This window comes from Schistocerca cancellata, chromosome 1, assembly GCF_023864275.1.
Source record: "Schistocerca cancellata isolate TAMUIC-IGC-003103 chromosome 1, iqSchCanc2.1, whole genome shotgun sequence".
NCBI lineage: Eukaryota > Metazoa > Arthropoda > Insecta > Orthoptera > Acrididae > Schistocerca > Schistocerca cancellata.
In genome coordinates, this window is record NC_064626.1 from 380,601,847 (window position 1) to 380,746,025 (window position 144,179).

At 43.0% G+C, this 144,179-nt stretch overlaps 1 protein-coding gene across 3 annotated transcripts; it reads right to left on the reverse strand.

Annotated features, from left to right (window-relative positions):
- Positions 1-5,256: 5,256 nt before the first annotated feature.
- Positions 5,257-117,337, reverse strand: LOC126175091 (transcription factor kayak). 3 transcript variants are annotated; one of them, XM_049921645.1, is made up of 5 exons: positions 117,188-117,337; positions 8,205-8,376; positions 7,169-7,377; positions 6,921-7,028; positions 5,257-6,747 (listed from the first exon to the last, which is right to left on the reverse strand). In XM_049921645.1, exons 1-5 carry the CDS (start codon positions 117,305-117,307, stop codon positions 6,169-6,171), a joined length of 1,188 nt encoding a protein of 395 aa, XP_049777602.1. In that variant the 5' UTR covers positions 117,308-117,337; the 3' UTR covers positions 5,257-6,168. The 3 variants fall into 3 exon arrangements, with proteins under 3 accessions (XP_049777602.1, XP_049777594.1, XP_049777612.1); XM_049921637.1 differs by lacking the exon at positions 117,188-117,337 and adding an exon at positions 11,196-11,380; XM_049921655.1 differs by lacking the exon at positions 117,188-117,337 and adding an exon at positions 8,820-9,039.
- Between the last annotated feature and the right edge of the window lie 26,842 nt (positions 117,338-144,179).

Sequence of the window (144,179 nt, forward strand, 5' to 3'; positions counted from 1 at the left end):
ACATAATGAGGTATCTTGAACAGAATGACCTCCTCAATGCCAACCATCACGGATTTCGAAAACACTGATCATATGAAACTCAACTTCACTTTTCTCACTTGATATACTGAAAGCTTTGAATCATGGCAGTCAGATAGATACAGTATTTTTTTTAATTCTAAAAAGTATTTGACTCAGTACCACACATATGCTTATAGTCAAAGTAGCGTCATATGCGGCAACAAGTGAAATTTGTGACTAGATTGAGGATTTTCTGATAGGGAGGGCACAGCATGTTATCGTGGCTGGAGTGTCATCGTCAGATGTAGAAGTAACTTCGGGTGTGCCACAGGGAAGTGTATTGTGACTCTTGCTGTTCATGTTCTATATTAATGACCTTGGAGACAATTTTAATAGTAAAATCAGGTTTTTTGCAGATGATAAAGTTATCTATAATGAAGTACTATCTGAAAGAAGCCACATAAATACTCAGTCAGATCTTGATAAGATTTCAAAATGGTGCAGAGATTGGCAACTTGCTTTACATGTTCACATATGTAAAATTTGCACTTAACAAAATGAAAAAAATTTCTATGCTATGAATATAATACCAATGAGTCACTGTTGGAATCAGTAACTACAAATACCTGGGTGTAACACTTCTTAGGAATACGAAATAGGTTCTGTCTGAGGTAAAGCAGGTATTAGACTTTGGTTTATTGGTAGAATACCGGGGAAGTGGAATCAATCTACAAAAAAGAATACTTACAAATCACTGGCGCAACCAGTTCTAGAATATTGCTCCAGTGTGTGGGAGCCATACCAGATAGGACTAACAGAGGATACTGAATGCATACAGAGAAGGGCAGCACAAATAGTCACAGATTTGTTTAATCCAAGGGAGAGTGTCACAGAGATACTGAACTGGCTCTTGAAGACAGATGTAAACTATACTGAGAAAGTCTATTGACAAAAGTCCAAGAACCAGCTTTAAATAATTACTCTAGGAATATACCGCAACTCCCCACATAGGGATCGTGAGGATAAGATTAGAATAATTACTGCACACACAGAGGCATTCAAACAGTCAGTCTTCCCACACTCCATATGTGAACGGAACAGGAAGAAACCCTAATAACTGGTAAAATTAAACACCCGTCTCCACCTCACGGTGGTTTGCTGAGTATAGATGTAGAATGAACGGATGCTAATGATACCTCTGTGCTGCTGTTGTGTGTTCCCACGTGCCATACATTAATCATACTACAGGCAAGTGGCTGACATTTCCCCCTTTTGTGCAATACCTCACAGTTTTCAGGAGAATAACATTGGATCAAGTCAACAATGATCAACTAAAACCATCATTTGAAGACTACAGGTGAATTTTGTGAAACCTGTCTCAGTACATAATTCTTAGCAACTGTTCAATCCTAAATTACCCACTACTAACATGAAATAGTTACGGTCATCATGTTTAAAAGAATTTCTTTCCTTGGCTTGTGCTGTCAGTCTTATTGTTGTTAAGCATACAACAAATCTTGTCTTACTCTAGTGGACCTTATTCTGTTTTCAATGTAAGTATATAAATTCCAGATTGTAATAGAATGTCATATTCTTGTGCCATTCACAACATATGATTTAGAAGTTTTTAAACTACTTGTATTGTTTCATTTGTAAGACAATTTTCAAAATGGAACATGATTAGGTTGCACAATACATGATATTATCCACTTACTCTACATATATTGTGCAACCATTGCAATGAACCAGGCATTTAGTTAGCCTGCCATCCACCAAGTAACTCACATTAGACCCTGTACAACTGTTTTCCATTTAATAGCCACAAAATAGTACTGTCGCCAGTTTACAACCTGGCAATAAATCCTAAGAAATGCGCTATAACTTCATCCAGCATCAAAATGGCTTTAGCTTCTATACATTCTAATTCTCACTGTTTCTACTTAATCTCGCTCATATGAGATTTCTACTCTGACAACAAATGCTACATTGGTGCGAGGAGCTCATATTACAATATGATGAGTTGTTCCAATTACTAGAAGATAAGTGTGCTCTGTATGAAATGAAAAATCTGCCATTTGGTACATATACATTCAATATTTTTTACCATTTACTACAGTTTTGTCGGTTTCCAATTTCATAACTGAAGCTCCACTATATTAAATATCAGCAGTTAAGCATGATAAAATATAAGATATATGCTATGATGCCTAGTGTGGAGGCATACATAAACTTATTATCAACAACAGTGTTGTTGACCCCCATCACTGTGGCTGCTGTTTATAGATGGAAGTCATGCATGGCTGTAGAATAATGATGTTCTCGGACATTTAAATACCTTCTCACTATTAATTTATTACCAGGTATGTTTAGTAACATTTTTTTGTCAAATGCTGCATCCTAGTATTATATGAATTAGATCATTATTATCTATACAACTGAGAGGAAGATGATAACAGTTCTTTTTCATGTTACTTCTTCTATTACCAATATTTGGCAAAATGAGAATGGGAATGATCTTTTCCTAATATGGTAAGTAACTGTCTATTACGTGCAATCTAGTTTTCATTAAGTTTCTTATTTACAATAACAATTATATGGACAGATTCAGTTTGTGGGAGTCTGCACTACACACATAGTCAAATAACTATGCCTTTTTAAATTGTTCACTACTTGCCACATTTCATGCGACAAAATATGTGAAAGAAACAAACTCAGAGCCGAACATATATTAAAAACTGTATTATTAAAAACATGAATACTCCAAGAATTACACAATTATACTTCACACTGTTTCTCAGCCATACAAATTGTATGGACTGATGACGTTTAGTTATTTATAATTATAGGTATTTGCACTGAGAGTTAATATGGTAGTTAATGTTGTTGTTGTTGTGGTCTTCAGTCCTGAGACTGGTTTGATGCAGCTCTCCATGCTACTCTATCCTGTGCAAGCTTCTTCATCTCCCAGTACCTACTGCAACCTACATCCTTCTGAATCTGCTTAGTGTATTCATCTCTTGGTCTCCCCCTATGATTTTTACCCTCCACGCTGCCCTCCAATACTAAATTGGTGATCCCTTGATGCCTCAGAACATGTCCTACCAACATATATTCATATATTACACATATTCATATATTCATATTCATGTGGATATAAGCTACTCTTTTCTTGTGTATTTTCAAACTACAAATATTAAACTGTCATGATCCTTAACTGAAATATTTTATTTATGATAAAATATTCACTGAACAAAAAATTTATCACAGGTTAAAACTGTTTGCTGTACTGGGGTATAAGCCAGGTCTACTGAACATACTCTTCCATGTCATAAAACTGGGCACATGGACAGTTTCAATTTGTCACAAATGTTCAACAAAGTGACTCCTCTCATGCAGAGGAAGCACTGAGAATTAGACCAGAACATATGATGAACACTGCAGTTCAGTCATCAATTGCATCCTTGGTGTAATATTTATGTATGATTTGAATAAACACTGCTACAAAGAAACAACACAAGTCTGAAATATGAATTTTAATTTGTATCATTTTTTTCATATGACTGTCAAATGCTTAAATCTTTGGTTCTATAGTACACCCTCTGAAGTAATAATGAAATGGAATAGCAGGGTGGAGCTGCAAGCTGGTTCACAGAGTTTCCATGGGCCACTGAGCAGGAAGAGCACTTGCACCAGGTTCAAATCTCAGTCATCCACAGCAGCCTCTGATTTTATCAGGAACAGCTTTCTTGCTGACATTTACTATTGATGACTGAATCCACTGCATTCATTCTTTATTTGATACATAAACATGATCAAACAACTACCTGGAAGAGTAAGCTTGTGTGGGCTATATGAGCTCTTTAATGCAGATCTTTAACCATATTAGCCAAACTACTTTATCTCATCATTTAAATAAAAATTTCAGTCTTCTGTTAGATTTCATCTTCTGAACAGTTGCAGTAGCAGAGAGAGATGCACATATTCTTTTAAGTTAACAAAGTACTGTTAGCCATGTCTAACACAAAGTAAGGCAGTGAGATATGTCACCTTGCACATTTTTAACCAAAATCCTGACACACTTTAGACGGTTTGTGTATTTGTTGTCATTATTGCTTTACCCTCAGGGCATGATTTCATCTTATTGTAGGTCACTGGAAATAGTACTTACAGTGTCACTGAGAACTCAAATCAAGAGAGAGCGATTACTCTTTCAGTACTTCATTTGATACAGAACACACTAAAGCATAATGAATAGTATGTGCCCCATCCCCTTTTTCTTTTGCCTGTGTGGATGTAATATATTACTGATTCATTCCAAGTGAGTCATAAATGTCCTTAATATGGTGAACCATTAAAACTGTCTCATTACGAATGAGTTCTGGACAGGTAGTTAAATCATTTGCTGCTTGCCCTAAGAACAAATGGTATTACAGATAACAGAAGCAGACACCCTAAGTAATTTTACTACGAACGATTAGTCACGATTGCTTCGCCATCAAAGTAAAGTGTATTTGTGTAACAGGACTTGTGGAAACTGCCACTGACAAACAATGACAAAATAACATCTTAAGAAGCAGAAGCACTTTTAATGCTTCACACATTTTAATAACTAAACTGTAGCAGTGTGGATGTTTTTTCCTTCATATTTCACATAGTAAATCAGCCAAGGCCCAACAGCATCTATGAATAAAAGAAATACTAACTTTAATAACAGCTTTGTCCAACTTGCATTTGTTAGCCAGAGGTGGGGTAACATTGTATACTGCAAACAGATCAAAGTCTTTACAGCTCAGTAAGCTCCTATCTACATCTGTGATGAAAACAGGCAGCAACCCATCAAATTACCAAGCAATGCTTGAAAATTGTCTTTTTCATTCACTGTTTTTCTTTTTGGTTTTTAAATACTGAACATTGAAGTAGAAGATCTGTTTACATGTTGTCCTACCACGGGAAGCTTTTACTCATACATAAATAATTCACATGTGCGTGTATAGCTGTAGTGCTATTCACAACTGGCGGCAGTTATTAGGTGCCCATGAAACAAACTCGTAGTTATCAGCATTGTGATACCAGCTAATATAAAAAGCACCAGGGCTACTTTCTGTGTGTGGAACAAGCAGTTTTCTCTTCCATATGCTCTGGCTATTTATTTACAAAAGCCACAACTCATTTTTACTTTTGTTCCCACAGAAGTATTTGAAATTTCACTACTAAAACTACAGATTTCTTCTCTATTATAGGACCAATAATACACTATTCTGTATCAAAGCTTTCTTTTTATTCACATTATGACCATAATGCACATCACAAAATTAAATACAACATGCAATTGCGATATAAAAATCTCATTCTCCAATTGTTGGAAGACGAATTGTAAGTTACGCCTGTATATTAAATTATTACTTAATTATTGAGCTGTTTTCAATTTTTCATGTACGCATATATATTAAGTACAACATCTATAGTACAGACTAGGATTTCACATACATTTCATTTCATAATGATATTCGCTTCATTATGTACAATTAATTCACAATTCTACTAGGAAAATAGTGAATGTTCATAAAATTGAAAGATAAAAGCACTTGGGTGATGTGTCTGCTTACGAAGTGTGATAAAATTTTACTTTTTTGGACTGTGTCAATGAGCTAAATTGACAAAACTTCCTAACAATTTGGATATGGCCAGTAAATCAAATGGCAATTTTAGTCTTACAATCAGAGTGTCCTTCTCATACAAAACCTACACAATGTCCATAATTCATTGTGCACAGCAAACAGCTATCAAGAACTTGCTTCTGTGCTCTAGTGACTGATCACAATTCTAGTACTAATTACTGAATTTCAAATGCACTCGCAGAGCACTAGATGCCATCTTTCTGCTGTTACTTGAACGCACATAATAAGTTCTGCATATCAAAATAGACAACTTTGTAGAAAATATGTATTGTAAAAAACCATGGAGGGAATAATTTATGTAATACAATTACACTTAAATCAGAAGACGAGAATACAAAACACATTATAAAGCAGCAGTCTTCCTGACTACAAATTAGGCGACACCTAAGAACAGGATGCAGCCATCGACCGTGCAGGAAGGTTCAAGCAGACCTCACGGAGAGAGGAGTAGCAGACGGAGGCCCGTGCCGACAAGCGGCGAGGCGCGCCATCACAAAGACACGAGCTTTGCAGGAACAGCATCTGGAGAAGCTAAGTCGGCACTGTTGCGTTGCTGGCTTGAGCAAGAGGGAATGAGAGGTGCTGACACAGGCGTGAGGCCGGTTCCCCCTTCCATAAGAGAATCAAAGTTGAATGGCATTCCAGCTGAAGGTGTAGTGACAGGAACACCTGCGACCTCAGACACAGATGCTGCCACTTTCAGTGTCCCAGCAGCGGGGGTGAAAGCGGCCGCTACAGGCAACGAGTTTGGCCTCGGCGGCTTGGCTACACCACCGGTACCTGCAACAGGCCCCGGCAGTGACGGTTCTGGTGCTAATCGTTTGGCTGGAGGTGGTCCGTGAGGATCCTCATCCGTTTCACTTTTCACGCACATCTCCTCACTGACTGATGTCGGCGGACGATAATCGAACGGCTTGACATCGAGAGGTGAGCACGATCCAGCTGTTCCATTCAGTCGGCAGTGTCTCTGGTGAGCTTCCAATAAGAACTCTAAGTCTTCTTTCTGTTGCGTAAGTTGCTGAATTTCCAATTGTAAACCTTGTTTCTTCTGCTCCAGCCCCTCTGTTTCCTGTAAGAAGAGAAAGACATTTCACATCTTTGTTCCACATTTTATGTGAAGAAAAGATAATACACTTGAACTAAAAACTTATGATAAACTTCATTTAGTTTAAGGAGTTTTGCTTAAGAGCGGTTACATGAAGTAAGAAAACGGGGTTTCTTAAATTGAGGGGAAGAAAGTACCTGCAATAAAGCATTTGTATGATCCAGTCTCCTCTTTCGGCATCTGGCAGCAGCCATTTTGTTTCGTTCACGCCTCACACGTCTTCTCTCCTCCTCCTCAGGCGAAATCTAGAAAAGGAAGGATTAACATTAGCATTCTTTTAACAAATTGATGGCTGTCATTATGTCTTTTGGAGTTAATACACCATATTTTTGTGCAACTTTATTTGAATATTTTTTTTGTTAGCTCAAGAGATGAAAACACTAACCCCAGTATTTTTCGTCGGCCGCCGCCCGCCTACGTTGCGACGTGGAGCTGCAGTAACACTAGCAGCAGTGACTGGAATTGTAGCAGTGGTGGCCACTGTTGTTGGTAATACTGAAGCAGTTGTAACAACAGTGGGACGAGCAGCTTGTTGACCCACATCTGCTTGCCATGCGGGTTTGCTTTCCAAGAGACTCATGTATGTGCCGCCAACTAAAGTTAAAAAAATTAAAATACAATTAAGTCTTTTAAAAAGTAATTTCACAGTTTCAGTAAAAGGGAATACAAAATTTCTGAGTCATCAAATATTAGTGATATTCAGTGGAAAATTACAACTGTCTACAGATAGGAGGAGGACACAGCAGTGAGCACTCAGAGATCTTACTTTTGAAAGAAATTAAAAAGAGACTGATGGCAATATTGAAGGAGACTGATGGCAATACAGACAAATTAAGGATGCACAGAAACCAATGCACTGAATTGCATAGTTTGAAATATCTGGTTAATCAACTACAGTATAATGATAGTGAAGGAGAGCCCTATTCATGGCGACTGCAGTATAATGATAGTGAAGAAGAGCCCTGTTCGTGGAATGCAGTACATTGCATTACATGAAAAAGAAACAAAACTGTGTAGTAAAGAAACATTTAGCAATGCTTGACACTATTAGTCTATTAAAATGTGAAACTTCCTGGTAAATTAAAACTGTGTGCCAGATCGAGATTCGATCTCGGGACCTTTGCCTTTTGCGGGCAAGTGCTCTACCAACTGAGCTACCCAAGAACGATTCACGCCCCATCCTCACAGCTTTAATCCCGCCAGTATCTTGTCTCCTCTGCAGAGAGACAATTTCATTCTAGAATTAAAATTTGAATGTTCGTGATGACAAGCAATGAGAGTAGAATCTAGTACCATTGAAGGTTAAAGAAATTAACAGGAAAATGCGCAGAACTGTCAAATTTGCCTAAAATATCATTCACTTTCACTTATCAGTCCAAAACTATAACATTAAAATAGTACAATATTTCTAATTTACACACCTTGTGATACTGGCTGCACAACGGGAGGGACGAAGCCAGCCTCGTTTTGATGAGAGCTGACCTCACACTCCAGGTCAATCAATGTCTGTTCAATATTACGTAGTGTGGTGGGAGTCAGTGTAGCTGTAGTTCTTGTAGGTACACCAGAGTTCAGGCCATCCAGAGTGACAAACTGGAAAGAGGAAAAGTTACTGTCAGTAACACGTTTTGAAACCGTTTAATAAAGATTTATGTTGCAGTGAAAGTAAATTGGGAAACAGTATGTTACATTCTCTGCTTTGGTGCCAAGCGAAAGGGTTTTCAATTGTCATTTGACGAAATGGGGTTTCAGTACAACATTCAACCCAAACTGTCTGGAAAGAACATCAACAATAATCATAGCAACCTGCTTTACCCAAAAAGAATGCAGTTCGCGTACGGGAAAATTTAACTAGTGTTATTTTTGGCTCAATGAATCAGTTCAGATACCTTTTCCAGTACCAAGTCTCAGTTTATTGTCATTGTGTGAGCACGCTGCCAATGACGCAATAAATGGGTGAGAAAAGCAGCTTTTCTCATGCACAACGGGCGATTACGCATCTTTTTTCGCGATGGGTACTATGACGTAGGCTTTACCTGCTGAAACCACAACTCCGGCGGGATGAGGCTGCTCAAATCTATCGGCTCCATTTCGGCGTGTTTTTTTCGAGTGTATCCCGTCAGATCGATCGTATAGCTCCTTCCCTCGTATCGTAGGCCGAAGAAAGGAGATCGTTCGTTCGAGTACGGAGGGCGGCGCGGACCCGTGCTCTCGTTGCGCCGAGTGGCCGCCTAACTGCGGCTGTTTTTAACTCCTGCCCGCCCGCTGCTGAATTTTCTTCTCTCCCTACTGCCGGACGCCACCAGCACCACAGTTTTGGCACTTCGCCGAGGCCAGGGCTACCCAAAAGCATCTCACAGTACGAATAACTACTGGAAGACGCTCTTGCCCGACAACTAGCTGAAGAAACTGCAGGTTTTTCTCGATACCACCGAGAGCCAGTATGATCCGAAATACTATTACCCTCTAACTATCTTTCAAGTACGTACAAGCTGTTGTGGAACTTTCTTAGCCCTACGTGGGGCATTCTGGAAGGTGAGTCAAGGAGTCGCGTTGTGGATTTCCTCGGAGGGCAGGCTGCGGCATGTCCGGTCCGGAAATTCCTTCTGCCGCCCACTACGTCGCTACCTTCTCTGGGCGTCACTCTCGAGCACCACACATCAAGGCTAATACGGAACCGCGTTTTCACACTATCTTCAGATATGTTACTTAATCAACTATCAGGAACATTTTCCAAAGACCGGTCTCCATTTCTCGAATGTCTGCGACGGAAAGACCATATAAAGATAAAATTTAATGAACGACTTTTAATATTAGGTCAACAATCATCTCGAGTATTTATACATATTCGTATCTGCGTGACAAGAATTCTTAACGATTTTTGGGACTTATCCTATTCTCGATTTCAGTCTGAACAACATCATAATACGCGAAAATATCAGGGTCCGGCAGCACGAAGCTGAAGCATGGCAGGGCCACCACTGCTCTCTCCATGGAACGTGAAGCTAACTATTTAAGAAACTGCAGTTTCACGAACGCTTTAGTTTTGACACTCGTTGTACTGACAAAGAGACGCTGCCTGTCATTAAAATGTCAGACCAGAACAATAGGCCTGTTTCTTGCATCAAACACTCATGACGAAAAATATCTGGAGCACACTGCGCTGATAATCTGAGGATGCGCTGGGATACTCCTTGTAAATCTGCCATTCTTAGAAACTACAGTTAACGAACACCCTGACCAAAAGAACAAACACCACCCGTAATACGGTAGGAAACTTTCATTGTACTTGGATGATGCTACATGATAGTCAAGTTTCCATATTTGTGCGATTTTATAAGAAGCGTAAACTTTTGAAAAACGTAACTTGCATTTTACGTTTAAAAAAGTATAGTGTCAGAACAACCAAAAGCGCGATGTCGGGAACTCACCACTTTTATTCTATGGGTATGGAATGCTAGCACAGCACACAAAGAACTGTCCAGATGGACAATGGCTGGAACACATATCTCTTTCACGTGACAACTCGGTCATGTGACTGCCGTCTGGACCCCTGGCACCGCCCTTACTGCCAGACCAACTTGCGCAAGAGAAACTCCACGCCTTATTTGCCGTTGCTGTATTGCTCATATATGGCGATAACTATCGCAGTTTGGAATACTACCGAAATCTCAAATATCACTGTTCGCCTTACGTACTCTACGACACGATAATGCAAAATCGGTTACATTAATCATGAAGGCAAGTGAACTAAAGAAGTTGGAGTGAATTAGTATAACTTTACTATCTGGTTACAAGAAAGGACAGATTTCTATAGCGCCCAAAATCTTCATTTCATTTCGTTCTCTATTGCTACAGTGCGAGGTAATGACTTGGCAACGCCGTGCTCTCTCCAAGAAACGCATGACGTCATTCTGACGTCACAACAATTCAGGCCCTGAAATGCCACCTGACTGACGCAATGCAACGAATAACGACGCGTGTGTAGGATTTCGCATCAAATTTGTGAAATTATGTCGTCTGACTTAGGACATCCGTAGGTACATCATAACTGTTTGACTAAACGGGCTGCTAAAATCAGAGGGCACATGTCGAATAACACAGAAAAAAAATTAACTTGTCTTCCATGAATTGCAAATTTTTATTGAACGCAGATAAACAGCAACCACTAACTGGCACAGTACGAATTGGAGAAATAGCAAGGGTTGTAGTAGCGCACATGGGCAAGAATGTTGCGACGAGATTACTTCAATATCATTGTACACCAATATCGCTGCACATTGTTGTTGACTTTTAGAATAACTATATGCGATGTGTGTGTGACAGATTAAGACTGACGCAATTATCAAAAATGTTTCAGAAAAATGCAATATAGTCTTCGGTATAACTTAGCACCTAATCGTTCTACGTACCATTCGTTGTTTATCGCTGTTGCGACTCCAATCAGAGTACATAGTCAGCAATTGATCGTCCTCTCTGTCCAGCACTTGAGAACTCAAAGGTACCAGCTGAGGCATCAAATCCAAATTCATAAGGTCGGACGGGAGACGAAAAAGCTGAACGCTGCGAGCACTTCGCGACACAACCGCACTCGGCCTCTCTCCACGAGCGACTAACAGCCGTTCGGCGCGCGCCGTCACTTTTACAAGGTCGGCGCGCAGCGGCTGACGTCATGCGGCGTTGCTAGTTCGCGGAACTCTACTATCTCGCCTTCCGCAGGACAAAGTGCCCGCTGCCGCTTCTCGGTAGCGAACTCGCCACCTGTGCTAGGTCCTTCGCTTTACTGCCGTTTTGACATACTTTCTTCCGGGCGATGGCCGAACGCATTAACTGGCATAATACCAAATTCAAACACCGTTCACAAATCCAAATTCTAGAACGTTCTCTCATGAATCAATTTTGCTAACTACGTTAGATTATTTTTTGACACTGAAACTGCTAAAAAAATGGAACTTTATCAAAGAACATTAGTAAGTCCGGTTTTAAGAGGCCTGCACACATCCAACGTTTTTTGACAATTGCATTATTAGTTTGTCGAATCTTCGATATGATTTCAAAGGTTAAGACGTCGAACAACAGAAAAAAAAGCGTGTGCCGCACTATGTTACCTACAGCTGCTAAGAAACCACGAACCGAGGAAATAGGACCGAGGATGCCTTAAAAGAAGAAGCGACTTGTCGCTTGTTAATTTACTAACTGCAATCAGTACCACGCATCCGAAAAAATTTCATAAACTATTCCTAGATGAGTCTTACATCGTACTACGAATTATTAATGTTGATACGACATAAAATATATGACATAAAATACCGAAGCAAAATACATTGCTGAGAGAGACAACTGCGCTCAAAGAGAAATTGAGAATACCGTAACAGATTTCTAGCGACAGGCAGGTCATTTGAGTGCTTGAAGCTAAGTATTGTATTATCAGCAAACGCAATCAACAAAATTGTGGAAACTTGTGAAGCAATTACACCTGCTCCGGAAAGATAAATTCTTACGAATTGTGGTAATTTAGTGAAACACATACACTTTGCACACTTCTTACCAGTCACTGCATGTATACGGCGTACCATTCAAGCTAGAGGAGTTTTTCCACACACCTGTGTAACTGAACAAGCTAGTACTTAGTTTTCAAATTAATAAAAAGAACAATGTCATAGTGAACCCTCCTGTGGCTATATGAAAGTCGTGAATATAATGACAGCTACTTCTTAACCTCGTAAAACTGTTTTGTGTGCTTTCTTAAGAGGTTTATTTTTCATAGACGGCATATTTTTAATATTTGTCTATATATTCCTACGAAGACTGACCCCACAGTGATGGCATTATTGCTGTAGTGCTCGATAAATTCAACCGTCATTTCTTTGTTCATTTTAGAAAGAACAATGAATTGTAATGGCGTGAATATCTATTAAAGGAAAAAAAAGGACGAACTGAAAAACATCAACGCTACACGCAGACACCACACGGCTAGCCAATGAAGCTCTGTCAACATCCGAACGGCAACCGTCAATGACCTCACATGCTCGCTACGTACTGACAATTCTAGTTCATACATGTTATAAAATGTATATCTATGTATGTACGTTCCCTATCTCCTCCTACAACACCGGCCCAATATCAACCAAACTTGGAACACACATCACTGCCTGGAAAGAATCGCTGTGGAGGGGGCGGTAAGAACCACCTAAACTGTCAAAAAGGTTCAAAAAATGGTTCAAATGGCTCTGAGCACTATGGGACTCAACTGCTGTGGTCATAAGTCCCCTAGAACTTAGAACTACTTAAACCTAACTAACCTAAGGACAGCACACAACACCCAGCCATCACGAGGCAGAGAAAATCCCTGACCCCGCCGGGAATCGAACCCGGGAACCCGGGCGTGGGAAGCGAGAACGCTACCGCACGACCACGAGATGCGGGCTGTCAAAAAGGTGTGTGGGGTGAAAAATAGTGCGCGAATATCCAGTCTTTTGCGAATGAGAGCACTTAGTGACTTGCAACCAACTTTACACATTATGTCAAGCATTTACGGGTCTTTTTTCTCGCTGACAAGCCTCCACAAAATTATAAAAGTAAAAAAAGGTTATCGCTTTCTGCGTTTTCACTTTCATGCAGTAAAACTGCTGCATCAAGTTTGACGTTTTAATTTATTACTACTTTAAGAGTAACTGTCTTCCTGACTCATTTTGCAGACAGTGTTCGCAGATACCAATGAATGTACTTAAATTTATATCATTGTACGAATAATTGTTCAGGAGATACGATTTTATAAAAATTGAGCTACATGAAAACTAAATTGTAGGATGACATTCTCTATAGATACAGCTGAAAATGTGTACTGATGTGTGTGAAATGTGTTAAATATACACTCCTGGAAATTGAAATAAGAACACCGTGAATTCATTGTCCCTGGAAGGGGAAACTTTATTGACACATTCCTGGGGTCAGATACATCACATGATCACACTGACAGAACCACAGGCACATAGACACAGGCAACAGAGCATGCACAATGTCGGCACTAGTACAGTGTATATCCACCTTTCGCAGCAATGCAGGCTGCTATTCTCCCATGGAGACGATCGTAGAGATGCTGGATGTAGTCCTGTGGAACGGCTTGCCACGCCATTTCCACCTGGCGCCTCAGTTGGACCAGCGTTCGTGCTGGACGTGCAGACCGCGTGAGACGACGCTTCATCCAGTCCCAAACATGCTCAATGGGGGACAGATCCGGAGATCTTGCTGGCCAGGGTAGTTGACTTACACCTTCTAGAGCACGTTGGGTGGCACGGGATACATGCGGACGTGCATTGTCCTGTTGGAACAGCAAGTTCCCTTGCCGGTCTAGTAATGGTAGAACGATGGGTTCGATGACGGTTTGGATGTACCGTGCACCATTCAGTGTCCCCTCGACGATCACCAGTGGTGTACGGCCAGTGTAGGAGATCGCTCCCCACACCATGATGCCGGGTGTTGGCCCTGTGTGCCTCGGTCGTATGCAGTCCTGATTGTGGCGCTCACCTGCACGGCGCCAAACACGCATACGACCATCATTGGCACCAAGGCAGAAGCGACTCTCATCGCTGAAGACGACACGTCTCCATTCGTCTCTCCATTCACGCCTGTCGCGACACCACTGGAGGCGGGCTGCACGATGTTGGGGCGTGAGCGGAAGACGGCCTAACGGTGTGCGGGACCGTAGCCCAGCTTCATGGAGACGGTTGCGAATGGTCCTCGCCGATACCCCAGGAGCAACAGTGTCCCTAATTTGCTGGGAAGTGGCGGTGCGGTCCCCTACGGCACTGCGTAGGATCCTACGGTCTTGGCGTGCATCCGTGCGTCGCTGCGGTCCGGTCCCAGGTCGACGGGCACGTGCACCTTCCGCCGACCACTGGCGACAACATCGATGTACTGTGGAGACCTCACGCCCCCCGTGTTGAGCAATTCGGCGGTACGTCCACCCGGCCTCCCGCATGCCCACTATACGCCCTCGCTCAAAGTCCGTCAACTGCACATACGGTTCACGTCCACGCTGTCGCGGCATGCTACCAGTGTTAAAGACTGCGATGGAGCTCCGTATGCCACGACAAACTGGCTGACACTGACGGCGGCGGTGCACAAATGCTGCGCAGCTAGCGCCATTCGACGGTCAACACCGCGGTTCCTGGTGTGTCCGCTGTGCCGTGCGTGTGATCATTGCTTGTACAGCCCTCTCGCAGTGTCCGGAGCAAGTATGGTGGGTCTGACACACCGGTGTCAATGTGTTCTTTTTTCCATTTCCAGGAGTGTATGTGACATGTGGATATTCTGGCAAAGCTGCAGGTAAAAAGCTCCTCCTGAACCCCTGGATCGATTTCGACCACACTTGGTACACGTATTACTCACTATCTGTAAAGAAATACTGTGGAGGTAAGAACTACCAGCCTGCTATTGGAGTTGGGGGATAACTTGGTGACAGTGAGAGAAGGTGGTGAGAAGGAGACAGTCAGAGGCAGGGAGGAAGAGGAGGAAATTGACAGAGAAAGGGAAGAGGAAGAGTAAGAGAGGAGGGAGGAGTAGATCGACCTAGAGGGTCTGAAGACGAGATGACTAACGCTGGGTATTTGGCTAGTTGTGAGAATAATCTGGGTGTCATAAATACTGTTCATCAGTATTTCTGATATTGATAATGTGTCAATAAGCGCTGTCATACAGTCAGTGTATCGATGGTTCTACAATACTACTACATGTGTGAGGACCTCTTAAGTTCGTCAACCGACTGTATTAACTTGAGTATTTCAAAGAGAGAACGATATCCTAAGGGATCACAATTTCCGTTAAGGCTCGCCATGATAACTTGGTGAAGCAGTCACGCCTGACGGTGGATATCTCGAGATAACTGGAAACACATACATAAACGTTAAAGTACAAGAAACTGCAGCACAACCAAATGAAATTCTGTTCCGTGAGACTACCATCGTCTGAAATACGTGCAGATTCATAGAAAATTAAATATGCTGTCTGTAAAATGAAACCGATTTGCGGAGTACTTTAAAAATGACTTTTCTTACAGTGTTTCTATCTCAACAGTACTCGTTTGTAAGTATGAACAGTTTCACATCTATTATGTATTTTGCACATTCGTGTGTACGACATTGGATGTATCAGGAAATATTCAGCGTAAGAATCTGCACGTTATCTGACATCTTTTATGGATGGGTTCTGCCCTTTGACATTCGCTGGTTATGCAACACTTGCCTTTGCCTGTGTATCTCGATATACTGACAGACCTAAAACGTACATTTGTACAACACATTCATGCGTGCCCAGTGTTTTGCTCAGTTCGCAAGCGGAAACTATTATATGCCGTTCCACAATAGCTGTCAATATGCTACCGTAGGTGATTTATATTATAATGAAAAGATTATTTGTTACAATTGAACAGGCAAATAGTTGATATTCACCATCAGTTTGATCTTTCCAATATTTTATCTTTTTGTTTTCGTGTATAGTCTACAACAGTATACGTATGACCACTTAAATGTACCGAGCGGGGTGGCGCAGTGGTTAGACACTGGACTCGCATTCGGGAGGACGACGGTTCAATCCCGCGTCCGGCCATCCTGATTTAGGTTTTCCGTGATTTCCCTAAATCACTCCAGGCAAATGCCGGGATGGTTCCTCTGAAAGGGCACGGCCGACTTCCTTCCCAATCCTTCCCTAATCTGATGAGACCGATGACCACGCTGTCTGGTCTCCTTCCCCAAACCAACCAACCAACTTAAATGTAAGTAACAAGTTTTTAATGTTTTTATCAACGTATTACCTGGTTCTTTATAACTAGGTTTACAAGCACTCAATTTTCCGCCAGTACTTGTAATGATTTTTCGGTACTTAAGACAGCCCCTTTTCAGCGTTCTACTCGTAATTTAATCTCAATGTACATGATAAATATGTCCTCACTAGCTCCACCCCGCAATGTTACCCGCGGTGGAACAGCTGGTCATACAAAAAAGGGTCTGCTTATGTATTTATCCCAATCTTCTATTAGTCCATCCGCTCCTTCCCCCTCTCCCTGTCCATCTCCGCTCCCCTCTCTGTCCACCTCCTCCAACCCCTCCTCTCCCCCCCCCCCCGCATTCACTGTCGACTCCTGTTCGCCCTCTCCACCTCCTTCTGCCTCCTCCTCCCTCTTTCTGTCCATCTCCTCCTTCCTATATCTGTGTCCACTGTCTCTCCACGTTATCACTCCCACCCCAATAGGAGGCTCGTGGCTCTTATCCTCATAGTATTTCTATCCAGATCGTAACTACTGTGTGTATCGAATTTGGTGGAAATCCTTTCGGGTGTATCACTAGCGAATTTCGCTCCACGGTTTCATTTCCATGCAGCTCACTGTTTATGACATCGGTATCTCCTGAACTATGTATCGCATGATGTTATAATTTTGCTGTTACATGTGAACACTGTCTTCAAAATGTGTCGCGATTTGCAGTTAGCAGTAAAGAATTAATAAATTAAAGCGTCATGCTTCACACAGCAGTTTTACTGCATGAAATGCAGTGAGCGATAAACTTCTCTCCCTTAGTCGCTTTGTGCGGGTTGTCTGCGAGAAAAACTGGCGTAAAGGTTTGAAATTATGTGTAAAGCTTGTTGCGAGTCAAGTCACTAAGTGCTCTCATTCTCAAATAATGGACGAATAAAGTATGGGTATTTGCGCGTCGTGGACTACACTCCTCTTTCACCCACATCCCTTTGATAGAGAGGTATATAGAGTAGTCAGAAACAGTCCGAAAAGTTTGTAAGGATGTTACAATGTAGTGTGTGCTGAGAAATAATCGTTAAAAACATTTGATACGTTGCGCAGTTGCCGAGTTAGCATTTATCCAATCGGGCCGTTTCGTTTCGCGCACAAATTCAAGCGACCTGTCACATACAATTAGTGTTCTCATAGCGTAGGGGATAGCGCACGACACTGCTTAGCCTTTGGCTCGGGTTTGATCCTTACTACCATCCCATGTCCAATATTTTTACTGCTCTCTTGTTCGGTTTTAGGAAATCAAACGAAAAACACGTTTGGCGAACACCGTCTCTGGCGGGCCGCTTGAATTTGCGCGCGCAACAGCCTGATTGGCTAACTTAACCGTTGATTAACTCGGCGCATCGTCTTATTTCTCAGCACAACCTATTCTGCAACTCCCTTAAAGTTTTGCAGCACGCTACTGGCAACTTTGTAAATATTTTAGTAGCCTACGTGTTAATTCAAGGTATAAGCAACCGCTATTCACAATTTCATCCAAATCCGACCAGCCGTTTCGGCGTGAAGGAGTAATAAACATTAAATCACTCACTCAAGCTCTCTCTGTCTCTCTCTCTCTCTCTCTCTCTCTCTCTCTCTCTCTCTCTCTTGCCGGCCGAAGTGGCCGTGCGGTTAAAGGCGCTGCAGTCTGGACCCGCAAGACCGCTACGGTCGCAGGTTCGAATCCTGCCTGGGGCATGGATGTTTGTGACATCCTTAGGTTAGTTAGGTTTAACTAGTTCTAAGTTCTAGGGGACTAATGACCTCAGCAGTTGAGTCCCATAGTGCTCAGAGCCATTTGAACCATTTTTTCTCTCTCTCTCTCTCTCTCTCTCTCTCTCTCTCTCTCTCTCTCTCTCTCACACACACACACACACACACACACACACACACACTTTAGTAAACACATTAAAAAAAGGTTTGCATCACCCCGGTTTCCAGAACTCCTGAAGATAGACGTTGATTATGGATATTATAACACAGACACAGTCCCTTTGACTGTTCAGAGATGTCACTAAACGCGCCCAAAGACGTAAATAACGATGCATGAGCAGCGCCTGTTAGACGGAGGTGGTCCGACAGCCGATCGGTTCCAGTCATTCCACCAGGAAGGAGGTACACGGCTCATGTTGTCTGTAGTTCAACCATGCCTAGACGGTCAATATCGTGGTTCGATCGCGTCCGCACTGTTACTTTGATCAGAAGGGCTCTCAACAAGGGAAGTGTCCAGGCGTTTCAGAGTGAACCAAAGCATGTTGTTCGGACATGGAGGAGAGACAGAGAGACAGGAACTGTTGATAACTATGCCTCGCCCAGGCCGCCTAAGGGCTACTACTGCAGTGGATGACCGCTACATCCGGATTATGACTCTGAGGAACCCTGACAGCAGCGCCACCATGTAGAATAATGCTTTTCGTGCAGACACAGGACGTCGTGTTACGACTCAAACTGTGCGCAACAGGCTGCATGATGTGCAACTTCACTCCCAATCTCCACGGCGAGGTACATCTTTGTTTCACGTTCTCTTAACCGATGAGTGTCGCATACGCCTTCAACCAGACATTCGTCGGAGACGTGTTTGGAGGCAACCCGGTCAGGCTGAACGCCTTAGACACACTGTCCTACGAGTGCAGAAAGGTGGAGGTTCCGTGCTGTTTTGGGGTGGCATTATGTGGGGCCGGCGTACGCTGCTGGTGGTCATGGAAGGTGCCGTAACGGCTGTACTATATGTGAATGCCATCCTACGACCGATAGTGCAACCTTATCGGCAGCATATTGGCGAGGCATTCGTCTTCATGGACAACAATTCGCGCCCCCGTCGTGCACATCTTGTGAATGACTTCCTTCAGGGTAACGACATAGCTCGACTAGAGTGGCCAGCATGTTCTCCAGACATGAACCCTAACGAACATGCCTAGGGTAGACTGAAAAAAGGCTGTTTATGGGCGACGTGACCCACCAACCACTCTGAGGGATGTACGCCGAATCGTCGTTGAGGAGTGGGCAATCTGGACCAACAGTGCCTTGATGAACTTGCCACGACGAATACAGGCATACATCAATGCAAGAGGCCCTGCTACTGGGTATTAGAGGTACCAGTGTGTACAGCAATGTGGACCACCACCTCTGAAGGTCCCGTTGGATGGTGTTACACATGCAACGTGTGGTTTTCATGAGGAATAAAAAGGGTGGAAATGATGTTTATGTTGATCTCTGTTCCAATTCTCTATACAGGTTACGGAACTCTCGGAGCAGAGGTGATGCAAAACTTTTTTTCAATGTGAGTACAAGATTATTCGCTGACGATTGAGTAGTAATAGCTGATAGTGAGAAATCCTTTCAAAGATCCATTCAAGTTGTTACACCTTATAATTAAATTAATAATTTTAACATCACTACTATCGCGACCAAAGCCGTGGCGTTTAAAGGACTAGAATCTACTAGGTGTAAAATACTACCTCGCGCTGGAACTGAACTGCAGTACTAATGGCAGCCTCTCGAGCGTTACGTAATATTGGAACGAGAGTGTGTCATGTTGCTTCAGAGATAATCCTCTAGTATGCACACTGGAGGAGGCGCACTGTTTACTTATCTACTTTTTTTTTTTTTTTTGCAAGCCACACGACAGAACTTGTACTTGTGCTACAACACTGACCGGAACCTGAGATACTGGAAGGCAACCCACTTTTTTTTCCGCGAATACTTCTACCAACAAACAAGCAATAACAATGTTCAGTCCAACACAAATAATTTGTTCCGTATTTGACAAGCAGAATTCTTCGAAGAAAACCGTTTTAGTAAGAAAACATAAGATAGTGCTTCAACTCTTATCCAATCTGTAGCAGAAGTTAAGAGAAATCATTGGACATAAATGCTAGAAGGTGTAGACATGACGACAAGGAGTCGAACGAGATGGAGTCTCCTATGTCGCCAGAGTGAAACAATTCAGGCAATCATTTCCCCAAACCAAATAGCACAACAGATCCTTAAAAATGGTGAAACAGAAAAATGGGGCAAAGGATCTAAGACTATATCTAGAAGCGAATGAGCTGTCACCTCAGTTTTCTGAAAAAGTGCTACAAAAAGCATAAAACAACGTTAAAGTGACAAGGCAGTAGAGGTCGCTTGGACGACATGCGAATAGAGCAACAACACTGAATTTGGCTTGCTGTATTGTCATCTTTATTAAGATATCAGAAAAGATTCTTTTGAACTGTCCATCACGAAAAGACTGATAGATTAGTTATACCTGAACAGACCGGTTCCAAGCCGCAAAGAAATGGTACAGCAAAATAACCCCACCTTACGCAGAACATAAGAGGATGAATTTGAAAGCACTGGAGCGGCATTTATCGACGTTTCATCAGCTTACGGTACAGTCCAACACACGAAGGTTTTCTGTGCATGGATGTGAAAGATATAGCCTTGTAGAATCGGACATTTCTACCGAAAATAAAAACTAAGCAGTCCTGTGCTTAAGTTAAAAATTAGTAAACCCTAAATTGTTTATTGAATCTAATTCCCAAGCAGAAAACATCTTCAGACTTCTGACTACTTTACAAATGAATTAATGCATTAAATATTTGAAATTAAGCATTCAAGCGAAAAATTGTTTACAAGACGTGTGAAATTATGTTTAAAGATATTTAGAAGTCGCTAAGTGTTCACATTATCACACACTGGGTGACTACAGACTGGGTAATTTGCGCTTCGTTATAAGAAAAAGCTAGTTTTTTCACGCATCTGGATATTTATGACACTGTATCTCCGAAATGTGTATCCAATGACATATATTTGCAGTTATATTTCAGTGGTATACGTGAAGAATGCCTGCATATTTTATTGCAAATAGAGTTAGTAATAAAGATGTAATAAACTAAGCTTCATGCCTGCTGCGGCGGTTTTACTGCATCAGCAGCGAAAATTTAGTACGCAATAAACTCTTTTCCTTTCATCATTCTGTGTGGGATGTTAGCGAGACAAACTTTCGCAAAGGTTTGAAATTATGTCTAGAGTTGGCTGCAAGTCGCCATCTGTCCTCCTCAAATACAAGATCAACACTGTATAGTCTGGGCATTTCAGCGCTATGAGTTAACACTGCATCTAGACATACAGGGTGTAACGGGTGTACCATAAGTGCAGCTATTTTCATATATGGTACCTTCAAATCTACACACATAAGTACACACAGAATAGCACAATAATAACAAAATATATACGCAAAACATTTTGCCTCACAAAAATCATTTTTTTAAAAAATCGAGGGATCACTTAATTCGCTGAAAAAATTCAAATTTACGTCGTTTGGTTTGCAAATGAAAAGCTATCAGCGCAGGACACCATAGAGATGGTCCTGCAAAACCATATAATGTACATTCAATGTAAGAACAAGAAACCAACAAAAACTATCTTTAGTCCTCATTTTATTAGATCAATTACAACCTAAAATGTTCACTTTTTACAGTTATTCAATAAATAAAGCCCACTGATGATGGCGCAGAGAAGCCAAAACATGTTTGGGTAACAAGAAGAAACAGTTTTCTGCGTAAAAGGCGGAACCTTTATCCAATAATTTTAACTGCAAACACAAAAAAATAGAACAAGAGCTGCAAATACAAAAAGATAAATGTGTACATACATCAGGGTTTTTTTTTCCTGTGTCGAACAGTCTTCCCACAAACACGTCGCAACCTTTACCACCTGATGTGTTCTACGTCGTTGCACCGCTTTCGTAGAGGAAGTCTATCAGTATAGACTAACCATTTTGCGTCTACAGTTCAACACCTGACCTGGCTGCCTAGGTGAATATAAACATTAATGGCTTGCTCTTGCCACATGTACTTGGAGGTACTATCCAACCTAAAAACCTACTACTCCTAATAGCTACAATTATTCGTCTGCAAATCGCGCAAATACTAAAGTAATGATATTCAGTACACTGTCCTCAGTCACCAATAGAAATATCTGCACTTATACCCGATACACCTTGTACATACCGTTTATAACTGTAATAATTGTGCCGGCCGGTGTTGATTTTTTTTTGTAATAATTGTCTTGTGTGTTAAACCTCTGAGATAAGATTATACCTAACAATGAGCAGATTGTCACTGCATTTTAAATTCGGTAAATAATTAACGGAATACTGGAAATCAAATTTTTGTTGCATATGTAAACAGACAGTGATGTGCTAGGGGGCCGTGTACCACGAACAATCAACCGAATTAGCCGATTAGTAATGTAGATTTACCGAATCGTTTTTGAAACACACCATCAAAGTCAGAAGATGGATGCATGTACAACACATTTCAAACCACTACAGTACAGGTAACCTGCGATTCACTACCATGGACATGTTATATGGACTGGGCGCTGACTGACCATCTTTTGATATTCATTTAAGACTGACAAGTTTTACATCATTGCCCGCACTGGACATTCTCGACACTATCCAAGCATATTCACTGGTTTGTATTACTATGGTACAGCATCTCAGTGCTCAGAGCCATTTGAACCAGCCAGCTTTCCGGCGTGTCCAGGTTACACGTACAAAGTGCAAAAATTTCGCGCTGTGGAAACGTTAAGCAGGTAGTGTCGTAGCAGTACTCAGAGCTTCAGTATTCGCCCAATCATCAGCGCTCAGCGCCTGCACTCTTCAAGGCGCGAGGAACAATCGCTTTTTCAGCAGTCGCAGATCCTTAGGACGATTTGAAGTGGAATGATCATATAAAATTAATTGTTGGTAAGGTGGGTGCCAGGTTGAGATTCATTGGGAGAGTCCATCAACAAAGGAAGTGGCTTACAAAACACTCGTTCGACCTATACTTGAGTATTGCTCATCAGTGTTGGATCCGTATCAGATCGGGTTGACAGAGGCGGTAGAGAAGATCCAGTGGCAGACTCTGCATGAAAGGCGCTCTGCATCGCGGTGTAGTTTGCTGTCCAGGTTTCGAGAGGGTGCGTTTCTGAATGAGGTATCGAATATATTGCTTCCCCCTACTTATACCTCCCGAGGAGATCACAAATGTAAAATTAGGGAGATTCGAGCGCGCACAGAGGCTTTCCGGCAGTCGTTCTTCCCGCGAACCATACGCGACTGGAACAGGAAAGGGAGATAATTACAGTGGCACGTAAAGTGCCCTCTGTCACACACCGTTGGGTGGCTTGCGGAGTATAAATTTAGATGTAGATGGCAAAGGTCCCGAATTCCGGCGCACAGTTTTAATCTGCCAGGAAGTTTCATGTAAATGTTCGTTTGTTCACAAATTGTCATTGTCGGGAAGTTCTTGACTGATTGCTTTGGAAGTTTGCCACAGTGTTGAATTCTAATATGGGCGTGTTTTTAGCCATCTAATTCCATAATACATGTATATTTTTAATACGTACATACATATACATGCAATAGTGAAACGTTGTTAACATACAGGAAAGTTGTATTTGTGAATTACTGGTTTATGATTAGAATACTATGATTAGAATACTACTACAGAATCTGGATTTGGAATAAAAATAGACAAGGCTCATGGTCAGAGAGAGGAGGGAAGAGCAGATGGTCAGAGGAGTGGCAGGAAATGGACGTGTGTGTGTGTGTGTGTTTGGGAGAGAGAGAGAGAGAGAGAGAGAGAGAGAGAGAGAGAGAGAGAGAGAGAGAGAGGAGGAGGAGGAGGATGCATTGACAGAGGGAGGGGTGAGAGGGAGCTGGAGGAGACGGAGTAAGAGCGGGGAGGAGAAGATGGTCGGAGGGTGGGAGGAGGTGATGGACAAAGAGAAGGGGAAGGAGACGGACAAAGAAAAGAGGAGCGGCAAATGGACAGAAACAAGGAAGCGGAGGATATTAGGACGTATATCCAATTCCCATATGTATTAGAAACGTGTTCTTTCGCTTTTCTTTCTTTCCCATTTAAGCAGACTGAGTCACAGTAAAGTGTGGCCGGGTACAGCAGATTAAAATTAAATATTTATGGCAAGATAATTGCCAATTTATAAGTTTGTAAGTGACTAATTCTGTTTACAAATTCCTCTAGGGTATAGAACAAATTGTTAGGAGAAACAACTACAACAGGTGGACAAGTGGTCACCACTACCAGCACAGGCGCCCGTTTGTGCTGCGAAGTGTTCGGTTGTGATCCGTCAATCACCTCATATGAGGCGGCCGCTAGGACCGAGCGATTCTGGGCACTTCAGTCTGGAACCGGGTGACCGCTACGGTCGCAGGTTCGAATCCTGCCTCAGGCATGGATGTGTGTGATGTCCTTAGGTTAGTTAGGTTTAAGTAGTTCTAAGTTCCAAGGGACTGGTGACGTCTGATGTTAAGTCCCAGAGTGCTTAGAGTCATTTGAACCATTTTTGAACCTCGTACGAGCGTGTCCGCAGATTCTAACACTGCCGAGTCACAGTTGTGCTGCCAGCCAGCACTCGGGAGATCAAACAGGTTTGCGCGACCTTGTTCCGATGATGACAGACGCCACGCCAGCGAATCGCCGTGCTGTTGTTCATTGCGTGATCTCCGTAGACATTCTGCAAGCGCTTACGAATATTTGGGATGATCTGGTTCTCAGCCAAGAGAAACTCAATGACAGCTCTTTGCTTGTAACGTTTGGACGCCATTTTGAGGGCTACGTATAGCACTGCCACAAATCTGAACTTAATGAAACTATAGGGGATGAAGCGAGAATATTCCACGATGTCCCACAGTAACTTCCACATTTTTTCAACTGAAATTCGACTGGGAAGAAAATGTGTTGCGTTACTTACTGAACGTCTCTCATAAGTTAGGACGTACCTCTGTTGTGTGTCAGTCATTTTATTTTAAGGGTAATACAGCAATCAGAGTTTTACAGCTGTGCATTTCACACATTTCTACGCAAAAGTTAATCACTTGAGCGTAGATCAGATTTTTTCCTTCTCGTATTATATTGTTCAACATACTTCCTGTTTTTCTAATTTTCTATTTTCTAATTGTAGTGGGTTGTTGACAACAAATTTCGTCAATGAGTAGATGTACTACGAGGCTGTGGCTAGTGATTCGATTGAAAATGGTTCAAATGGCTCTAAGCTATGGACTTAACATCTGAGGTCACCAGTCCCCTAGAACTTAGAACTACTTAAACCTAATTAATCTAAGGACATCAGACACATCCATACCCGAGGCAGGATTCGAAACTGCGACCGTAGCAGCAACGCAGTTCCGGACTGAAGCGCCTAGAACCGCTTATCCACATCGGCCGGCTTGTTCCGATACGATTAAACAGATAACGAGAACACGAAATGATGCCATTTGTACCTCCTGAGGGGAGTGGTGACCTTTGTATCGGGCTAAATAAATTATTAAAGTTAATATCTTTGTCACAAAATTTGTTTATTAAAATTGGTTCAAATGGCTCTGAGCACTATGGGACTTAACTTCTAAGATCATTAGTCCCCTAGAACTTAGAACTACTTAAACCTAACTAACCTAAGGACATCACACTCATCCATGCCCGAGACAGGATTCGAACCTGCGACCGTAGCGGTCGCGTGGCTCCAGACTGTAGCGCCTAGAACCACTCGGCCACCCCGGTCGGCTTTATTAAAATTGATTACTGCTTTTCAGCCAACATCAACTCATAAATGTTTACGATCTTAATAGGCCGTTCGAAGTTGATCCATGTTCGTTAAACAACCGCATGGAACCATTAGAAAGACATCCGAGAAATGCTCTAAGCTGACCATGGTTTAAAAAAGTAACAGTTCTTCCAACATATGTGGCTGGCTGACTTCACTGCAATATAACCTGCAGTTGCGGTATTCCTTTGTCTAGAACACCCAAAATATTGACGCCTCCACTTGTTTTAAAGGAAGTGGTAATCTGCTATTTCGAAATCTGACATCTTTTCACTGAGTAAATAGCAACGATTCCGCCATACAACCTGTAGTGGTGAGGGGGGAATAGTGCGCTGCATTTAAGGAAGGAAGGCTAGAGCGCAACATTAAGTCGTCATCGCGGTCATTAGTGACCAACTTCGTATATTGGCCACGGTGGTACCTCTCTCACGTAGTTTTCCTTGTTCGAGGTACACGCCTCAAATGGCTTCGAGGAACTGCACAGAACCTAATTAAACATTACGAGAAGGGGTTTGAACACCGCAGCTCCCGGTGTATTTCACTGCGGAAGTCCCGGAATTCCACACACATGCATTAGCCAATAGTAAGGTTTGGCGCGACAGAACAGAAAATGTTGCGTCAGCACAAGTTCGCGAAGACATCGTGACGCAGCAGTCGTGCGCCGCGGCTGTGAATCCAAAGACCAGCAGCTTAACAGGTATTTCACAAAACTGACTCAAATTTTATGCTTGTCCCGATGGTTGGTCTGACGCTCTATTTATTTATTGGGTTGGTGCGTTAAGTTTGTAACATTTTTCCACAGGTTTAAGGAACACATAACAGTTACACCTAACAGGGACTTCAGTCATCAATAATACAGTCTCCTTCACTATTTTACAATAGTTTCCCAACGCTGGGCTAACTTCACGATTCCGCGGCTGTAGACATCACACTGTTTTGAGGCGAAGAACTCGTCGAGCTTGCCACGTTTGGAGCACACTTTCATCCGGAAAGGAAGTGTCTTGAAGGTTGTTCGATAGACAGAGGAGAAGGTAAAAATTTGAGGGAGCACGTTCAGGTGAATAAGGTGAGTGCAGAACGACTTGCCAACCCAACTCCTGTACAGCGTTTTTTGTCAGTCAAGCAGAATGCGAGGGGGCCTTATCGTGGACTAGCATCACTTTACGCAGTCTTCCTGGTCGTCGTTCTTGGATTGCGTCTGCAAGACGTAGTCGAAGTCATTGGTGTTTCAAGAGGTACCATATCAAAAGATTTATAACGCATACACGGCAACAGGAAAATCATCATCCACCATGTCCAGCGCGGACGAAAGTGTGTACCGAGTGATCGTGACAGGCCGTCATGTAGAAGATGAAAAATAAAAGACAACAGCAGCAAAAATCACTGCAGAACTGAACGTCGCACTCGCGAAGGCGGCAATGAGCACCAAGCCAATACGGAAGGAGCTCCATAAGCAGGAAACCGCAAGGCAAACAATTCCGAAATCACTCATCAGTGATGTAAACGCCCGTAGTAGTGAAACGTGGTGCCGGAGCTATACACCTGGACTGTAGAGCAAAGCAAGAAAGTCATTTGGTCCGATGAGCCTTGTTGCACGCTGTTTCCAACTCCTCGCCGAGTTTACGCCCCAAGAGTGAAACTTGACGGGGGATCGGTGATGATTTGGGCAGGCATATCTTGGGATTCCATGGGCCCCATGGCTACACCGCAAGGCCGTATTACTGCCGAGGATAATGTGCCCATTTTGGCTGATCAGGTCCGTCCTGTGGTAGAATGTTTGTTCCCCACTGGTGAGTCATGTTCCAAGACGACATGAGTCCCTCCTCACAAAATCGCTTTTGCCCAGGACTTGTTTTGTGAGGACGAAGGTGAACTGTCACATGTTCCCTGGCCACCAGATCTCACTATTATTGACCGTTTGTGGCCTTCTTTGGATAGAAGGATGGGTGATCCATATCCACCTCCGTCATCGTTGTCTGAACTTGCCACCATTTTGCTGAAAGAATGGTATTAGATTCCCTTGAAAACCATACAGGACCCGTATTTATGCCGGCCGGAGTGGCCGAGCGGTTAAAGGCGCTACAGTCTGGAACCGCACGACCGCTACGGTCGCAGGTTCGAATCCTGCCTCGGGCATGGGTGTGTGTGATGTCCTTAGGTTAGTTAGGTTTAAGTAGTTCTAAGTTCTAGGGGACTTATGACCACAGCAGTTGAGTCCCATAGTGCTCAGAGCCATTTGAACCATTTGAACCTGTATTTATCTCTTTCGAGACGACTGGAAGTTGTTTCGAATGCTAATGGATTCCCGGCGCGGTATCAATCCTCCTGAATGTCTGCCGGATTCCTACCTTTCCGGATACGCCAATTACCTCCTCTGCGGCATGTTGGATGTCTTAAGAGTTTCTTCGGCAGAATCGTAGATGGTTCTATTTCCCTTCCCTTTCCCAACTGAGCTAAAGCTGTGCGTCTGATCACGATACCGACTTTGGTGACGCAGCGGAAAAAAAAGAAAAAAAAAACAGCCACAGGGAAGGACAAACGTTCAAATCCTCGTCCGGCTCCACTGATTTTAGTTACTATAAACGATCCAGTCCAGTGACCGGACTAACGCTTTCCTGCTCCACACCCAGCTGAGCTGGTGTCACTTCTCTAATGACCGCAGTATGAACCGATGGTTAAACGCAAACCTTTCTTCGTTTTCTAATCCCCCTATTACTTCGTATTCTAGTGTCCCTACTGTCATAGAAGTTTGGCAGTTTAATACTATTTAGCACAGCAGAATTCAGTCTTACTATCTTCGTACATGGGACGTGCCCATCTTGCAGAAGTTGTTTTTTCTGATCAGAAACTTCTTTCTCAATGCTATTTCGACCACAGAAAACCACTACGTATAGCCACTTGCGTAATGGAGGTAAGAGCAAAAGAGCGTTCTCAGTTCAACTCAGCAGAGCGAGCTGTCTCGTCAGCGCGGGCAGTTGTCCAGTGAACTGGCGCACACAGCAGGGGTTCCATGCAACAGATCTGGATCGTGGTGGTCGGCTGCGGTACACAACACTGCCGACCACGAGACTGAACGCGCCCTAGTGACGCCGCGGGCACTGAAGGAAAGTACATAAGCGGAGCAGGAGGAACCAATGGGGAATCATTCCAACGACGATGGGGAAATCCAACGACAAAAGCGACTTCGACAAATAGCAGACTTAAGGTCTGTGGACGAACATTTCAAAAACCGCGAAGCTGTTCCGCTGCTCGTGTGCTTATATCGTCAGCATGTATGGAAAGTGCCGGCCGCGGTGGTCTAGCGGTTCTGCTGCTGCAGCCCGGAACCGCTGGACTGCTACGGTCGCAGGTTCGAATCCTGCCTCGGGCATGGGTGTGTGTGATGTCCTTAGGTTAGTTAGGTTTAAATTAGTTCTAAGTTCTAGGGGACTTATGACCTAAGATGTTGAGTCCCATAGTGCTCAGAGCCATGTATGGAAAGTGGTTGAAGGACCGTGAAATGGAAAGTAAGTGACACGGTGTTAAATGTCCGCGTCTCATCGCAGAACATGGAGGTCGGAAGCTTTTCCGCTCTGTAAAGCAGGATAGGAGGCGATCTGTGGCAGATATGACGACAGAGTACAATGCTGGTGTTTGTCAGCACATCATTTAGCGCACATTATTAAACATGGGGCTTTGCAGCAGAAACCGCTGCTCCCATGCTGACCCAACGACGTCATCAGTTACGATTGCAGTCGGAGGGGATCAGCTGAAACATGTCAACTGGTCAAGTCAATCACGTTTCCTGTTATGCCAAATCGACGGTCATGGCCGGGTATGCAGACATCCAAGCGAGTGACTTCTCGAAACGTGCACCGCGCCATGGACGGAGGGCATCACTGGGACACAAACATAGCAATAGCATGCGACTAATTCCAATTGGTTCCCTGATCTCACCTATTGTAGGACACATCCGTCCCGTTAGTAGTCAAAAGCTTGAGGCATAAGCGACAGAAGCCACGCTAGGGGCGCCAAGCTGAGAGGGGCGCCACCACTGTTAAGATCTCTACACAGGACACGCCACATTTAGTAGCGGCCGCTTGTGGCGCCAAGGTGAGAGGGACGTCCAAGTGCGACATTAGTATACAATGCGTTTCACAGTTAGTAGCGAAAACTGACTTGACTAAAAGGATGGAGGAGCAGAGCGCCTAATGGTAAGTCATTTGTGTGGAAAAATGTTCTTGAAACGGCCCTGGGTATAGCTTTGGCTCATTTACATAGAACGCTTCTTTAGAGGCACATTAGACAACTCGATGTTTGGTCATTCGCATTCCGTCCCGTGCCAACGGCCTTACCGCAATGGTAATACCAGTTCCCGTCAGATCACTGAAGTTAAGCCGTTGTCGGGCTTGGCCAGCACTTGGATGGGTACCGTCCAGGTCTGCCGAGCGCTGTTGGCAAGTGCGGTGCACTCAGCTCTTGTGTGGCCAGTTAAGGGGCTACGGAAAGGCTCAAAATCATGAATAGTTCAATTTTTACTTTTTTGCGTTTTCTGAATCTGCAGACTATTACCTTTCAATAGATATATAATTTATTCAATTCCGAAGACTACAACTATTTTTAAAATTTTTTTGAAATGTGTTCTACATGGGCGTGACCCACTGTGGCGCTGTTAAACTGCTGTCAAATGGTGTTATTATTAACGTCCGTGTTCATCAGGTACATTTTAGTGATGTGAGATAAAGTATGTGTTGTGGCTAACCTGTGATGGTTCAATATATATCGCTGGTGTGATTGTCGATTGTTTCATGTTTATTTACTCTGTCGTTATCTCGAAAATATTCGTAATTAATTCTGTTTCTTTAGTCTCTGTTTTGTTGAAGTATAATAATGAGTAAAAGTAAAGTTATTAGAAATCCTCTGAAGGCTTTTAACAAAAGGAGAAATGTTGGAAAGCCAAAGGTATGTGTTATTACTGTAAACAATGAAGATAGGTTTTAACATGGTACGAGCGATGCTTGCTTTAGACAAGGAACGCCTTCGGGCTGCAGACAGGGCTGTAAAGAGTCTAGAAATACAAGCAAGAGTAAACAGGAGGAGGAACAAGAGGAAGCTGGAGGAGTAGTTTGCAGAGGATGAAGATAATCCATCCTATTGACCTGGAATGCACTAAAAAATTAATCCCAATCTTTGTCGCTCGATTCCCAAAACTTTTATTTTCTCATACTAATTAAATGTTTTCTAAGGATCTTCCAAACATATTTGTTTCAAACTTTCAGTAAATGTTACACAGTACCTTCTGCATAATTTAACACAGCCTTTTTTCCAAAAAACTGTATATTTTTGAATATATAAATAAAAAATTGCAAAAAAATGTTGTGAATTTTCATTACAATTGAAAAAAAATCATCTTTAATAACTGAACTAAAATTTTGTAAAATCCCTGTGTTAAGTTGTAGCCCATATTCCAATAAATAATCTGTAAAAAGTTCAACTTCCTACCTCAAATACTTTGTGAGGAAAGATGTAATTTATAAGCGTTATTTTAACATTGCAAGTATAGGGCGTTCCGGAGCCCCTTAAGGAACGGCTTGATTGAGAAGTAATGCCACCGGTCACGAGAACTGACAACGGCGGGGCGAGCGGTGTGCTCACCACATGCCCCTCCGTATCCACATCCAGTCACACCTAGGGGCTGAGGGTGACACGGCCGCCGGTCGGTACCGTTGGGCCATCAAGGCCCTTGTTTGTTTGTACATGAATCCTATGCAGATGAGAAGCCGCTGAGTAAACAGGGGTTGGGAAAAAATATGGAAACACCGCGACTAATGCATACTTGAACACAAATGCAGACGCTACTCAAGCGTGCAGTTGTGGTGTTGCATAAAAAAAATAATAAAAGAAGAAGAAAAGTGTGTGATGTGTGTGAAATCTTATGGGACTCAACTGCTAAGGTCATCAGTCCCTAAGCTTACGCACTACTTAACCTAAATTATCCTAAGGACAAAACACACACACACACACCCATGCCCGAGGAAGGACTCGAACCTCCGCCGGGACCAGCCGCACAGTCCATGAGTGCAGCGCCTCAGACCGCTCGGCTAATCTCGCGCGGCTGCAATGCTCCCAACACGTTTCAAGCGTCAGTAGTGGTCAGAACAGTTTTCAGTATAGCTGTGAGTGTATCGTATCGGAAGTTAATTCCAGCGTGGGTAAACTGTTCGTAGCCGGCCACGGTGGCCGTGCGGTTCAAGTGCTGCAGTCCGGAACCGCGGTCGCAGGTTCGAATCCTGCCTCGGGCATGGATGTGTGTGATGTCCTTAGGTTAGTTAGGTTTAAGTAGTTCTAAGTTCTAGGGGACTGATGACCTAAGATGTTAAGTCCCATAGTGCTCAGAGCCAAACTGTTCGTGCGGGGGCGGTTAAGTAACCAAGGTAGCTGAAGTGTTTGGTGTTTCAAGTGCCACCGTATCGAAGATGTATACAGCATACAGGGAAACCGGAAACGAAGGTTAACACAGCATACTGGGAAACCGGAGAAACAACATCCGCTGTGTCGCTACGCGGACGGAATACAGTGTGTTGTGCGATAGGACGGGCGGTCATTAACCCTCTAAATACCGCGTGCAACAAAGTCTCATGAGAAACCGCACGCGGACCTGGGTGCCGCATTTCCAAAATAGTACCATCCGCACATTTTTATAAGTATTATTACTTGCATAGTGTCAGTACAATATACGCGCATTAAGCGTCACAGAAAAATAATATTTATTTTAACTTCGGGACTCACTTAAGAGATAAATGAGTAAGTAAGTATGCTTTATATTATAATAGCAATACCTTTGCTTTCAATAATGTATAATATTGAATATTTACGGCACAAATCATATACATGTAACTCTCATATTAACAGAAACTAATTACAAATTACAACACATATAAATATGAAAACACTAAATATCAATCGCTCTGTACTCCCATTTCCCTCTTCTCTTCGGCGACACCAATCGCAGACTACTTGGCGTGTTGTTTGATTCTCACGTACAAAATGTTTGCATGTCGAACAACGTACTGTATTCTTGTGTGGGCCACGTTCCTGACACGGACCTACTTGGCAAATTCTGAAGTTTTGCGCAGTCTTTGTAATGTTCTTCCAGAAGCCCGAGAGCAATATTTTCGAGGAATTCCTGTCCACTACCAGTCTGGTGTATATTATTCTACATCCACAATACGTATGCATTTATTCCTGCAATGTCCAAAAACCTGAAAAATGTTGCCAGCGGCCACCTTTCCGTTTTTCTTGAAGTCGAATAAAGCGCAGACGTTTGGTCAACTGTATCCACGCCCCCCCCCCCCCCCCCTCCCTTCGGTGTGGTTATATAAGGGATAAGGGGCGTTCAAGAAGAAACAAGCCTGAGGCATAATTACAGAAACCAGTACCTGTATGTTAGAAATATTGATCTTGGCTGTTGAGACACTTGTCCCACTGTGACACAAGGCGGTGAATGGCTGTCTCATAAAATTCCCTGGGCTGCGATGTTAACCAGTTCTGCACGTACATCTGTACAGCTGGACGTCGTCGTCCACATGAGTGCAGAAAAGGTTATGCTGACGTTCTTCTTTGACCAAGGTGGCCCCTTCTGATTCACTTCCTGCAGCACGGAACAACAGTGAATGCCCAGCGTTACTCACAAACTTTGACCACCCTTCGCCAAGCGATCAAATCAAAACGACCAGGCAATCTCATCCGTGGGGTCACATTCTCTCCACGACAATTCAAAGCCTCATACGGCCAACTCAGTCGCAGCACTCCTGCAGAAATTCAAATGGGAGGTTCTCGGCTGTACGTGCGGAACTGGTTAACATCGCAGGCACGGGAATCTTATGAGACAGCTATTCACCGCCTTCTGTCACATTGGGACAAGTGTCTCAACAGCCAGGGTCAATACTCCTAACATACAAGTTCTAGTTTCTGTAATTATGCTTCCGGCTCGTTTCTTTTTGAACGCCCCTTATAGTCCGTTATTGGGATAGGTTTTACCGTTCCTGCGGCTATTTCCTCGCAATCATACATTTTTGATGACAGGACGAAATATTTTTTTTCTACTTTGGCATATAAGATACTAGGGTGAAATCGTCCTGGAATGGAAATAGCGAAGAGTTCCTTTCTCGGGATTTCAGATCCAGAAAGACAGATAATTTCTTTTTTATTCGTTTTCATTACGCCAAGAAATGTTACATTGTTCTGCAGAAGAAAGGGCGCCAATGAATAAAGAGGACAACGGCTGCAAAAGTCATTACAGAGATGAATGTCGCACCCGCGAACCCTGTCAGCACCAAAACAATACGACGGGTGCTTCATGAGCAGGGAATTAAAGGGCGAGCAAGAGCTATAAAACCGCTCATCAGTGGTGCAAATGTCCGTAACAGGAAAACGTGGTGCCCGAAGCCATAAAACCTGGCCCATGGAGCAATGGACGAAAGTCATTGGTTAGATGAGTCTTGTTACATACTGTTTCCAAATTCTGGCCGAGTTTACGTCCCAAGATCGAAACATGGCAGGGTTCGGTGATGATTTGACCAGTCATATCTTGGTAGTCCACGGACCACATGGGTACTCTGTAAGGTCGCATTGCTGGCGACGATTATGTGACCGTTTTGGCTGATCAGGTCCATCCCATAGTACAACGTTTATCCCCATTGGTGATTCCGTGTTCCAAGACGACGCATTTTCTACATTGTATGAATCATCACAATGTGTTCTCTTACCGTGTTTCCGTAGTTTTTGCCCCCCCCCCCCCTCCATGCATACTAGCATAATCAACAATAGAACACAGAAATTTGCTTAATTTTTGTCCGGTAATTGCTCGACAGACTTAAAGTGCACGGATTACTGCAAATACTTTTTTAATTCTTGTGGTAACTTGTTGAAAATGGATGAAGCAGAATACTATACGCCTTTCTACTCAGGAGTCGAGGTGGTGTGATCCAAATGCAGACTGGATTTCTGCCTAATATTAACTGAGTGAATTCTGCCATTTCTTTGGAATAAGATCATGTTGTTAACAACAAAATGTCATTAACGAAAATATATGTATATTGACAGGCGAGGGTCAGAATTCTCTGACTTCGAAACAGCGGTCGGAAACTAACACCACATACTGCTCACAGTGCTCGCTTCTGAATTAAAAATTCCCTCTGTGAATGCGAGGAGTTAAACCAGAATACAATGCCGTAGGTTACAAGCGGTTGAAAATAAACAATATACAATGGTCTCCATGTTGGTCTATCCCTCACTGCAGATGCTGTTCTAGCGGTTAACACGGCAGCATTCAGTTTCTGAACGAGATCCTGAACTCGGGCGTTACATGACAGCTTACTATCTATCTGAGTACCGAAGACTTGGGTTCTTCAGACTCAGTAATCAGTGACCGCTATGTGTAATCAAAATGTTAGTTTTTGTCGAATTGCGTTTTAGAAACTAAATACTGAGTCTTAACTGCGATTTATCATCAGTTTATTTTTTTCAATCCGTAAACGTATGTCTTCGCATCTCGTTCCGCAACTTCATTACTGTAGCGCCGCCCCTAGTACGTCTTCCGTATCGGAAACATGGCGCTCGAGTCACCGCAGCCTTTAGGACCTTGAACCTATGCGGTTTTTACGTTAATCCATATCTATATTTATACTCCGCAAGCCACCCAACGGTGTGTGGCGGAGGGCACTTTACGTGCCACTGTCATTACCTCCCTTTCCTGTTCCACTCGCGTATGGTTCGCGGGAAGAACGACTGCCGGAAAGTCTCCGTGCGCGCTCGAATCTCTCTAACTTTACATTCGTGATCTCCTCGGGAGGTATAAGTAGGGGTAAGCAATATATTCGATACCTCATCCAGAAACGCACCCTCTCGAAACCTGGACAACAAGCTACACCGCGGTGCAGAGCGCCTCTATTGCAGTCTGCCACTTGAGTTTGCTAAACATCTCTGTAACGCTATCACGCTTACCAAATAACCCTGTGACGAAACGCGCCGCTCTTCTTTGGATCTTCTCTATCTCCTGTCAACCCGACCTGGTACCGATCCCACACTGATGAGCAATACTCAAGTATAGGTCGAACGAGTGTTTTGTAAGCCACTTCCTTTGTTGATGGACTCTCCCAATGAATCTCAACCTGGCACCCACCTTACCAACAATTAATTTTATATGATCATTCCACTTCAAATCCTTCCGTATGCATCCTCCCAGATATTTTACAGAAGTAACTGCTACCAGTGTTTGTTCCGCTATCGTATAACCATACAATAAAGGATCCTTCTTTCCATGTATTCGCAATGCATTACATTTGTCTATGTTTTCACAGCCTAACGAACTGTGTACCCGCCTCGACAGCGCCGCGTGTTTAAGCGCCGCTTCCGGGTCGGGGAGGTGCGCCAGGCCCCAGATCGAATCCGCGCGGCAGACTAACGACGGCGGCGGTCGAATTGCCAGCTATCCTGGATGCTGATTTTAGGCGGTTTCCCACTCCAGTTGGTGACTACGGGGCTGGTACCCACGTCCCGGGTCAGTGACGCGATTCGCAAGCATTTAGGAGAGTTTCGCCCACTTTCATGTGACTGACTGTACTGATAGTCTTGCGAGAGCCAGCCATGACAAAACTGTTCCATTTGGTGTGCACGATGTGTGAGACAGGCATAATACCGTCAGACTTTAAGAAGGAAGTAATAATTCCAAAGCAAGCAAGTGCTGACAGATGTTAATATTACCGAACCATAGGTTTAATATGTATTGTTTGCTAAATACTAATACCAATTCTTTACAGAAGAATGGAAAAACTGGTAGAAGCTGACCTCGGGGAAAGTCAGTTTAGATTCCGGAGAAATGTGGCAACACTGACCCTACGACTGATTTCAGAAGATAGGTTAAGGAAACGCGAACCTACGTTTACAGCTTTAGATTTAGAGATAGCTTGTGACAGTGCTGACTGGAATACTCTCTTTGAAATTCTGAAGATAGCCGATAAAATACAGGGGGCGAATAGCTATTTACAACTTCTATAGAAACGAGACGGCAGTTCTAAAAGTCGAGTTGGATGAACGGGAAGCAGAGTTGAGAAGGCAGTGAGACAAGGTTGTAGCCTATTCCCAATGTTATTCAGTCCGTACAGTGAGCAAAAGTAAAGGAAAACAAAGACGAATTTGGAGTAGGAATTAAAGTTCAGAGAGGAGAAATAAAAACTTTTGAGGTTTGATGATGACATTGTAATTTTGTTCAAATGGCTCTAAGCGCTATGGGACTTAGCATCTCAGGTCATCTTTCTGAATCTGCTTACTGTAGTCATCTTTTGGTCTCCCTCTACAATTTTAACCCCCCCCCCCCCCCCACCCCACCCCGACTTCCCTCCAATATTAAATTGTTGACTCCATATTTCAGGTGTGTTCCTTTATCTAGTCAGGTTCTGCCGCAAATTTCTTCCCAATTCTCTTCAGTACCTCTTCATTAGTTGCGTGATTTACTCGTCAAATCTTCAGTATTCTTCTGTAGCATCACATTTCAAACGCCTCTATTCTATTTTTGTCTAAACTGTTCGTTGCCCATGTTTCTCTTCCATACATGGCTTCACTTCAGCCAAATATTTCCAGAAAAGATTTGCTAACACCGAGATCTATATTTGATGCTAACAAGTCTCTTCTCAAGAAACGCTTGTCTTGCCATTGCCAGCCATTTTATATCCTCTCTGCTTCGACCACCATTTATTTTGCTGCCCGAACAGCAGAACTCCTCTGGTACTTCAAGTGTCTCGCTTCATGATCTAATTCCCTCAGCATCGCCTAATTTAATTCGATTAGATTCCATTATATTTGTTTTGCTTTTGTTAATGTTTATCTTGTACTTTTCCTTTCAAGACCCTGTCCATTTCAAATCCTTTGCTGTCTCTGACCAAATTACAGCCGTCCGCTTTGGCCGAGAGGTTCTAGGCGCTTCAGTCTGGAACCGCGCTGCTGCTACGGTAGCAGGTTCGAATCCTGCCTCGGGCATGGATGTCGTTAGGTTAGTTAGGTTAAAGTAGTTCTAAGTCTAGGGGCAGAACCTGACTAGGAAAAGGAAGACACTCTAAAACATGGAGTAAAACAATTTAATATTGGAGGGACGTCGGGGGGTAAAAATTGTAGAGGGAGACGAAGAGATGACCACAGTAAGCAGATTCAGAAGGATATAAGTTGTAGTAGTTATGCGGAGATGAGAAGAGGATTGCACAGATTAGAGTAGCATGGAGAGCTGCATCAAAACAGTCCTCGGACTGAAGTCCTAGGCAGACAATCGGTTCACACATCTTCCGTCCTAGGGGTAACAACAGGTTGGCGATCGGTAGGGCGTCCCATGAACTAACCATGTCAAATCTGTTCATAACCATAGCAACACTGCGCCGCTGCAGAACAATGGCATAAGGAAAAGATGTCCCTATGGACTGTTCCTTCTTTGTATGTCCATGTTTCATTACGGACCAGTAATGATGTGTTATATTAATAAGTTGTCTGGTGCAATTTGTAAACTATTAAAAATGGTTGTAAAATGGGGAGCAGTAAAATGCCATGATGTCTCATTCAGCAAGGCTTGATAAAAAAACATGCTAGTATATTCTCTCTCTCTCTCTCTCTCTCTCTCTCTCTATCTCTATTCGTTTAGTCGGTTCCGACTCTTCGTGACCCCATGAACCAAATCACGCCACTTTTTCCTGTCTTGCACTTTCTCCCGTAGACCTTCCAGGTTGGAACACATTGCTTCTGTGATGCCATCGATCCATCTCATCCTCTGACGTCCTCTTCTTCTAGTTTCTTCAATCTTCCCCAGCATTAATGCTTTTTCCAGCGAGGCATGCCTTCGCATTGTTGTCCAAAGTAGGTCAGCTTTTGTTTTAACATTAGGCCTTCCAGGGAGAAGTCTGGTTTTATTTGCTCCAATATTGATCTGTTGGTTCTCTTTGCAGTCCATGGAACTCTAAGAAGTTTCCTCCAACACCACAATTCGAAGGAGTCAATTCTTCGCCGTTCAGCCTTTCTAATGGTCCAGGTCTCACATCCATACATCACAACTGGAAAGACCATAGCCCTCACAATACGGATCTTTGTTGCTAGTGTTATATCTCTGGACCTTATAACCTTGTCAAGGTTTGACATCGCCTATCTACCGAGCAACAGGCGTCTCCGGATTTCATGGCTGCAGTCGCCATCAGCAGAGAGCAGTTATCTCGGTTCCCAGAACCGAGATAACAATGTGGTCACTACCTCCATGGTTTCTCTTGCTATATCCCACGAATTGGTAGGTGTAGTTGCCATAATTTTCGTTTTCTTCACATTCAGCATAAGACCGGGCTTTTCACTTTCGTCTTTCACCATCATTCAGTAAGAGTGTTCTCAATTCTTCTCCACTTTCTGCCAACAGGATCGTATCATCCGCGTACCTGAGGTGGTTTACATTTATACCAGCTATTTTAATTCCTGTTTCTTCTTCATCTAGCGTCGCATTCCTCATAACATGTTCTGCATACAGAATGAATAAGTACGGTGACAGTATGCAGCATTGCCGGACCCCTTTCTGAATATTTATCCATTTCGTTGTTCCGTACATAGTTCTCACCGTGGCTTCTTGTTCAAGGTATAAACTCCGTATCAGATGAATGAGGTGATCTGGTACACCCATGTTTTTCAGTACGTTCCATAATTTGTTGTGATCGACGCAGTCAAAGGTTTTGGCGTAGCCAATAAAGCAAAGCTACACATCTTTCTGGAATTCTCTTACTTTTTCCATAATCCGCCGAATGTTAGCAATTTGCTCTCTAGTTCCTCTTCCTTTCCTAAATCCAGCTTGTTCTTCCGGTAGCTCTCGATCTAGATATTGGCGAAGTCTATTTTGTAAGATTTTCAACATTTCTGTTTTCACTGTACTATGATGACAAAACTTGTATAAGTGTGAGCTGATCAATGGTATTAATAAATAAATAAAGCAACAAATAAACAAAACGAGACGCATTTTGTGACAAAAGACACTCTTCCTTGTAGTTGCACAGCCGGAATTAAGAGTTGCCACACCCGAGTATTTGTGTAAGTTGGCTGATTCCAATTGCGACTGACCTATTAGGATTTTAGTGTGCTGCGAAACTTAGCATGTAGCCAGTCTTTGCACTACTTTTCTGCGTACAGCACCTCCACCGTGTGGTTATGGTGCATTGAAGACCCAACTCTTAGCGGGACGTGCTAGTGTATCACGGTTTGTGTTTGGAATGGCTGGCGGAACCAGATGCAACTGAACGCTGTGATGGGCCTGCGCGGCGCCAGCATGGGCGGGCGGTCACGCGAGGCACATTAGCAGAGCCGGCCGCGCTCTTGACTCCTGTCCGGCCCGGCGGCCGCGTGGTGCGTGCGGCTGCCGCTGCGCTGACGTGCGCGCCCACTGGCTGCCCGCGCGGCGTTGCCAAGCGTGGCCCCGGCTGCCCGCGTGCCGTTAGTCACACAGCTGGGCAGACACTCGCCGGCACCTGTTGACGAGTCCGCCCCATCTCACAAAGGCAATTCCAGCAAGGCGCGTGCCCCCGTTCTCATGCCATCTGCAGTCGCTGTCCACATTGTCTCACTCTTTGTCCTGGTCCGCTTCTGCCATTGTTAAACTTCTTCCTTTGTCGTGAATAATTCTGGCTTTCAGCAAATTCTAAATGAGTAATTAAACAACATGATATGAAGTGAACCTGTTATGATGCGGATGGTTTTATTGTCGTCGTCTTCAGTCCTAAGGCCGGTATTAGACTATCAAATTTCTTTGTCAAAGATGTGATCAAATATTCAAATATATTTGACAAAGATCTTTGACGTAGCGCTAGAAGGGGTATTACACTGTCATCATATTTTTCGTCAAAGTTCAAGATGGCTGACATCAACAACTTATTAACCGCAGCAGTTGCATGTACCACAATTGCACTATGTGCACATGCGGAAGAGAAGCGGGGGATATCTGGGTGAAGCCGTGAGTTTTACGACGACACGATAAAAAGCATTCAACAAAACTTATTACGTGAGCTTATAGTAGAGGACGTCAAGTCGTACGTCAATTACTTAAGAAAGGATGAGCATACATTTCTGTATGTGCTCAGTGAAGTGTATCTTCATATCACAAAGCACAATATCCATTTAAGAACTGCTACATCTGCAGAAGACAGGCTCACTGTGACACTCCGATTCCTTGCTACAGGAGAGGGTTAGGTTAGATTAGGCCAGGCCAGGTCTACAATCGTCTTAATCTATTTTTGTATTCAGGGTGCCTCACGTTGTAAAGCGCCTCATCAGCTTCATACATCTCTATTAATTTTGCAGTTGTCGGCACACACCAATTGTATTTACCGGCAATGTTTATAAAAACACTACAGACGACAGAACCCTGCAGCGATACTAGCGCTCCATGTGGTAACATGTCACATTGCAGTGAACAGAAGACAAGCGACTTCTTTGATCAAATCTACAGCGAGGCCCTGCATTTGATCAAATATTGGACGACATTTGACAAAGTTCCCTATTACACAATCAAATATCTTTGACAAAGAAATTTGATAGTGTCTGGTCTGATGCAGCTCTCCACTCTGTCCGGTGTCTCTTCACCTCTGCGTTACAGCAATCTACATCAATTTTGATCTGCTTAATGCATTCATCCCTTGGTCTCCCTTTGCAGTTATTACCCCCAACACTTTCTTCCATCGTGAATCTGACGAGTTCTTTGTGTTTTACGATGTGTTCTATCAACCACTCCACCCTTAACGAACGCTTAACGTCCCAGATGCGGCCTCACAGATCTCCAGCGTTTACTGTTAAGTCTGTTGTTAATGCATAGTGGTGAGGTAAGAGATAACGGCGATAACAGCGTTGCCTTTGTTATTCTTCCCGGAACCCGTTGTGGTTTCCTTTGTCAGTAACCACTTGTGTTCGTGTTTCAGATCCTTGACATCGAAGATACTGATTTAAAATGGTTTCAGTAAAGGTTAGGAAGTGACGTTGGATCAGATAGTGACAATGGAATTGAAAGTGAAGACAAAGTTTGTTTTGCCATCTATGAGTTTCTTGAGCGAAACAAGTGATCAAGACAAAAGTGTAGAGACTGAAAATTTAGCTAAGGATTCTGTTAGAAATATTTCTCGTCGACATGTCCGTCGAACGCTCTTCCAACGATGGCCAGTGGCATTGTTTTTGCTCGTGTTGGCCATTATTGGGATGAATGCGTTTGTCTTTCACAGTCCCTACAAAGACAGTACACAAGAGTGTCGCTTAAGTTTTTTAAAGAAGCTTCCAAACTAGTTGTGACACTACAGACAAAAAGCGAGTCATCGACTATCACATATCCTGTGAACTTCGTGCATCCATTCACTGTGTTTCGGGTGTAGCAGAACCAAGAGCAGCAGTCTTTGTAGAACTATTGGAACAACCCAACACATGCTCCACTGCTCCACCTGTGACCCAACACAAATTGAAAGACACCGTGAACTTGTCAATGGTGTAATCAGACAATGCAACTTGAATTCTCTACAACATTTTCCAGTGAGTGCAAAGAAAACCTATGAGAAGAAAAGGCTAAAAAGTAGTAGTATAATTTTCATTTTATGAATATTGTATGACTTTGTGTTTTTGATATTATGTGTATAATGAACAACAAAGATACAGCAAAAGTACAATTTCGGGTCCAAGGTATTTGAGTTTGCATAGTATTCCATCTAATATTATAGTCATAATGTGCAGTTTTCTGATTAAATGCGGGTTTTTCGTAAAAATAAACTTTAAAATTTACTTAAATATATTTTCATCTGATGTTAATGTAACCTTTTACATAATAAACTGAACTGTTTTACTGAAATTGCTAAATTTTTTTGGATATTTAAACACAGCAGTCTGTCAGGCGGCACATGGGACAGAATTGACAAAAAATGACCTGGGAATCTAAGATTTTAGTAGTGCATAAATTTCTTTTTGTGCTAATTCTACTTAGTACTTGCTCATTAGATACTCGGTCTATCCATCTAATCTTCAGCATTCTTCTGTAACACCGCATTTCAAAAGCTTCGTTCTCTCCTTATCTGAACTGCTAATTGTCCGCGTCTCTCTTTCTTACAAGACTACACCCAACACAAAAAAAACTTGAGAAAAGACATCCTAACACTTATATTTATATTAGTTACCTTGCTGCCGATACAGCACTACTGCTTCTAATTTCTCATTTCCTAATGCCTTCTGCATCACCTGATATCATTCGACTACATTCCATTATCCTTGGGCAACTTTTGTTGATGTTCATCGTATAACCTCTTTTGAAGACACTATCCATTCCATTCAACTGCTCTTGCAAGTCCTTTGCTGTCTCTAACGGAATAACTATGCCACCGGCAAATCTTAGATTTTTACTTCCTCCTGAACGTTAACTCCCTCTCCAAACTTCTCCTTGCTTCCTTTATTACTTTCTCAATATACAAACTGAATAATGTCGAGAATAAGATACAACCCGTCGCATTCGCTTCTGAACCTCTGCTTTCCTTTAATGACCTGCAGCTGTTAGATGTTGTAGAGCCTATTCCGGCAGCCACAGGGAGAAGAGGTTGCAACTAGCTGCAGACTGTGGCGCACGTAGGAACAAATGATGCCTGTGCTCAGGGCTCCGAGCTCTTACTTCGGTCGTTCAAGCGACTGGCGGAGAATGTTGAGAAGACCAGCCTTGCATTAGGACTTCCAGCAAAACCCACAGTTTGCAGCATTGTCCCCAGGAGTGATCGTGGCCCTTGGTTCCGAGTCCAGTGGAAGGACTCAACCAGAGACTTTGGAGGTTGTGTGACAAGCTAGATTTCCTGGATTTGCGCAATAGGGCTGAGAGCTGTAGACACGCACTAAATGGGTCAGGTGTGCACCACATAGAACATATCAGAGGCTACTAGCCAGGTAGCTGCGTCTGTGGGGGCGCACACAAGGGCTTTTAGATTACGCGAGTCTCCATTCAATCCAGATAACGATAGTTGTAGGAAACCTAGACGTATCAGTCTAAGATAATGGCTCCCATTAATTAATATGCTAGTGGTTAACTGCCGAAGTAAACGCAAAAAAGTGCCCGAGTTCGAAGTGCTCTTGAAAACCAGTGAAGCTCACATAAAGTAGGTACAGAAAGCTGGTTGGAACCTGAAATTGATAGTAGTCAGATTTCTGGGGAAAATTTAATTGTATATCGAAGAAATAGGCCAATGGGTAGTGGAGGTGGTGTATTTGTCGCAGTAGACAAAAAACTCAAATTCACCGAGATTGTTTGGGGCCGGCCGAAGTGGCCGTGCGGCTAAAGGCGCTGCAGTCTGGAACTGCAAGACCGCTACGGTCGCAGGTTCGAATCCTGCCTCGGGCATGGATGTTTGTGATGTCCTTAGGTTAGTTAGGTTTAACTAGTTCTAAGTTCTAGGGGACTAATGACCTCAGAAGTTGAGTCCCATAGTGCTCAGAGCCATTTGAACCATTTTTTTGATTGTTTGGGCAAGACTCAGTATCAGGAGTGTGCATAAGACGGTGGTTGGATCCTTCTACCGCCCACCAGTCATCTCCTGACGTAACCGAAAAAAAATCACAGAAAACCTCAGATCGCTTGTACGTAAGTTCCCCAATCATACTGTAACTATCGGTGGACACTTCAACAATCACAATTAACAGGAAAATTTACAGTTTTGTTAGTGGTGGGCGTGATAACACACCCAGCAAAATATTACTGATTGCCTTCCCTGAAAACTGCCTACATCGGTAGTGTCATATCTCAATGAGGAACCTGAAACTTTCAGCACAGAGCAGAAGCATGTAGAGGAACCATGGTTCTAGTTCAAAAGAGCAGTTGACAATGATATACACCCAGTATTACAGTTCGTAATAGGAGGGACTCTCCATGATATACGGTCACTCAACTTTTAAAGGAATAGAAATATACTGCATACAGTGAAACAAAGCGTTCGACTGTAGATAGAGACATGCGAAACGAAACGCGTTTGTTTGTCAAGAGAGCAATGCGTGAAGCCTCCAATGACTGCTGTAGCAGAATATTGACAAATTATGTTTCACAAAACCCAAAGAAACTCTGGACGTAGGTAAAGGCTGTTAGTGGCACCAAAGTTAGTGCCCAGTCCATAGCGAATGAGACAGGATCTGAAATTGAGACTAGCGAAGCAAAAGCTGAAATACTTAACTCCGTTTTCAAATGTTCCTTTAAAAAGGAAAACCAGGGAGAACTGCCCCAATTTAACTCTCGACCTACTGAAAATTCGAGCGAAATACACTCCTGGAAATGGAAAAAAGAACACATTGACACCGGTGTGTCAGACCCACCATACTTGCTCCGGACACTGCGAGAGGGCTGTACAAGCAATGATCACACGCACGGCACAGCGGACACACCAGGAACCGCGGTGTTGGCCGTCGAATGGCGCTAGCTGCGCAGCATTTGTGCACCGCCGTCGTCAGTGTCAGCCAGTTTGCCGTGGCATACGGAGCTCCATCGCAGTCTTTAACACTGGTAGCATGCCGCGACAGCGTGGACGTGAACCGTATGTGCAGTTGACGGACTTTGAGCGAGGGCGTATAGTGGGCATGCGGGAGGCCGGGTGGACGTACCGCCGAATTGCTCAACACGTGGGGCGTGAGGTCTCCACAGTACATCAATGTTGTCGCCAGTGGTCGGCGGAAGGTGCACGTGCCCGTCGACCTGGGACCTGACCGCAGCGACGCACGGATGCACGCCAAGACCGTAGGATCCTACGCAGTGCCGTAGGGGACCGCACCGCCACTTCCCAGCAAATTAGGGACACTGTTGCTCCTGGGGTATCGGCGAGGACCATTCGCAACCGTCTCCATGAAGCTGGGCTACGGTCCCGCACACCGTTAGGCCGTCTTCCGCTCACGCCCCAACATCGTGCAGCCCGCCTCCAGTGGTGTCGCGACAGGCGTGAATGGAGGGACGAATGGAGACATGTCGTCTTCAGCGATGAGAGTCGCTTCTGCCTTGGTGCCAATGATGGTCGTATGCGTGTTTGGCGCCGTGCAGGTGAGCGCCACAATCAGGACTGCATACGACCGAGGCACACAGGGCCAACACCCGGCATCATGGTGTGGGGAGCGATCTCCTACACTGGCCGTACACCACTGGTGATCGTCGAGGGGACACTGAATAGTGCACGGTACATCCAAACCGTCATCGAACCCATCGTTCTACCATTCCTAGGCCGGCTAGGGAACTTGCTGTTCCAACAGGACAATGCACGTCCGCATGTATCCCGTGCCACCCAACGTGCTCTAGAAGGTGTAAGTCAACTACCCTGGCCAGCAAGATCTCCGGATCTGTCCCCCATTGAGCATGTTTGGGACTGGATGAAGCGTCGTCTCACGCGGTCTGCACGTCCAGCACGAACGCTGGTCCAACTGAGGCGCCAGGTGGAAATGGCATTGCAAGCCGTTCCACAGGACTACATCCAGCATCTCTACGATCGTCTCCATGGGAGAATAGCAGCCTGCATTGCTGCGAAAGGTGGATATACACTGTACTAGTGCCGACATTGTGCATGCTCTGTTGTCTGTGTCTATGTGCCTGTGGTTCTGTCAGTGTAATCATGTGATGTATCTGACCCCAGGACTGTGTCAATAAAGTTTCCCCTTCCTGGGACAATGAATTCACGGTGTTCTTATTTCAATTTCCAGGAGTGTAAGTAATACTGTCAGTGATGGAGAAATAGCTGAAATTCATAAAACTGAATAAAGTTCCAGGGCCAAATGGAATCCCTGTCACATTCTATACTGAATTTGCGCCTGAGGTAGCCTAACTATAATCTATCATAGGTTCCTCGAACAGAAAACTGTGCCCAGTAGTTGGAAGAAAGCACAGGTCACACCCGTCTACAAGATGGATGGTCGAAGCGATCCACAGAATTACCGTTCAATATCGTTGACATCTAATAGTTGTAGAATCTTATAACATAATCTGAGCTCAAACATAATGAGGCATCTTGAACAGAATGACTTTCTCAATACCAATCAGCACGGATTTCGAAAACGTCGATCATGTGAAACCCAACTCATAATTTTCTCACTTGACGTACTGAAAGATTCGAATCAAGGCAGTCAGACAGATGCACTATTTCTTAATTTCCGAAAAATGTTTGACTCAGTACCACACTTATGCTTCTTGTCAAAAATTCGATCATAGGGGGGTATCAAGTGAAATTTGTGACTGGATTGAGAACTTTTTGGTAGGGATGACACAGCATTTTATTTTACATGGAGATTCATCATCAGATGTAGTAATTTCGGATGTGCCGCATGGAAGTGGTTCAAAAATGGTTCAAATGGTTCTGAGCACTATGGGACTTAACATCTTAGGTCATCAGTCCCCTAGAACTTAGAACTACTTAAATCTAACTAACCTAAGGACATCACACACATCCATGCCCGAGGCAGGATTTGAACCTGCGACCGTAGCAGTCGCACGGTTCCGGACTGAGCGCCTAGAACCGCGAGACCACCGCGGCCGGCCGCATGGAAGTGTGCTGGGATCCTTGCCATTGATATTTTATATTAATGCCTTGCGGACAATATTAATAGTAACCTCAGACTGTTTGGAGATGTGCAGTTATCTGTAATAAAGCGCTGTCTGAAAGAGGCTGTATGAGTATTCAGTCAGATCTTGATAAGATTGGCCCCGCCCCATATCCCTGGGATACGCTGTAGCATTTCTCAACACACTTCCAGGTCGAATACAACGAATCATCGTGCACCGAACGCTCTTCGCTATTAGTCAGAGCATATTTCAGAATTTGCAGCTAACTAGTGGTACAAAATAAATGCAAACAACTTTCTGGGGAGGGCAATTATAGTCCAGAGACATTGTGAATGACAATAAAAAAAACATTCAACACATAATAACTACTTAAATTATCAAAAAGATTATAACAATTTACAAGTCAAGGGTGTTTCCAAATGTCGAGTAAAAGTAATTTATTCGCAACTACAGGTTCCGTGTTTCTATAGACGCATCTTCAGGTCTATTTGCCAAGAATACAAAACAGGGGTGAAATTGTTCATAATGGTAGAAATAGTGAACCATAGATACGGTAGGCATTCAACAGAAAAGTATGACACGTACTCACAATGGTTATATTGTTATAACGTAAAGCGTTAAGAATTAAATCACATTGGCGGGTTGTCATAATAAAATTGTGTACACCCAAAAGACGCTCGTCAAAAGTACAACGCATGACTGCTGAACGAGCCTGGCCTATAAAAAGGGGGGAAAAACAAATAATGGAACGGGCACTACTGTGAAAGAGGATAAAATGCCTTAAAGGTAACTAACATCCAGGGGAAGTACTGTGAGAACACGGAAAAATATGATTAAAAAAATAATACTCTAGTATGAAACCGAAACGTCGAGAATGGAAGAAATACGAAAAATAGCTTACCGGATAACACCCTGTAGGATACGCAGTATTACAAGATCCGGTAGATACCACCTGTGTAAAACCGAGTAAGTAAAATTTAAAACCCTGTATTATGTGCGTTCTTCCGCCGTATGGCTACACACATAACACAGGATTTTAAGTTTTACTTATGTCGGTTTCATGCAGCTGGTGTCTACCGCTTCTTGTAATATATCCCTCAGGGTATTATCTGGTAAGCTATTTTTCATATTTCTTACATTTTCCACGTTTTGGTTCCATGTTTCATTATTTTTTTGATGATATTTCCCCCTTTACTTGCAGTACCTCGTTTGGAAGTTAGTAAATTTGTAGGTTTTTATCCCCTTCTACATTATGTCCGATTCATTATTTATTCCTCGCTTTTTTATAGGCCTTTCTCACCCAGCAGTCATGTTTGTACATTGTGACAAGCAGTTTTGGGTGTAATCAATTTTATTACGACAACCCAATAATGTAGTTTGACTCTCACAGTGGATAACTTCCCTAATGGGGCCGTGTCTACGATTAGGCAAGAGTAGGTGGCCGCCTAGGACGGCAAAATTTTAGGTGCGGCGAAGGGCAAAAAAATTAAATGCGGAAATGAGGCGTAAAAATGAAAAAGAAGAAAAATTAAAACGACGAATTGTTTCCAAAAGCATACAGACCAGTGCTTAATAAGTCTTTGACGAAATTACACGCATTGCCTCGACGTACCTCAAAATTAAAGTAGTCGCTACTGAGCACAAATATGACCTTAATTCACCTCTGTCGAGCGCTGGCTTGCGATCCTGGACCCACCTCGAACGAATGATCACAAGCCAATCGTTTAGACCTGGGGTTCCTAACTTATCATCTGACGAAACACTATGAGAATCATGAAACTCTGATGGAGCAACTTGTTTATTTTGAAGGTTAATAAAATTAATGAAATTAAAAAATAACAAAAACGTATTTTATTCAGTGATTACTTCAGTTTTAAATCATAACTAATAGCACAGAAATCATAATGAAATTTTTTTAAAATAAAAAATGTCGAAAAACCGTCATGTTATTAATTTTTGGCGAAACACTTGTTCACTTCGCGCGGAACACCAGCGTTCTGCGGAACACACATTGACAAACTAGCTTAGACCACTGCGCCACCAAGTCGGCTAATAAAAGTTGTAGAACTCTCAACTGAAAACTCAAACAGGGCGTTATTCATTGAAATCGCAAGGAAGTGGATGCTGAAAAAGATGAGATTTATTCCTCATTCTAACAACATTTCAATTAAAACTTAAACAAAATAATACCTCGATTATCCATATTACTCCCATCACTACAATATACTTTCTAAATTAAAAAGAATCATTCGCATCAGAAAATAGTTCCATATCTTTGTTAGTCCATATCCTCGCCATTAAACGAAATAAGTAATTGATGCCAAATTTTGTTGCTCTAGTGTATTCAGCAGAGTACTAATTTAAAATGTTCAGGACACATTCCATATTTCAATTATTTTGGGAAATTTCAAAAATTGAGATAAAAATACGAAATTAAGGACATTCGTTGTCCTCAATCAGTTTTAAAGGAATTCAGGACGAAGCACGAAAATTGAGGACTGTCCCGAGAAATTGAGAACATCTGATCACCTTAGTTTAATGATTAGAAGTATAATAGGACATCTGAATTATTGCACCGTTGGATGTTCGTGGTGATGGAGGTGGGAGACCGATGGTATTATAGGGCGGCAAAACAGCCCCCCTGATGCCGTGAGTCCGAACTGTCGACATCATAAAAATATTACCATAGTGCCGCGCGGGATTAGCCGAGCGGTCGAAGGCGCTGCAGTCATGGACTGTTCGGCTAGTCCCGGCGGAAGTGCGAGTCCTCCCTCGGGCATGGGTGTGTGTGTTTGTCCCTAGGATAATTTAGGTTAAGTAGTGTGTTAGCTTAGGGACTGATGACCTTAGCAGTTAAGTCATAGTGAGTACCTGTCATCATTTTTTTTTCCGAATGCGAACACTAGCTGTGGTTCTGTATTTCTACCATTTCAAAAAATTTCACACACTGATTTGTATTCTTGGGAGGTAAACACAAAAATTTTCTATACTGACATGATCCGATAGTTGCGAATAAAGCACTTTCATACAGCTATGCGGCTTTTGGAAACACCTATCATTCTTGACTTTTCTAATTGTTATTATTTTTAAGATAATTTGAGTAGTTGATGAGTGCCGAGTGTTTCTTATCGTTATAAAGTCCACCCCTGGTAGCTGAGTGGTCTGCGCGACGGAATGTCATACCTAACGGCCCGGCCTGAGCTAAGCCAGATAGTTCTATTTTAAGGCGTAGCAGGAAATGTTAGCTAAGATGTTACTGCTTTCACGTGATACATTTATTTGTGCCAAAATAATGTCGCAATAAAATTACGTAATGTCGAGTCTGGGTCTGATAAGCTTACTGCCCGGCCCGGCTGGGTCTGAGATTTTCTCTCCGCTCAGGGACTGGGTGTTGTGTTGTCCTTATCATCATCATATCATCATCATTTCATCACCATCGACACGCAAGTCGCCGAAGTGGCGTCAACTCGAAAGACTTGCACCAGGCGAACGGTCTACCCGAGAGGCCCTCGCCACACGGCATTTATCGCTATAAATTAAACTGCAACAATTACTCACATGCTAAGGTCTCTAGCGGATTCAACATTGTACTGTTGTCCTCCCTTTCCCCTCCCACTCTGTCGTTGAATTTTTTTATACAGTGTATTGTCTAGACAGTTTCAGGACTGCGCCCGGGCTGGGAACGCAGCGCTACTTTCCCTACCCACGGAGTAGATAACGAACACAAACCTGACGAGTATACCTCAGCTAAGCCAGATAGTTCTATTTTAAGGCGGAGCAGGAAATGTTAGCTAAGATGTTACTGCTTTCGCATGATAAGTTTCTTCGTGCCAAAATAATGTCGCAATAAAATTACGTAATGTCGAGTCCGGGTCTGATAAGCTTACGGACGCCGTAAGCACTGCACTGCACTGCACAGTTTTAGAAACCGCTGACTGAACGAAGTTGTGCTCTACAAAAAGAAAGAAAAGAACGTACCTATTTTACACATCAATTACGCCACAAAGAGAAACTGTATCACATACTAATGGTGACAAAAAAGATGTTTCCACTATTTCAGCTGCCAACTGACGAGCTGCGTGCGTTTTGTACGAAAATCTCCCAAAATATTTGTCTGCATTGAGGCGCGTCCTCCTTTTGTGACTAAATCACACTTCACCACTGAGTGAGTTCGTTTCCACTACAGCGTGTTATACACTCTGAATTTTTAAAACTGTATTGTATAGGGTGGCGCACGCAAAACCGGCCCCCGAATACAAACTGCTCGCCAACTACACACAAATAGTTACCCGCCACGGACAGATACAACAACAAATAGATGAGCATGTGATAATAAAGAAATAACAAATAAGCTAATGCATTGGTCTAAATTTACTGAACTGATCTTGTCTTTTACAGTCTGTTGAAAATGACGTCCTTGTGCTTCCATGAAGTTTTGCGCGCTCCATAACATGTTATTATACACCTTCCGCAACCTGTCCCGCATCAGTTCTCAAAATTTCGTTACGAATATGTCATTCAAGACTTCTAGCGTTATTGGGTTATTTGTGTACACTTTTCCTTTAGACTGTCCCACAGATAAAACGTCACAAGTGTTAGGTCCGGCGAACGCGGCGGCCACAGTCCTTTCTTCTGTGAATCTTTCGTGAGATCGACTCGCGTGAAGTGTTACAGGTCGCCCAACCCTGTTAAAAGACAGCATACATACGTTCATGGGGGTGGAGGGGGGGCAGGGGGGCGTGATATTCCTCAACGATTCGCATATACACAGCAGTGTTTAATGTTGTTTCAAAAACCATGAGACCCACAATCCGACTTGCTGACATGTCACACCACACTCGATTTTTTCACCGTGACGAGGTTCCTCATTAATCTCATAGGGATTATTTCCTGACCAGCATCCTGCGTCAGATGGAACCAGGCTTCATCACTCATGAAATACAGCAGCGGACCCAACATTCTACTCTCGATTGTTTGACGTAGCCACATACAGTAATCACACGTTTGACCTGATCTTCCTCCTTTAGTTCTTGTACACAAGTCACTTTGTAGGGCTTCATCCCTATATGGTGTATAACACGTTGACACGATGTACGCGAAAAGTTCACGTGTTGTGACAATTAACGTGTCAACTTCTTTGGACTCTGGATCGTAGGTGCTCGAATATCCGCGATCACAGCGTGCCTAAAATGGATAGGATTCTATTTTTTTGCGTTTGCAACTAACCCTGTAGTACGCCAATTTGTCACCAAATCCTGTATACTGGCATGCAAATTCCTTTACAAATACGTCCCGCGTATTCTTAACTGAACCGATAAACACGTACGTCTTCACTATTGCGATTCTTTCTTGAAGAGAGTGCATCTCTGTGAGATATTTACTTCACTCGTCTTAACCAAGTCGTAATGGCTTTCGTACTGACACTACAAAACGTCGTGGACCACAACGAGCGGTCTAGTACTCGGGGCCGGCTTTTCGTGAGCTATTATTGACAGAATATTTCAGTTGGTAGGAGTAGCAAGAAATCTTCGTTGCCTCCTTCGGGCAACGGTAACTGCATTGATATATTTGATTTCCCTGAATCACAAACAACTAAATCAGAATCAGCACGAATTCTTAAGCTCGTTCCTCTTGAGTACAAGTCCAGTAACTTTACATTCTGTAAATTACGAAAATCTACCCAAACAGATGGGCGAGTGTGTGTGTGTGTGTGTGTGTGTGTGTGTGTGTGTGTGTGTGTGTGTGCGTGCGTGCGTGCGTTGGGGGGGGGGGGGGGAGGATGAAGGACGGGGGAATTGGGGGGGGGGGGGTTGTAGCAGCGTGAAACTAACATCCAGAGACAGAAATTGAGCAAGTTGAAAGCGACGGACTTTCTGTTAAGCTCTGTTCTGAGCTGTCGCTACTTACTACTATTTACCGCCAAATTGTTCGCGCAGCAGAGTGTCCTGTTTCGTGGAAGGGAGGGGAGAGGACATGGAATCCCAGGCCACTCCAGTTTTCGAGAACGATCGTTAAGACTGTCTCGTGGAGCTGCTGACCGATACCGTTGGTGTCACTCACTAGACTCACTAGCTATTCTGTGGAAATGGGCATGGGATAGGGCAGTGAAGACCCTGTAGGTACAGTCTGTTCTATGATTATATTATGATTTCTGTGCTACTACTTATAATGTAAAACTTAAGTAATCTCCTGAAGGGTTTAGATAACTTATTAGTTCGAAGCGTTTCTTAGCTTTGTGTTCAGTTCTGTCGCAGTAAGACACATGCTTATGAAACACATGTCAACGTAACCGCATGCATAACAAGATCTCAGTCCCAGACGGAGAAGCATCACAAGAAATGCACTTAGCATGGTGTGTGCCTCTGAGATGGTCGCTCTCTATGCAGACCGTCCTCTCCGGAGACTTACTTTACCATGATGCATAATACAAAAAGAATGACTGTAGATTCGGATGTTACGTGAAGGTATTTAGGGACCTAAGCACGTACAGCACAAGGAAGGGAAAGTATATTTCAAAGAGAACTTTGCCTTACTTTCCTTAATCAATTTAAGGGAACGATGAAGAACCTAAGGACAGCACCGAGGTTTAAACCTTGCACTTCCGAAATGCAAGTCCAGTGCCTTAATCGCTGCAACAACTCTTCAGTGGAGATATGTTGTGACGCCCGGTATGTTGGTATCTGATGCGTTGACGTCTAAAGATCAATGAAGGGAATGAAACACGTGAAAGATTAAAAACCACAGTAGTGTTTCAGTACAGCACTAACGGCGAGTCGATTGTGAATGATCTCGTTTAATCGTGACTGCACTGTACCATGGCAATAAGAAGAGCTACATTACATGGAGACCAGGTTAGTTGATGTTTTTCAGGGAGGTGGTGGGGGTGGAGAAGGGGAGTTGTTTTAGGGCCCAAAATAACTGAGGTCATACGCGCCCTTGCCATAACCTTAAAACACTAGTAGGTAAAAGAAGCTAAAAATGACTACAAGCTAAGAGAGCTCAAAGGACTTCGCCGGCCGCTGTGGCCGAGCGGTTCTAGGGGCTTCAGTCTGGAACCGCGCTGCTGCTACAGTCACAGGTTCGAATCCTGCCTCGGGCATGGATCTGTGTGATGTCCTTAGGTTAAGTTAGGTTTAAGTAGTTCTAAGTCTAGGGGGACTGATGACCTCAGACGTTAAGTCCCATAGTGCTTAGAGCCATTTGAACCATTTTTTAAGGACTTCCCCTTGGAGAAAGGTTCACAAATTACGTCATACAGACAGCGGAGGTCCCGAACCGAAGATTAAACGTCCGTCGCCATATTGCTATGATGAATAAAAAGTAAAACGAGGTCACGCGGTCGAGCAGCAGCCGTCATGGAGTCATTGATCGGTGCAGTGTTGTTTACGGTTTCATGAATACACATTCGCACTACAGTTCAGAGGGCGTTGAAGGCTAAATACCACAAGCCACCACCTAAAAGACAAGCTTTTATTACCTGGTACAATCGTTTCACCGAACTGGCAGTGTATTACACAGGATGCCAGGTCAAGGTAGGCCAGCTGTGTCTGACGCAGCAAGTGAAAAAGTTCGGTAATCTTACATTCGTAGTCCGGGTAAATCGGCGGGATGTGGCAGCTTGGAATTGAAGATACCTAGTGTTACAGTGTGGAAGGTATTACGGGAACGCTTGTCACTCAAAACCTACAAATTGGAACTGTTGCAAGCTTTAAGAGAAAGTGACAAAGATAAGGACGAAGATGTGGAGAACAAATCAAAGGCATCGTTCAATATGCCCTAGACAAGTATGTTGCCAGTAAGGTTTTAAGTTCCGGTCCCCGGCACGAATCCGCCCGGCAGATTAGTGTCGAGGTCCGGTGTGCCGGCCAGCTTGTGGATGGTATTTAAGGCGGTTTTCCATCTGCCTCGGCGAATGCAGCCTGATTCCCCTTATTCCGCCTCAGTTACACTACGTCGACGATTGCTGCGCAAACACTCTCTCCACGTGCGCGTACACCGTAATTACCCTTCCACGCAAACGTTGGGGTTCCATTCGTCTGGTTCGGTGTGGGGCGGCGGTGGTGTGAGTGGAATGCTGTAGCTTTTGTGGTGTTGTGTACCATTGAGGGCTACGGCGGGGACAAAGCCTCTTCGTCGTTTCTAGGTCCCCAGTTCAATACATACATACATACATACATACATACATACATACATACATACAAGGTTTTAATGGATGGGAAAGATCCACTATGGTTTAATAGCCGTGTTAGAGAAGCGATACGTAAACAAAGAGCACTTCATCTCAGATTCAAGAGAAGTAAAAACCTAGCTGACAAACAAAAGCTGAGCGAAGCGTAAATGAGCGTAAGGAGAGCAACGAGAGAAGCGTTCAATGATTTTGAAAGTAAGACGTTGTCAACCGACCTGAGTAAAAACTGTAAGAGATTTTGGTCGTACGTAAAATAAGTAAGTGGGTGAAAATCATGTATTCATTCTCTCAGAGAGGACACCAGCACCGAAACGGGAGACAACAGAGAGAAGGCCGAAATAGTGAATTCGGTCTTCCTAATTTGTTCCACCGCGGAAGATCGTAACACTGTCCCTATGCAGCTAAAATCGCTTAGTAGTGGAAAGGCTTCAGGACCAAATGAGATACCTATAAGATTCTATAAAGATTACGCGAAAGACAATGCTCCCCTTATAGCAGTAATTTATCGTAGATCGCTTGAGCAACGAAAGGAACCTAACGACTGGAAAAAAGCGCAGGTCATTCCCGTTTTTAAGAAAGGTCTTAAGACAAGCGACTGGCTGATCACTAAACAATTAAGGATGTGCCAGCCATTCTTCAACACACCTAAACTACCAACCCAAAAATTTAGGCTGGTGGGAACAAAACAGAGTTGATTTGGGGGAGGGGACCAAACAGCGAGGTCCCATCTGATTAGGGAAGGATGGGGAAGGAAATCGGCCGTGCCCTTTCAAAGGAACCATCCTGGCATTTGATGGAAGCGATTTAGGGAAATCACGGAAAACCTAAATCAGGATGCTCTCGTCGTCGTCTGAATGGCTCTGAGCACTATGGGACTTAACATCTGAGGTCATCAGTCCCCTAGAATTTAGAACTACTTAAACCTAACTAGGACATCTGAGGTCATCAGTCCCCTAGAATTTAGAACTACTTAAACCTAACTAACCTAAGGACATCACATACATCCATGCCCGAGGCAGGATTCGAACCTGCGACCGTAGCGGTCACACGGTTCCAGACTGAAGCGCCTAGAACCGCACGGCCACACCGGCCGGCAGTTAGGTTTAAGTAGTTCTAAGTTCTAGGGGACTGATGACCTCAAAAGTTAAGTCCCATAGTGCTCAGAGCCATTTGAACCATTTAATCTTGTAAATTAAATAAAGCAGTGCAGTTCATTGCTAGACACTTACTGTCTCAGCAAGGCCGTACCACTTCTTATGCCATGGGTTTGTTCCTCGTTTCTACTGGCATTCTTATGAAAAGAGCACTGATCGCCTTTCCCATTTTCAGTAATAACGCAATACTTCAAACCAGTCCAAATTTTACGAAAAAATTACTTCTTTTTTTAAAAAAGGGTTTACTTAAAAATGAAATATTTTGGCACTGCTGCTATGGCTAATTGACATTCCGTCGTTCACTCTGTTATTAGTAAAAATTAAGGAATACCTATTAAAACCGAGACCAAACAAATAACAAAAATACCGACTATTTAGAGCTAAAGTACCGGTATTAGTTTCAATCGGTCGGTTTTTGCCATCAGTATGCGCTACATGGCCGGCGATAAGCATTGAGTAGCCAAGTGCTGCTTAGATCCATCAGGAAACACTGAGGTGACAAAGGCACGGAATAGCGATAAGCACATATACAGATGCCACGTACACATGGTGTAGAAGGGCTGTGCTGTCATTTGTATTCAGATAATTCGTGTGAAACGGTTTCTAACGTGATTATTACCGCACAACGGCATTTAACAGACTCTCAATGCGGAATGTTAGTTGGAGCTAGACACATGGGGCATTTCATTTCGCAATTCGTTAGCGAATTCAATACTCCGAAATCTACAGCGTCAAGAGTGTGCCGAGAATACCAAATTTACAGTCTCACCACGGACAACGCAGTGGCTGGCGGCCTTTATTTAGTGACCAAAAGCAGGGAGCGTAGAGTTGTCAGTGCTGACAAACAAGCAACTCTGCGTGAAATAACCACAGAACTCACATGGGCCGTACGACTAACGTATCCGTTAGGACAATGCGGCGAAATTTGGTGTTACTGGGCTGCGGTAACAGACGACCGACGTGAGTGCCTTTGCTAACAGCCTCTCTTGGGCTCGTGACCATATCGGTTGGACCGGAGACGTCCCGATTTCAGTTGGAAAAAGCTAATGGTAGGGTTCGAGTGTGACACAGACCCCACGAAGGCGTGGACCCAGGCTGTCAAAAAGGCACTATGCAAGCTGGTGGTGGCTCCATAATGGTGTAGGGGTGTGTTTACTTGGAACGAACTGGATCGTCTGGTCCAGCTGAATCGGTCACTAACTGGAAATGATTATGTTCGGCTCCTTGGAGACCATCTGCAGCCATTTATTGACTTCAAATCCCCAAACAACGATGTATTTCTTACGGATGACAGAGCTTCATGTCACTGGGCCAAAACAGTTCGCAGTTGGTTTGCATAATATTCGAGCGAAAGATATAGACAACCAGATCGTCCGACATCAATTCCATCGAACATTTATGGGACATAATCGAGAGGTCAGTTCGTGCACAAAATGCTGTACCAGCAATATTTTCGCAATTATGTGCGGCTATAGAGGTAGCTTGGCTCAAATTTCTGCAGGGATTTTCAATCACTTGTTGAGTCCATGCCACTGTGAGATGCTGCAACAATCGGCAAAAGGAGGTTCTACACGATATAAAGAGTTATCCCACGACTTTTTTTGTCACCTCAGTATACAGTATACAGTATTGCAGAGGAGCTACAAGTACTTACATTTTACATTATATTAATTCTTATCTGTGCTCTCCACGGAGAGGGGCTCTGGAATGTGGAAAGAAGCCAACGAAGTACATTTTATTTAAGTGCAGTATCATTAAATGACCTAATATTACGCAAGACGAACTTATTCTAGTGCTAATGCTGGCTATAATATAGCTTAAAGCATTAATTTTCAGAGTTTCTGTGAAAATACCCTTCAGGCAAAATAAAGAGTCGCCTCCGTAGCCGAGGGGCCGTTATAATGATTGCCATGCGGAAGACCCGTATTCTATTCCCGGCACTGCCAAGGATTTTACCTTAGCGGGAGGACTGGTCCGGGGTGCACTCAACGGCGTGATGCCAATTCAGGAGCTACTCGATCGAGTAGCAGCGACTCCACACTCTGGCAAAAACGACCGGGAGAGTGGCGTGCTGGCCACATGTTCCTCTGTACGGCATCTGCACGACGCCGCAATGCACAGGCTGACACGGCGGCCGCTAGATGGCGCTTCTATCTATCTATCTACATCCATACTCCGCAAGCCACGTGAGGGTGTGCGGCGGAGGGTACTTTGAGAACGTCTATCTGTTCTCCCTCCTATTCCAGTCTCGTATTGTTCGTGGAAAGAAAGATTATCGGTATGCCTCTGTGTGGGCTCTAATCTCTCTGATTTTATCCTCGTGGTCTCTTTGCAAGATATACATAGGAGGGAGCAATATACTGCTTGACTCCTCGGTGAAGGTATGTTCTCGAAACATCAAAAAAAAGCCCGTACCGACCTACTGTGCGTCTCTCTTGCAGAGTCTTCCACTGGAGTTTATCTATCATCTCCGTAACGCTTACGCGATTACTAAATGATCCTGTAACGAAATGCGCTGCTCTCCGTTGGATCTTCTCTATCTCTTCTATCAACCCTATCTGGTACAATCCCACACTGGTGAGCAGTATTCAAGCAGTGGGACAACAAGTGTACTGTAACCTACTTCCTTTGTTTTCGGACTGCATTTCCTTAGGATCCTTCCAGTGAATCTCAGTCTGGCATCTGTTTTACCGACGATTAATTTTATATGGTCATTCCATTTTAAATCACTCCTAATGCCTACTCCCAAATAATTTATGGAATTAACTGCTTCCAGCAATTTTCCATTGTTACAACCTCTCGATATACTACAGCATCATCCGCAAAAAGCCTCAGTGAACTTCCGATGTTATCCACAAGGTCATTTATCTATATATTGTGAATAGCAACGGTCCTATGAAACTCCCCTGCGGCACACCTGAAATCACTCTTACTTCCGAAGACTTCTCTCCATTGAGAATGACATGCTGCGTTCTATTATCTAGGAACTCTTCAATCCAATCACACAATTGGTCTGATAGTCCATATGCTCTTACTTCGTTCATTAAACGACTGTGGGGAACTGTATCAAACGCCTTGCGGAAGTCAAGAAACCTGGGAACCCGTGTCTATGGCCCTCTGAGTCTCGTGGACGAATAGCGTGAGCTGGGTTTCACACGATCGTCTTTTTCGAAACCCATACTGATTCCTACAGAGTAGATTTCTAGTCGCGGCCACGCGAGGAGTTCGTTTTTTTTCCTTAAAGCAAATAATCTTGATCTCCACAATTATGTTCTGGCAGGTTGTTTAATACATGTCTACCTATGTATCTGACTGAGAGTGTCTAAAATTTGGTATGAACACATAGGGATTGTACTTTATCAAATCAAAAGATACATTCATTTTTACAGAAAATGTAGTTCAAATGGCTCTGAGCACTATGGGACTTAACTTCTAACGTCATCAGTCCCCCAGAACTTAAAGGCTCTGAGCACTATGGGACTTAACATCTATGGTCATCAGTCCCCTAGAACTTAGAACTACATAAACCTAACTAACCTAACGACAGCACACAACACCCAGCCATCACGAGGCAGAGAAAATCCCTGACCCCGCCGGGAATCGAACCCGGGAACCCGGGCGTGGGACCCCAGAACTTAGAACCACTTAAACCTAACTAACCTAGGGACATCACACACATCCATGCCCGAGGCAGGATTCGAACCTGCGACCGTAGCGGTTCTGGACTGTAGCGCCTAGAACTGCTTGGCCACACCGGCCGGCGCTTTATCACACAACGGCTTTACAAGCATTTCGTAGGTCCTACCGTGTTTCTAATTGTTGCATAATGTACTCCAGGAAGACGTCTACAGCTTCAGCGCCAGCCGTTTCAGATATCCTCAAGTTCCCTCCCTACATGTCCTCTTCATCATCAGTTTCATCGTAACTTTACTGTGAGCTTATGCTTACCTCTTTTCTGCTGAAGTTTGGTCATAAATAGTTGCTCGTCCAACAGTGTTACCAGCAACAATGATTTTCTGCGAAGAACCTCAATTCAATCTAATTTCGAGTTGAGGTTTAGCGTAATGTGTTTCTTTTTAGAAGCCATGACGATGAGCCGTAAGGAAAGCCACAATTTCGAAGTGTAAAGGAATGCTGAACATTAAAATTAACGAAATTTCATTATTTTAGGCGTCATTTCAGGTTGAATGACTAGAAGCTGGAAGCGTACCGCATTACTGAGAGGCCGGTCTACTGAGGGCCGTATTAGCGAGAGTTTAGTGTATTAACCTCTAAAATATTCGTAGAGGTGGTTGTTGTTTCTCGTGTTATATTGAAGATTGTTTTAGAGCAGGCCAAAGTGGTCAGAATATCGAGTTTTTCTGATAAAGTATCTGCAAGATGTTCTGGAACTCAAGCCAGATACAATTATTATAATACGTTACATTATTCTGAAAATACTATCCTTTTAAGACAAATTTCATTCACAAAGAAATTCTAATGTTAGTGAACGGAAATACGCAATAAGCAAACTTCTTCATTTTTAAATCCAAGTAATCATGCTTACTGCAGGCGTACCGGAACTAAGGTGCTTTAATTCAACGCAGTACAAGGAAATCTTCAGATCGACCTGGTGTTAAAAAAAAGGGGGGAGGGTGGGAGAGAGCAATGAGTTAAGTGGTGGCTGGCGGTGAAGGAGAAGCAGGAAAACGGCGAGACTGTGCTGCCGCTACTTGGACTCGTGTTTATCGAATGTGAAACTGCTGCAGACGTCACCGCCGCGCACGTCAATGCCTCGTAAGAACGTGGAGTCAGTGAGGCTTGTAAAGACAATAGGTGGTCATCTGTGACGCAGCTCGCCGGGGGCCACAGCGCTGCGGCAGTGAAGTGCTTAGGAAAGGGGTAACGCGTATGAGGAACAAGAAATTCGTTAATTACGAATGTTGTGAATATGGTTACCTCGTGACAGGAGCACGGATGACAAACGAATTGCGTAGAAAGACGTAGCTCGCCTAATATAACAGCCGACTCTCGATAATCGAAGTTCAAGGCATATAACAAAAAGAGCATTGGAGAGTTAATTTAACGAAAGTTTGATCAAGGTGGAATCAGGAAATGTCAAATAAGAGTGTAACTTAAAAATGGCAATACTGTTTCAACACCATTCCCGTGCCTAGAATTCAAATTATAAGACTTCTAACATAAATATGTTAATTTGAATTGAAACAGCATTAATTTGTTTTGACATTTCAACGGTACGCACGGGATTGTCAGTCGTGTCGGTGACAAAGTTCTCGCTACATCCTCAGTTTTGGTCGAATACTTTAGCGAAACGAAAAACAAGACTCGCAAGAAATGACGCAATGGATATTGCGTCCGAATTTCCACAGCCAAACGAAGAGTGGGGAATGGAGAAATGTGATATCAAATTGGCCAGCGTGAGCTTTCCTGGTCTATGTAAACTGTTAATATCAGGATATCGATTGATATTTAAATATGCGTATTATGTTTCACGATTTCTGAACAAAATTTGGAAATAAAAAATTCAAAAAACGGCCCAACATTTTTGAAATAATACGCCTAAAAGTAAGATTACATTAGAGAACACCCCTTTGAATAATGCTCTAAATGTTCCAAACAAATATCCTCTAGTACTCCCAATTTAAATATTGAAAGTCAAATTCTCAGTCGGCGCCTCATTTGCTGTACATGATTTCAAGCATCATTGAAAAGCACGTCATATGTTTCTCTATCTGTTGCACTTCGTACTTCTAGACAAATAATCTTACAAAACATTTGACTGTCCTTTTTTTATTTTTTAAAATTCCAGTCCACATTCCGCGGTTTCAATATACTGTTTCTTTTCTGCGAAAGTCAAACACTTGTATTTCTTTCGAGTGATTTTTACAATTGATTATGTGCTTCAGTAAGTAATGCATCGCGAAGAGCTGAATGTTGGAGCAATTATCTAAATAATAGACGAAACAATTCTGGTGCTGCCGACTTCAGTTACAGAATGTCGGAGCGGTGGGCTGTACTGACAATCGCTTCGATTTATCGAGTGTACCCTAACACACAGGATTTCTTCGACTTGGCAGGGTTTTTTCAAGGTACTTTACATCTATTTCGATTTATCAAGGTTGGAATCAGCAAGAGTCGTCTGCATTGTATAATGCTTACCATGCCGAAAGGACATGCGGTAATCGTCTGAAATTGTACTTCAACCCCGATTTCTGATTGTTGCTTTGGTTATCTTCATAAAACATTTATTCGGATTTTGATAGACTGCTGTCGGTGGGGTACGTCTCTAAGAAAGTAATAGCTCACTCGGTACTCGTGTGAATCCTCTTATTGTAGCATTCTTCACGGGTGAATGGTTATTTGTTTATTTACTCGGCATGAGGGATTTACATAGACGCTCAGAGAACTTAAGAGATTCTTTGGAAAAAAAGGCATTGTACCTCACGTGAAGGGCTACCTTTATGAGGAAATGTTACCCGATCCATATACATGTTCCGCTAAGAAGCATTATATTTGAAAACGGAAATTATGGCATAAAATAGATGCACGGACAATATTATCCTTTCGAAAGCCCCGAATGAAGTATGACGAGGAAATATTCTTAGAAGGCATTGTCTGTCATACACTATAAAATTTCTTACGGAAACTGCCGAGAACTCATTCAGCTGCCAAGAATGTTTGCAATGTTTTCCAGTCACGAATCCACGTTCGAATATACTCATAAAGAAAATACTTCGTCATACAAAAATTGTTATTTTGATTATTCTTACTCTGATAGGAGTTGTTCAGTCACAAATATTTCTGTGACAATTCAAAACTGGCATTCTAACACAAATCAATACTTTGGGGGTAAAAATTTTATAAAGTGATCTAACCGATTTGCAACTTCAATGTGCTCTTACTCAATGGAGAATAAATCAACGTCTGAGAACATCTGCTGCTAACAGGTCCCAAAGTACGAGTTGGTATGTGGATTGCTCGCAAAAGGTTAGTGTCCAGGTTCGATGTCAGGTCTTGCAACAAGTTTTAATTCAAGAAGACACTTCACTACAACGTAATTACGGTTGCAGAGCGAAGGTTCTTCTTTCTAGGAACAGGAAAGGGTTTTTTTTTTAATCATAATAAATTGTTGCTGCTAAAATAAGTGGCGGTCTTCAGAAGTTGGCATACACTTCACACGGAAACTGCTTATATCGACGCTAACCTGTTTCGGCAACAAAGATCACTATTCAGCTTCAGCTTCTTTTTTTCCACAGGGTTTCTTAATACAGTTTAGGGGCACTAACTAACTGGCCCGACGTCTTCCCACAGTGCACTTCTAATTCAGAATCATTATACCTGCAGCGCTGGTTTCTGGCAGACCGCAAGGTTATAACCCAGATCGTGCAGTATTTTGATAGACGCAGTTCTCATCAGCTTGTTGGGCATCTGATGGCGCGTCAAGGCCGCTAGTTGCGCAAGCTGCTGAAGACTGCGAAGCTGCCCCAGCTGCCGCGATGGAAGTTCACAACGTGGCCATTTTCCTGCTGTTTGACAGTTTGCCTTTTAAGACGTAGTCTCCTATTCCGCGCTAATTGCAGAAAAATTCAGTCGCTCCTGTAGAAAAGTAGGGAGATACTTTGTTGAGGTGTATTACGAACCTACCAAATGACCGACTGTTAACATAAGAATTGGAATTTATTTAGTTGCAATGTGTTCTTCTATGAAATGCACAGATGAAGCAAAGCAAAGACCAAATTAAGGTGTCGAGGGCGAGAAAAAAATTTTTTTTATTGTGTATGTGACGGTGTGTTCCGTTGGCACAAACGTTTTTATTCGGCGTTATCACCTGCAACTAAGAATTCTTTGTTGTTGTTGTTGTGGTCTTCAGTCCAGAGACTGGTTTGATGCAGCTCTCCATGCTACTCTATCCTGTGCAAGTTCCTTCATTCCTAGTACCTACTGCAACTTACATCCTTCTGAATCTGCTTAGTGTATTCATCTCTTGGTCTCCCTCTACGATTTTTGTCCTCCACGCTGCCCTCCAATACTAAACTGCTGATACCTTGATGCCTCGACCGAGCGGGGTGGCGCAGTGGTTAGACACTGGACTCGCATTCGGGAGGACGACGGTTCAATCCCGCGTCCGGCCATCCTGATTTAGGTTTTCCGTGATTTCCCTAAATCACTCCAGGCAAATGCCGGGATGGTTCCTCTGAAAGGGCACGGCCGCCTTCCTTCCCCATCCTTCCCTAATCCGATGAGACCGATGACCACGCTGTCTGGTCTCCTTCCCCAAACCAACCAACCAACCAACCTTGATGCCTCAGAATATGTCCTACCAACCGATCCCTTCTTGTAGTCAAGTTGTGCCACAAACTCCTCTTCTCCCCAATTCTATTCAATACCTCCTCATTAGTTATGTGATCTACCCATCTAACCTTCAGCATTCTTCTATAGCACCACATTTCGAAAGTTTCTATTCTCTTCTTGTCCGAACTATTAATCGTCCACGATTCACTTCCATACATGGCTACACTCCATACAAATACTTTCAGAAACGACTGCCTGACACTTAAACCTATACTCTCTTCTTCTTGAGGAACGCTTTCCTTGCCATTGCCAGTCTACATTTTATATCCTCTCTACTTCGACCATCATCAGTTATTTTGCTCCCCAAATACCAAAACTCATTTACTACTTTAAGCGTCTCATTTCCTAATCTAATACCCTCAACATCACCCGATTTAATTCGACTACATTCCATTATGCTCGTTTTGCTTTAGTTGGTGTTCATCTTATATCCTCCTTCCGCCGGCCGGAGTGGCCGTGCGGTTCTAGGCGCTACAGTCTGGAACCGAGCGACCCCTGCGGTCGCAGATTCGAATCCTGCCTCGGGCATGGATGTGTGTGATGTCCTTAGGTTAGTTAGGTTTAATTAGTTCTAAGTTCTAGGCGACTGATGACCTCAGAAGGTAAGTCGCATAGTGCTCAGAGCCATTTGAACCACATCCTCCTTTCAAGACACTGTCCATTCCGTTCAGCTGCTCTTCCAGGTCCTTTGCTGTCTCTGACAGAATTACTATGTCATCGGCAAACCTCAAAGTTTTTATTTCTTCTCCATGGATTTTAATTCCTACTCCGAATTTTTCTTTTGTTTCCTTTACTGCTTGCTCAATATACCGATTGAATAACATCAGGGAGAGGCTAAACCCTGTCTCACTCCCCAACCACTGCTTCCCTTTTATGTCCCTCGACTCATAACTGCCATCTGCTATCTGTACAAATTGTAAATAGCCTTTCGCTCCCTGTATTTTACCCCTGCCACCTTCAGAATTTGGAAGAGAGTATTCCAGTCAACATTGTCAAAAGCTTTCTCTAAGTCTACAAATGCTAGTAACGTTCTTCTTTACTGTGTCATTTTAGATGTAGCGATGATTTACTGCAAATTGCAAATTTGTGGCCAGATCCTATGGGACCAAATTGCTGAGGTCATCGGTCCCTAAGCTTACACACTACTTTAACTTACGCTAAGGATAACACACACACACACACACACACACACACACACACACACACACACACACACACGCCCGAGGGAGGACTCGAACCTCCAACGGGGAGAGCCGCGTAGACCATGTAAGGCGCCCTAGACCGCGCGGCGATGATTGTGTGAAAGGTAATATTACTAGCTGCTATTACTGGAATTCCTTTACACAGTGTAACCATGGCTGGAACTCAGATAATGTGCCACGGAATCGAACATTGCGCTATGGGGAGTACCTTATTTTTCATTGTGGTCGATGTAGCCGAGAATAGATATTTTTACTGCAGCTCTACAGAAGCGCGCTGAAGATTAGACGGATAGACTGAGCAATTAAAGATGAAGTACGGAATCGAGTTGACGGGATAAACGCTTTGTGGTACAATTTGACTAAAAGAAGGGACAGTTTGATAGGAGACATCCTAACGAGTAGTTAATCTGGTAATCGTAAGATCGTGTAGTGGATAAAAATTATAGAGGAAGAGTTAGTATGTTCAAATAGATGTACGATGCAGTAATTACGCAGATATAAACAGCCTTGCAAAAGACAGAGTAATGTGGAGAGCTAGATCAAAACCGTCTATCGCATAGTAACAACATTAGGTGTTACTATTGGGTACTGTGGAGGGTAACTCCCTTCGGATATGCTTCTATAGCTAAATTTTATTGTCAGCAAGCAGTCTTGTTGTGCGTAAAATATTTTATGTTGAAACATTCTCACCGCAAGGGAAAGAAAAACTAGGAGAGACGGATTTGACCCCTGCCCCTCCCTAATGCGAGACCATCCCCGCAACAATTGCGCCACTTCGTCAGGAATAGTTTCCTTCCAAGGCTAAATCCTTCTCCTGGCACATTACAAGAAAGCGTGAATCTGAAGAGCCGAAGCCAGCGCACTGGCTCAGGTCTGCGTGGGCGTCAACACGTCGATCGCCGCGTCGCCTTGACCCTGCGAAGCAAGCGCAGTAAAGCCCCAGTTCTCTCACGCGTCCCGAACAGGTGCCTACTCGTATATCAACAAAGACGGCAGTCTTAACAGGTTTCTTTTCAGTCCTTGTTAGTACGGTATACTGCAACAGCCCTATCGAATAAAACTTAAGTCAGTCTCAGGAAACGTTGGCCGGTCAAATGCAAACTCATTGTTGAGATTAAGATGTGCGAAAGCTAAGGGACTGTTCTTGTGGGAATTGAGGACGGGTGTCCGGCAGACATAAGGAAGCCATATTTATTCTGAGCAGTGTGTTGGAAGAATCCCTTTCTTTAGCTCATTAAGGATTTACAAGGAAGACAGAAAGAAAATCAGCTACTCTATTTCGGTGATGTTATGTACAGATTCACGTCCTACAATATTGCATAACAATGCTAAAACATGTATGTAAACGCAGTGTATTTCACGAGTGCACGTCGTAATAGTGAAATATACAGCTAAACTTTATAAAACTGACTTATGGTCGTGAAAATGATAAGTGCGCAACTAAGTGGAAAAATTGTCACCACAGCGTAACTATAATAATGAAGCTTCAAATTTATGTAAGTCCAGATATATAATGCTGCCTTGCCACTTACAATTGTCCCACTTGTATCTGTTTAATCACCAGCAAATAGTTTTTTTTGTATTTATACAGTGATCTCCAGCACCTGAGGATGGGAGCAAGCCCGAAACCGGTCGCGAGAAAAAAATAACCTTTTATTGTGACTGGTAGCAGAAATTTTTCTACACCCTACAGAGGAATGGAGTTCGACAGCATCCACTATGGATGAAATTCATTTAATGCTGAAACCGCCGACAAGTAAACAGTGTAATTCTCCGTGAACAAATTTTCAAACAATGTAGTCCAGAATGAGATTTTCACTCTGCAGCGAAGTGTGCGCTGATATGAAACTTCCTTGCAGATTAAATCTGTGTGCCGGACCGAGACTCGAACAAGGGACCTTTGCCTTTCGCGGGCTAGTGCTCTACCGACTGAGCTACCCAGGCACGACTATTGTCCCGTCCTCACAGCTTCAGTTCTGTCAGTATCTCGTCTCCTACCTTCCAAACTTCACAGAAAGTCTTCTGCGATGCTTGCAGAACTAAGACGTTCCAAACAATATAGTATTTACTATTTTTAGGTTTCCATGCTTCAATCTGAAAAAACCGAACCCTTAAAAAAATCGTTCAAATGGCTCTGAGTACTATGGGACTTAACATCTGAGGTCATCAGTCCCCTAGTACTTACAACTACTTAAACCTAACTAACCTAAGGACATCACACACATCCATGCCCGAGGCAGGATACGAACCTGCGAGCGTAGCGGTCGCGCGGTTCCAGACTGTAGCGCCTAGAACCGCTCGCCCACTCCGGCCGGCGGAACCCTTACAGGATCGCTTTGTTGTCCACCTGTCCGACGGTTAAGAACCTTTTTTCTCAAGGAGTAGACGTGTCAATATGTAATATATGGTCGCCATAGACCTTACATTACATATTGATACGTCTACTTGCGGTATAAACATTTTAAGTGGCTACGGCAGTTCAATCAAAAGATACGGTCATTTATCTGACACACTTTATTAGTCGAAAACTCATTCATCAAAACCTATAAGGTGCTTCCTATTGACCTAGAATCATGAAATATGGCAAGAAGCAATGTTTCACAGAAAAATTCAAGGGAAAAATCAAAAATTGTTAATATGTAATTATATCACACGAAAAAAAATTGCTTTTGTCATTTCTATCATGAAATTAAAACATCATCTAATGTCTTGGAATCCCTTGGACCGATATCTCGCCAGCATCAATGTCAATAAGAGGCAAAAATTGTCAGTATCCTCAGTTCCCAGAATGGGTATGCTGTCTACATATATAATTAAGTTTACACGAACCCCCTGTCCGCGAGTGGTACTCACATCTGGCTATTTTTTAAATAAAGCCACTGTGTTACCCCTTGCACGCGGGTAATTAGTATCACTGAATCATTTCTAGAAGCCGGCCGGAGTGGCCGTGCGGTTCTAGGCGCTGCAGTCTGGAACCGAGCGACCACTACGGTCGCAGATTCGAATCCTGCCTCGGGCATGGATGTGTGTGATGTCCTTAGGTTAGTTAGGTTTAAGTAGTTCTAAGTTCTCGAGGACTGATGACCTGAGCTGTTAAGTCTCATAGTGCTCAGAGCCAATTGAACCAATCATTTCTAGAAATACGTGAGAATTTTGAAATTAACAAAAAAGTCTATCGTGGATTCCAGGAGGGCACAAGTGGCCCTCTTGCTGTCCCTCTTCCCCGTTGGGACGCCTGTGGCCATAAGATAATCAACGATATGCCATAGTCGAGCATGAGAGAGACCCCTGCACAACGCCATGAGCTTTTTCCTGTTGGTTTACTTAGGAAAGATTTGTGGCCTTTGTTTCTTGAGGAACAGATGGATACAGCATTCACATACCTGAATGCGCTGCCGATCGGGCTTTTTCCACAATTGCGACAACATGCCATTTCTCAGCAGGACGTAGCACCACCAGACTGGCACCTGCATGTAAAAGAATGTCTTAACAACGAGTTGCTTCAACCATGGATCATATGTAAGGGCCTTACTCATCGTGCAGCTCATAATTAGCCTCCAAGATTGCCAAATCCTATGGTATGAGGTTCTTTTTAAGGGGTTTGTGAAAGATTCCACCCATTTGCTACCTCCTTCCAACAATTTTGCGTGAACCGTGACGCGGCACAGCAACAGCAGTGAATGCGGTGAATATGCTCGCAAAAGTATTAGACGAGTTTTTGTCATGCGTCCGACAGTGGGCACATTGAGCATTTCTGTACAGTAAATGAAAACTTTGATCCTCTACGCAATTGTAAAAAACTCGAGGTGGTACGTGTGTTTGTGTACAAAGTGTATCCTTGTAAAATCGGACCGTTCTTTTGAAAACAAAAACTTCGTTGTTCTATGTATTAGAATTTAAGCCACACACCTCTCTTCATTCATGTGGGAGATAAAAGTCTTGTGAAATCTGATCAATCTTTTTCAAACACTCTGTATTACTTCAGAGAGGCTTAAGTGGAGCCGGAATTTTGGACGAACAACTTAAGAAGCAATAACAGCGTGCCATACCTCCGCTCTACTGACCTGTTTCTGCCTATTCAAATGACTCAGATTCTAGTACCATATACAACCCATACGGTTTAGACAACAGCGAGTATATCTGCAACCGGACAGACGCAACGGTATGGTTTGTGCAAACCTACATTCTAAGTGGACTCAAAATTAAACCATACTAAGGGAAAAAGAAAAAAAAAGGTGAGCAATCACTAAATGATCGTCAAGATTTCTCAGCAAGCCGGAATTTTATAATGAGCTTTGGATGGAGTATTCCTCACGCCCGATAATCAGGCGATTCTAAGATATACAAAACAGTACATTAATACCATAATACCTCTGATGTAAATAGAAAATGATAGACCTAAAATCGCAACTGTTACTAAGTGGCATTTTCCCGACAAACGGTGCTGCTAAGGTCGAGAGCAGCATTTTTCTTTCCCCACTCCAAGGAGTAGAGCAGGCTGTTCAAAATGGGTCAAATGGCTCTAAGCACTATGGAATTAACATCTGAGGTCATCAGACCGCTAGACTTAGAACTACTTAAACCTAACTAACCTAAGTACATAACACACATCCATGCCCGAGGCAGGATTCGAACCTGCGACCGTAGCAGCAGCGCGGTTCCGGACCGAAGCGCCTAGAACCGCTCGGCCACGGCAGCCGGCTGTTGGAGATCCGGCCTATTTATGGGATGCGCTTCTTTTCATCCTATGTCCTAGCAGTTTGGAAGTGCAACAAAGGGAACCCCAAGTGGGAATATCTAGGAGGGGGCCTGTCGTTTCGGCATTACATCTCGTTGACGACAATACAGAGAGAAGAAGTTTGTTATGGAGTAAGAAACATCTAGAGTTAACTATCAATGGAGCAGTTTGCACTTCATAAAGATAACTCGTGTTCAGTTATACTTCATGTCGCACATTCTTTCTGATTTCTTCTACGTGTAAGTCCGCATGGAACTGCATTGAAGGATGAATTTGTCACAGCTAGAGATATTCACCGTATGTACTAGCTAGGAAGGTCTCCGGTTTTTAATGTTACTGAGTAAAGCTTCGGAATAAACTCTTTGGAATTGTGAAGACTAAAATACTGGGCGCTAATCGTTATATACAGCTTGTGCTGAGACCAATCTGCAATCTACGAGTCTAAGGACAGGAAAGGGAAGCAGCGATTGACAAGTGAGTGAGACCACAGAGTAGAAATATCTCTGTAGTGGGCAATCAGATACGCAGAATAGCAACATATTTAGAGCAGCACCTACTACATTTACCACGTATATGCCTTTCAAATAATAAAGCCGAAACGCATATGGCATAAAAACCGTTTTATTGAGTTCCAATTAAAGTAACCCAAAGTGACGGTTGTTAACGTAGTTTTAAATGCAACCGAGGTCAACGGGACGACAAAAGTGGAAGATGTTACGTGACAATGTTACAAGAGAAAGGATATTATTCCAAATAATCAAAAGAGAATTCTATAAATGAAATATTTTATATTCGCTGTGAGTTCCTCTGGTCGCGTAGACACTAGTTCACAACAGTCGTGGGATAGCGATATGCACATATACAGATAGCGGTAGTATCGCGTACACAAGGTATAAAAGAGCAGTGTGTTCAGGGGGTTAAGGGTGAATCGTGGGTGGCGGTAGATGCATGGGACGTTCCATTAAGGAAATCGTTAGAGAATTCAATATTCCGAGATCTACAGTGTCAAGAGCGTGCCGAGAATACCAGATTCAGGCATCACCTCTCACCACGGACGTCGCAGTGGCCGACGGCCTTCACTTGGCGACCGACAGCAGCGGCGTTTGCTAGAGTAGTCAGTGCTCAAGACTAGCGGCACTACTTCAAAATAACCGCAGAAATCAGTGTGGGATGTACGAAGAACGTATCCGTTGGGGCAATGCGGCGAAATGTGGCGTTAATGGGCTATGGCAGCAGACGATCGACGCGAGTGCCTTTGCCAACAGCACAGCACCTCCAGCAGCTCATCTCCTGGACTCCATACCGGTTGGACCCTAGACTACGAAGACCGTATCCTGGTCAGATGAGGCCCAATTTCAGTTGGTAAGAGCTGATGGTAGGGTTCGAGTGTGGCGCAGAGCCCACGAAGTGATGGAGCAGAGTTGTCAACAAAGCACAGTGCAAGCTGGTGGTGGCTCCGTAATGGTGTGGGCCGTGTCTACGTGGAGCGCGCCGTGTCTACGTGGAGCGCGCCGTGTGGAGCGCGCCCGCTAGTCCAACTTAACCGGTCGTTTTCTGGAAATTATGTTCGCTACCGGGAGACCATTTGCAGCCATTCAAGGATTTCACGTTCTCAAAGAGTGATGTCATGCTACCGGGCCACAATTGTTCGCGACTGTTTTGAATAACATAGACAATTGGAGCGAATGAATTGGCCACCGAGATCGCGCGACATGAATGACATCTAATATCTAGGTGGCATAACGAGAGGTTAGTTAGTGAAGATAATCCTGCACCGGGAATACTTTCGCAATGAATTGATCGTATGGCATTTATTGGCCGGGATATCCCCTTCAGGGTTCGGCCGCCGTATTGCAAGTCTTTCTAGTTGACGCCACTTCGGCGATTTGCGTATCAATGATGAAGAATGACAACACCCAGTCCCCTGCCGGGAATCGAACCCGGGCCCCACTGCGCAGTAGGCGGTAGCGTTATCGCTGCGCTAGGGAGGCGGACACTTTCGCGATTATGGACGGCTATAGAGCCAGGGCATAGCTCAACATTCCAACGACTTGTTGAATCCATGCCACGTCGAACTGCCGCATTACGCCCGGTAAAGGAAGATCAGACACGATATTATGAGGTATCCCACGACTTTTGTCACCTCAGTATATAAGCTGCCGTAGACAGCAGACAGATAAGTGGACGCGAGAAGCGAACTGTGTGTGAATTTTTCGCGTGGCACGAATAGGCAGTTACTGTGCTGAGGCTGGCGCAGGCAGGCTGCGACCTGCAGAGTGCAGACACCAGATAATGGCAGCCGGCGCAGACCAGTTGGCGCTTGCCATACCGCGGGCCGCGGATATCGCTGTCCCATCGTTGTCTACGTCTCCCACACTGGAGAACAACCTGATGAAACATCCCCTTAGAAAAATTATACAAGACTGTGCTTAAACTGACACACAATATTTTTAGCGCAACGCAATCTGACTTTCAATAATCCCTACAAAAAAATGGCCCTGTCTAACATTAACCTATACCTTTCACAAATCACTTACCTCACAAAAATCTTCGTTACTCGAACTACTGCAATACAGTGAGCGCCACTACTGCCAGCTAAATAAAAGATTCAAACTACGGAAGGCACTAACTACTGATAGGCATACTTAGCAAATGAAAGATTTTAATAGAGAACAAACAATGTATTTACCTTAATAGTCATAATATATATAGCAGTTCGTGACATCCGTTCGTATACTTGAAAATAAGAATCGGGCTTGCTGGCCTAGTGTAAAGTACATGTCTGGAAACCGAAAGCCTTCATCTTTCAGTGACGTGGATTTATGCCACTATTGACACCTGGTTCGGCTTCCACATTAAGAGGGGGGACGTATGAGAAATTACTTGGGTATAAATAAGCCACTGTAACTTTTACTGTCAGAGATAATTGAACCAAATTTTACACATTTCGTCATTATATTATCGACTGTAATCTGGATTTTTTTTTGCCAAATAACTTTATCAGGGCGTTGCTTCATGCTTCTAGAACACATTACCTCACATGAGGAGCATTTTCTCAATGGTTACTCTACTTATTTTAAAAATGTGGCAGGTTATTCTTGGTAACTATGTAAACAAATCTGTGAACCTGTTTCTTAATATCAATCTAGGAACTCCGGCAACAGTTTTTTTTAATTCATGTTTACGATAGTAGCAATTTTTACTTCACAAAAATTTAAATAAATATGACTGTTATGCACTTCCAAAATTTCGTTCCACAGGCAGTTGTGCTATAGCATGTGCAAAGTCTGTAGGGAATTTCTACTTTTTATCTTCAATGGTTCAACAGAAAATGTTCATTATCACTGAAAAATGGAAGTTGCAAGAAATACAGCAAAAAGATTTTCTTAGCATTTATGCCAGAAACATATACCTTAGGCGTGACTTGCATTTAGTCTTTTTGGTCTTCATGGAGCACTTTTCATCTAGTCTGACCCTTCTGGGACAACATTTTGACAATATTCTTCTCTGACATTTCAGATATAGTAAGACGCACATCAACCTTCTTCAGTAGGTTTTCAGTTAAGCAAATTGAATCAAATCCTACTCTCACAACGGTCGTGACTCTTTCACTGTTACCATCACTGAACATCAGACAAGCATCATATGAGGAAATTTTAGCAGCTGTAGATGGGCGAAATGTTATCTTTGGGTGTCTCTTCTAAATGAGATTATTTAAGCTTGCTTCTGGGTTGTGTGTTCCACCACGTGTGCATTTCTTTAATAAATCATAATCACATCGTAAATGGGCTCACAGCCTTCTTTACCATACAGATATCTTCTCTCATGGCAGCAAATAAAATATTGCAAACAAGAGCAGAGTCGTGTAGAAAAGGAGGCGTGGCGCTGCGCATTGGCTGAAACAAAATGGCTTTTACATCATTTGTAGCACCCGCACGAATAAGACTGTGAAATTTTGAGATAATATTTCTTGCATGCTAAAGAGTTATCTGGAGTGGGGGGGGGGGGGGGGGCAATCAAAACTTTTGACTGATTTCACATACGCTGTGGCCGAGCTGTTCTAGGCGCTTCAGTCCGGAACCACGCTGCTGCTACGGTCGCAGGTTCGAATCCTGCCTCAGGCATGGGTGTGTGTGATGTCCTCAGGTTAGTTAGGTTTAAGTAGTTATAAGTCTAGGGGACTGGTGACCTCAGATGTTAAGTCCCATAGTGCTTAGAGCCATTTGAACCATTTTTGATTTTACATACATCCCTCATTACACTGTAGTTTCTTTTCCCCCGGAGAGTCTAATGTGGCGAGATAGGCGTGCCCAAGTCACCGCAGTGGCGCCCAACTGAAAGACGCGGATGATCATCTCTCTCTTGACGGACTCGCAACCAGTCGTATCATACGACTATTTGTTTTTTGAAAATAAGATTTATTAAATACAGTGTGGACCTAAAATCTTTATACAGTTATCAAATTTTTTTATTACAAAAACTATAGAACTTATAAATTTGTGATTTGTGTCAAATGAAAGCATAAATCATCAAGCGTTTTTGCGTATCATTGTTGTAGGCAGAAGTTGGTAGAGGTGTAACTATTGTAACATGACGTCACGCGAGGAGAAGGCGCGATGTCTTCGTGAGTACCACGAGACAAATGTCTTCAATTACGGTGCAGTGAAATTTTCGAAGGCAACACATAACAGAAGCATCTGATAGAAGGCTTATTCTAGGGGCTCGTGCATGAAGCTCAGACAGATCAGCAGTGTGTTGGATCTCCCACGAACTGGGCGGCTTTCGATCAGTGAATAAAACGTCGGAGCTGTGCAACAAGCGTTCTTACGACGCCCTTCCAAATCTACTCGTCGCGCATCTCGTGAATTAGAGATTCCTGGAACTACAGATTGCACCTGAAAGCATATAAGGTGCGGACACGAAACGCGTTACAATCAGTGGATAGAACCTATCGAGCAGCTTTGGCTGTTCAGATAATGACACGAATCGAACAACAGCAATGAATATCTTCAACGAATTTGTGTTTCAGATGAGGCTACTTGTCACATATCAGGTACAGTTAACATAGTGCGAGGATATGGGATCTGGAAATCCCGCACGTTGCCTTAGATCACGTTAGCGATGCCCCTAAAATGAATGGCTGGTGCAGTTTAACGCGCAACGCAATCATCGACCCTTTCTTTTTTGTCGAAAAATAAATAACAGTTAACATGTATGTGGATATGTTCGAACAGTCCTGCGGAACTGCGACTGAGGGACTTCTTGCAGCCTGATGTGATTTTTTTTTTAACAACTTGGTGCACACTCGTATTGGGGGCTATATGTTAGAAATTTTCTTAGTGAAACATTTTCTGGCAGGTGGACTGGGCGTGATAGTCCCAATGCCTGGCCTACAAGATTACCAGACACGATGCCTTTAGGTTTCTTTTGTGGAGCTACGTAAAAGGCAAGATTTAAGCTACACACTACCTGACCTAGAATCTGGATACATTACGAAGGATAACAGACGCTGTTGCTAGTGTTACAGAAGGAACGTTGCCAAACGTATGGCGTGTAATCTAATAATGGAGCAACAAATAGGGCAAATGGCGAAGTTTACTGATCTCAACAGAAACTTGGTGATTTATTCTCTCATCTGTCACAAACCAAGAATTTGTAAGTTCTACAGTTTTTGCAAAATAATTATTGAAATGAAATGTTCGTATGGCATTGTTGGCCGGAAGGCCCCATTGATAATTGTACACAGAATTTAAGCCAATCTTTTATTAAAATGTTTTCAGAATTAAATCCGCCGTCGCCACCATTATTTACGAATCTCAACAACAATTTAACAAGAACATGTATTCTGAGATTATGAGATGAGGTTATAGCCTGAGCGAAGAGCCTGAGATATCAGGGATGTCTGCATACCGAGTTAAACTGAATGAAACGTTTGCAGGAGACCAAATTTCTACACAAATTTTTGTTCTGTCCATTAGGACTTTCATCTCTAACTCAAAATTGACTTTCCCGTCGAGACCACACGCGATACTATTGAGAACGTTTAGACACTTTAGCACACAGTAGTATTTGACCCCTTGTAAGTGGTCGTTTACTGACCCATGTCCCAAGAAAAGCACACTGCGCAGCCGCCTTTTCACCACATCGTGACTGTCCACCAGTGATATCTAACTACTGCTCTGTGGCCGTGCCGTCCAAACATGACGGCGTAGAACTGTAATAGAACACAAAAGAAAATATTTTCTTGCCTAACTACAACACGGAAGGCGATGCAGGCGAAAGTAGTCTGCGGGCGAGTTCAGTTTCTATGCTCAGAGACCAAAGTTTTACATACACGTATCTCGGAGACCAGTTTAGAAACAGCTTCCTGCTCCAGGGCTACGATAGCAGTGGGAAGGCTTAAATAAGCATGAACGCCCCTCCCTACACGAGCCTCGGCAAACAGCGGTATTTGCAGAATCGCAAGATAACAGGTCGCTGCATGCCACGGCCGGCCGCTATTTCTCTTATCGCTCTCCAAGCACGGGAGGTGCCTCCTATCGCGACTAGACAGCAATTCCTGCCCTGCTCGCAACGGCACCTGCTGTGACAGAATCGCCCTCAAATACGTGCCCCACATTTATCAATATACCATACTTATTCCTTTTACAGAAGCCACTAAACGCCGTGACAATTTTTAACCCTGGACCACTATGGTGGAATACATTTTTCTTTTAAATATTTCTAACAGATCGTACCACTTCATTATTCGAGATTCCTGCTATGTTTTGGGCACGTAGAGAGCTATCCAAAAACAAGTCCAAACTGATTTGAAGTACTTGTGTTTTTCACTAGCAGCACTATTCGGACACCACGTATCCTGTATAGCGTAACTACGTTTTTATCCATATTTCCGTTTTTATGAAATTTTTTATAGTGATATAAATCTGTGCTTCTGTTATAATAATAGTAATACTACTACTACAAATAATAATAAAAATGAAGTAAATTACACAAGTCGTCCCACACTAAGATCGTTGCGTAATAAGAGTAGTACATTGTCAGAAGGGAGTACATGTTCCGGGTTTTCTACAAAAAAAATGGTTCAAATGGCTCTGAGCACTACGGGAGTTAACTTCTGAGGTCATCAGTCCCCTAGAACCTAGAACTACTTAAACCTAACTAACCTCACGACATCACACACATCCATGCCCGAGGCAGGATTCGAACCTGCGACCGTAGTGGAAGCGCGGTTCCACACTGTAGCGCCTAGAACCGCTCGGTCATTCTGGCCAGCGATTTCCTGCAAACACAGTTTTTTTATTTCGTATAGCATCAAGGACACATTACTTAGATCGAACAACAACGGTGTTAATATAATAGAATATATATATAACGCACAGATAAAATAAATTACATTTATTCCTGATTAGGAAAATCTTAGCTTAAGTCGATAGGACAATATTATCCAAGCGAAAAGAGCAAATAAAAAAAAACAAAAACATTTGGATGAATTACACATAAAAGGAAAAAAGGTAATTTTTATAATCAGAACACATGCTGTAAGTTTACAATTGTAATAGATAGGAAAGTTCTTTAAATATTTGCAAGTCATGTAGGAGTATAGCCACCATTCTAGTAAATATGCGTAGATCTGTAGTCGAGCTGGCTAGACCGCATAAAAAAATCATACAATCATACAACAGGTAACGAAAGACTTTATTGGCTACAAAGTATGACTAACGCCTTTCGGAATTATTTCCATCTTCAGAAATCCAAGTGCAAAGGTAGCACAAGGACCTGTGTACGTAACATGAGGTATCAGAACTATTATTACGTACACAACCGGCAACACTGTTGCCGTTGTGCTATCTTTGCACTTGGGTTTTTGGAGATCGAAATAATTCCGAAAGGCATCATGCATACTTTGCGAACAATAAAGTCATTCTTCACCTGCAGTGTGACTTTTCATGCGACCTAGCCAGTTTACAATGTTACTCGTAATCCGTCTTGATTGCAAAATGTTTATTCATATGACCGGTTTCGGTTCCTCTAGAACCATCTTCAGATCTAGAGGAACCGAGACCGGTCATATGAATGAACGTTTTGCAAACAAGACGGATAAGTAACATTGTAAAATCACTAATTGCGGCTATCCATCAGACATGTCTGTTCTTGCAAATGCCTAGTCAGTTTAGTTACAGATCTAGGCATATTTGCTATACACGTGTTTCTCCGTTGGTTTTCGCCGATTGAGCAGCACTTGCGAGCTGTTGGCAGCGGGCGGCTGAGACGCGGCCATCAGTGAAGCTGCTGTCAGGAGCCCGCGTCCGGTTCCGTCCGCCACGCCTCGCGCAGACCCGGAGCTGCGAGGAGATATGAAGCGAGGTGAGGTGAAAGCGCGCTGCGACACGGCGGGTTTCCCTAGGGCCGGCCGCTTCCTCTTCGGGAGGCTGCACTCAGCCCGTCTGACGTAACCGCGTCCGGTTTCGCTTCATTGCTGTCATGCACTCCGGCTACAAAGCAGCCGCTTGTTTTCGCTACGAGCTGAACAGCCAGGCTGCTCTGTAGCCAAGAGAAAAAGGGGCAGCTGAGATGAAAATCTTGGCCTTACCCTAATTTCTCGCTTTTTTGCCAGTAGTCACCTTAACGATGAAGCTACCGAAACAAAGGACCAGGTCTGACTAGACTTGGCCACTGTTTCTATGTTTCGATACAGTGTATCGATACGTGGAACTGTTTCAGTGTTTCGGAACGGTTGTGGTTCACTGTTTCGAAACAGTGGTGTTTCATTCTGCCCCTGTCTCGGACCAGATTCGATCTCGAGCCAGACACAGAAACTGTATCGTTGTTTCAAAATAGGGCTGTTTCAGTCCACCTGTGCCTGGAACGGACTAATTGTATCGAAACAGTGATGTTTCATTCGACTCTGTGTCGGACGAGATTCGGGCTCGGCACAGGTACTGAAACACAACATACTACTTCATGAAACTCTTTCAAGAGTGTCGAAATCTTTTTGACAAGCAATAGCATGAAGCTTAAGATATCCGAAAATAAAGCTTCGTTTCTAGCTGACTGTCCTGTTTCGAAATGGCGTAACATCTGCTTTATAAACACTAACCAAACAATAAAACAACGCATACTATTCACATACAAAATAATAAATATGTGAAAATCATTAAGTTAAATTACACTTTTTTTTATAACATACGCTTCTCTGTTCATGTACAGTAATCATATTAAGAAACGCAAGTAAGCCTACAACATTTTGAATAAAAAAGGCGTAGAGTGACAGTTATTAGACATATACATAAATTTGATGTAGGTATAATTGCAAGCAATCAGTTTGACAAATCACTGATAGTGTAATGGTGTACGGGAAGGGCTGGGAAGTATGGTGAATTTATAGTAACGGTTCGAAACACCTTGAAAAAGAAAAAAAATTCTGTTATATTTTGTTATTTATTCGAATTATTTGGCGTTATTTGTGAGTCTATAGTCACTGTGCCTATTATCCACAATGATTCCCTTTGTGTAGATGGAAATTAGCAGGATGGGTATATTACCCATACTAACGGAATGTGTGTTTCGGCAGTTTGCTCCCACCTCCAGTTCCGTTCGTGGTGGTTCTTCTGTCTTCAGCTATGGCTGTCCTCAGCCAATTGAAAAGTATGAAAGTCACGCGACACGAAAGCAGCGCATTTGCTGCAGGAAATACGAAACTGCTAAGACGCCTAAGTGATAGTTTCATACTTTCTGCGGCATGATTAGCGCTCTCGCACCTCATTTGTGTTTATATGGACACACTTATACAGTAGACATTCAAGATGATAAAATGTGTAGGTTTCTTAGAATACAAAACACAAACTGTTTCACTGTTTCGAAACAACGTATCGGAACATTACATTATAGTGTTTCATTTGTTTCGAAACAATGACGTGTTTCAGTTTGCCCATCTCTAGGTCTGACTCAAGCATTAATTGTCACTGATGTCTGCATCAACGATTTCTACCGAGTGCTCGGAAATTTCCATTACAACCTTCTAGGACTTTTAGAGGGGTGCAAGTACATGTTACAGAGTCCGCCAGAACAATATACACACACTTTAAGGAATGAAAGTATTACGCGTTTATTTTACATTTAATAATTGATCACACATCTTGTACAACTGTAAGTGGGCTGTTTAGGTTTTTATATTGGTAACTCCACGTAGCGCTCTGTATGAAAATCACTGGCTGTGCTGTGTGCAGTCTGTGGCTGGTTAGCATTGTTGTAATATTCGCTATTGTAGTGTTGGGCAGTTGGCTGTTAACAGCGCGTAGCGTTGCGCAGTTGGAGGTGAGCCGCCAGCAGTGGAGGATGTGGGGAGAGAAATGGCCGAGTTTTGAGAGCGGATGATCTGGACGTGTGTCCATCAGAGACAGTAAATATGTAAGACTGGACGCCATGAACTGCTATATATATTATGACTTTTGAACACTATTAAGGTAAATACATTGCTTGTTCTCTATCAAAATCTTTCATTTGCTAACTATGGCTATCAGTAGTTAGTGCCTTCAGTAGTTTAAATCTTTTATTTAGCTGGCAGTAGTGGCGCTCGCTGTATTGCAGTAGTTCGAGTAACGAAGATTTTTGTGAGGTAAGCGATTTGTGAAAGGTATAGGTTAATGTTAGTCAGGGCCATTCTTTTGTAGGGATTATTGAAAGTCAGATTGCGTTGCGCTAAAAATATTGTGTGTCAGTTTAGTGTTGATCAGACTAGGTAAAGAGCGAAATGTCTGACTACTTTCAGTTCTGCTCAGCTGTTTGAAAATCAAATAATGTAAGAGGTTTATCAGCACATTAATTCATTAATTTTTCTAAGGGGACGTTTCACAACCTTCAGTTTAGCACATGGTTACTTTAAATGTTCAAAATGTTCACCGTTGGCGGCTATACACATAACAGAACGACGAGCGGTCGCCGCACCTACGTCAATCAGGGTTACACAGTGGAGATAGCTGCACATGTCGCTGTATCTTCTGACGAAGTTCCTCCAGCGTGCGTGGCTTACGCCGATAGACGCTATCTTTCACAGGTCCCCAAAGTCCATAGGTGTTAGATCTGGCGACAGTGGAGGAAACTCAATCGGCTCTGTTTGTCCAATCTAATGCCCTGGAAAATTGTCATCCTGGAAAGTTCGTGCGGCTAGGTGGTAGTGTGGTGGTGCCCCGTCATGTTGGTGGAAGATCTCTACTTCAGCTCTATAAAGCGCACGTATACTTAGCAAAACTGATGTACGTAACATTTCCAGGTGCCCTTCTTCAGTGACAGTAGCAACAAAGAAAAATAGTCCTACTAAGCCCCTAGATGGTAGTCCACACCACACCAACTCATGGTAGGCTGACCGCTTTATCCACATAGCCGCGCGGTCTTGGGCGTCTTGTCAAAGTCCGCGCGACTCCCCCCGTCGGAGGTTCGAGTCCTCCCTCGGGTATGGGTGTGCGTGTTGTCCATAGCGTTAGTTAAAGGTAGATTAAGTCGTGAGTAAGCTTAGGGACCGACGACCTAAGTAGTTTGGTCCCATTAAGAACTTACTACAAATTTACAAAATTTTTTATCCACAAAAACATGCGTATTTTCCAATGCCTAGTACACACTCTTATGCAGATTCACGGTTCCATTAAGTTTAAATTGTGTCTCGTCACTCCACACTACCTTCGACCCAAATTTTTCGGCATCAGCCGGCCGAAGTGGCCGAGCGGTTCTAGGCGCTTCAATCTGGAACCGCGCAACCGCTACGGTCGCAGATTCGAATCCTGCCTCGGGCATGGATGTGTGTGATGTCCTTAGGTTAGTTAGGTTTAAGTAGTTCTAAGTTCTAGGGGACTGATGACCTCAGATGTCAAGTCCCATAGTGCTCAGAGCTATTTGAACCATTTTTTCGTCATCAGTTACCATATGCTAATACTATTCGCAAAGTTGCACTCGGCGATCAGGATCGTCATAATTTATCGCGTGCAGTAATCGTGGAATGTAAACTATCCACTTTGTAGCTTTCAGAATTCCTCGTACACTTGTACTGCTAACTCCCACTTCACGTGCACGTTGCGTAGCAGACTTCTGTGGAGAATTAACAAACGTATCCAACACGAGAGTCGACGAAGCAGGACTTGTAGCTGTATGCTGTCTTCCTGATCTTGCTTTGTGAATATCACAAATCGTTCCATAGAATTCAAACTTGTCAATGATGTGTTTAATTATTAGGCGGGTTAGCGGTTCTGTTTCAAACTCCCACCTCCATTGACGTTAGACGTCAACGGCATTATCAAACTTGAAAAACAATTTCACAATACATTTTCGTTGCTCGAATGTCAAGTGTGCTCCAGCCATCTTGTTTCCTCAATACCGAGCTGAAAGTACTAACATCTGTTAAGCCAAAGACCATACTACAACACATTCTTAACTCAAATCGAACGACAATATCGTTATCTCGGTAGAGCGTGACAGAGTGAATACATTTTTCTGGCGGGCTCTGTATTTTGAATAGGAACCCATGTCCGGAAACTTACAGTTTCCGTTCTACGACGGTTTCAATTCAGATGTTCAACTCGTCAACTTCTGCTTGAGGAATTGAATTAGGCATGACACAGTTCAATTATGAGGGAAAATTCGGAAACATCAAGAAATATCCATTTATCATTTAAGCATATTTGTTTCTATGTTTCTATTAACACTTAAATATTACGTTCTGTACGTACAGTAGGCCGGGTTCTTTTTTCTTTTGGAGTGTCAGTGCAAACAAATGTGCATATGTGATAAATGAATGTTTCCTTTTGAATTGTTGCCTAGTAATTGTACTGCACTATGCGTAATTTACTTCCCCGTGCAGAAGTGGACGAGTTAAAACATCTAAATTGAAACCCTCTTAGAACAGACACCGTACGTTTCCGGACACGGGTTCCTGTTCAAAATAATATGTACTCACTCCCCTCTACAAGTACTAGGAGTTTGTAACGGGAATTTGCGAACGCGCCGTATAATACATCTGTTTGTAATGTTCGGAAATCATAGGTGGAAGCATCAGCGACAATGTTGGAACTATAGCTGGAGGCGTCTTAGTATAACAATTAAGCTCGCGGAAAGCAGGAAACTAGGGTTCGAGTCCCAGTAGGATCAAGATCTTCATTAGACACGATAGATTTTTGCGAATCTAATTCAACTGAGTAAACAAAAGCAAGGGTATCCCGATAGCTCTGAACGTGGGTGTTGTGGGTTTTTAAAACTGATAAATGCGAAACTAGTCTTTGTACTGCACTTGGTGTATTTGTCAGATGTCTCGGCTACTTTGCGTAAACCAGTTACCTTTCTCAACACCACCCCTCCTCGTTTTTCATAGTCAAGCAAGCAATTCACATTCTGCCGTTTTTAGCGTTCCGTACCTCAGTCGGTTAAAAAAAAAGGAAAACCCTTAAAGAGTCACTTTGTTGCCTTTTTGTTTGCCTGCCTGCCTGCCTGTCTGTTAAGATCCCCCCCCCCCTCTTTTAAGGAGCGGGTAGACGTATCAAGCTGAAATTTATGTCGTATACTAAAGTCTATGATCCCTTGGCGGTGTAAAACATAATACAGGTATTTATGTCCATATTTTGATGCTCGCAAACTCAAACATCGAAACCTACAGCGCACCTCCGTTGACGTAGAATCACGAAATTTCACGAGAAGCAAGGTTTCACAGTACTAGTAATGGAAACAAGTCCTAAAACTAACTTGGCATTGACCTAGAAAATCTTTCAATTCCGGGGACCGGTATCTTGACAGTATCGATATCGTTAACAGGCGAAAATCGTCGAGATTCTCGATTCCCAGGACGGATGAACTATCTATACAGGGTGATCCATTGATAGTGACCGGGCCAAATATCTCACGAAATAAGCATTAAACGAAAAAACTACAAAGAACAAAACTCGTCTAGCTTGAAGGGGGAAACCAGATAGCGCTATGGTTGGCCCCATTTTTTATTACATATTCGTGTAGTACGTATGGAAATATGAATGTTTTAGTTGGACCACGTTTTTCGCTTTGTGATAGATGGCGCTGTGATAGTCACAAAGGTATAAGTACGTAGTATCACGTAACATTCCGCCAGTGCGGACGGTATTTGCTTGGTGATAAATTACCCGTGTTAAAATGGACCGTTTACCAATTGTGGGGAAGGTCGATATCGTGTTGATGTATGGCTATTGTGATCAAAATGCCCAACGGGCATCCTGGACGACATCATCCAAGTGTCCGGACCGTTGATATCCGTTTGACCTATGGCAGCGCCATCTAGCGGGCCAACCATAGCGCCATCTAGTTTCCCCCTTCAAGCTAGACAAGTTTCATTCTTTGTAGTTTTTTCGTTTGACGCTTATTTCGTGAGATATTTGGTCCGGTCACGATCAATGGACCATCCTGTATAGGTAATTAAGGTTGTACGGAACCTTCGGTGCTGAAGTTCTACATGCACTTATACTGTTTTATACAGGGTGAAAGTTAATAAAACCGACGAACTACAGGGGTGGATTCCTGACTGGAAATGTAGGAAAAAAGGTCCTACGAACATGTCTCGGGAAATGCTTCGTTGCCACAGTAGATGGCGCTGACGAATGTCATTGACCACTTATTGTGGTTGTGTGTTGCAGGCTGTGTGAACGATGCAACCTACTGTAAGCAAAAGAATCGTCCGCTATTTTTATCGGGAACAAGTCGAGATGGTGTTTGTGTACAGCGAAGCAGACGGAAACGGTCGAGAGGCATACCAAAACAAGTACCCTCACAGACACCAACCACATCACACAACATTTCACGGCATTTTTGGCCGTTTGTGTGATTATGACGAACGTGCAGGGAGGCGGCGGACCATGCTTGCACCGGATTTGGAGGACCCAGTTCCACAGGATATTGAGACGAACCCGAGTACAAGCTCCAGGCAAGTGACTCGCCAACATGGTGTACGCCAAAATATGATAATATGTGCCCAGCCGGACAGCGGCTACTATCCCTACTCACCTGCTGTTCCAACGAGGCCACTTTGAACATCTGTCGTGACCTGGATGCCTTGCATCTCTGTACTGTGTTCGGGACGAATTGCTGTCGTAGCATGCACGCTGTCCATTTCCGGACACATGTTCATAGGACCTTTTTTCCTATTTTTCCAGTCAAATATCCGTCCCAGCACTTTGTCATTATTTTTCACCCTGTATGTGTAGACTTCACATCAGTGGTAGTTATACCTGTACTTACCGTGGTTGTGTGAAACTCTTGAGACACAATCACATAGTGCTGTTTCCCCCACACTCTTCTGTGGATCATAACATCCTGGTTCAAATGGCTCTGAGCCACTATGGGACTTAACTGCTTAGGTCATCAGTCCCCTAGAACTTAGAATTACTTAAACCTAACTAAACTAAGGACATCACACACATCCATGCCCGAGGCAGGATTCGAAGCTGCGACCGTAGCGGTCGCTCGGTTCCAGACTGAAGGGCCTAGAACTGCTCTGCCACAACGGCCCGCTCATAACATCCTGCCAATATAACAATTTTTATTGTGATGTAGTTTGAAAAGGCCCAAGTGGGCTATATCATGGCTAAATAATGAACTAAGGTGTTATTTTACAGGCAAATGACTTCCTTAAAGACTCAAGTTCTGATGATTCACAGTGTTTTGTACGCAGACACTCTGCCGGCTCTCTCCGACAACTGCAGCAGGCAGGTCGCCGGAAGTCGGCGTTCTGTATCTTCAGCCGTACAGCGAGCGTCGTGGTCAGCGGTAATGACAACCTACCAGCGCGGCTGAATGATCCACCGCTGCTGCCGGAACAGCCCATGTCTGGCGAACTTGAAAAATATGACGCTCGATGAATGGCGACGAAGGGCACAGACAGCAAGAGGGTGATGATACACGTTGCTGCTGGATATAAAGAAAACACAGCAGTGAAATTATTCACAAGAGTAGGGTACATTTATTTACTGGGAACAACCGAGGGACGTTATCTAACTTGTGCTTCTTTCTACCTTCGCGTTTTATGGCCACACTGCCGTGGCTAGGAAAACGGATTATTCTTTGTATTGTGCTGTCACTGTCAATAATCTTTAACTAAATATCGCATCGGACTAAATCATAAATCACTAGACTAATTTTGGCTTGTTTAATCCACTGGATACAAAACTTCTCCATTTTTGTTTGTAGTAGGACTTTGTCAAGTGTCTGAACTGAGCAAAAACGAGACAACCTAGAAATTACACAATGGATTCCTGTCCGAATTTTTATAGCCAAACTAAGAGTGAAAAGTGGACAAATGGGGATTTGGCGGACCCAATGGTGCGCGCCCGCTGAACCGCGCCTCCAGCGGCTCTGGACTGCGCCCCTACCCCCCCCCCCCCCTCCCGCGGCCAGCGTCAGACAGACAGACGCCCACTTGCACTTGGAGCCTCTTCGCTACGGCACCATCGTCCGTGCTTAACCCAGAGGGCCTCCTCGTTGTTGCTATTGTATGAGCTGGACTCTTACTTCTTGCTGTATTGTTTGTAATGATCCTTCGTACACTTTGAGAAATACGAGTTGAGTAAATCTTCCGTTTACCGTGTTAACTTGTTCGTTAATCATTTCCGCTCATGTTCAGGTTACCTAGAACGACAGTTGCCACACCACTCTGTAGCCCACGACGGGTGATTTGGGAGGAAACTGAAATATTTCCTGAACAGCTGCTGCTAGACATGTAAATGAAATGTCAAAAACTTCATCGCTTCAAGGCCTAACTATTTTGTGCAAGGAAAGTTACATTAGTGTGATATTTAACAGACAATTAAAAAAATTACAAATAAAAAACTGAACAAAAGCACGGTCAAACGTTTTGTGAAATAATTTGTATGAAAGTAAGAGATAAAAGACTAGAGAAACATTTGATGCGCCTTGGAATGATGCTCGAAATTAGGAACAGCAAGTGAGAATTTAAAGTTCAGTTTGCAACTTATAATTTTAAAGAGTGCTAGTGGATATTTGTCTTGTGGATTGTATCGACTGTGCAGTCACATTTGCTGTACATGATTTCGAGCAAAATTCAGAGGGTAGCTTAATGTTTATCAAAACTAGACATGGTTGTCTCACTGGGACACTGGTAATTGAAAATAAAGAATAGCGATCGAAACTGAAACGCTACATTTTAGTTTAATGTTTCTCTGACCCATTATATTTCTTACTTCTAGAGAAATAATTTCAACAAATCATTTGACCATGTTTATTTTTTAAAAATTTTTTGTTATTCCTGGTGGAAACATCAAAACAATGAAACAATAAAATACGGACTACGTAAATCAAGTTCAATAAAGTAGATACGTCCAGGTAGAGGCGCAAGGTAGATTAAATCGTGGATGACCAAAAGCTAGGACCTTCAAGAGCGCTTGGAGAGGTGATAAATCTTCTACGGCATAGGGTCGGCACAAAGAAGGGAAAAAACACAGGGGATCCATAGTTTGCGATTGTCGGCAGTCGTAGTTGGTAAATCACAACACGATTGAAAATCTCTGGTTTCTTTCTTTTTTTGTATATAACTGAAGCCAACGAAGATTGTTTACAGCTTGCCCTATCCTCGTTTCATTATTGCTTTGGATGGAGATGTTATCAGAATGTTGCTTTTTTTTCATAAAGGTATTCCTGAAGCTCAACCTTTGCACGGTTGTTATATAAATATGTTATGGTTGGATAGGCTCTATGACTAGATTTGCTCTTTCCACACCTTTAGCAATCTCACTGTGTGTGTGTGTGCACGTGGACGCGGTTATGGCTGGCTTGCTCGACAGTTACATCGTTAAGATTAAATTTAAAGAATATTCAGAAACACCGGAGAATCGGCGCCTGCCAACTCTTAAGAGAGGACTCGCATTTGGGAGGACGACGACACAAACCCGTGTCCGACCATCCAAATTTAGGTTTCCAGTGATTTCTCTAAATCGCTCCAGGCAAATGCTGGGACGGTTCCTTTGTCAAGTTAGTTTAAGTAGTGTGTAAGTGTAGGGACCGAAGACCTCAGCAGATTGGTCCCTTAGGAATTCACACACATTTGAACATTTTTATGTATGTATGTAAATTACAGCCACTGCACCGATCATTATCAAATGAACACAAATTGTCCAGCGCGAAAGTAAAAATTCTGTGTGGGTATACTACAAATAAACAATCCCTAACAGTAGACAAGGACAGGAGGCAATCTTGAGACACACATTCTCTTAATGTGGGACGAAAAAGTAATTTACCCGACACTGTATTAGTGGATTTAGGGAACATGTGATTCTGTGGTGTCGACGTCCGCAGCTCGTGGACTAGTGGCTAGCGTTGCTGCCTCTGGATCACAGGGTCCCGGTTTCGATTCCTGGCCAGGTTGGGTATTTCCTCTGCCCAGGGACTAGGTGTTTGTGTTGTCCTCATCATTTCATCATCATTCGTGAATGTGTCGACATTGGACTGTGTAAGGATTAGGACTTTGCTCGGGCGCTGATAACCGCGCAGTTGACCGCCGTACAAACCAAATGTCATCTATGGTGCCGACAGCATATAGTGCTAAGAGCAGGAAACAAAAACTTATTACCGCAGAAGCAATGTTTCAGCTGCAGTTACACTGGCGTTATCTTCTTTGTTACAGCTCGTGGCCTCGACCGCTGCATAAAATACAACAACCGCACAGCATTGAGAACGGTTAGTCCTACCTGACTACAACGCACTATGTGACGTCGTTTCTGCTTTCTGAAGGTCGCGCGTGCCACAACGAAACCTGCCGTGTTTTCGTTATGATTCGAGAGCGATCACGGGAGGGGAGATTACTGCAGTTTTTCCTGGGAATTACAGGTACCCCGTAATTTTTGTACGTCGAATCTCGCACTTCGAAAAAACGTTAGTGAGGAAACTTCCAATCAACCACTCAACATAACAAGCAACCACCTTTAAAAAATCAACAAATAACTAACTAACCAATGTATAAAAGCCGGCTGTTTTCTCTTCAAGTACCGTAGCTGCTCATTTGAATGACTGCACACTTATCCAGTCCTCCGACCAAAACAAAACAAGGTCCCTCAGTCACGGATGTCGAAGCTCGAGCATTCACACTGCCAGTCAGTTAGCAAGGATTGTCCCAAATCGGTAGTCATGAGCAGAACAGCTTTAGTAGCTCACCTCATAAATATTGCTTTGGGTGATATTGCTTTTCTACCACGCAGACGCATAAATGTTCAACAATAAACTTCTCAGAGCATTTCCAAACATGTTAGAAAATTTGTCGGTGTTTCTGTGGGCTCACAGTTGTGGTGGCAAAATGTATGGGGGAGAATTAATGAAGACAAACACTTGAAATTTTCGGAACTGGTTATTTATTTCACACTATGGATGCTACCTAATCGGTTCCCAATGACTTCTATAGAAATTGTTCAATGACCGGGAGGATAAATGTTTAAGGTATAATATTTATTTTTTCTTGCAGACTTGTCAAATCGACTAAGATGCCTAACGACCTATCCACTGGGACAATTGGCATATTTCACAAAATACGGACAAAAATAAAACTCTTACCACTTTATCTACTTTCCCTTTTATACTTTACAGGCCACCTAGCGGTATGGCCGAGGATACCACTATTAGTTCCCCTTTTCGCGAGTGGCACGCGATAGTCAAATGGCTCTGAGCACTATGCACTATGGGACGTAACTTCTGAGGTTAACAGTCCCCTAGAACTTAGAACTACTTAAACCTAACTAACCTAAGGACATCACACACATCCATTCCCGAGGCAGGATTCGAACCTGCGACGGTGGAGGTCGCGCGGTTCCAGACTGTAGCGCCTAGAACCGCTCGGCCACTTAGGCCGGCCACGCGATAGTCCAAACTGTCGATACGTATTTGTATGAACTGGAACTTCTCCGATTTTACTGTGTTGTCATTTCGCGAAATGTATGTGGGAGGAATTGATGTGTTTCTTGACTCTTTTTTGAACGTTTACAATCGGAATTTTAACAGCAAACAGTGAACTCCAACGCTTCCTGTAGCATCTGCCACTGCAATTGTATGACTGTGCCTCATTATCATTTCGCGCTAGCTAAATGAACCTGCGATGAAATATGCATTTAATCCCACCTGGTAAATGTTTGACTGACAAGCAATGTTCAGGTATCAGTCGAACGAGGGTTTTGGGTGAATTAAATAAACTTAGAATTTTCCATCTCAGAATAGCATTTAACTTTCGCAGTAGGGGGCTTTCCACTTCAAATTGTTATATTCTGACACTACGTTTGTAATAAAGAAAAAAAGTCGTATACCACCAATAGAAGAAAACATTTTCTTGTAATAAGTTCTCAAGGATTTTATGTATTCTTAAGGAATGTGTGGGATACAATTGAGAAGTACGGTGTTAGCCTGTTTGCTGTTTCCTGCTTTCCCTTCTCTCAGTGAGCATACTCTTGTCCGGAAATGTCTCTTTCTGGAACCTAAACTTAATCAACTATGCCTGTCTGAGATCATCTATTCAAGCTACTATGTACCAAATGTAATTGCTCCGCTTCAGTGACAGGAAACAGTAGACAAACACAAGCCTTTAGTAGCCACAATCGGCGGTCGCAGGGGTACATTTTACATGCCGTGCAAGTCACCGATTTCACTCCGTGTACTGCACTGTACACTGAGGTCACAAAAATTATGCGATAGAGATACGCATGTATATAGATGGCGGTAGTATCACGTTCACAATATACGGAAGGGCAGTGCTTTGGCGGAGTTGTCACTTGTACTCAGGTGATTCATCCGAAAATGTGTCCAACGTGATTTTGGGAGAATGGTAGTTCGAAGCAGACGCTTGGGACTTTCCATTTCGGAAATCGTTAACGAATTCAATATTCGAAGATCCACAATGTCAGAAATGTGCCGAGAAGATCAAATTTCAGGCATTACCTCTCATCACGGACAACCCAGTGGCCGACGGCCTTTACTCAACGACCGAGAGCAGCGGCGTTTGCGTAGAGTTGTCGGTTCTGACAGACAAGCAACACATCTATGTGGGACGCACGACAAACGTACCTATTAGGACAGTGCGAAATATGGCGTTAATGGGCTGTGGCAGCAGACGATCGACACGAGCGCCTTTGCTAACAGCACATCGCCTGCAGCACCTCTCCTGGGTTCCTCACCATATCGGTTGAAACCTGGCCGACTGGAAAACCGTAGCCTGGTCAGAATAGTCCCTAGTTCAGTTGGTAAGAGCGGACGGTAGGGTCCGAGTGAGGCGCAGACCCCACGAAGCCATGGACCCAAGTTGTCAACAAGCCACTGTGCAAGCTGGTCGTGGCTCCGGAATGATGTGTGTGATGATTATCTGGGAGTACGCATTAGGAGTGATTTAAAATGGAATGATCATATAATGTTGAGCGTCGGTAAAGCAGATGCCAGACTGAGATTCATTGGAAGAATCCTAAGGAAATGCAATCCGAAAACAAAGGAAGTAGGTTACAGTACGCTTGTTCGCCCACTGCTTGAATACTGCTCAGCAGTGTGGGATCCGTACCAGATAGGGTTGATAGAAGATATAGAGAAGATCCAACGGAGAGCAGCGCGCTTCGTTACAGGATCATTCAGTAATCGCGAAAGCGTTACGGAGATGATAGATAAACTCCAGTGGAAGACTCTGCAGGAGAGACGCTCAGCAGCTCGGTACGGGCTTTTGTCAAAGTTTCGAGAACATACCTTCACCGAAGAGTCAAGCAGTATATTGCTCCCTCCTACGTATATCTCGCGAAGAGACCATGAGGATAAAATCAGAGAGATTAGAGCCCACACAGAGGCATACCGACAATCCTTCTTTCCACGAACAATACGAGACTGGAATAGAAGGGAGAACCGATAGAGGTACTCAAGGTACCCTCCGCCACACACCTTCAGGTGGCTTGCGGAGTATGGATGTAGATGTAGATGTAGATGATTGCATGGAACGGATTGGGTGGTCTGGTCCAACTGAACCCATAATCGACTTGAAATGGGGATGTTCGCTGCCATTAATGTACTCCATGTTTCGAAAAAACCATGGAATTCTTATGGATGTATACTGTTATATGTGATAGCCAAGATTATATATATATATATATATATATATATATATATATATATATATATATATATATATATATAGCCCCCATGTGAATTCATGACCGTGAAGACTAAGGTAAAAAATACCGATAGAAACATTTTAATACCCTTGATATGTCGTGAATTTGTGTTTCTGTTTTTCTAAGTAAAAATACATTTTTTAAAATTAAAATCATAATAAAATCTTTGGGTCAGAGAACTTTGGCAAAGAAGCCAAACGGAAACAAAATCTGTATATCTTTTGCTGTTAAACATATCATATGGCGTTTCATTGCTTCTCGCCATTTTGTGGCGTCTTATCTGCCTGTTACAGACTAAGCACACGTTCCTACTATGTTAGCTTTACATAAAACACATTTTTAAAAAATGTATAAGTGAAATTTAATTACACTATCAAACTCGATTAGAACGAATGAATACGCTACGCTTTAATTATTTATTTCAAGTTTCTGCTACCAGTCACTTTTTATTTTATGCTTAATATAACATAAAGCAATGCGTTTCGAACATGTTCTGTTCATCTTCAGACGTCTATACATACATACATAAAGAAATGTTACTTAAAAATAGTCTTAAACTAGATTAATCTAAAACACTTTGTCCATTGTTTTTTACTGTAGCTGCTGGTGTGGCATTTGGGGGGAAGGAGGGGGGCAGTGTATGGCTACAAATCGAAATCAGTGATGTATTCTGCTGGTTTTCTTCTTTGTGGTTGACTATGAATATCACAGCCGGTATAGGATGCAGATAGATTTGCATCAGTTACGAGTTACGAAAATAGTGTGAAAGGCTTTCAAATGGCTCTGGGCACTATGCGACTTAACTTCTGAGGTCATCAGTCGCCTAGAACTTAGAACTAATTAAACCTAACTAACCTAAGGACATCATACACATCCATGCCCGAGGCAGGATTCGAACCTGCGACCGCAGCGTGAAAGGCTTTTATATGACAGTTGATCACTTACAATTTCATCATCTTCCTGCTTCACTTGCATCACTGGTGTAATGGCGGAGGTGTTAATTGACATTACACTATTGCACATTATATTTTATCACTGATTGCCAACGTAATTCAGTGCGCAAATTACTTCGATATTATACACACAACATAAGATGACGGACTGTAGCATGTGAGTCTGTATCGATTATCGAGGTTTTGTATCGATATTATTGGTACCGACAGATTTGTAGTCAGTTCTTTACATTGACATATCTTGAATCTATTGAATTAGAACTGGCTTAAGATTGTTGAAGAATTTTGAGTTTTTGAATTCTGTTCTTTCATTAAGAAAGTTATCTTCATGCTTTGTGTTATGTATGAAAATTTCCATTTCTTCCATCATATCCGTTCTTTTACTTTTTCCTACTTTGTGTAAAATGTCGAGGTTGTCTTCGATTTTCAAAGTGTGGCCTACGTCTTTAATGTGAGTTGCTACTGCTGATTTGTTACATTTATCAAGCCTGTAGTAATCTAAATGTTCTTTGAATCGGGTTCTGAAACGTCTGCCTGTTTGGTCGATATAATACTTATTACATTGGCTGCAGGTAATTTTGTAAATGCCAGATGCATCAAGTCTTGTATCTGGTGGTTTTATATTGTGAATAAGCTTCCTACTTAGGTTGTTGTTGGTGCTAAAGCTGATTTTTACTTCTGTGTTTTTGAATAGTCTTGCTAATTTGTCAGATTCTATTCCAAGATAGGGCATTTTTACATATTTGACTGCTGGGGCACTACACTTTCTTTCGTTACCTATTCAACATTGCTAACCAGAACCACCCTGAGACTGAGCTGTCGATCGTTTCTTTCCATTCCTTATGTACATTTTTCTTCTAAAAATCATGATTGGTTGATCGGTCAATTACCTTCGAACAATGATGTCGGCAGTCGCTTCAATGGCTTGATGTATAGTGGCTCACGATATTAATAGACGGTACACTCACAATTACGTAAATGCATGATTTACATAATTAATTTCATTTATCTATGCTTTTTGCCCGGGTCTGCTGTCACTGAACGTTTCTCTTGTCAGACACGAAATTGCATAATAATCAGTACTTTCATTTTCCATGACGTACTGGGAAACTTTTTCATAATAATAATTACCCCAGTCCTTTAACTTGTACGATAAATTCCAGAGCCGACCGTTTCAGATGACAGTTCGCCATGTCACCGGGCCACAATTGTTCGGATTGGTTTAAAGAACATTTTGGACAATTCGAGCGAATGATTTCGTCATCCGCATCCCAGACATGAATCCCATCGAATATTTATGGGACATTATCGAGAGGTCAGTTGGTGCACAAAATACTTTCGTGATTCTGGACGGCTATAGCGCTGCTTCATATTTCTGCAGAGGACTTATAAATACATGTTGAGCCCATGCTACGTCGAGTTGCTGCACTATAGCGGGCAAAAGGAGATGCGACACGATACTAGGAGGTACCCCATGACTATTGCACCTCAGTGTAATAGCGTTGGATTTCACAGAGGAGTATGGGATGTACGGTCTTAGTTATGTATTGTTGTTGTTGTTGTCTACAGTCCTGAGACTGGTTTGATGCAGCTCTCCACGCTACTCTATCCTGTGCAAGCTTCTTCATCTCTCAGTAGCTACTGCAACCTACATCCTTCTGAATCTGCTTAGTATATTCATCTCTTGGTCTCCCCCTACGATTTTTACCCTCCACGCTGCCTTCCAATACTAAATTGGTGATCCCTTGATGCCTCAGAACATGTCCTACCAACCGATCCCTCCTTCTGGTCAAGTTGTGCCACAAACTTCTCTTCTCCCTAATCCTATTCAATACTTCCTCATTAGTTATGTGATCTACCCATCTAATCTTCAGCATTCTTCTGTAGCACCACATTTCGAAAGCTTCTATTCTCTTCTTGTCCAAACTATTTACCGTCCATGTTTCACTTCCATACATGGCTACACTCCATACAAATACTTTCAGAAATGACTTCCTGACACTTAAATCTATACTCGATGTTAACAAATTTCTCTTCTTCAGAAACGCTTTCCTTGCCATTGCCAGTCTACATTTTATATCCTCTTTACTTCGACCATCATCAGTTATTTTGCTCCCCAAATAGCAAAACTCCTTTACTACTTTTAGTGTCTCATTTCCTAATCTAATTCCCTCAGCATCACCCGACTTAATTCGACTACATTCCATTATCCTCGTTTTGCTTTTGTTGATGTTCATCTTATATCCTCCCTTCAAGACACCATCCATTCCGTTCAACTGCTCTTCCAAGTCCTTTGCTGTCTCTGACAGAATTACAATGTCATCGGCGAACCTCAAAGTTTTTATTTCTTCTCCATGGATTTTAATACCTACTCCAAATTTTTCTTTTGTTTCCTTTATTGCTTCCTCAATATACAGATTGAATAACATTGGGGAGAGGCTACAACCCTGTCTCACTCCCTTCCCAACCGCTGCTTCCCTCTCATGCCCCTCGACTCTTGTAACTGCCATCTGGTTTCTGTACAAATTGTAAATAGCCTTTCGCTCCCTGTATTTTACCCCTGCCACCTTTAGAATTTGAAAGAGAGTATTCCAGTCAACATTGTCAAAAGCTTTCTCTAAGTCTACAAATGCTACAAACGTAGGTTTGCCTTTCCTTAATCTTTCTTCTAAGATTAGTCGTTAAGGTCAGTATTGCCTCACGTGTTCCAGTATTTCTACGGAATCCAAACTGATCTTCCCCGAGGTCAGCTTCTACTAGTTTTTCCATTCGTCTGTAAAGAATTCGTGTTAGTATTTTGCAGCTGTGGCTTATTAAACTGATTGTTCGGTAATTTTCACATCTGTCAACACCTGCTTTCTTTGGGATTGGAATGATTATATTCTTCTTGAAGTCTGAGGGTATTTCGCCTGTTTCATACATCTTGCTCACCAGATGGTAGAGTTTTGTCAGGACTGGCTCTCCCAAGGCCGTCAGTAGTTCTACTGGAATGTTGTCTACTCCGGGGGCCTTGTTTCGACTCAGGTCTTTCAGTGCTCTGTCAAACTCTTCACGCAGTATCGTATCTCCCATTTCATCTTAATCTACATCCTCTTCCATTTCCATAATATTGTCCTCAAGTACATCGCCCTTGTATAGACCCTCTATATACTCCTTCCACCTTTCTGCTTTGCCTTCTTTGCTTAGAACTGGATTTCCATCTGAGCTCTTGATGTTCATACAAGTGGTTCTCTTATCTCCAAAGGTCTCTTTAATTTTCCTGTAGGCAGTATCTATCTTACCCCTAGTGAGATAAGCCTCTACATCCTTACATTTGTCCTCTAGCCATCCCTGCTTAGCCATTCTGCACTTCCTGTCGATCTCATTTTTGAGACGTTTGTATTCCTTTTTGCCTGCTTCATTTACTGCATTTTTATATTTTCTCCTTTCATCAATTAAATTCAATATTTCTTCTGTTACCCAAGGATTTCTACTAGCCCTCTTCTTTTTACCTACTTGATCCTCTGCTGCCTTCACTACTTCATCCCTCAAAGCTACCCATTCTTCTTCTACTGTATTTCTTTCCCCCATTCCTGTCAATTGTTCCCTTATGCTCTCCCTGAAACTCTGTACAACCTCTGGTTCTTTCAGTTTATCCAGGTCCCATCTCCTTAAATTCCCACCTTTTTGCAGTTTCTTCAGTTTTAATCTACAGGTCATAACCAATAGATTGTGGTCAGAGTCCACATCTGCCCCTGGAAATGTCTTACAATTTAAAACCTGGTTCCTAAATCTCTGTCTTACCATTATATAATCTATCTGATACCTTTTAGTATCTCCAGGGTTCTTCCATGTATACAACCTTCTATCATGATTCTTAAACCAAGTGTTAGCTATGATTAAGTTGTGCTCTGTGCAAAATTCTACCAGGCGGCTTCCTCTTTCATTTCTTAGCCCCAATCCATATTCACCTACTATGTTTCCTTCTCTCCCTTTTCCTACACTCGAATTCCAGTCACCCATGACTATTAAATTTTCGTCTCCCTTCACAATCTGAATAATTTCTTTTATTTCATCATACATTTCTTCAATTTCTTCGTCATCTGCAGAGCTAGTTGGCATATAAACTTGTACTACTGTAGTAGATGTGGGCTTCGTATCTATCTTGGCCACAACAATGCGTTCACTATGCTGTTTGTAGTAACTTACCCGCATTCCTATTTTCCTATTCATTATTAAACCTACTCCTGCATTACCCCTATTTGACTTTGTGTTTATAACCCTGTAGTCACCTGACCAGAAGTCTTGTTCCTCCTGCCACCGAACTTCACTAATTCCCACTATATCTAACTTTAACCTATCCATTTCCCTTTTTAAATTTTCTAACCTACCTGCCCGATTAAGGGATCTGACATTCCACGCTCCGATCCGTAGAACGCCAGTTTTCTTTCAACGACATCCTCTTGAGTCGTCCCCGCCCGGAGATCCGAATGGGGGACTATTTTACCTCCGGAATATTTTACCCAAGAAGACGCCATCATCATTTAATCATACAGTAAAGCTGCATGCCCTCGGGAAAAATTACGGCCGTAGTTTCCCCTTGCTTTCAGCCGTTCGCAGTACCAGCACAGCAAGGCCGTTTTGGTTATTGTTACAAGGCCAGATCAGTCAACCATCCAGACTGTTGCCCCTGCAACTACTGAAAAGGCTGCTGCCCCTCTTCAGGAACCACACGTTTGTCTGGCCTCTCAACAGATACCCCTCCGTTGTGGTTGTACCTACGGTACGGCTATCTGTATCGCTGAGGCACGCAAGCCTCCCCACCAACGGCAAGGTCCATGGTTCATGGGGGGGTAGTTATGTATAGGACTTCATTTCACATTATTATTTAATATTATTTGTGAGAATTGAAGATCATGTGCATATTGACTAAATACATCATGCCTTTAAAAAGATATTACGAATCTCAGTGCCGGCCGGAGTGGCCGAGCGGCTGAGCGGCTCTAGGCGCTACAGTCTGGAACCGCGCGAACGCTACGGTCGCAGGTTCGAATCCTGCCTCGGGCACGGATGTGTGTGATGTCCTTAGGTTAGTTAGGTTTAAATAGTTCTAAGTGCCTCAGAAGTTAAGTCCCATAGTGCTCAGAGCCATTTGAACCATTTTGAACGAATCTCAGTAATTTGAAGCAGCATAGTTACGAGCTTATCTCCAGAATTGTTAGATCTAGAAGAATAACAACTCAGTTATGAAACGCTGTTATTTTTTGTATGGAATTATCGTTTAGAAATTCCCAGAACCTCAGCTTGAACAAAATCTGTACAGTTTACTAATGTAGAACAACGCACGACGTAATTTGCTGAGTGAAAAAAAAATGTGTTTAGAGATGAAACATGCGTAAATGTTAGTAATTAAAATAATTAAGTAACTTTGGTAGAAACCTGAATTTTTTGGTACTATTTGTTTACAATACATGTTTTACGAAATTTTGTATAAAGCACGGACTACTTTACAGAAGAAAATCTGTGTCAAAAATTTTTCCCGTTATTGTAAAATACAGCGTCGCTTTTTAAATTTTCGAGTATGTTTATTTTTTCATGACAACATTGTAAAAACACCAGTTTTAATAATGTATTTATCATCATGAATTGTTACGATTTTACCTAGTCGATGCAAGGCCGATGTACAGTCGTACAGGTCTGATTTAGTTGTCACTTTGTTCAAGTTAGTAGTTAGACTTAGTGTCACAACGAATGCAACGGCCTTGCCGCGGTGGATACACCGGTTGCCGTGAGATCACCGAAGTTAAGCGCTGTCGGGCGTGGTCGGCCCTTGATGGGTGACCATCCGGGCCGCCATGCGCTGTTGCCATTTTTCGGGGTGCACTCAGCCTCGTGATGCCAACTGAGGAGCTACTCGACCGAATAGTAGCGGCTTCGGTCAAGAATACCGTCATAACGACCGGGAGAGCGGTGTGCTGATCCCACGCCCCTTTTATCCGCATCCACGGCACTCGTGGCCTGACGACGGAGTTAGAACGAATAAAAGAAGAAAATTTATGAGTATATCTATGGCGGATCTTTTTATTTCACGAAGTTTGTTTGCGAAATTTGCTAAGGAATTCATTGTTATGCAAGAAAGCAATGGATTCAGGTAATCTGCAGCGAAAAGTACTCAATATAAAAGTAATGATTCCTGCTCTAAAATTTACACGATTATCAAAAATTCCTCAATTACTTATCGAGTGAAATGAAATCTATAATTAGAACTTTGAGCAATTTTTGAAGTCTACTGTGAGTGTCGAAGGTAGCAATAAACGTCAACAAATACCACATTCTAAGCGACATATCGTCCCAGAATTAAAGAAGTTCCATCCCCTTGTTCTGACCAAGGTATACAGCAGGTTTTCTTTGATTGTAAGGCAGATGCTGGTACTCCTGCCGCAAGTATTCAGTTGGGGCTCCCTCTACCCCACTGAGCACATCTGGCATTTGGCTGCCAAGTCCTCGACGCTGCAATCCGCCTAAACTTGAACAGCTCGCTCTAGCTCTTGTATTGGGGAATGAAAAGTATTTAAAGAGCGCCTATAGTGACCCGCAAAACAAAGCAGTAGCGCCAGCTGCCGAGTTACGCGTACGTATCGTGACGTAGCACGAGGCGAGCAGCCCAGTCACGTGCATCTGCTCCCCAGCGGAGGGGCAGAGCATAGCATAGCGTGCCGGCTGCGGCTGTAGGGGCGTGCTAGCGTGGGTTTCCCCACCGCGCCGCACGCTGCGCTACTGTCGATTTGTCAGGGGCACCAAGTACACGACTGGCCATTAAAATTGCTACACCAAGAAGAAATGCAGATGACAAACGGGTATTCATTGGACAAATATATTATACTAGAACTGACATGCGATTACATTTTCACCTAATTTGGGTGCATAGATCCTGAGAAAAAGTACCCAGAACAACCACCTCTGGCCGTAATAACGGCCATGATACGCCTGAGCACTGAGTCAAACAGAGCTTGGATGGCGTGTACAGGTACAGGTGCCCATGCTGCTTCAACACGATACCACAGTTCATCAAGAGTAGTGACTGGCGTATTGTGACGAGCCAGTTGCTCGGCCACCATTGACCAGACGTTTTCAATTGGTGAGAGATCTGGAGAATGTGCTAGCCAGAGCAGCAGTCGAACATTTTCTGTACCCAGAAAGGCCCGTACAGGACCTGCAACATGCGGTCGTGCATTATCCTGCTGAAATGTAGGGTTTCGCAGGGATCGAATGAAGGGTAGAGCCACGGGTCGTAACACATCTAAAATGTAACGTCCACTGTTCAAAGTGCCGTCAATACGAACAAGAGATGACCGAGACGTGTAACCAGTGGACCCCATACCATTACGCCGGGAGATACGCCAGTGTGGCGATGACGAATACATGCTTACAATGTGCGTTCACCGCGATGTCGGCAAACACGGATGCGACCATCATGATGCTGCCGGCCGCGGTGGTCTTGTGGTTCTAGGCGCGCAGTCCGGAACCGCGGGACTACTACGGTCGCAGGTTCGAATCCTGCCTCGGGCATGGATGTGTGTGATGTCCTTAGGTTAGTTAGGTTTAATTAGTTCTAAGTTCTAGGGGACTGATGACCACAGCAGTTAAGTCCCATAGTGCTCAGAGCCATTTGAACCATCATGATGCTGTAAACAGAACCTGGATTCATCCGAAAAAATGACGTTTTGCCATTTGTGCACCCAGGTTCGTCGTCGAGTACACCATCGCAGGCGCTCCTGTCTGTGATGCGGCGTCAAGGGTAACCGCAGCCATGGTCTCTGAGCTGATATTCCATGCTGCTGCAAACGTCGTCGAACTGTTCGTGCAGATGGTTGTTGTCTTGAAAACGTCGCCATCTGTTGACTCACGGATCGAGACGTGGCTGCACGATCCGTTACAGCCATGCGGATAAGATGCCTGTCATCTCGACTGCTAGTGATACGAGGCCGTTGGGATCCAGCACGTCGTTCCGTATTACCCTCCTGAACCCACCGGTTCCATATTCTGCTAACAGTCATTGGATCTCGACCAACGCGAGCAGCAATGTCGCGATACGTCAAACCGCAATCGCGATAGGCTACAATCCGACCTTTATCAAAGTAGGAAACTTGATGGTACACATTTCTCCTCCTTACGCGAGACATGACAACGTTTCACCAGGCAACGGCGGTCAACTACTGTTTGTGTATGAGGAATCGGTTGGAAACTTATCTCATGTCACCACGTTGTAGGTGTCGCCACCGGCGCCAACCTTGTGTGAATGCTCTGAAAAGCTAATCATTTGCATATCACAGCATCTTTCTTCCTGTCGGTTAAATTTCGCGTCTGTAGCACGTCATCTTCGTGGTGTAGCAATTTTAATGGCTAGTAGTGTATATATCAACGGGGTTCTGCCCCTCACTTTGTGCACAATGCATCGTTACTAAGATCTGTTTGCACGTGGCTACATGGCGTGTAACAAAAGACTGTGGCCAGACTTTCAGGAAACATTCCTCACACGCAGAAAAAGGAAGTTATATGGAAATCTGCCTGGAAACGTTTTAGTTTCATTTTGCACCTCAGTTTCTACAACTCTTCAACAGATTACTTACCTTTTTTGAAACTTCACCTCGTCCGTGGTTAGCTCATTTGCACTAAAGTGAGGGTAGACACATTGCTGACCGAACCATTCGTAGAAACGAACCAGTGCAGGAAAATCAAAGGCTCATTGTGCCTGCACACGCTGTACACCAGGGCCGGACACTGTCTGTCTCTCGTTCCTGCACAGAACTACTCGGCACAGCGCGATTTTTCCTGCAGTACTGCGGTGTGGCATTTGTTTCGGTCGGTACAGCTATCTTCAGTTCGGCAGACACGTGATGTCAGTCCTGTTTACTGCAATGGATACAGCAAATTTGCTGTGAAACGATATTACAATACCATACAGAAAGAATTTAAAGATTTAGTTGACAATGATACAGCAACAAATTACAACGATCGACAGACGGAATTTATTGTTCCGTATATTAAGAAGCACTTTGCACCAAATTTACGGGCGTGCGGCATATGAAGAAATTGTAGGTACGAACAGTGAAATTTCTAAAGTCTCACGCATTATTCCACTGTCAGCTGCAACGGTTTTTGACGGAATTGGACGACGAGTACATTGTATATTATATGTGGTATTGATAACTACGATGCCACGGCGTAGGTTCAAGTTCTTAGGTTGGCACTACGACAGACACCGACGACAGTGCCCTCTAGCCGGCGCTGTGCAGCTCTATGAGCGCCGCTCCAGATTCTCCCCATTTGATTCTGAGTAGACGACCAAGCAACATTGTTTCTATCTCATAGTGGGCGAGCCACTACGGATTTTGCATGTTTATCTTCTGTGAGCTTTGATACATCCGGCTTCGCACCTACGTGCTCCTCAGTGCAAAGTTAGGTATTCAAGTCACTATTGTTGTGAGATAGTAAAATCACTTTTACCTTAAAAGCTGCACCGAGAGATTTTTACCTCACCTGCTCCTACTCGCTTCCTACATTCAGCTTACCCTTCAGTTTACAGGAGTACATCCACGCACCGCCTTCCAGGCGGGATACAAAATTATATTGATTCACTCAAGGAACTATTTTTCGATTTAAAACTAGCTCTTGTTGAGTTTGTGAAGGAATAACGTGTTCAGGAACGAAAATTTGATCATCCGAAGTGGACTGGTGGCGTCGCATTTTAGTTGGACTTCATAGCACACTGGCCATAGTAAGACACTGAGAAAAAGAAAGACGCATTATAGAAGGAACACATTCTGACAAAAAACATCGTCCACTTCCCGAAGCTTACTGCTTTTAAATAAAACGCAAAGTTTGAAGAATTCATTGTGGCCCTGGAAGAATTACAAAGACTTTCTTAAACGTTTCGAGCACACTGCCAGTGTCACGTCTGTTTTCGAGCTGTATTCGAGATCGTTTGCTATTTCAGTTTAAAGCGCCTCCGTGCATGTGAAGGTGTGAATGATTAACCTGCAAGGTAGTTTCCGTTTTAATGGCAGATACTTTTACGGTGAAACTGTCCTGGAGGTCTACATTTCTTTCCACATGTAGAATTTTTAGGCTCCATCATGAGTTAGCAAAAGTGCTACAATATTTCGTTCCACATATTCGTGTGAAAATCTCTTTTCGATTATGAAACTAAATAAGTCACATGTATGTGGCAACCTGAGTGCGATAATCTGTGAATATGTCTGTTCGTACGCCGACAGATGTACCAGATAAAAATTTATATTGTCTTCAGCGCGCCAAAAATAAATTAAATAATACTGAAAATATGTTTTGTTTGCGACCTATGTTGTTGAGAAATGTGAAACAGAAAACCAAGTCGTATGCAGTGCCACTGGATAGCCATTTAAATGCCGCTCGTTCATATTTTCTCCCTCTCCCCCGTCCTCGCGCTCAGGCAGCGTGGCGTGGCGATGGGGAAAATGTGCGGCGAGGCTGAGCGCTGTGGCCTGCAGGTCGAAATCTTGGCGGCCCATGCTGTACATGGTACAGCACAGCGGGTTCTCATGTGGCACTCTCCAGACATTCATGAGGTCAACATTACTTGTTGCAGCCGATTGTCTTACGCTGACATTAGGATCGTCGTCAACTGCACGAAGTTGCTCCTCCAGTTGGCATGACCTCGTTTTTCTGGGTCTTCCCATAGTCGCGAGTAGTAGGCTTAAAGGTCCCATACACCCTAAGACGACGATCATTTTCTTCAGACGTCCTCCTGTCGGTGCAATCTTGTTTAGGAAATATTTCCCGATACAAGCGTTGAGCAGCAAAAGTTATTTCGCACATTTCATTTAAAAAAACGTTTCAGGCAATGCTGATATGTTCTGCTTCTGTGTGTTTCCGTGATTAATGCGATTATGAAGAGAAAATGAGCTCTAACATGGAAATGAAGAGTTTACGGACACATGTTCATCTAACGCAGTTTTTCCTCTATAGGTAAGTTACATTTCCTGAAAATTTGGTAATATATTTGTGAAACCCTGTGTGTACCAGGTGATTATAATTACAGTGCAGCTACTCACAGACATCTAGTGTGGACCGTAATTATCGTATGGCAGTGAAAATTGGTAGAGAGGCTAAAGTGTTAATGTGAAACCACTTTATTCTGCAACAAAAGTTAGTCCAAATTTTGGCCACCAATGCAAATCTGGCTCTTTACAGCATCTCGTCGACGTCTCCGATGTTCATATTGACGAAGAGTGTCAGCGGCGGTTAATAATAAAATGAGCATTGTGCCTTTCCCACTTGTCTGACCTTTTATTGCTCACATCCTGTTTCTAATTCATTACACATGGAAATATCCCTTTAGGTCGTTCTGGTATTCACAGCGCCAGATCAGCAATCGGTGGCATCTACAAAATTGGAACTAATATTTTCCAGCGTAAATTGGTTCCGCATTAATGCATTGGAATATGTACAAAGTTTCGCTGCCGTACGATAATTACAGTACTTTCATTAATCCACCCGGTACTTCTGGAAGTCGACGGTACTTGCTGAAGTAATCAAGGTGGCGGTGTTTCAGTGTCAGACAGGTTGCAGAAGTAACTTCTAGAAGTGACTTGCAGAAGTTTGCTTACTAGAGGATGTAGCCTCTACAGTATGCTCTACATTCCTTAAGCTGTTTGTAGTTGTAGTCCTTCACAATTCTATTAAAACTGGAAACAGAAGCTTGCTGGCCGCGGCTGACTGCACGCGGCTATCTGCTCCGCTGTCAGCGACTGTACGGGGGTGGCACCCTCGCTGCACGTGAATGGCGCCCCCCGCCAATCGATACTGCAGCAGGAGTAAACAACCCACTGCCGCCCTGCTTCCCCCATTGAAGGCCAGCCGCGTTCACAACCCTACACCCAGCTGTCTGAAAAGTTTCAGACGGTCCCTTCGCAGGTTTGAACGCGTTAAATGGAGGTCATTGACCGCCATGCCTGACTTTAAATTAATTCGTGCATATATATCGGGGAACAAGATTATTTAGTTACACACAGTTCTCCATAGTACCAGTGTCATAGTATTCTATGCGTGATAATGTTTTTGAACTCCGTAGCAGTTATCCAATTCTACATCTGCATTCACATGAGTATTCTGGTATTCGCACTTAAGTTTAATTCTACCAACATTTCTCAACTGTTCCTCTCTCTTGTCAGCCGGCTTGGCTTCATCTACATCTACATCCACACTCCGCAAACCACTTGACGGTGAGCTGTGGAGGGTACCTTGAGTACCTCTATCGGTTCTCCCTTCTATTCCAGTCTCGTATTGTTCGTGGAAAGAGACATTGTCGGTATGCCTCTGTGTGGGCTCTAATATCTCTGATTTTATCCTCATGGTCTTTTCGCGAGATATATGTAGGAGGGAGCAATATACTGCTTGACTCCTCGCTGAAGGTATGTTATCGAAACTTCAACAAAAGCCCGTACCGAGCTACTGAGCGTCTCTCTTGCAGAGTCTTCCACTGGAGCTTATCTATCATCTCCATAACGTTTTCCAATTACTTAATGATCCTGTAAAGAAGCGCGCAGCTCTCCGTTGGATCTTCTCTATCTCTTCTATCAACACTATCTGGTACGGACCCCACACCGGTGAGCAGTATTCAAGCAGAGGGCGAAGAAGTGTACTGTAACCTACTTCCTATGTTTTCGGATTGCATTTCCTTAGGATTCTTCCAATGAATCTCGGTCTGGCATCTGCTTTACCGACGATTAATTTTATATGGTCATTCCATTTTAAATCACTCCTAATGGCTACTCCCAGATAATTTATGGAATTAACTGCTTCCAGTTGCTGACCTGCTATATTGCAGCTAAATGATAAAGGATAAAGGATCTTTCTTTCTATGTACTCGCAGCACATTACACTTGTCTACATTGAGATTCAATTGCCATTCTCTGCACCATTGTCAATTCGTTGCAGAGCCTCCTGCATTTCAGCACAATTTTCCACTGCTACAACCTCTCGATATACTACAGCATCATCCGCAAAAAGCCTCAGTGAACTTCCGATGTTATGCACAAGGTCATTTATGTATATTGTCAATAGCAACAGTCCTACGACACTCCCCTGCGGCACACCTGAAATCGCTCTTACTTCGGAAGGCTTCTCTCCATTGAGAATGACAATGGTAACGTGTTTGACTACCATGCGGCTTCGTTTATTATGTTTACAAAATTTGTATATTGTTTACTCACACTCGCCTCTCTGCTTCTTATATCACATGATATTGTTTTTCAATTTACCCTTCAGTTTGTACTACGTGTAGAATTTTCTTCCACTTTTGCTCCATCTGTCATGCTGATGTTTTCTCTCATATTGTCCTAACATTGCTGACTAACGAAAAAAAATCAAACCAGCATACACAAGCTGTCTATGGCATCATAAAGTGCATCACACACACAAAATCTGAACTCAATAATCAATGATATCTTGACGCTAGATGAACGTTATTATGCCTGTCCTACAATGGTTTATCAACAAAAAGACGACAAATGGCCATGAAAACGGGTTCGAGGAAGAACAATATGGGAAAATCAAAAAGGAAAAGCATATAAAAACGAGAAACTATAAAACGACAGCAATGTTAACCAACTGCTTAATAGAAAGAAATACTTAAAATGTATTGTTGTTAATAATTTAAATAAATATATATGGTTACAAAAAAGAGGCTAGATTCCCAGACGGGTTGGAGATTTTCTCCGCTCGTGGACTGTGTGTTGTGTCACCTGAAATAAGACTTGCACCCTGAGGCCGAATTTCCTCGGTTGGGGCCTCCCGGCCATCAATGCCACACGATCATTTTCATTCTATTTCCACTCTCATATAGCACCTAAAACTGGCCGTGCAAGCCCTGATGTCTTATTTTATTACGATGACAATTCCTTCCCCCTACGTAACATTTTGGCATTCGGAGGTGAAGGTTGGAAGTTGAAATAGATTGAAATTACGTGAGAAGACTTCAGCGCAGAGAAAAATGCCTTTGTTTTAATGATTGGCAGCCAAATTCTCTTATCGCGTCACACACACACACACACACACACACACACACACACACACACACACACTTCCTTGCTTCGCGGTAATACGAAACGAGCAGGCCTTCTTTGGAATTTTCGAAGTCTTTTCAAACAAGCCACACGTACTTTATTCAGAGGTAATAGTTTATAAAGAGCACAACAACACATAACAAATTTCGTAACCACATTTATTCGATACTTCAGAATTCTATTTATATACGGCTACACATTATTGAACAAAAATATGCATAAAAAATTTGGTATTCACAAACAAAAATGTATTATTTTTTTCCTCGTTGTCCCAGATCAAGCATGAATATTTTGGTAGGGTTAACTCGTTTCCAGATAATAATCTGGCAACCATATTTCGACTTGCACCTATCTTGGCTTACGGGGTTCACCATACTAGAACGACGATAACACATTTCAAATGTCTGTTTTTGAGAAGCTGTGTTCATTTTTTTTATTAACGCTATGTCTTCTGTCCAGAAGAAATGCATCATCCACGAAATTTATTTCATCCGACCGCCGCGAATACCTCAATATCCAGATTTATCGCGAATACCTGAATATCTAGATTTATCAAGTTCGCGTCAACAGGACGGCATTGCGTAGCTAGAACAGAATGAGGAAAAAAGAACCATACGAGAACTAGAAGAATGGTTCGGCTGCGATTAATAGCCTTTACCAGCAAAAATATCGTCAGCTACGTGGTGTCTGTCTTGTTCGAGAGAGACCATCGCGTTTGATAGAAAAGCCTGAATTTTTCCCTTAATACATAAAAGTTTATACGTATCCTTCCCCTTCCTGCACACTTCCAGTATCTTGTAAAATTTTCTGTACTCGTACCGGGCATCCCTAATGTTATCTCTGCTGAGATAAATGCTAGACAAACACAAACAAGTTTGTCAGTTCTCAGGCATGCAGCTGCGATAAACGCCCAGTTTACTGTTTGTCCTTCAACTCGACTCTTTAGACAAAGAGCTAGCGGTCCTATCTTGTCCCTTTTGTCTGATTTACTCCGCCTATGCTTAGTTCTTCCATGGGCCCTGTTACTTTCCTCTCTCCGTAGTTCCGATCCATGTGATGTTAAGAGCTATTCTGAGTAGACTGTGCCATCATCTTCCACTCATAGATCCTGAAATATATCCTTACAAGGAAATTTTTAAATACAAAAAAATTAAGTTTGTGGCTAGCTCTTAGAATCCGTGTCGGCGAAACAGGCTTTTACCAGAAATTCAATTTACGTTCAAAGTTTCCCAGTTTAGTGGGTAATTCAAGTATCTCAAAAAGGGCAACACATTTTAACTGTCGTCGTTTTAGGAAGAAGTATAATCAAACAGTTCAGTACGGAATACAGCACTACGTACACAAAATACATATAGAAACTTACCTTAAAGGTGGATAGACGAGTGGTCCATATACAAGTAAGATAAATGTTGATGGTGTTAGGACAGCAACCAGCCACAAATTTACTTTCAGCTCCTTTATTCAAAGGATACCGTTACCGGTTTCGAATTATTGTGGTTCACCCTCAGACGGTTTACACGCTTTCTTTATGACATGTGCTGTGTTATTACAGATTAATTGTCCTAAAATATAAATAATACATAATTATAAACACGCCACACACAGATGGTTGCGTTACAGAATTTCGTTGCATGTGACTTACGTGAAACGTCGGTTTCGAGTGTTTGTTTTCATAACGTTCTTCCAACAGATGTAAAAGCATTCCCACTGCGTCCTCGTTGTTGCACACGTAAATAGTTCTCACTGAACACTTTGGATTTGTCGCTGAGATCATTTCTACCACGCACCACATGTTTTGATACATACGTGGTAGAAATGATCACAGCGACAAATCTAAAGTGTTCAGTGAGAACTATTTACGTGTGCAACAACGAGGATGCAGTGGGAGTGCTTTTACATCTGTTGGACGAATGTTACCAAAACAAGCACTCGAAACCGACGTTTCACGTAAGTCACATGCAACGAAATTCTGTAACGCAACCATCTGTGTGTGGCGTGTTTATAATTATGTATTATTTAGATTTTAGGACAATTAATCTGTAATAACACACCATATGTCATAAAGAAAGCGTGTAAACCGTCTTAGGATGAATCACAACGATTCGAAACCGGTAACGGTATCCTTTGAATAAAGGAACTGAAAGTAAATTTGTGGCTGGTTGCTGTCCTAACACCATCAACATTTGTCTTCAAACAACAGCCACGGTCTCCACCATGTCATCATATGACAAAATTGCAACAAGTAAGACAGGTACACTAGTATTCGATTACACTGGTAGTGACATGTGTCTTGTATTGTTTTCCTACAATCCGGAACAAGTCTAGTTTAATGATGGTTACAATGTCTACGTTTTACAGTGTATGCATATTCACAATACAATGTCTTTAGGACATGCATGCAGAAATTGTAGACGTCAACGATGTATATCCATGCCTCGACGGGCTAACATGATATAATATTCGTCTCCCTATGCGGAATTACGAATTGTGCGAGCATAGGAGTAGGGACTACGTGACATGTGGAAGTTTGGATCGGTCCTCGGAGGCGTGCTCTGGTAGCCGGCGCGGGGTGGTAAAGGCTACCGTTCGCAATAAGCGGGAAATCCGGGTTAGAGTCACGGTCAGGCACAAATTTTCATGTGTCGCAAACAGCTAAGGTCAACGCGTAGTCGCAGAACGCGAATCTATTTCGTAATAAACACTAGTTTAATCTGCTGTAGGGAGATCCAATATGCACGTCGAACTATAAAGAGAACGTTAGTGTCTGCGAAGGAAATCTATTGCTATATCGGTACTCCTGAGTGATGTATCCTTCAACATTGTTCGATCGTTTGGATTCCCACGTAGCAAGGCTCATATGCTAAAGTTTATTCGTGGTAGACTGCTGGATAGACTTAAAAGTTGGTCAACATTCATTGCAAGTTGGCTGCGAAATGATTTTGCTGCCTGTGCCGTACACTTCGCATAAAAACAATAAGAATAAAATGACTCTCGGTGACCTCGGCCACACAACCACGAATTTCCAAAAATGAATGACGCCTGCATACTCTAATACAACTATCTGTTTTGCTATATTGTGGTTTTAACATCTTAACACTATTCGTGTTAGTTGGAGTGTTTTAGCATATGGCATTTGCATTTTGAAGTACAAAGCTAAGTGACTGAATTTTCTCATGTTGGGAAATCAGAAATTTCTACTCGGCAAGATTTTTCTAAAGCCAAGATCGTATAACATTTCTTTTATTTTATTTTTTTTACAAACAGCCCGTTACGACATACTTTTGCTGTCATCTTCAGGTCTTCAAATATTTCTGTTATAAAATGTGTTCATTTTGAGATAGCCCTCATGCCAAACTGTCATGTAGATAACATTTAAAACATTACATGAAGGTCTGTCACAAATAAAACTTTTAAAAGTCAGAAAGCTCCTTGCCACATATGTAGCGCTTAGCAGATGATTGTTACGTTATAAAAAAGAAAGTACATAATAAAATGCACAGTAGTACATCTGTTTACGTTTACGTTAGCTAATTATTGAAGGTTCACCTTATACAACATATAAAGTACAACTGCAGTTGTCCGGCTAATGTAAACAGAAGTGCTACCTACTATACATTTTACTGTGTACTGCGTTTTTTATGGTGCAACAAGCGTCTGTCGAGCGCTACATATATGGGCATGACCATGTGCACAAGGTGCTTTTTTATTTTAAATATTTTATTAATGACAAACCTTTATATAATGCGCTACATTTTACCTACATGACAACTAGGCGTGAGGACCAACTCACAATGAATAATTTTATAACAAAAATTTTTGAAGACTTAAGGCGACAGTGAAATTCCGTCGAAATGTATTGTCTGTAGTTAAAGGAATTCTTATGCAATTTTGGCTTTACGAAGTTTTTACAAAGCTAAGTGGCATGCCTCATGTCAAACACTAACATCAGACCAGTAACTTAATATTTGCCGCTGTAGGGATTTGATAAACAAAAAGCATACAATGAATATGTGTCGTAAGTTACTGCATATACCTTAATATAAGTTTTGTTTACACGCTGTTTTTAACTGAAAACGATGTGCTGAAGATTTAACAGGGTGTTTTTGTAGCAAAATTCTTGCTAACAGGGACCTTGAGAGAGGCCAAATGTCGAAATTTTGTGACTGCGCGAAAATAAAAAATTGCAGGCACTGTGCGAAAATAAAAAGTTGCAGGCGACATGGAATTATTTAAGGCATTACAATCAGCTAAGCGAGAAGAGTAAGGAGGCAGATATTGCGATTTCTTGTGAATCCATAGAAATGAATCAAAATCTACACAGTTCAAGTTTGCGTCTATAGTTTTTTTGTTAACGTCTCTTTCGTACTGCTGCTGAGTGTTCTTTGCGATGTAAATGCCTGTTCTAAAGATGGTCATAATATGCAATGCAGTGTGCTCTAATTCAAGTCTAATCCCAATTTAACCAACTTTCGGTGGGTTCTTTCTCTGTATTTGAGAGCACATATAATTTCAGTGTGTATTACAACTTGTGGTTCAGCTGGAGTTTGCCAGTGCATTTTACTGTGATGGTTCGAAGTGACGCACTGTAAAATTTGATTACACGTGCCTTTTTTTTTGTTCTTTTCATTGTCTACCCCCAAAAGCTAGAGTGAACTGTTCGCATTCTGACTACTGTGGAGTCAGTCGTCGGAACCTAAATACCAGGCGAACTGGTAGCGGAGCATGAGGAGACTCAAACGGCCATATAAATACAAAAAATTGTGACCAGTCACTTTTTTGATACACTGGTTTATTACATAAACTGGATGATCGTCAGATGGTGCACAAGAGGTTACATGACTGTTTCATGTCGTGAACTGGGTGCTGGCTCTGTGATAAAATGGAACACGCTTAATTGCATCGCCGTAACTAATGTTCATATGGCGATTTGTATCCTAAACTGATTTCTGTACTTACTGCGGCAGGTATGGCCGCCTTTGTAATTACTATACATTTAGCAGCTTACTTTGTGGTGGACTGTTGGTTACATATCACTCACTTTTCATTGGTTATGAATACACTTACCGATTATTAAGAAACTTTGCCAGCAACCAGCATGTGCTGTACAACTGATGTTTGTTAAAGATCTTCGGAGAAAGATATAACAGACTTTGCTCGGAGACATTATTTGTCTTTTGTTTGCATATAATACAATGTGTAGGCAAATTCTTTGATCAGAACTGGCATTAACGCGAATGCTCAAAAATAAAACAAAATAAAATAAAGTTATAATATTGACAGAGAACTGCAGCTCTGTACACTGATGTGACCAAAGTTAAGGGATAGCGATACACACCTATACAGATGACCTTAGTAGCGCTTACGCAAGCGATTAAAGGACAGTGCATTGGCGGAACTGCCATTTGTACTCAGGTGATTTGTGTGAAAAGGTTTGCGAAGTGATTAGGGCCGCAACACGGGAATTAACAGACTGAACGCTGTATGGTTGTTGGAGCTAGACGTACGGGATATTTCATTTCGGAGGTCGTTAGGGAATTTAATATTCCGCGATCCACAGTGTCATTCACATTAACATCAGTTCTAATCAAAGTATTTACCTACACATCGGCTGTATTACATGCAAACAACAAACAAATAAAGTCTCTGAGCAAAGTATTTTATGTCTTCGTGGGAAGATCTTTGTAACAAACAGCACATGATGGATGCTGGCCTTCGACCATAAATATTCTATGGTCGAAAATGCTGGCAAAGTTTCGTAATAAGCAGCAAACATATTCATATCCAATGAAAAGTGTGTGATGTGCAACCAACACTCCATCACAACATAAGCTGAATTGATAATTACAAAGCAGGCCATATCACAACGTAAGCTGCTGAATGGATAGTAGTTACAAAGCCAGCCATAGTGTCGCAGCGAGTACAGAAGTTAGTTTTGGATACATATCGCCTTATTTACATTACTTATGGCGATTTATTAGATGATGATCGAGATCCTTGTCACAGAGCCAGCACCCAGCATCACGCTGTTTGAAGACGAATCTAGGAAGGTTCGAAATCCAGTTTATGGAAACAGTAAGTATTTCAGAAACAGACTGGCCGTAATTTTCTGTATTTGTAATGAATAAATAGCCGCTGGTTCAAAACATCCATAATGGATAAGCTGAATGGAATTGGTAATACTTTGGAGCGGATTTTTGGTTCCGGCAATTGACTTACACCCAAAGAAAACTTCCCGAAAACCTTCGCCAGAACCAGGTATGTGAACTAGTCTTAATTTACTTCTGGGGCCAATACGCCCCAGACGAAAAATTTAAAGCCCGCTGTGTTCTACAGCCTATTTGTTCACGTGTATAGAGAGTAAAGTCGATGATTTGTTCGATACGTACAGCGCTCCTGGATCGCTATCGATCTCAACCGATGTGAAGAATGAATGGAGCGTCTTGTCTCAGGTCTGTTACGTGCAGTCTCTCTGGGGGCTCATCGATGACCCGGTCAGCGTGATTGAACGGCGTCACCTGCACGGTTTACCCTCCGAGAACGCCGCGGGGCTCCCTTGTGAGCTTCGCCCCCTTAGCGGCAGACACTTTAACAAGCATTTGCCGCCAGCCGGCGTTGCAACACGGTGGGATCGATATTGCGCCGGCCGCCGACGCGACGCCGGCTGCATCCTGCCTCTGCCTCTGCCGCGACCCTCACAGCTCACCCCACGCGCCGCTCGAGGTACGCTCCGCTCCTATTACACCGGCACCGCACTGCTCCAGTTACTCTCATAACCCCCGAGTGGACTATTCTGTAGTAAGTACGCACAGACCGCAGCAGGTCAGCTGGTTCAGCGTCCTATTCCTCTACTCTAGTGAGATTTATTCCGACAGTAAAATTCTACATAACTACAAAGAAAATAATCTTTTACTGTTTCAGTTCTTAGCCCCTCACATCTATTCCTTTAGACAGTTTGAAAGCGAAAGATACGAATTTTTCTTTAGCATTATTTTACTCGTACTGATGACGAGATCGGGGACCACTGCGATGGCTACAATCAAATGAAATAAAGCAAGCAGACACTTGTTTTGCAATGATATGTGTCGGGCTTTGACCATCTTCCAGTAGTTTAACGCTGTGGCGTCGTAGCTGTACTTTTAACGTTTGTATTTATCTAATTGACATTGATGACGTGATGGTTTGGGCGCAAGACGTCGCGCTCATATTTATATAAAGAACAAATTCTCGATGGGGCAACGGCAGTATTAATAATTCAGCCGATAAAATATAATAACTACCCGGTTGCATCTCTGAGCCATACGGAGACTGACTAGAGCTTGACACATGTAGCGAAATCAAATATTCTTACTACATTCATCAATTTTTCAGCGCTTGAGACGGCAAATGTAAGAAAACTATTGCGGCTCGCGCGCGCGATATTTATATTGTCATAAGAATCTTCACAAAAGCAAATTAGTTCTTTCGATTACTACCAAAACAAAGAAAACCTGCGTCGTCGGCACTGGTGTGTGCAACAAACTAACAAATTCAGCTACCACACTGACAGATACAAAATATACTGTGATTAGGTATCCATTCAGCACAACAGAAACTAAACAACACGAAAATGCAGTTAATTTATACACACATGCGCCTGATGTATCCCTTTGTTGTAAAGCGAGATATCAATTCAAAGAAACGAGAATAGCGCAAAAGGAGATTGTAACAGACTACATAGAGATTGTGACAGACTACACAGCGATTTTGCGAATCTAAAGCAGGTTACCTTCTTTAAATACCAAACAGTAACCAATTAGTAATATACACACACGTTAACATGTTATGTCAATGTGGAAAACAAGGAGTTGCCACTGACATGTGCATCTATTCTGATACAAGTAGCGCCGCATGAAATAAGTAACGCTGCGCGATAAACAAGCTGCAGAGAGTTTTCCGCAATAAATACAGACAACTTGCCCTTAAGAAGTACTATTTCCTTTGTGGCTAAAGGCGAACATGTACTATGCAATTACATATAATTTTCAAGCACACCTAACCTCTGGTAAAGTGAAGGTCTGGCAGTCCTTGTTTCGAGAGGACAGATTTCGATGACGAAATCGACAGTTGTTTTCTGCAGGAACACATGTTTCAATAAATGATGCGAAATGTAACTCTGCTATCATACGAATATTAATCTTCATAGTAACGATCTACTGTTGACATAAATATCATTAGCTGTAGAATACATTGTTTTGTTAAGTCGGTTTTACCGATGGCAAATGTGGTTATACTAAGCCTTAAGAACTGACACATATCTGCTCCAATAAAAAACATGATTTCTTTATGTAACAAGCAGGTTGACTGAACTCAGTAAACAGCAGGGTATTTGGAGGAAATGGATAGTGTCTGCTAATCAAGCAGAGGGATAATATTTTTTTAGTTATTACATTTGTTACGTTACCAGGGTCATTCTGCCAGCTGTGTAGGGATAATACCTACGAAGATAGAAAGACGTGATAGAAACACGTGATTGGCATTACGTAACACGGGTATATGTCATGTGAGCGCTAGCTTGGAGCAAAGCGGCTTTGCATCTGTCAGTTTGACGGCACTCCTGTTCCTTTTCTTTGTTGTAAGTTATTTTAAAAAGTACTCACCGTAGTTGGAGTGATGACATCTCCTCCGTTGGCGACCGGCATGAAGAAATCTGTTGTCGATAGCCGCGAATCCTGGCTGTCAGAGTCACTGGAATGCACGGAATTGCCTGCCGAGTACATCGCTACGCTACGCCGTGAGGCTGCGTCAAAAGCTTTTCGTTGTCGGAGCGAGTCCCCCTATCCAGAGCTTCCACCTGCTGCCACTGGCGTCGCCAGCTCTTGGATGACTCACTGTCTACGGTGTTGCCTTTGCCCGACGGGGGAAGCCCTCACTCTCTCTCTACCTCCCGACCCGCTCCGTACAAAGACTCCCGAGTAATGATGTCATAGCCACCCTCCGCTATTTTTAGGTCGCTGAGCTCACTCGCAGCCGTCACGTGGGCGTGACGACATCGGCCGAACGCCGCCGGTGTCTGCCGAGCGGAGCCGAAGTCGCCCGACGGCCCCTACCCCTCCTTCGGCGAACGTAGGTGAAAGCCGCATGCGATGACGCATCGGGGTTGCCGGAAATGGGCGTACTGTGCTATGCCATCACGGGACCGAATCCTGCGTTACTCATCGCTCAGGAATTTCGTAGCGGCCTCGCTTAGTGCGGTGCTACACTTGTTACATACGTGTTCCTCGACATAACGCGCTTGCGAGTGCCTATCGAGCGGCGGCCGCTGACTCACCGGCATGCGAGCAACGCGCGCGATTATTGATAAACAGGTGCGGTGTTTGTGGTGACAAGCACAAAATCGCGAGCCGTTGGAGTCGTGCATAGCGCGACAGCGCTTGGCCACGCCTCCGCTAGCAGCTGTGCCTTTGAGAGGACTGACTGAATCACGAATCAGACTGGAGGCTGATTCAGCAGCCACCACGTGTTGGCTGGGCGCACCAGACACAACCCGACCTTCGTCGTACGTACGTATTTGGAGTCGTCCGAAATCGAGACCACGCTGATGCTGTGCGAACCACAGACACGACTGTCGACAGGAAAGCTCAGAGTTAAATGTTACCTGCATCTGTGAAGCAAATTAACCTGTTAATTAACGAAAAACCGCTCCAATTGCTTAATTAGAACTTCATTAAGTCCACACGATCGGTTTCGGCACTTATATTAGGCCTTTATCAACTGTATCTGAAACTGCCAAATGCTAATACGTAGCATGATGGTTATATAGACTTTTTTGTATAACAGAAGACGAGAGACAGTGTGTACTGTACAAGTACAGAAAGAATATACGTCTTACGTTAACTGTAGATGAGCAACATCAAAGGATAGAAACAGTAAGAGTCAATTAGATTTAAAAATTTCGTGCACAATGGCGTCAAGAGGAAAATGGGCGTGCCGTAATTATAAAAACTGTGCAATCCGACTTATTAAAACTGTTACCACTATTTAGCGTAGAAAGCGTTATCTGACGTGTTTCAAAATTACATTGTATGTTTTTCAGATAAAATGCTGATAGTGAACGATAAAACAGTAAAAATCAAGTGGATTTAAAAACAGTTTCGCACCCACTGACGACACGAGAAAAATGGACGTGTCGCAATTATAAAAAACTGTATAATCCGATAAATTAAAACTATTAACATGGTTTAGCTTAAAAAGACATATTCTGACATACTTTAGAATTAAAATTGCATATTTTTCAAATAAAATGCTGAAATTAATTATCTGGAATTAATAAAAGTTTAAACGATTTATTGCAGCAGAATAGCCATTATAGTTTAAGTTGCAAAAATTGTTGCAATGAACGAGGCATTTCTTTTCCACGAATTTGTTAAATAAATCGATTTACAAACTGTTTTACGTTAGGATAGTACTTTTTATCTACAACAGAGCTACTCCAGATAAATATTTTGTTTCTGTTATTCGTCGTAAACTTGTGAATGGAACGATAACTGTTGAGTGCATTCCACGTGATTCTTAATTCTTGAAAAGAAACTCGTTATCACTCGTTAAATAAGTGATCAGTTCTCACAAGAGGCCTTTTTATGGACGAACTTCCCATCTTCCGTTTTTGAGGGAAGGTGAGATGCAGACTTCTCTTTGATGAACACTACACTTGTGCTACGAAAATTGATTTTAACCTAAAAAAACAAGAGAAAGACACGGCAAAATGTAATATAGCAGCTTATAATATCTACCACATAACATATTTATTGTATGTAAAAAAACGGGAATACGTATTACAGGCCACTAATGATGCTTCCCAAATAATGACGCGAAACGCGTATGGCAACAAACAAACTGCCTTCAATTGCTTGCTTAGACGGTATATATCTCCAAGTATTGTATTTTTGTTTATACGGCGGAATTAGTCATTTTGGATGTAACGATGTCGACTAAAGCTGCATAATATCAATATTTATTTACAGCCTTTCCGAATTAGTAAGCGTTATGCCCTACTTCAGCGGCATGCTAACTAAAAATGTGGCCAAAACTGTCACATTAGAAAAAAATTCAAAGCAGTAAATACATTATCTAGGCTACACAGCACTTACAGCATGTATGTGGATCAACCATCGGATTACTTTCCGTTAAGTATCAGTTTAATTGTTTCCGATACTATTTCGGCAAGTCTAAGAGTAAATATTCGTATTTTGCTGCTTCAGTCAATATATTACATCGAAAATGCCCTGCATTCAGAATATTAAAGCAGATGTGCAGCATGTTTTAATGTGACTAGTAGCGTTTGAAGAGACCTGAGACGAGTCTCTAAGCACCAGCATGATCTGCTGAGCCAACCTGTTGATGAATTGTATGAGTCTTAAAGATCAGGCAAATGAAAAATAAAAATTCATCAAAACGTATATTTTTAACTCTATTAGGGGATAGAAAGAAGAAACGAGTTGAAAAATAGAACTTATGCAGCACACGTTGACATACAGAAGGCGTTTGGTAAATTGAACTCTAAGATACTGTTTGGAAAGCTAAATGAAACTGAAAGAGATTGAAGAGATAAAAGACTGTTTCTCAATCTACACAATAACCAGATTACTGAAATAGACGTCAATGGCACTTCAAAGACTCTCGGATAAGTGTTTGAGGACGCTGTCCTCTCTCAGCACATTTATTTAATTTATTTGTGGTGTAATACAAAAATGAAAAGCGACGTAAAAAGGACCAAAATATATGATAAATACATTGTATTCGATTTGTTGACGATAATGTAGTCTTAGTAGATTTTGGAAAGGACATGAACTAATCGATAAAAAATTTTGTCTCGTGCCTGGACAATCATAAACTGGAAATAAACGCAAACGAGACTGAAACAGTGGTGTTAGATACATCGAACAGACAAGTAAGGGAAAGATTAAGATATCAAATAAAATACCAGTGAGGGTGATTGAGTTTTGCTACGTGGGAAGTACATTAAAAGAGGACAATAGAAGTACAATGGATATCAAAAGATGAATTGCAGTGACCAAGCAAGCGTTCAGAAATCAAAGTAATTTGTTAACAGGCACCCACCTTAAGGCAGAAACAAGAAAGAAATTCATCAAGACATTTATCTGGAGCATTTTAAGCCGTGATTAAAAAGGGACGTCTCTGGGGAAACAAGAAAAGAAAAGAATTAGAAGCAGTAGGGATATGGACACTATGAACTGGAATTCGATGTGACAAGCAAATCCTACAAGAAATTAAAAAAAAGACTGATTAAATGGTACAGAGAAGACATATTCTTCGCCGCCATAAGAGGTTCGTAAAAAACGTCTTAGAAGGAAATATTCTGGGATGACATCAAAAGGCAGACCCAAAACAGCTTTATTATAGTGTTATAAGTTGAATGAACTGCAACAACTAAAACCAAACAGGAAAAATGGCGAGTTGGCAGGGAAGGTGGTGACATCAAAAAAGTGTTGCCTTTAGTGTCTGATGAGATAATTTACAAATTTCTAAGTTACTTTTTCTGTATTTTGTCCATACTAGTCTGGATGACGGCGAGTTACTATAGTACGATCAGCGGTTTTTGTGCCTATCTCGTCATATGACTATCAGTGGCCTTTATAATATTGCGCTTACCTGCAGATCACACTGCTTGACACACATGAGGTCACATTATGTGGTCTTCTTGAGATGTAGCAGCGAGACGGCGTACTTGTTCAGGTTTTTATCTTTGAGTAGCAGGAAATTTCAGCTGTTGTTTGAGTTTCCTTTCATCTTATTTGATATAATGAATCGTGGTTTCTCGCAAAACATATCTAGCGACTGGATAAAAGAGCTCATTGCATTATACTTAACTGGAATATTTTTACTCTAAGCGGAGTGTACGATTTATTAAACATAACGTGCGAAAATTTGAAACCTCACCACCTGACAAAAAACGTGAGGCACATGAAACATCCCCTTAGAAAAACGTATAAATGACAGTGCTGGAAAACCTCTACGTTATTTGATTTTCAAACAGTTGAGCAAAACTGAACGTACTCAGACATTTCACTCTTTACTTATTCTGTTCAACACTATACTGACACACAATATTTTTTTTAGCGCGACGCAATCTGACTTTCAATAATCCCTACAAAAGAATGGCCCTGACTGACGATAACCTATACCTTTCACGAATCACTTACCTCACAAAAATCTTCGTTACTCAAACTACTGTAATACAGCGAGCGCCAATACTGTCAGCTAAATACAAGATTCTAACTACTGAAGGCACTAACTACTGATAGGCATAGTTAGCAAATGAAACATTTTGATGGAGAACAAACGATGTTTTTACCATAATATTGTTCAAAAGTCATAATATATATATCAGTTCATGACATCCAGTCTTACAAATTTCCTTTTTCTGACGGACACACGTCCAGATCGTCCACTCTCAAAATTCTGCCATCTCTCTCCCCACATCCACCACTGCTGGCGGCTCACCTCCAACTGCACAACGCTATGCTCTGTTCACATCCAATTGTCCAACACTACACAAGCGAATATTCCAACAGTGAGTCCAACCAGCCACAGACTGCACACAGCGCAGTCAGTGATTTTCATACAGAGCACTACGTGGCGTTACCAACATAAAAACCTAAACAGCCTACTTACACACTCAGAAGTGGAGGAGGAGTCTAAGTGAAACTTCACGGGCTACGTGGGTCTATGATTTTGTTTCAGTGATTACATATCGATTCAAATTTACAAAGAATTTGGCAGTATGAGCTCACTTATCAGTAGACGTTGCACCCCCTGTGTCGTGGATGCATGCAGCGACTGTGTTGTGAAGGGTATCATAAAGCCGTTGTATCGTCTCCCGAGGCAGCTGGCTCACAACTGTTGCAACTGGTCCTTGATATTAGCACCGGGGCGGAGGTAACACGTGAGGTAGCAGTATGACGCCCCGTTGTGTCGCTATGACCAAAAGCCGTAACCGATAGCTCCCCACACCATGACACCAAAACACTGGATAGTACAGAACCGCGATTCGCCGCTGAACACAATGTGATTCCATTCACCAGTAATCCATGATCCCAATCGCGGCTCTAGTCCAAACGTAGCCGTTTGTGTTGTGGCGTTTAAAGCAGCCGACACATGGCACGATAATTCCGTAATCCAGCTGCTATTAGTCTCTGACCCAAGATGCGGGATGACACAGAATGTTGCTGGGAGTGCGTTACTTGTATTGGGTGGTAGGCACAGATGTGAGAGGGTTACTGATGTGTTTGTTGCACAGTCCCGCGGTCCTCCGTGATGGTCACACGTGGTCGGCAGGAACCTTAACGACGAGTATGCCTGCCATCACTTTCCCTTGTAGTCCAGCATGGACATTGTTACATCCTAATGCTCAATAAATGTGGATATTGCACGTTTCGATCAGCCAGCCAAAAGGAGCCCCCTTTCAAATTCTGTCAGGTGCTGATAACGCTGTCTCACACGAGTAGGCGGTATCTCCGTGTCCTTGACAGGGGTTACTCGACATACGACGCTGTTCATGACTCCTATATACTCCATCAGGCCTGGTAACACCACTAATGGCGAACATTAACGCACCTTGTGGCCGTTCTATCTGCCACGCTGTTGGTGTGCAAGTGTACGAAGTTACACTGATATTCGACCACGTCTTATGGGTGCCTTTCTTTCATTCAGTGCCTACGTCTGGCCGATAACCGAAGTAGGCGCCAGTCTTTCGTGGGCATAATTTTAGCAATTGGCCTACACAAGTTAGGCATCAAGGAGCGTCCCAAATCTTTGATTTTCTATCGGTTACATTCCAATATTTCAATTTCTAACTCTTAATCAAAATATCGGATACCATGCCAAGAGCTCCTCCCCATCACCGAGCCCATTATTAAGTCCAAGTCTCCGTTAGGTTTTTACTCTGGAAGTACCAGTTTCATAGTATACCGCGCCTCTATGGTGTTTCGAAGGTACAGAGAGGAACTCGTAGCATATTTAAGTTTAGAATCGATTCCGAAAGATCTGATTGGATAGTGCTACTGCAAGCGTACCGTGTGAGGTAGGAAGGCGGCCGGGTTCGAGAGCCGGTCCGATGCAATGTTCTAAAACACTTACTAATGCTTTGCGAGATGGGCGATATGATACTGCGAAAAGAATTCGACAGATCACAGAGAAATCTAAGCTGAAACAAGGTCCCTGGAGTGGACTACACTCCCTCTGAATTACTGAGATTCTTGGGAAAGCCAGTCAACTCAAAAATATTCCAACTGGTGTGCGAGATGTATGAGACAGGCGAAGTACCCTCAAACACCAAGAGGAATGTAATAATTCGAATTCTAAAGAAGGAAGGTGTTGACAGGTTTAGATACTACCGACCATCAGTTTAAGAAGTCGTGGCTGCAAAATACTGACACGAGTTATTTTCAGAAGAATGGTAAAACTTGTAGAAACCGACCTTCGAGAAGATAACTTTGATTCTGCAGAAATGCAGGAACATGTGAGGATAGGTCTAAGAAAGGCAAATCTACGTTTACAGCATTTGTACACTCCTGGAAATGGAAAAAAGAACACATTGACACCGGTGTGTCAGACCCACCATACTTGCTCCGGACACTGCGAGAGGGCTGTACAAGCAATGATCACACGCACGGCACAGCGGACACACCAGGAACCGCGGTGTTGGCCGTCGAATGGCGCTAGCTGCGCAGCATTTGTGCACCGCCGCCGTCAGTGTCAGCCAGTTTGCCATGGCATACGGAGCTCCATCGCAGTCTTTAACACTGGTAGCATGCCGCGACAGCGTGGACGTGAACCGTATGTGCGGTTGACGGACTTTGAGCGAGGGCGTATAGTGGGCATGCGGGAGGCCGGGTGGACGTACTGCCGAATTGCTCAACACGCGGGGCGTGAGGTCTCCACAGTACATCGATGTTGTCGCCAGTGGTCGGCGGAAGGTGCACGTGCCCGTCGACCTGGGACCGGACCGCAGCGACGCACGGATGCACGCCAAGACCGTAGGATCCTACGCAGTGCCGTAGGGGACCGCATCGCCACTTCCCAGCAAATTAGGAACACTGTTGCTCCTGGGGTATCGGCGAGGACCATTCGCAACCGTCTCCATGAAGCTGGGCTACGGTCCCGCACACCGTTAGGCCGTCTTCCGCTCACGCCCCAACATCGTGCAGCCCGCCTCCAGTGGTGTCGCGACAGGCGTGAATGGAGGGACGAATGGAGACGTGTCGTCTTCAGCGATGAGAGTCGCTTCTGCCTTGGTGCCAATGATGGTCGTATGCGTGTTTGGCGCCGTGCAGGTGAGCGCCACAATCAGGACTGCATACGACCGAGGCACACAGGGCCAACACCCGGCATCATGGTGTGGGGAGCGATCTCCTACACTGGCCGTACACCACTGGTGATCGTCGAGGGGACACTGAATAGTGCACGGTACATCCAAACCGCCATCGAACCCATCGTTCTACCATTCCTAGACCGGCAAGGGAACTTGCTGTTCCAACAGGACAATGCACGTCCGCATGTATCCCGTGCCACCCAACGTGCTCTAGAAGGTGTAAGTCAACTACCTGGCCAGCAAGATCTCCGGATCTGTCCCCCATTGAGCATGTTTGGGACTGGATGAAGCGTCGTCTCACGCGGTCTGCACGTCCAGCACGAACGCTGGTCCAACTGAGGCGCCAGGTGGAAATGGCATGGCAAGCCGTTCCACAGGACTACATCCAGCAGCTCTACGATCGTCTCCATGGGAGAATAGCAGCCTGCATTGCTGCGAAAGGTGGATATACACTGTACTAGTGCCGACATTGTGCATGCTCTGTTGCCTGTGTCTATGTGCCTGTGGTTCTGTCAGTGTGATCATGTGATGTATCTGACCCCAGGAATGTGTCAATAAAGTTTCCCCTTCCTGGGACAATGAATTCACGGTGTTCTTATTTCAATTTCCAGGAGTGTACATTTAGAAACGGTTTTTGACAATGTTGACTGGATTACACTCTTTGAAATTCTGATGGTAGTTGGGATAAAATACCAGAAGCAATAGCTTATTTGTAACTTACACAGAAACCAACTGCTGTTTCTTTCTTTCTTTCTTTCGCTTACGCCATAGTTCCGCAGCGATCGCAGCGTCGGCGTGGTTAGAACGGATTTGGCAATGTTAGTGTTAGGGGTGGCTGGATGCCCTTCCTGCCGCCACCCCGTACCCCCCAGGGATGGAATCAGTGTACCCCAGCTGTCTGCATCTAGTGTAAATCGTTAAATAGTGTGAACGTGTGTCAAATGTCTGCGAGGCGTGTAACTGAGGCGGAACGTGGGGACCAGCCCAGTATTCACCTAGGGTGATGTGGAAAACCGCCTAAAAACCACATCCAGGCTGTCCGGCACATCGGCCCTCGTCGTTAATCCGCCGGGCGGATTCGATCCGGGGCTGGCGCGCCTACCCGAGACCAGGAAGCAGCACGTTAGTGCTCTCGGCTACCCTTGCGGGTAAAACCAACTGCTGTTATAAGTACGATGTTGCATTGCCTACGTTATTACAAATTACAATGCAATGTCTTTCGGACTTGCATGCATGTCCGAAGGAACAGACACTGCGGCGACTACAGCCATTATAAAATACATGAAAAGTATTCGCAGTTGCGAATATGGATAACCATTAGCTGTATAACGGAATGACGACGGTGAAAATTTGTGCCGGACTGGGATTCGAACCCTGATTTCCCGCTTATCGTGAGGTCGCCTTTCCATTAAACTATCCGAGTACGACTCACGGCCAGACACAGTTATAAGTATCAAAGGACAGTAAACGGAAATAGGACAGGATTGAGCAAACAGTAGAGGAAACCAAGGACATATTTGGAAAGGAGGTTAACGTTCAGGGAGAAAAAATAAGAATTTTGAGTCTGCTGGTCACATAATTCTGCCAGTAATATCACAGGACTTGGAAGAGCGTTTGAATGCTATGGAAAGAAGTGTCTTGAAAACAAGTTACAAGTGAACTTCAGCAAAAGTAACACAAGAGTAAATGAAGGTAGTCGAAATAAATAAAAAGATGCTGAGGGAATTTGGTTGCGAAATAAGACACTACAAAGTAGACGATTTTTGCTATTTGCCGGCCGGTGTGGCCGTGCGGTTAAAGGCGCTTCAGTCTGGAACCGCGTGACCGCTACGGTCGGAGGTTCGAATCCTGCCTCGGGCATGGATGTGTGTGATGTCCTTAGGTTAGTTAGGTTTAATTAGTTCTAAGTTCTAGGCGACTGATGACCTCAGAAGTTGGGTCGCATAGTGCTCAGAGCCTTTTGAACCATTTTTTTTGCTATTTGAATTGCGAAATAGTTAATGAGGGCCAAAGCAGCTATGCTATAAAACGTAGACTGGCAATAGCAAGAAAAACGTCTAATATAAATTTGTGTTAACAAGTCTTTTCTGGAGGTATTTGTCTGGAGTGTAGCCTTGCACTGAAGTGAAACGTGGGCGATAAGCAGTTTAAACAAGACGAGGATAGAAGCTTTTGAAATATAGCTACAGAAAAATGCTGAAGATTAGGTGAGTAGCTCAAATGAAAAATGAGGAGGTACTGAATATAAGTGGGGGAAAAAATAAATTTATGGTACGACTTAACCAAAAGAAGGGTTAAATTGATAGGACACAGACTCAGGCATCAAGGAATAGTAATTTTTGTGATAGAGAGAAGTGCGCATGTGTATGTGTGTAACGGGAGAGGGCGAAAGAGGGTAGGGGGCGAACTACAGAGGAAGATATAGGCATGAATACAGTAAGAAGGTTCAAATGGAGGTAGGTCGCAGTAGTTACACAGGGCTGAAACTTGCACAGGATAGACTAGCGTGAACTGGACCATACTACTCTCAGACTGAAGACCCCACACAACAATAACAACAACGACGACAATATCATGAATAAATTGGTTAATGTTAAAATATTTCAACACTAGGAAGACCTTGACATGTCAAATTAACGTAATCAGAACGTGTTTGTCATAAAAATTCAATTACGTAATTTAACTTTCGTCGAACATGTGTCTAGGGCACACCACTATTAAGACCTGCGGAATCAATATATATAGTGGAACAATGAAGATAGAAAGTAAATTATTACGAGAAACCTGTTTGTTTACAATTCGCCTGTACAGCATTGGTCCTCAAAGAACGCAGCAACCACTAAAATTAGTACCAAGGCTGGGATTCGCACCTGGTTCGCCTGCTAACCACTACGTCATCATGGCCCAGCCGTGCTAGGGTAGTTAGATTAGATTAGATTAGATTCAGTTTTCGTTCCGTAGACCCAAAAAATGAGATGATTCTCGTGGGTGTGGAACATGTCAGAAAGTATAACATAAAAACATAAAACATTTGGATATAGTACTTACTACCCTGATCATTTGTTAGGAGATTGTCGAAATAACTGAATACAATACGGTAAACGGGAACAGCTAACATTTATAGAATTAACACGTTGTCAGAATGAAACACTGTTATGTACTATTGATAAATTTATCATACACAAAATACCTAATCTTGACTGTTGTGACCAAGTGCTGTCAAAACTGAAATCTAACAGACATTTTTACTTAAGCTAGGCTAACAGTCTCTGTTAAGATATTCATCTATGAAGTAGAAGGAGTTGCCTATCAAAAAGTCTTTCGACTCTATTTAAAGCGTGCTTTATCTGAAACCCAAGTTTTTAATGGTTGCTGGCAATTTATTGAAAATGAGTGTTCCTGAATATTGCACCCCTTTTTGGAGCAAGGCAAGTGATTTTAGGTCTTTATGTAGATTGTTCTTATTCCTAGTATTGATACTATGTATTGAGTAATTGGTTGGAATTACAGATGTATTACTTGCAACAAATTTCATTAAGGAATAAATATACTGAGAAGCAGTGGTTAGAATACCAAGTTCCTTGAACAGGTTTCTACAAGATGTTCTTTAATTTACAAATGATTCTGATCACACGCTTTTGCACCCTAAAAACTTTTGCCCAGTTTGATGAGTTGTCCCAAAATATGATCCCGTACGACATAATAGAATGAAAGTAAGCAAAGTATGCAAGTTTTTTTTTAATTTATATCTCCTACATCCGACATCATTCTCACGGCAAATACAGACTTGTTGAGGAGCTTAAGCAATTCAGTGGTGTGCCCTTCCCAACTGAATTTATTATCGAGTTGTAATCCCAGAAATTTAACACTGTCAACCTCTTCGATCTGCATGTCTTCATATGTTATACACATGCTGGAAGGAAATCTCTTACAGGTTCTGAACTGCATTTAGTGGGTCTTCTCAAAGCTTAATGACAGTGAATTAGCTTAAAACCAGTTATTTATGTCAGTGAAAATTTGATTAGCAGCTATTTGTAAATCTGTACTTGACTTGCTACTTATTGCATACGCAGTTATGCAAAGGCAATGGGCCAGAGTGGTGTAGTAATTAGTGCATCTGCCTAGTGAGCAGGACAGCCAGATTCGAATCCCGGCCTTGGTACAGATTTTCATTCTTCACTTCATTTAGTATGAGACGCTTGTTTGAGACCTGGAAAGGTCAATGGAACCGTACAGTTTCATTTGACTAAAATAAGTATCTATAAATTTAAATTCAGTCAATCATTACCATAGAGTAAGTACACTCATTCTCATAAATTAATACATGGTGAAACTACGGTCTGGTGGGCGGTTCGCGGGTTTAAATCACCTCGGGGTATGACCATGCGGTGCGTTTGACCTGCGGTCGTCGCACGGTGGCGCTGGCAGTAGTCCACATACGCAGAGGTGTGTTGGTGCTTGTCAGAGTGCGGTGCAGCGAGTAAGTGTGCAGACGTTTTCGGACGTGCTAATGGTGACTGAATGTTGAAAATGGCTCAAAGAACATATACTGATGACGTTATGAGGGGTAGAATACTAGGGCGACTAGAGGCTGGTCAAACACAGCAGCTGGCCGCTGTGGCCGAGCGGTTCTAGGCGCTTCAGCCTGGAACCGCCGGCTGCTAGGTCGCAGGTTCGAATCCTGCCTCGGGCATGGATGTGTGTGAAGTCCTTAGGTTAGTTAGGTTTAAGTAGTTCTAAGTTCTGGGGGACTGATGACCTCAGATGTTAAGTCCCATAGTGCTCAGAGCCATCTGAACCAAACACAGCAGGTCATAGCATGGGCCCTCCGTGTGCCACAAAGTGTGATCTCGAGATTACGGCAACGATTCCAGCAGATAGGAAACGTGTCCAGGCGCTACAGTACGGGAGTCCACAGTGTACAACATCACAAGAAGACCGATATCTCACCATCAGTGCCCGCAGACGGTCACGGAGTACTGCAGGTAGCCTTGCTCGGGACCTTACCGCAGCCACTGGAACAGTTGTCTCCAGACACACAGTCTACAGTCTACAGACGACTGAACAGACATAGTTTATTCGCCCGGAGACCTGTAAGGTGCATTCCACTGACCCCTGGTCACATGAGAGCCCGTAAAGCCTGGTGTCAAGAACACAGTACATAGTCATTGGAACAGTGGTCCCAGGTTACGTTCACGGACGAGTCCAGGTATAGTCTGAACAGTGATTTTCACCGGGTTTTCATCTGGCGTGAACAAGGAACCAGATACTAATCCCTTAATGTCCTTGAAAGGGACCTGTATGGAGGTCGTGGTTTGATGGTGTGGGGTGGGATTATGATTGGTTCACGTACACCGCTGCATGTCTTTGACAGAGGAACTGTAACAGGCCAGGTGTATCGGGGCGTCATTTTGCACCAGTATGTCTGCCTTTTCAGGGGTGCAGTGGGTTCCGCCCTCCTCCTGACGGGTGATAACGCACGGCCCACCGAGCTGCCATCGCGGAGGAGTACCTGAAACAGAAGATATCAGGCGAATGGAGTGGCCTGCGTGTTCTCCAGACCTAAACCCCATCGAGCACGTCTGGGATGCTCTCGGTCGACGTATCGCTGCACATCTTCAAACCCCTACGACACTTCAGGAGCTCCGACAGGCACTGGTGCAAGAATGGGAGGCTATACCCCAGCAGGTGCTCGACCACCTGACCCGTTGTGCGGCCTGTGTACTTGTGCATCGTGATCATATCCCATGTTGATGTCGGAGCACATGCGCAGGAAACAGTGGCGTCTTGTAGCGCATGTGTTTCGGGACGGTTTTCTCAACTTATCACCAATACCGTGGACTTACAGATTTGTGTCGTGTGTGTTCCCTGTGTGTCTATACTATTAGCGCCAGTTTTGTGTAGTGCCACGTTGTGTGGCACCACATTCTGCAATTATCCTTAATTTATGAACATGAGTGTATTTCTGAGATCACTTAGTACATTATTTTCTCCATGATGTGTGGAGAAACACGTAATTGTTTGAAAACAGGGCAATCATTCTAAATTTGATCGAATGAACGTCTTATCTCTCAGTGACTAATTTCAGGCATAAGGTCATCTTCAGACATCAGAGCACATTTATTTTGTTTAAAATAACTCAAAGAACTGAATATATTCAGTGTTTTTTTCTTAAAAAATGTTTCATATTCAGCACGAGAATAATGTAATTTGCATAAGGAATTTCTTCCACTGTAGGAATACGTGACTAGGCTCGAATCTAGTAATATCTACAGAAACTAGTCATTCGATGAAATTCTGACTAGCCACAGTTTTTTATTTTGTTTTGTTATTCGTTGGATAACGGTGAACAGTGGTGTACAAAACTTAAGGACGAAAGTAAATTTCGCGTGATGTGTCACTGTCAAGTAACATAGCTCGATGAAACTTGGGGATCATACATAAAAAGAACTGCTACAGTATAGTACAGAGGGTAACTGAAAGAAATGTGCAATGAGATGAAGAGAAATAATACTTTTATTCTAGGACAATAATTACATCGAAATCAGCTTGGTTTATGATGTTCCCCTGGACATAACAAAAGGTTGGACATGGTTCTTAATAGGACGTGTGATCACCATGGACGGCTAAGCAGGCCCTGCAACGTGTTCCCATGCTGTCTACGGAGCTGGTAAGGAGTTATTGTGGTAGGGCGTTCCACTCCTTCACCAGTGCAGTTGATGTCTACTGGGCGGTCGTTGTTGCATGTGGACATGCTACGATACATCTCAGCACCGCATCCCACAGCTGCTCGACGCGATTTAAGTTTGGGGAACGGGCACTCCAGTCCTCTCGTTCCAAGAGCTTCTCCACCTCTCTGTTCGATGAGGTTGCTCGTTGTCATCCATAAGCATGAAGTCAGGATCGAATGCACGCCTGAAGAGACGCACATGGAGAAGGAGTACAGAGTCACAATAACGTTGACTGGTGACTGCGCCGCGTTCAAGGATTTGGAAGTCAGTACATCCATGAAACATTATGCCTCTCCACACTATAACACCTGGACCACCAAAACGATCATATTCGACAACGTTCCTGGGTGCGTTGTGTGTTCCCACCGCTCACTGTATGAGGATACGTCCAGAATCAATTCCCAGACTGAATCGACTTTCATACGAATAGAGCAGGCGACCCTACTCTTCGTCGGTCTAGTCCTTATGATCTTGGCACCATCAGAAAGGCGCCGAAGATGTGCGGCTGTTAACAGAACACACCGTACTTGTCGCCGGGAAAAGAGACCAACCCCATTCAGTCTCCATGCCACTGTGGAATGTAACATTGCGTGTCTTGCAGTCCTGTAAAATGCGGTTGCAATATTGTACTAGATGTTTGATGTGGATCTCTTCTTGTCTGTTGCCTTATGTAGCGGTCACCTGATTCTGTAGTTTACCATGGTGAGCCACCCTCTCTCTTTCGGGCAACAGTGCCTTTGTTTCAGAATGCTCCCCATGCATGTGAAACAATGCTGTCAGCAATACTAAACTCCCGGGCTCGTCATTGTGTGTATTGTGTATTGAATCCGGGACCTAGAAACAGGCTTCGTCCCGCCGTAGCCCTCAAAACCCTAGGTTATTGCGCGGTTCGGCCTCCAGTGGACACCCCCCCGCCCCGGGAACGTCTCAAACCAGACGAGTGCAACCCCAATAATTATGATGTACGCGTACATGAAGACGCAGCAATCGCCGACATTGTGTAACTGAGGCAGAATAAGGGGAATCAGTCCACATTCGCCGAGGCAGATGGAAAACCGCCTTAAAAACCATCCACAGGCTGGTCGGCACGCAGGACCTCGAGACAAATCCGCCGGGCGGATTATTGCCCGCTCAGGAAGCAGCGCTTTAGACCGCGCGGCTAGCCGGGCGGTCACACTCGTTATACTTAGTCTTTCTCCCAGTTCTGCGATGATTCCGCCCCGTGTGCAGTCATCCAAATGTCTCTGGGCCATATTACACTGAAGCACCAAAGAAACTGATATAGGCATGCGTATTCAAATACAGAGATATGTAAACAAGCAGAATATGGTAATATGGTGCTGCGGTCGGCAACGCCTGCATACGACAACAAGTGTCTGGCACAATTATTAGATTGGTTACTGCTGCTACAATGGCAGGTTGTCAAGACTTAAGTAAGTTTGAACGTGGTGTTATAGTTAGCGCACGGGTGATGGGACACAGCATCTCCGAGGTAGTGATGAAGTGGGGCTTTTCACTTACGACCATTTGACGAGTGTACCGTGAATATGAGGGATCCGGTAAAACATGAGATCTCCGACATCGCTGCGGCTGGTAAAAGATCCTGCAAGAACGGGACCAGCGACGACTTCAGAGAGTCGTTCAACGTGAGAGAAGTGCAACCCTTCCGCAAATTGCTGCAGATTTCAATACTGGGTCATCAACAAGTGTCAGCGTGCGAATCATTCAACGAAACATCATGGGCTTTCGGAACCGAAGGCCCACTCGTTTACCTTGACTGCATGACACAAAGCTTTACGCCTCGCCTGGGCCCATCAGCACGGTGCTGACTGGACTGTTGATGATTGGAAACATATTGCTTGTCGAATGAGTCTCGTTTCAAATTTTATTGAGAGGATGGGCGTGTACAGGTATGGAGACAACCATCCACGGACCATGCATATCAGCAGGGGACTGTTCAAGCTGGTTGAGGCTGTGTAATGGTGTGGCGCGTGTGCAGTAGGAGTGATATGGGACCTTAATACGTCTAGATACGACTCCTACTGGTGACCCGTACGTAAGCATCCTGCCTGATTTCCTGCATCCATTCAAGTCCATTGTGCATTTAGACGGACTTGGGGAATTCCTGCAGGACAATGCGATACCCCACACGTTCAGAATTGCTGCAGAGTGGCTCGAGGAACACCCTTCTGAGTTTAAACACTTCCGCTGGCCACCAAACTCCCCAGACGTGTACATTATTTGGCTGATCTGGGATGCCTTGCAACGTGCTCTTCAGAAGAGAACTCCATCCCCTCGTATTCTTAAGGATTCATGAACAGTCCTGCAGGATTCTTGGTGTCAGTTCCCTCCAGCACTGCTTCAGACATTAGTCGAGTCCATGCCACGTCGTGTTGCGGCACTTATGCGTGCTCGCGAGGGTCCTACACGATATTACGCAGGTGTACCACTTTCTTTGGCTCTTCAGTGTATGATGAGGAACCGCCGTAACTGCTCGCTAGTTTACAGACACCATCTTTTTCCATTGGTTCAAGTGGCTCTGAGCACTATGGGACTTAACATCTATGGTCATCAGTCCCCCAGAACTTAGAACTACTTAAACCTAACTAACCTAAGGACATCACACAACACCCAGTCATCACGAGGCAGAGAAAATCCCTGACCCCGCCAGGAATCGAACCCGGGAACCCGGGCGTGGGAAGCGAGAACGCTACCGCACGACCACGAGCTGCGGACTCTTTTTTCCATTCCTTCAACTGCCTGCTGTTAGGGGGCCAGACCCACCTGGCGCTATAGTTACGTTGACTTCATTCCATGTGAGTCTAATGTTCTGTGAACGACTGAGTGACTAGTTCGTGATTAAGTTTTGCAGAGCAGTGTATATAGGTAGCACGTAGCACCGGGGAAGACCTGATACGACAAAGTGGTTTTGTAACACAATGACAAGTTGCGCAATCCATGGAACAAGCAACAATTTAAACTAGATGAAAGGAACTCCTACAATCCCTGCACGCTGGAAGGAAGACACCACTGGCGCGTATGACATGAATGGCCTCGTCTCGACACCTGGACTGAACACACACCAACATTGATGCCGGTTGTGGCATATACAGCTACAAGGCACCACTAGAATACGAGGAGAAGCCGCAGCAAATCTCAGCACTTCCAGAAGTTGTGCAAGGCCTCTGCGGCTGCAGCAACCCGCTGACGTTTACAACACGGACACCATCACTGTGATCACCCATTCTCTTGCGCTACGTCCATCGTCCCTCGAGGAACGCTGCTGCTCCACAGTCGTGTGATGACTGGATCGCAACAGACCACCTTTAGCAGCAAGTTTGAACTCTGCCAACCTGTTGACATGTTCGTCCCAGACACACCTCCAAGGTCTTCTGCTATTTCGTACCGTGTTAAGTCAGAACGCACGCCCCACTAGATGCTCAATACCTGCTTCTCACAGAACCTTTAAATTAGTCTTTTCAGTGCTCTTTATATCGACTATAGATCACATTTATTATTTCGTGGTTGTCTGATTTAGAAAATGTTTCCTCCGGGCAAATGATAAACTACTGTTTGAGAAGATCGGAACACCGGTAGAAAACAAGCAAAACTTATTAAATTGGTAGAGCATTTAAAGTAATGTACGACAGCTGGGTGATAATAATTACAAAGCAATAACTAGTGGATGAATGTGATGTATGTCTGATGATCATTGTGAAATGCCATGCTTGGCGACTGCTAACTAGAATAGTAATGAAAGGACCAGGACAAAGATTGAAAACTTCCTGAATGGTCACTGATCTCACTTGTGTAATGATAAAAGCTGAAAGAGAAGCATTTCTGACTTTCATTCTATTAATGGTACGAAGAACAAAAGATATTTTGCAGCATAACTTAGAGAAAGACTTCTGTTGTGTAAAACGGAATGAGACCTTCGAAATCGGAAGGTGAATGGGGGATAAAGTACAGATACAAATAGATGAGCTGTAAAATTTATAAACATGCAGTGATAAGAAAGACTAGGCAGTCATAAGAGATCAGGAAGAGAGAATTAGTTAATCGCCATTTATTTAAGTCACGTGCTGAAGAAATAACCAGAAAAGTGAAAGAAATTGTCAGAAGAACAGAAATAAATTCCGAAGAGTTACCAAAACGAATTCTTCCAGACGACTTTTTTCTGCTAACAGAATATGAAAAAAGAACCTACTGGATGCGGTTTACGTAATACAGAATTTGGACTGACAATAAACGAAACTAGAACAGTGCAAGGAAAATAGCTATTCGCTAAGCACCGAACAGGAGAAAATGAGTAGTAGGAAGATGGGGCTGCCCGCATCTCGTGGTCGTGCGGTAGCATTCTCGCTTCCCACGCCCGGGTTCCCGGGTTCGATTCCCGGCGGGGTCAGGGACTTTCTCTGCCTCGTGATGGCTGGGTGTTGTGTGCTGTCCTTAGGTTAGTTAGGTTTAAGTAGTTCTAAGTTCTAGGGGACTGATGACCATCGATGTTAAGTCCCATAGTGCTTAGAGCCATTTGAACCATTTTTGAAGATGGGGCTCTCACCCCAATTTTGATATCAAATTGTTATGCAAACTAATTACATTGATCAATTAATTCCCCCCACCCCTGATCACGCCCACCCCACCACCGACCAGTCCTACTTCCCAGATGACGTTATGTGATTTTCTCAGTCTGCATGTGGACCCAGACCCCTCCCCCAACTTCTCCCCTCCCCCAGCTTACCATATTGGCGGGAATTTCGAGTTTTGACGAGAATTTCGAATTTTGGTGGGAATTTCTTGGTCCCGGGGCTGTGCTAACATCCCATTCCACCCCCACTCAGGAATTGACGGGAAATTAAAAATGGCAGTACCCTTTCCGGGACTCGAACCCAGGTCCTTCTGGGCGGACAGCCCAAGTGCACCACCCTAACAATTATACCGTCAGAGGCGCTTGGAACTGACGGGAAATTAAAAATGGCAATGCCATTGCCGGGACTCGATCGCTGGTTCTACTGGATGCAAAGCCCAAGTGCACCCCCCAACACGTGGAAACTGTCCAGATACAAGGTAGAAAGGTTAGGTTAGTGTACTTTATTTATTTTGGTCGGGAAAATGAAGTAAAGATAGGTCCTAATTAAGTAATTAACCATAAAATAAGGCCTCATTACACAACTATATGCTTAGCGCTGAACAAGGATGGCAATACAACTCAAAAACTGACGATACCATAGAAATGGTGTTATCCTTCAGGGAGAAAGTTTCGCAATACCACTCAAAAATGGTTCAAATGGCTCTGAGCACTATGGGACTCAACTGCTGTGGTCATAAGTCCCCTAGAACTTAGAACTACTTAAACCTAACTAACCTAAGGACAGCACACAACACCCAGCCATCACGAGGCAGAGAAAATCCCTGACCCCGCCGGGAATCGAACCCGGGAACCCGGGCGTGGGAAGCGAGAACGCTACCGCACGACCACGAGATGCGGGCAATACCACTCCAAACTAGTGACAGACACTCAAACTCTACCCTTCACCTAGGAGCTGGCAGTAAAAAGGCAAGGGTGTAACGTACTTTCTTTATTCTTTTTGGCTGGAAATATGGTCAAGTGACATGCTGGTGTCAGGCGTTTAAAAAGTGTATTACCTGTAAGCATACCCTATCTATCGTTGTTTGATGTCAGAGTTCGCTACAGACACCTGCACAAAAAGCACCGTGCAGCCCAGGTAACCGAAGACAATACACACTACCACAACTGATGGAAAAAGTTTATCACCGTTGTAATTACACTTCGAAATTGTCGTAAATAACCAGCACTCGTATGTCTGTGCGTGTGTTGCGGATGGCTGCCCTAAACATCACCCAGTACTTCCACTGGTGGATGTACCTTATGAACCTATCCCGGACATACTGCATTGCAGATCCCCCAGTGGGAGCACAGGGTCGGGTTTACTGGAGCCACCCGCAACACACGCGTAGACAGACATACAGTAAAATAGGACAAATGCATTGCATCTGTAGCATATTTGGTTGTGAGCGACTGGGCGCATTCGAGTACAGCACTGTACTATTCGAGTAATATGTTGCTCTGTACCGTACATAACAAAAATACTCATGAGGGATTGTCAATCTCCATCCGATGGACATCTAGCACAAAATAGTGGAATGGGGATGATTATGTTCCATTAGGGTGGATCTTTAAGAGTATAAAAGTAGGCGTGATAGGCACAGCAGGATGCCATGGTTTGTTGTTATTACTCGTGAATCTTGACAATATTGTTAAGATATATCGGTAGTATGACTTGCATCAAAGATGATATGCTCTATAGCAGGATGTTTAAATGTGGTTACATCCTCTACAAAATCGCTTTGCGAAGAGTGTTTCTCTATTTGCAGAGCTGTAGCACTGTCGAAAATAACGTACAAGCAGTTGAAATCGAGACGTCGCGATTGGTAATACACATTCATAGTCTTTCATGTATGTGTATAGTGCTGTCAGTGGTGGACGGTTGTGGTTCAGTTGCATAACTTGGTAACTGTTCATCTACAAATTACGCTGCTGGGGGTGCGCATTCTGTACGTACGGGGAAGGGAAACTCTCATGGTCCAGGATGCTGTGTGCAGTCCACACACCGTCAACTACCAAACAACTTATTATAGGATAAAAAAATACCGGAATCTACAGTTGGCAGATGTCCTGACGTGGTCGTGGGGGCCTATCGGAGCTGGGCGAAGTAAACAAAAGTAGCGAAGCTCATACGTTAAATGATAAGAGCACATATTTATGGGGAAAAAGAATATCAGAGCAGCAACTGAAATCACTTCTGTACACATGTCAACTCCCTGTTGCAAATCAGTAAGTGGCAGAGTGGAAGTCAGATGAACGTGTACGTGTCAAACTTTGAGTTTCCATCAAGCGCTTGGTTACATGAGTCTGCAGATAAGCTCTCTGATGTGCTGTAGAAGTACACTGATTTGTGTCCAGACTACGAGTTTTCAGTGTGCACCACTCGCTGAGTCTCATCAAGGTATGAGGCGAGTTTTACTATACTTTCTATCACCTTCCTATGGAAAATGCGTGTATGTAGATCATCAGGAAGAGGGAAATTCTTAGAGTTTTTCAAAAGGCATGTGTATAGCGCAGGCAGATACCCTCATATAAAATCAAACAACAGGAAAGGGAAGGGTAAACTGGCTGGGAAAATAGCAGGAAAGTTAAAGGGGGGAGGCACTGTCATGAGTGATAAAATACCAGTGGTTATAGTGTTCAGAAAAGACCCTTTTTTAGGGTAGGGAGAATAGAAAGAAGACAAATTTTAAGAGAGGTTGTGACTGAGACAAACCTTTGAGAAAGAAGCCAGAAAACATAATTCTAGCTTATTACATCAGTATAAACAGTTATTGGTTAAGAATTTTCAACAGTCAGCCGATATTTCAACTCTAACCAATTTTAACTCAGTCAATGTGAAATGTCAGCTATCTGTTTGCATCAAAATAGTCGAGGACTGAGAAATGAAATTAATGAAGTAATTATCTGCGTAGATGAATTAGAGTCTTCAAACCCAGTTGACATAATCTGCCTCTCTGAACATCATGTGACCACAGGTATAGAACTTTTAAGTGTTACAGGGTTTAGGTTAGCATCTCACTTTGATAGAGCAGAAATGGAGAAAGGAGGAGTTGCCACATTCATCAGGAACTGTCATAAATTTAAGAACATAGACATTCATAAATTTTGCCTAGAACAGCATACGGAAACATATGCAACAGAAGTAGAATTTCATAAAAAGTCCTTCATAATATTAAGTGTATATCGAGCACCTGCAGGTAACTTTAATCTGTTCATAAACCACCTTGAAGCTGTACTGGCCCATTTAACAACCAAAAATAAAGAAATAGTGGTTGCTGGTGATTTCAATGTAGATTTCCTTAAAGACTCTCCCAATAAGAACTTATTTGAGTTAGTAACACTATCATTCAACTTAATTCCCATTGTAAAGTTCCCCACTAGCGTAGCCAATTGCTCACAAACAGCCATTAATAATATCTTTATAGAAAAGTCCAATGAACAAAATTATATTACAAAACCAATAGTCAATGGCCTCTCAGACCATGGCATACAGTTCCTTCTGTTAAATGTTAATACTGAACAGGATATAAAATCTGTTAAATTTGAGCTCGAGAGGGTAATCAATAGGCCAAAAATTGATTATTTTAGGACGCTCCTCAGAGACATTCACTGGAACGATGTTTACAGTGTTTATGGCATGAATGAAAAATATAACACTTTTGGTAATAAAGTGCTTACCTTGTTTGAACACTCTTTTCCCCCAAAACTAATCAAGGTTAGAGCAAAGTCTACAAAGAAGCCATGGATTACTCAAGGAATAGGGGTATATTGTAAAACAAAAAGCAAACTGAATCTGTCAATCCGAAACAGTTCTGATGTTGATGCTATAGCACATTACAAGAAATACTGCAAAATATTAAAGATTGTAATACGGACACCAAAGCAAATATATTACAAGGAAAAGATAGTCATATCAGATAACAAAATAAAGACAATATGGGATACAGTGAAGTAGGAGACTGGTAGAACCAGACATGAAGAGGGACAAATAGAATTAAGAGTAAATGATACATTGGTGACAGATGTGTACAGTGTTGCAGAACTTTTTAACAAACATTTTATAACTGTTACTGAAAAGATGGGGCTGTCAGGTTCTGAAGATGCTGCTATGGAATACCTCAGACCAGATGTTTCAAGTAACTTCCATAATATGAATCTGACCCTCACTACCCCAGCAGAAATAATTTCCCTCATAAAATCTTTAAAATCGAAAACATCTAGTGGGTATGATGAAATATCAACAAAGTTAACTAAAGAATATGATTCTGAGTTAAGTAACATATTAAGCTATCTGTGTAACCAGTCGTTTATCAGTGGAATATTTCCTGAATGGTTGAAATATGCTGAAGTTAAGCCACTGTTTAAGAAGGGAGATAAAGAAATAACATCAAATTTCCGTCCCATTTCACTTTTGCCAGCATTCTAAAAAATTTTAGAAAAAGTAATGTACAATCGGCTTTATAATCATCTTATCTCAAATAACATACTGTCAAAGTCGCAATTCGGGTTTCTAAAGGGTTCTGATATTGAGAAGGCTATTTACACTTACAATGAAAATGTGCTTAATTCATTAGACAAAAAATTGCAGGCAACTGGTATATTTTGTGATCTGTCAAAGCCTTTTGACTGTGTAAATCACAATATCCTTTTAAGTAAATTAGAATATTATGGTGAAACAGGAAATGCTGCAAAATGGTTCATATCTTATATCTCTGGCAGGGAACAAAAGGTGTTATTAGGAAGGAGACATGCATTAAGCTATCAGGCATCATTCAACTGGGAACTAACTACATGTGGGGTCCCACAAGGTTCCATTTTAGGGCCCTCACTTTTTATTGTGTATATCAATGACTTTTCATCAGTAACATTACCAGATGCCAAGTTCGTTTTGTTTGCCGATGATGCAAACATTGCAATAAATAGCAAATCAAGTGTAGTCGTAGAAAGATCGGCTAGTAAAATATTTGTGGACATTAATCACCGGTTCCTAGCCAATTCATTGTCACTAAACTTTGAAAAAACACACTACATACAGTTCAGAACTTGTAAGGGGTGTCCCACGAGTATATGAGTAACATACGATGACAAGCAGATAGAAGTCGACAGTGTTAAATTCTTGGGATTACAGCTTGATAATAAATTCAACTGGGAGGAGCACACCACAGAATTGCTGAAGCATCTTAACAAATCTCTATTTGTAATGCGAACTGTGTCAGACATAGGGGATATAAAAATGAAACAGCTGGAATACTATGCTTACTTTCATTCCATAATGTCATATGGAATTATTTTTTTGGGGTAACTCATCAAACCAAGCTAAAGTTTTCCAGGCAAAAAACGTGCAGTAAGAGTTATATGTGGTGTGAACTCAAGAACATCCTGCTGAAGCCTGTTTAGGGAACTAGGGATACTAACTACTACTGCTTCTCAATATCTTCTTCAAAAAGAATTGTTCCGTCATTTTGCACTCATGTACACATTACTGGTTCTGGTCTTGACCATCGCTGGAAGATACTGTTCACAACACGCGCGAGCTGGTACAAATAAAAAGAGGTACTGTTACATTATTGATGAAAAAATTAAAAAATAAAAATAAAAACATGTGAAGGGCATCGCAGCATATGGAAATAGAATGAGTCTGCAGCATTTTAGAATGCTTCCAAACAACTGAATGAAGGTGATGACCTCCACATTTAATTCCATGTTCCACAGCGACAAGCAGCAGATATCCAGTGTTCTGCCAAGGCTCCCTCCATCTCAACAAGTAGTATCAGTCAATTATTATGCGGTAATCAATAGCATACTCAGTGGGAATGACACCGTTGATATTCGACAGTGTACTGTAATTCACATCGCAGTTGATATCGATATCAAATTTAGTAATTTTGCCTGTTCTTCCATAATTTCAATGCCAGTCAGTGACATGGTAGAACACTTCTCAAATGCTACATCATCGCTAAATCACCCCTCCACTACTTTGCTACTACCATATACTAGATTGCGAATGCAGCTATCTGACTGTGCAGTACATCCAGTGGAACATATACACCAAAACGTTCCAGACAGCGTCCTATACCGATGGAAAGAAGTTATCTACAAATTTACAGCACATCGACCATAGTGCAGAATTTACGATTACGACTGGTCATCTTTCCCTGTGTGGATGGGCGCCACAGAGTATTGTCACATTCATACGATAAAGTCGGTGACTGACAGATCACTCCCACATTGTTCTTGACAAAATCCTTCCTGCAACACTAATCTTACTCACGGCAGGTGTCCAAAAGCACGAGATCTCCCCAGATGCGTACGTGTCGAGGAGGGTCGCACCTCTTACAGGGGTAGAGTAGACATGAAAGTGTTGCACTGCTAGAACAGACAGTTTATACATGATGGAGGTCCAGACGTATGGATTTTGAAACATTTCACATAAATCAACCCTGCAATCAATTCTGAAACATTATTCCACTATCCAGAATCAGTACAAGAAACGTACTGGCATATACATATTTCGTCATATTCCCCTCAATTTTACCTATTTCCCATCGATTTGTTGTAATTGTACCGGGTTTTCGTCGATTTTAATATCTTTTTTCACATTTTTTAAATATGTAACCGTGGGTGTATTGTCATTAGATTATATTAGATTTAGTTTCATTCCAGTTGATCCGTAGTGAGGAGGTCCTCCAGAGTGTAGAACATGTCAGAGAAACAATAATACATGACAAATATTTACGACTGAAACAAATAAGCTACTGTACCTTCCACAGGTCCCAAGTGGAATGATCGTGATTTTTTTGTAATGAACACTATATGAAAAAATCATTTTACAAACACTAATGCACTGAATTTAAAATTAAAAAAAAACTTTTTTATTTATATATTTTTAATGACAAATTTCACTAAGGAATAGATATTGAGAAGCTACCCTGTTGATGGGGAAAATGAGATTAACTGTATAGGTCATTACCTTCGAGTAGCTGTTGAAAGCGCTCTACAATACTGCAAACTCGTCCAGTTTCCATATGTTTCGATGTCTTCCACATTTTTGTCAATGAGAAACATCACCTACGTGTTTTATTTTACCAATCTGTGTTGCGGTAGCTGTATAGTTTATGCCATGAGATGTTCAGCTTTCTGTGAGAGCCAAAGGATCTAAACATGCTAATGTCGGTTTAACAGCAGCTGACACAGACTTCTAAGTCGTGTTAGAAAAAGCGAAGTGTATGGATGTGTTACAACCAGAAAAACAGTGTATTAAACTGCTTATGAAGGAACAATACAGGAAACCTCTCTTGTGACTGATAGTCTGTTTGATAGGGTCCTTCTACAGTACAGGTGATGAAACTTCACACTGGTCTGTGGAAGTGACTTCGATCACGAGCCACCTGCTCCAATGAACCAATACCTGTATACTTAATAGGATCGCTACATATGGTCAATGCCGGAAAGGAGACTATATCAGAAGACAGGGACGTGGTAACTTCTTATCGAGTTCTCTAATGGATGACATTAGCGGAGTTTTTGTAGTTCGTAGGTTTTCTCTATTGAATGGCACAAAATATCAAGGTGGGAAAGAATGTTTGGGTCATAGATGTGAATGCACCATGACAAACGCAGATCTCCTTCAGATTGCAGTACTTGTATGTGGTTTGGAGTTGTGTGGCACTGTAGTAGCAAAGTCCTCGTTCTTCCTCCGTGCCCTGTATTATGTGAAGTCTTCCTAATGTTCCAACAAGAAACACCACCGCAACTCTTTGTACTATCTTTTCTACTACCTCGTGTTGCAGGGGAACCTTCGTTTGGCGCTGGCCTTACACACAGTTTTGGGAGCTACAATAACATGTTCCCATTTCCACCAAGAAGTCAAAACGCGCTCCTGTAACATTAACTCAGCT

Excerpts from the sequence above, each read along its gene's own strand:
- LOC126175091 (XM_049921645.1), bottom strand. The coding sequence starts at position 117,307 with ATGTACTCGGCAGGCAATTCCGTGCATTCCAGTGACTCTGACAGCCAG. Across the intron at positions 7,029-7,168 it reads GGCCGACGAAAAATACTGGG|ATTTCGCCTGAGGAGGAGGA; the intron begins GTTAGTGTTTTC and ends TTCCTTTTCTAG. Across the intron at positions 6,748-6,920 it reads ATACAAATGCTTTATTGCAG|GAAACAGAGGGGCTGGAGCA; the intron begins GTACTTTCTTCC and ends CTCTTCTTACAG.